General features: G+C 32.1%; 2 protein-coding genes and 2 long non-coding RNA genes across 6 annotated transcripts; 2 read left to right on the top strand and 2 right to left on the bottom strand.

Moving 5' to 3' along the window:
• Nucleotides 1-2,477: 2,477 nt before the first annotated feature.
• Nucleotides 2,478-4,115, bottom strand: LOC127728163 (uncharacterized). Its single transcript, XR_007993996.1, has 4 exons — nt 4,003-4,115; nt 3,653-3,714; nt 3,006-3,155; nt 2,478-2,565 (listed from the first exon to the last, which is right to left on the bottom strand). It is a non-coding gene; the product is annotated as an uncharacterized LOC127728163 (long non-coding RNA).
• A 3,942-nt stretch (nt 4,116-8,057) lies between these two features.
• LOC127728167 (uncharacterized) lies at nt 8,058-11,660 on the bottom strand. Its single transcript, XR_007994001.1, has 3 exons — nt 11,607-11,660; nt 11,261-11,323; nt 8,058-8,263 (listed from the first exon to the last, which is right to left on the bottom strand). It is a non-coding gene; the product is annotated as an uncharacterized LOC127728167 (long non-coding RNA).
• A 39,432-nt stretch (nt 11,661-51,092) lies between these two features.
• LOC127728067 (myeloperoxidase-like) lies at nt 51,093-139,829 on the top strand. 3 transcript variants are annotated; one of them, XM_052235261.1, is made up of 13 exons: nt 51,093-51,126; nt 53,837-53,876; nt 55,422-55,565; nt 57,289-57,465; nt 58,808-58,847; nt 61,670-61,779; nt 64,172-64,273; nt 125,579-125,671; nt 128,929-129,421; nt 132,706-132,906; nt 134,531-134,697; nt 135,253-135,361; nt 137,397-139,829. In XM_052235261.1, exons 1-13 carry the CDS (start codon nt 51,094-51,096, stop codon nt 137,509-137,511), a joined length of 1,824 nt encoding a protein of 607 aa, XP_052091221.1. In that variant the 5' UTR covers nt 51,093; the 3' UTR covers nt 137,512-139,829. The 3 variants fall into 3 exon arrangements, with proteins under 3 accessions (XP_052091221.1, XP_052091220.1, XP_052091219.1); XM_052235260.1 differs by lacking the exons at nt 51,093-51,126; nt 53,837-53,876; nt 55,422-55,565; ... (2 more) ...; nt 61,670-61,779; nt 64,172-64,273 and adding exons at nt 108,603-108,636; nt 110,358-110,403; nt 111,717-111,860; ... (2 more) ...; nt 119,791-119,900; nt 122,621-122,722; XM_052235259.1 differs by lacking the exons at nt 51,093-51,126; nt 53,837-53,876; nt 55,422-55,565; ... (2 more) ...; nt 61,670-61,779; nt 64,172-64,273 and adding exons at nt 108,603-108,636; nt 110,358-110,403; nt 111,717-111,860; ... (2 more) ...; nt 119,791-119,900; nt 122,618-122,722.
• On the top strand, nt 68,313-79,834 carry LOC127728105 (myeloperoxidase-like). The gene is made up of 6 exons (XM_052235334.1): nt 68,313-68,511; nt 73,257-73,749; nt 75,435-75,635; nt 77,397-77,563; nt 77,860-77,968; nt 79,500-79,834. Exons 1-6 carry the CDS (start codon nt 68,403-68,405, stop codon nt 79,597-79,599), a joined length of 1,179 nt encoding a protein of 392 aa, XP_052091294.1. The 5' UTR covers nt 68,313-68,402; the 3' UTR covers nt 79,600-79,834.
• Nucleotides 139,830-144,179: the final 4,350 nt, after the last annotated feature.

The following is a 144,179-nucleotide window of genomic DNA, read 5'->3' as shown; positions in this document are numbered from 1 at the left end:
GTGAGCTTGGGTATTAAAAATTAATTGTCTAAAAGCTGCATGATTTATACTGATTACATGTGATTACATTGCAAAATTATCAAACGAATTTAGCTAAAGGAATTTGTCAAGTATATTTGCTTTATACGTTTTAAAGATAAAATAGTCAACACCAACACGTCTGATCGTTAAAAGTGTACCCGGTCTACTTTTTTTCCCCTTTTTTTTTATTTTTTTTTTTTTCTCTAAAAAAAAGCTGTTGCTTGGGGCAGAGATGGAAATATAAGCTTTAAAAATATTAATATTTTTTCTTTCTATGGATTTTTTTGGACGAACTTATTCTTATGCATATTAAAGATGCAAACATATTTGCACCTACCGTAATCTACCGAGTTTTTTAAAAACTTTTCTTTAATTTACAAGTTTACAAATATTTCGAAGCTTCATACTATAATTTGAGTATAAACACTTTTATAAGCCGCAAAAAATCCTAAATAATGCAAATTCATTAAACTTTTACAGGCCATAGAATCAGGTGTAAACAATTCAAATATACCAACTTGGTAATTTTTACCTTCTCTAATAAAAAGTTTATTTTTTTTTGGTTTAATTTCAAATCCATATAATCCTGTAAGCGATTGCCTTATTTTTATCGAGGGGTCATGATTAAGGTCACTGCATACTGAAAAGCTGTCTAGGCGAATTAGAGTTCTGAAAGTGAATAATTCAATAGCAGTACATTTCTGAATATTTTGATAGAATAAAGTATTTTCTTTTAAAAGAACGTCTATGTACATGTGTTTTATAATAGAATTTAGTTATTCAATAAAAGTATATAAAATATATTCATCGTTTTTGTTAAATTTGATGTATCATATGGCTAAATGAACTAACATGTTTGTTATAAAATTTTACTTAATTAATTTGAATGTTTAGCTTTTCGAAGCCTGTGCTCTATCATGTTTCCTAGGCCTAAATTTGACTGAAATCTGGGCAATTCTGTCAATTCACAAAAATCGATTTTTTTGCCTATTCGGGATGTAAAAATCAACTTTTTAAAAGAAAACTTTGGCTTAAATAGTTTTATTTATCTTTCTCACATGTCTTTTCATCAACTTAAAACTTTTTATATCTTGAAACATTGAACTTATTAATTGGGGCCAAAGCTGTATTAGGGGTTTATTTAGCTTAGGAATTGTGTGCTGGAATCAATGACAGAAAAGTTCACCTTTTATCATTGAAAAATAAAAAACAAATATAACAAGTCGTGTTCCGTAATTAGTCCTGGTATATTTTGGTATAGTTGAAATCTTTTTCACAGATGTCTGAATCTTGTCATTTTTATATCCAAGCCTCACTCAGCACATTATTTAAATCAAAATATCTATTAAACATTTGGTTGCTGCCTTTTGTAGTTGCTGTGACAGAAGTGGTATCATGAAAGAAATACCACAGGAAAAAAATCTGCTCGGCTTTCAGAGTGTTATAAATTATAATATTACAGCATTTGATGCATGAGTCTTTTTATCTCTAAACTTTTAACAACTGTCATACAAGTTTGAGGTTTAGCTATCTATTCAACTAGGTATAACCCAACATATGGGAAAATGCCTGTACCAAGTCAGGAATATGACAGTTTATCAGTCATTCCGTTTGTTGATAAAGTCTTTCCCTTTTTGGGATTACATTGTAGTTTGGTATTTTGTTTATATTTTTTTTCTGTACCTAGAATTTATTTATAAAAATTGTCGTTTCCACAAAACGAAATCCATTAATTTAAAGATTTTTAAGTGTTACTTTGTCAAGAACCATAGTATAGGATCGGAAACTCCAAGAACTCCAAGTATGAAGACCTTATTTTTGGAGAAACATTTGAAAACTGGCTAGAATCAAGAACCAAAACCGGTCATGTTTTTTTCTTTTGTAAAATCAATATAAAAAAAGAGAAAACAATTGATTATGCTTTAGGTCTGAATAAAATATTCAAGTCAAACATCCGGAAATTGTCAAATGTAAAAATCATTTGAGTGCTTCAAAAGGGCCTATTCAGACCACATTGAAAGGATTTAACGAGCTGATTACTAGGATAAGCTGGTCTCTTGGAGAAATATTTTCAATTTTGCAAGCTTCAATTTAAATATCCACTAACAGCACTGAGAATATTATGTCATGAACCCAGAATAATTATTCGAAATACTAAGACTGCACATTTGGTAATAATAATTTCAAATTCGGAAAATGTTGTGAAAGAACGCAGAAATGGATTAACAAATATGTGTTCCAGGCGAACAAGCCAAATTTCGAGAAAATGAAATAATATCCCTTAGGAAAGAATTTATAATATTTGGGAACGAAATATTTATTAACAATGAACAAAATAATGATTCGTTGCAATATATAATTTTTTAAATAAAAAATGATTAATGTTTTGTTCGAGTCACGCTTGAGGGCTCTGTGTCTCATCTTTTAATTTATGAAAATAAACACCAACAATAAAATTAGTTTCAATATATTGTTTTATTACACGAAGATTGATCTGTTGTCTGCTGAATTTGGTCTTAGTCATCTAGTTGCCTTTGAGCTTAGCTGAAAAATATCAAAGATAAAAGTTATTTTGTAGATTGACATTTTAAAAAAAAGTTATACACTTTCTTTTTATTAGTGCAAAGTCAAAGGATATTACCTAAATCCTACGCTTTCTTAAGTATATTTTTGAATTGGTAACTTTGATGGTCCGTGCATTCACCTTTCAAAAACTTAAAGGGAATCACAAATCACAAAAGTTTAACGGACGCCATCACGAGCTGCTCAACTTATGCCAAATTAATAGTCATTTGAAAACTGTATAAAATTAGAATTGAAATGTTTCAATGATTTTTCTTTACGGTAAAATCACATTGCAACCCTATTGTTTATTATTTGCGAAAGTGTCAATATAGATTTAATGAAATCTAGTTATAATGAAAAGAACTTTGTTCCATGCCATGATAACACCAATATAATTTGTAATCTAGGAGAAAACATACCAAGTTCAACGTCATTCTCGATGGATCGTCTACCATAATTACAACGATACAATACAGTTACAATCCTATATCTACAACAACGCCAACTACAATACCTTGAACACACAAAACGATACCGCCTACAAAGTCTGGACTCGGCATTCTGAATAACTTTAAATGAAATAGATACATTAAAGATTATTGATATGACATCTTGTCCATTGATGATGATATTAGATTTTTTTTTATTGGAAAAAAAACCAACGATAAAATTTTTTTATCACGATAGCATTTTCTTTTAATATCTCTCTCCTTTATTATGCTCCAATAAACCAATTTATACCTAGCGTTTGCTTATAAATTGATTCTTTTTAGCAGCACTATTCCTTTCTTGCATTTTTTATGTTATATGAGCAACGCTACGTCTAACAACATTAGGAACGTGAACTTTTTTTTAAATGAGTTCGTGTTATAATTCTCTTTGTTTTCTGTGTTATATTTGGAATATTCTGTTTTTCAATGTATCTGCTGCTTCTATGTTTTATGGTTTTATTTTCACTTTGATCTGAAAACACTATTTTTATTTTAAATTGTCTGTCGTGAATAAGGTATAACAATTTAAGTTAAAAAAATAAGTAATAATCGTAGATTTAAAATGATATACGTACCAAGAAGACCAGCAAGAAGAAGAAAAATCACAAATTTCGACATTTCTTTAGGAAAAGTACAACTACAAAATGCATATGAAGGAAGTAACTTTACGTGTAATTGAGGTAAATTAATGTCAACTAGATTTTACATTTCTGAAAAATTATTAGAATTGGATCTATTTTTCTAAATAGTAAAGCAACGAATAAAGATATGATCAATAAATGTAATATACATAAACATGGGTTTTATATTAATTCAAATAACGGAATATTCTGTTAATCGTATTAATCATAAAAAAAAATATAAATTTTTCAATCAAAACTTAAACAATATTCAGAAAAGAAGTGAACGCAAATGTTTGACCTACCTTCACTATCTATAGTTGATATCTATATACATAATTAGTATTGTTTTGCAATATATATTGCCAAAGTGTATTGATTAAACTTCTGCAATGGAACATGTGGTCTTAAATAATATCTTCCCAAAATAAAACTTTAATCAAGGTTACATACATTTAAAAGCTTTTTGCAGATGTCAGCTAAAACACACAGAAAAATAAGATCGATTGATTGGTGTATGTGCAATAAGAATCTTATTGAGGACGAAAACAAGTTAATGTATAAGGGCTGTCTAAAAAGAGTATTGCATTATTATCATTATTACAATCAAGAAATCTGTGTTTCATTTTTTATATTGTAGCCTGTAGTCTAACATGTTTATTATTTCACACTCTTATTAGAACAATTTTTACATCAAACTCTGAAATTTGGTTGTTGAATAACTTTCAGTCAACTTTGAAGGCAACTAGTAGGACATTTGAAAATAATTCTTCTTGATATCCTGGTACTTGCAGAAAAATAAACAGTTTGTTTCAGATAAACATGAGAAGTTGAAATTACTGTAAATCAATGTTTTAAATTTGATTCCGCGTCTGAACTTTCTCTCTATATACACTAATAGTCAGCCTGAGGAAGATTTAGATTGCAATTATGTCTTTTATATATGCTCTTAATTGAAATTATTTAGACTTAATGCTCGCCCCCTTGGTACGTTGGTAGGTATATACAGAAATATCTGTTTTTGGCTAATCTAAGAAACAATGCGCCGTAATTTCAAAAACTTGATCCAATAAATACATTCGTGGACATTCTAAGGCCAACATCTCAACTTGTTTGAGATTTTATTAGAAGTTCTTATAAAACAGCAAACAACAATTTGTAAGGCTCCGGTCAGAACACTCGACCTTCCAAGCTTTAGGCAAACATGAAACATTAAACCATAAAACCTCCAAGGTGGCAAGGAAAATAAGAAAAGATTAGCATAATACGGCCAAAAAATTGTCGACAACACAGATATCAATGAATATGTTTTATTTCAGTTGTAAAATGTTTTAATAAAAATAATGTGAATTTGGACACTATTTGTAAAAATATTTGTGAACTGACAATGAATTTTGTATATTGTAATTGATGAATTAAAAAAAGTCTGATTGAAGAAAAAGGAAGAATTAAAAGGACAAAATTCAAGCGGTGAGAAACCTAGTCAAATAAAACAGAACACTACACACACTGTTGATAAAGATAACACACATGTACACAATGATACCTGTTATAATGGAGCAGCTAATAAAAACAATGTTGAAGCGGTTAAAATGAACATTAATATACCAAGTTGTGACTCTCCTGTTTTACCAGTACCAAATATAATATTTCTAAAATATGCGAATTATGCAAAATCTGAATTTGAGGCAAACATCTCCCATGGCAGGTCTGTATTCGTGTACCCAACAAGGACTGACACATCCGTACAAACAATCAGTAAAGAAGTCTAAGATGGATCACGCGTCAGAAACAAACAAAATCTATAGCATAGTGCAGAATGTCGACAAAATGTTTTAAAAGTTGAGCTTTCTTAATTTGCTCTGCGATAAAATTGACTAGTTTCATTCAACACTGAATACACTGGTGTCAAACGTTGACAATGTTACAAATAGTTGTCGAAATCGAACAGAGTTTAGAATTTTGAAATACAAAATATGAAAGCAGTAAACAAGAACAAGATACAGTTAGTAATAATCTCATCATAGACACCAGGATTGAATTTTGTACGCCAGACGCGCATTTCGTTTAAAAAAGAGTCATCAGTGACGCTCGAATCAGAAAAATGAATAAGGCTAAACAAAGTACGAAGTTGAAGAGCATTGAGGACCCAACATTCCTTAAAGTTTTGCCAAATAAGCTAAGGTTATCTATTTTTGAGTGATACCTATTCTGAGTGATATCAAAGAATTCCAACAATGCTATATAGATGTATGTTCCAATATAACAAATTTATGCTCGAATCTAGAAGATCTTTTCTTTTTTTTTTTTTTTTTTTACAATTAAACAAAACTTTATTGCACAACTGCTGTTTTACATTTTATCCAGATTACAGCGTTAGTCTGGATACCCCTGTGATTAGTTACTGAACTTCCAGGGAATAAAAAGTTCAGCAAATAAATATAAATGTTAATTTTACAATTTCTAACATTATTTCATTCCTAAACATAGTTAATATATTTCTAAGTTGGTGTCACATGTTTACGGATCAACATCATTCTACTCACCGGGTTTGACTTGTTTTTCTTGAATCGATTTTTAATCATTGACCTTTTGACCCAATAAAATTTTGAACAGGTGTATGAAACCGTTAGGAAAGCACATGGTTTCTAGAAGATCTTAAAGAACGTCACATTGATTTACAAACCCGATCAATGCGGGAAAACTTGTATTTTCTAGAATACCACTAACAAACCCTGACGAAGAAAGTGAGGAATCTGAACAAATGTTTATAAACTTAATGAAAACCAGATTAAGAATGGAAAATCCAGTTGAATTCGAATGTGCTCAGAGCTTCGGTAAATCCGACAAAAAATTGAGACCGATTGTTTGTAGATTTGAAAACTTCAAGGATCGCGAAATAGTTAGAAAATCAGCCAAGGAGTTAAAAAGAAAACAAAGTACGGGATAAGTGAACAATATCCGAAAGAAATAAACGACAGGCGTAAAGCATTATGGCCTTACTTCAAAGAAGCAAAATAAAATTGTTGGTCATTTCTAGAAGATATCTGAAAACGGGTAAGAATTAAATATCGATGTAGGTGGTAATTTTTTCTGTCATGTAGAAGTCTGTCGTTTTGTTTCTGTCCTATTGACATATATTGCGTATATCCTTTTTTTGATATGTGGAGAAAAAATTGACAGACAAGCAGACACTAAATTTTAAATCAAGAAATCATTTCTGCGGTTCGAAAGGGTCTTATTCGAGCATATTAACTGTGAGACTAAATACTTTCTTGCTTTTTTTGTTCAATCAAGGTTAAACAACCGCAGAGATAGGAAAAAGGTAAAATGCAAATTTTAGTAATTCATTTTTTATATAGGTACAAAAAATATTTCAAAACCTAGTCGCTAAATTTTTGAATGATGACGTAGCTGTTACGAAGGAAGGAAATGTTTTTTTTTTGGAACGCAATATTAACTTAAATAAAAGAAATTATATTCCATGTAACCAAACATTTTGGAGGGTTGAAGCAGTATGTGTTTTTTCCGTATTCCATGTGGGTTTTGTATCGTTTCCATTTCATTGTATGAATTAAGACAAACAATACAAATAGATTTAGCATAACTTTTTATTACTGTCAATCTGTCTGTTGTTAATTGTCTTTAAGCTCAGCTGAAAATAGATTAGATTGAGTCATTTGTATATTGGCATTTATTTTGACTATCATAAACTTTATGCTCGAAACTATTGTAATCGGATCTGGTATACCTCTATACTAAATCCCTAAGTTTTTAAATCGATCATGTATTCACCGTCTGAATTTATACGTTTGTTTTTTTATGATCGAATCATATTTATTATTATTTAAAAAGGGGATGTTCTGATACCGTTTGTGACTAACTTTAAACCTAGCTAAGTTTTCTGCAGTGAATACGGTTAGCTTAACATCTTAGATGATAATGGTCAGACAAACACAAGACTAAACAAGACCTTAATCCGAGTTTCCATGATGAACAAGGCACCACGTTTACTTCTTCAGTTCACTTGTTGTGGCACCTTTCTGTTTCAAATTTCATGTTGATTTGTTAAATTTTCACCAACTCTCAGTTGCATCTTATATTTAGAATGCTACGTTATATCTGCTGTACATTATTTTCATACTGTTCTGCAATTTTCTTTATAATCTAAACTCATACATATAAAAAATTATGAAATAATAACAATTTCTTAATTATCTGACGTTCATGCATATGAATTGGTATTTCTATTGTAAAATCACAGAAACGCCTTCTTGGTCTAATCTGTAGAAGCGTGGATATAAATATAAGAACAAATATATATTTAAAGTATGTATATGTACTTCGCCCCAAGACTGTATAACTACAGTATTTATAACTTAAGTGATTACATACCAAGTTCAACTTCATTTTCGACTGAACGTCTACCTTCTGGTTTATAACACATTGAACATGTGCATACAGTCCACCATTTACAATAACCTCCATAACATGACAGTCTACAAAATTACTGTGCACACTTCCAATCATTTGGGCAACCATGTCCTGCCTCAGCAGTTGGGATAACTATAAGAAGATCAGAATTAATGAATATCATTCACACTGTCTTCTTGGTGTTCGTTGATCTTTAAATACTTTATTTTAAAATTTGCAAAACATGAATTGCATTTTTTCACTTGCAAATTTATATCGTTCCATCACTTGAATTCGAACTCGTAAAACTATTGCGATAGCGACGACAATGCCACTCCACGGATTCCAGTACCTTATACCAGATGGCGAATAAGGTTATAAAAAACTCATATAAAATACAAAGGCATTTATAAAGTACGCCGGAGGCGCGTTTTGTTCACATAAGACTCATGATTGTCGTTTTAAACAGAACAGTAGAAGGATAAATTGATTTTCGAGCTTCTATAATAAAAATTCAAATATAAAGTTGTGCCAAATCTTTCTGTAAAACTTCAGCTTTACATAGGTTTGTAAATTCTTCAAAATTTGGTGACTATGTTGAACTCATCTATCCAATCGAACTTGAAATAAAGGATACAACTGATACAGTTAAGTCTGCCTCATATCTTGACTTACATCTAGAAATTGACAATGAGGGTCGGTTGAAAAAAAACTTTACGTCAAAAGAGATGATTTCAGCTTCACAATTGTGAACTTTCCATTTCTATGTAGCAACATTCCAGCAGCGCAGCGCACACATACGGAGTATGAACCTCTCAGTTGATACAATATTCCTGGGCTTGTGTTTCCTATCAATATTTCATTGATAGAGGGTTTCTGCTCACAAGGAAGCTATTAAACCAAGAGTTCCAAGAGACGAAGTTGAAATCATCCCTTTTTAAGTTTTACGGATGCCATCACTTGGTTGACCGTTATGGAATATCTGTTTCACAGATGACGACCGATATGTTCCAATTGTCGTAACTACAATCTCGTCACCTTCCCCCGAATGTGACCTTCCTAATTAGACATATCACCGGGTTTTTACTTACATGAACAACACGATGGATGCCACATGTGGAGCAGGATCTGCTTACCCTTCCAGAGCACCTGAGATCACCCCCCAGTTTTGGTGGGGTTTGTGTTGCTCAGTCTTTGGTTTTCTATGTTGTTTTGTGTACTGTTGTTTGTTTGTCTTTTTGTTTTTTAGCCATGATGTTGTCAGTTTATTTTCTACTTATGAGTCTGAATGTCCCATCGGTATCTTTCGCCTCTCCCTTAAGTAGTTTACCGATCTTCAAATCTACCAAATCGATTGTGAAGAGACTGACCAACGTAACAAACAAAATCAGCAGCGAGACCGGGTGCGTCAAAAGTTTTAGCGTCAATTTAAATCAAATCATAATTACAAACTTGCAATCATTCAAAATCTTCTAACTTTTATACTTTAATTGATTCTTATCTAAAAAAAAGAAGAGAAAACTCGTTATGAATCTCGAAAATAGAATATCGTTGCAGCATATATGTTTTTCATTATCAACATACTTTAAACAAAAATGGTTCAAATACCAGCATTACAAAGAAGATTATAACATAATTGTTCTCCTACATACCAAATTTAGATAAAAGCTTGGGTCAAATCTTGCTTTAAAACTTTAGCTTTCGAAAGACTGTCGATACCTTTACTTTTAGGTTTCTAAATTAATGCCATAGTGTTAAACACTGATGATAAAATCTCGTAAATCGATAAAGAAGAGACAAATCAAGGTAATGAACAGTTTATTTTGTAAAATAGTACATAATGATTTGGAGATCGTATATCTGTGCAGTTTATTCATATTTCAATATATCGTAAGTAAATATACATATATAAATGAAGATATAAATAAATTTTGTTCATTCAGATAAAAAATGGATATTTTGTAAAAATTCAATCATACGATCTTGCAATTATATTGTCATATCAGTTCTAAAGGACACATTTGGTATCAAAATTTGCAAGTAAATGAATCGATTGATTGAAGTTCAATATTGAAATGAAGATGAGATGATTGACGAAAAAACACAAATTGGTCACAAATAGTATTTACTTTTGAAAATCTATGATTCAACCTGATTTGACATCAAGGTTTTACGGTTATATTATTAAAATAAAACCTAAATTATCCTTTAAAACTATTAGTCCTTTCTGGCTAAATGGACATTTTTCGCACCAAATATATTTTAGGAGTAAGGTGTTATATCAGTACTGATTTAAATTTTTATTTGTACGTTCTTCCACGTACCTTTTCTTATTCGATGGGATATAAAAAAATAAACCCAGTTTAATTCCACTACGTGTTAAGATATATCGAGCACAAGCCTATCCGAGTTAAGATACTGCCACAGTAGATGAGTGTTTATTGGAAATATTCTATTGTCTCTATTGAAGTTTTTCACTGCTATTTCTATAGTTGCGATTTAAAACGTTGATGCAATCAATTTTCGTAGAATTTTCATTTTCATTTGAATCGATGTACAAATGTATTTTGATCACGATCGATTCTGTTTGATTCTCAATACTGACTATTTGGATAATTAAGATAAGCAAATAAAACGCATGCGTACGTGACATATCGCGATTCATTTTGGAAGTATGTTTAGATCGATAGTTGTAATAACACCATTTTAAAATGGATTACAAAACTAAAACGCTAAATGATTTAAAAAGTGTAAATAATTAAAGATGTGTTAATACAGGGGGAGCTACTATATTGTACCAAAAAGGGATCGAAAACGAATGAGAAAAATAATCTTTAACAATTCTGTGATCAGCAATGAATGATATCATACGAACCCCCAGAGACCACAATGTTTTTAGGCCTTCAGATGTACACAAAAGGAATATTCAATTAATGATTTTCACTTAAAAAATGTATTTGAACAAAATCATTATTTTCTATCGTGATCAAGACTGCTCTATTTAACAATAAGGAGGTTTTTCTTGTAAAGGTCAATGATATGGCACACCAAAATGACATGCTAAAGAAAAACAAACATATAAAGGCATGTTTAGCGCAATGAAACCTTAACAAAACAAGTAACGACTATGTTCTAAAATAACATACTTACCAACCAAACCAGCAAGGAGAAGAGAAATCACCATTTTCGACATTTTTGTTGTTAATAACAGTTCTGCAAAGTACAGAGAAAATTGATTGCCTCTCATGAAACTAATGCAGAGTAACATCAACTAGGTTAATCATTTGAAAGATTTTCTGTAAACAAATTTAACTATAAATCCACGTATAAAAATATGAAAGATGAATACTAATTTAAGTTACCACGTATTTTGAAATGATTTAGATGAATACACGTTTTTCTTGCTAAAGATTTAACAAACTAAAAATCTAAAAACATTATTATTTTAAAATCTGTTCAAAATCTAGAACGAAGGTGATTAAAATAACTTTTTTACCTGCACAACCAGTGGTTAATATTTGAATACACTATTAGCGCGATTTAGTCAATATATATTGCCAAAGTATATTGACTGAAATTTCTCAAATTCATTAATATGTGGAATCAATTAATATGTTCCAAGAATAAAAGTTTGATCAAGGATACATACAATTAACTAGAAACTGACACTTTTTAACAGAATTTGTTCTAATTTGAAGTTTAATTTCTCATACGCAACTTAACTCGTTCTTGAGAGACGCTTGACATTGTTGCAATAATTCACCCTTTTAAGTAACAAAGTAGAATTATTGATATTTGATTTTGTTATTTTAACAAAAAATTGTCCAAGCAATTCCCAAGGTTTGTTTTTATAAAATATAAGATATATCGATATGGAAGTATACTTTATTTAGTGTTGGTTTTAATGCATTGGTAAGGTCTGTTTAAACATACTGTTTGTTAGGATTCTGTTTAACCAATATGTACATGTTTATGTCTGTATTGCATACAGGCCAACCTAGTTTTTGTATATAACTCAAAATGTACATATCACACCACATATTCTTATTTTCATAAATAATTGAAAAAAATCATTTTCCTGCATATATACTTTCAAAATATAAGTCAATAAAATTTCATAATAACCAGAACATTGAAGAATATAGATAGAGTTAGCACACAATGTTTGTGCAGGCATATCGAAATGTACTGTAAGTAGGATTAATAAAAGTATTAGGAGAACAATTATGTTAAAATCTACATCCGAATGCTAGCATTTGAACCCGCTATATAAATGTGGACAATGAAAAACAAATATGCTTTTAAAATATTCTAAATTCCAGATAAGAACTTTTATCTATTTTAAATAAGAATAAATTAACGTTTAACATTAAGAAGATATGGTATGTTTCCAATGAGACAAATGTCCAGGAGAGACCAAAATGATATATACATAAGCAACTGTAGGTCATCGTACGCATTCAACAATGAGCAAATACCCTACCTAAGAAGAAATGTTTAATCTTTCAAGAATTACTTTAACGAAATCTGTATAACATAAAAAAAATATTAGTCAATTACTTAAAATACATTATAAATTGTTATAAATTTCATGTGTCTAAAAACTGGTCATTAATACAATTAAAATTAGGATCTGCATTAAGGACAAAATCTCAGACACATGATATTGTATTAGATGGACAATTTATAGTGTATTTTAAGTCATTTTGATTGGCGACAGCTCGTGTAGGACTTAGTTAAAGGGATATTCATCGTTGAATAGAAAAGCAATTCATCGTACATTTTCAATTTTTAAGAATATTTGCTATTCCTTGAATTAATCTTACCCAATTAGTTCATACTGATTCTGTATTAGTCTTCCTACAGTCGTATTTGTTCTCGATCAGCTTTTAATTGTTATATTAAGTCATTGGTTAAAACGATGTCATGCAATGGGTAATTTCATACTAATCCTTTATTAATTTCTCGTACAGTCGTATCGGGTCTCTAGCTGATGCAGCTAACCTCGACCAAATACGAGAGTTCTTGGACATAATTCAGAATCAATTTGAAAACACCCATGGAATTACACTATAATATGAAAAATATATTAAAAGAAGAACATGATTCACCAAATGTATAAGAAAATACAACGAACAAACCCAACCATCAACAACCGACTTAAAAAGACGGAAAAAACAGCACCTAAAGAGTTACATTCAAACGTCCACCAGGATGACCCAAACTTGATCAAGGAATAATAAAAGGCGGCATATGATTGGAAAATGGGCTCTCGACAACTAGAAGCAGCATAAGGTAGAACAGTTGCTAATTGAATACTACCGCTCAAGGAAAAAAGGCAACACTTCCGACAGGATTCTTGAAGTCTCCTCATAAATTTAACTGAAATTGGCTGTATTTGTCAGAAGCCAGAAAGTATTAAGAATTGTCACACCATCAGAAGAATAAATTTCAAACTATATTATGTACATCATAATAATATTACTATTATATCGTTATTATTTTATCACGACTATAACCCTTACCGATGAAGGATGAACGTCCTATCTCTGATTTGTATAAAACTGACACATCTAGCAGTAATTTTAACAGGATAATGCACAAATTCACGACAGCCTTTATCATCTGTCGTGGACATTTTATTTTGCCAATAAGAAACCACGCCTTTTTCTTACTGCTGAAAGCTAAACGCTAATTCGAAATAAGACAAACACATTTTTTAAGAGAATTGTGGACAGAGTAGTATTGAAATGATAACACAGATAAATACTTATCGAAATATGTGTTTCATTTCACATTTATATTTATTGCAACCTTTACATAAAATTTAAGCATTTACTGAAATTTCTTTTTGACAATTAATTTAATGGGTATATAGATTCCAAACGACAAGTGCCAAATGAGATATTCCAATCAAACCCGAATTGTTTCATTTCGCTGCACTAGTTCACGCTTATTTATCTCCAGCAGTGTACTTTCACAGAAGATGATATTAGAAATCCTTCCTCCCCCCAATAATTAAAACATAATTTGGATAAAAAAGAAATGTTTTGTAGGGTCTCCTGTTCGTTTTCTGTTAGAGATGCAATCAGATGATTTTTGCTTTGAAACAGTTTCCAAAGATAATCAAACTTAACCTTCAACCATGTTCTTTTTATACACTATTTAAAAAAAATCAAACATCAAGATATAATGTTAACACTTGCATATGATCTTATGAATGACCGTATGATACAAATAACTCCTTATAGAGGTTTATTAAACTTTATTATGTACGAATACCCATTACTAAGAGACGTCCTTCCAATAGCGATGCACCTTTTTTCGGTCAAAATACAGACATTTTTGATAACAAATCGATCTTTTATAAGTGTTATTTCCTGGTAATTCATAATTTATTTGATATTATTGATGAACAGTTTCAATGAATTTTAATTCTAGAACAAATACACAATCAATAAACATACATTTTTTTTCTCAATCTGTTTATGATGACAAACCAACCTTGTGTGTTTGTGCTAAACTCTTCCGAACGCTAAAAGTGAAATTCCCGAAAAACATTTTTTCGTTTTTTCGTTTAAAACTTTCTTTTTTAGTCATGTATTAAGGTTAGAAAATTAACATGTACCAATGTTTATACATTTGGTACTGACTAGAGAAATTTTACCTCTAGCATTTTGACAACAGTTAAACGACGGGTGTCGTATTCTTTCTTTGTCATGGATGTAATCACATTCAATTATATAACATTACAAATATTCCTTTATTCATATTATCAATATCCTTAAGAATGTATTAAGTTAAATGACCGTTGTGTTTTCACTTTCTTTAATGCTATCCCGTTTTTGTGCAAAATTTTAAATCCCGTTCGATCAATTTATTTTATTCTTATCTCATCTATGCATATTTTATTTCCTGTATAAATTGTGAGTGCACAACCATTTTGATTCCTTTTTTGAAATAAAAGTTATTGTTTATTTTCATTCACAATATTGATAAAATTCAAAATATATAATTTAGTTTCTTGAAATAAAGAATATGTGTGTTTGAATACATTTTAGCATTACTTTTAAATTTTTGATCGATCATTGTGGGTTTGTTTTTTTCAGTATAAATGATCTGTCATTTTAAAAAATCGGGCATGTGAATGTACTAGGAACTTCAAATGTGCATGATGTTTTTTTCAAGCAAAGCATCATATCTGAAAGTTTAATTAATGAAAGAAGTTCTTTACCTTTTTTAAAATTTTTCAATGAACTATCTTTGAGGTGACAATATGTTGTCCTCTACATGTTTCAAATTGTACGTTTGAGTTCATGGCATCTTTTCTTTTAATATGTGCGTCATCAATAATGAAAAAAATACACTTCCTTGTAATATCATTTGGAGGATGTACGTACACGAAAATATTTCTTTTTGAGATTGTGGGAAAAGAGAATATACATAACGTACATAAAGAATTGCAATCCTGTTATATTGCTATTTTCTCTATTGTTATATGTTGCACCGTATAAACCTGAAGACTGATTACTAGTGGGTCATGAAGAAAAAAGCGGACGATACCAGAAGGACAATAATAACTCATATGTCGAAGAGAGCTCGAGACTGACAAAAACATTGTTAAAAAATGCAGGTCACATATCATCTCAACAGGATCAACATATCATCTTCCATCATTAATTAATTGGAAAAAGTGCCATAACGTCATTCTTATGCAGAAATTTGTATGTAAACAACTGAAATCGGATAAAAAAAGTATCTATACAAAAGACAAGCCAGAAATATAATTTTATTAAAAAACTACAAAAATATACATACTCATACAACTAAACAATATATTTGGCGTACGACTGTCTCAACACTATAGCGTACATGATCATATCATTCGAATTTTGTAAACAAATAAAAATTGTGTAGTTGTAGGCAAAGTGCGGTTTACTTGCAAAAATAACTTATAACTAGTCAGCTTGGCTGGTTAGTGCCCAGTTTCTATTAGTCTGAAGATACTACGGACACACTATGATATGCACTATCTGCTCCCCTGGTTCGTTCCAAACCATGTGAATGATAAGCATATTAACTGTGGCTCTCCTATATATAGCCAAGAAATAGTAGAAAGCCAGAGAGGACCTATCTGCGAAAATTATTAGCACAAGCCTTTGTCTGAGTTTTCTAGCCAGAAAACAAAATGGCAAGACGTGCTAAAGTTAGGACGTGAGTGACCACGGAATACCCTGTAAATCTGTGATTTGAATGAAAACTGGAAATGACCCACACACAGATCTAATAGTATTAAAACCTGAACATTTTACTGATACTACAATAAACTTAAAATCTAAGAGTGATTAATCTTATGACATGCGAACAGAACAATGTATAACGCATTTAATCTACTGGTTGTGGAGGGGAGAAAGGTGGTTAACAAATAATGCCAAAGCGTACAACATAAACAATGTGAAATTAAAAGTTCTCACGTGTTAAAATAATTTTGTGTGGACAAAAAGCAATGGTAAACGAAAAGGGACAAAGTATCTTCTGTATAATACTGAAGTATGTACATAATTCTCATGATTCTCAATGAATAAATGTATATTGTGGATATATAGATTTTTACATTGGTACCAAGGCGATAATTCAACTATCGAGATTGGATAAATCCGATAATGCATAAGTTACTATGTAAGAATCTGTTTCTCTAATGATTATCAAATAAGTTTTCGAGTGCCTTTCTCATTCAACAAAGTTGTCAATTTCATTTACATCTGTTAGCACATTTTGATTCATCCAGTGAGCTGATAAAGTTTATGACCCTTCAAATCATCCAAACATCTTCTGATATCATCGGCAACTACACGCTGATTAATTTTGTTTGTGATGATGGTGAGTTAAACTACCACCAACAATCAATCGGTGAAATTTGGTATCTTGCAGTTGGAATTTTATTATGCTTTCCTAGTGTTGGGATGGATGACCGAGTACTCAAAAAGCTAATTCAACAATTCACATGGTTAAATATTTACTTATTGTAGCTGTCTCTTACTGTCTTCGATTTTGTTTGTTTATTAAGGCGACAGTAGTTTATCGATATTCAAACCTCGTAAATCGATTAAGAAGAAACAAATCCAGGTTATAAACAAACACTGAGGGAATCGAATGAAACGAGAAGTGGTTCGTCTTCCCGCTTACTATCTGTATACATGCATCACCCGCCATTTCAGATATTTGTTTGTATATGTTGGTTTATTCACGCTTTGTCTAAAATTTGTAAAATCTGGAGCTAATCACATAGTATTGGGGTTGTCTATCGTCGAAGTATATATAGTTACCTCTGGGTGTCTGTTTTTTCGTTTTAAGTTGAAAATCTTTACAGCTTATTTATTTAAATTACTTTGCTTGATTAAAATCGAGTTTTTTATGTGCTGTACATTAGGACATACCAGGAGTTTAACCTATGGTAAGTTTTTGTATTCTTGTCTTTCGTTTTTGCTAATGTGCTTTGTCTATATGTCTTTTTTTTTTTTTTTTTTTGACATATTTGTTTGTTTTTATAGTGATTAAGATTATAACACAATGTTGACTGCTGTACCCCTATTTTTGACATTTTCCCCTATTAAGTCTGTTTTTTTGTTCACACATCGTTGTCAATATAATGGAATTTTTGTGACTGTCATACAAGTGAGAGGTTTAGTAAGCTATAAAACCAGGTTTATTACACCATTTTCTACATGCCTGTACTAAGTCAGGAATATGACAGTTGTTTGCCATTCGTTTGACGTGTTTGAGCTATTGATTTTGCCATTTGATTAGGGACTTTCCGTTTTGAATTTTTCTCAGAGTTCGGTATTTTTGTTATTTTACTTTTTAAATATATTTCTGTCCTGATGAGGGCTGTTTTATTGACGCATATTCTACGCAGTCTTTAATTCATGTTGATAATATCGTCATGACTATATAATCAGTTTGCGACCAGATTTATTTAAACTTTCTGTAAGATTATCTCAATTGATAGCATTTCTCATTTTTCAGTCTCCATAGGTCGTTTAATTTAATGCAAATCTAAGGTACGAGTAAACAATTTTATCCTATTCCTATCAAAGTTGTGAGTTAACAAACTATCTCATATTTTTGAAAGGTGATGGAATTGCCTATTTTCATTCCCAATGTATTTCAATCAAGATACTAGTACTTATACGATCATTTATTGTCATGTTTAGTCTTTCAGTCACTATTTAGACTTATCCACTCCGATAAATCGAATCCATAAATATTCAGACAATAAGCTTGCAGATAACTAGTATTGTTCAGTAGCTTTTCAGACAATACAATACTGTTCAGTAGCTTTTCTATCCATTCGGTACTTTTTAGTAGCTTTTCAGACAATCCAGTATGATGTTGATGTTAACAAGTAAATAACAGCTACGGAACAGTATGAACATAGACTGAAAAAATCCTAAATGACTACACGAAAATATCTGAACAGTACTGAATTTTCTGCTTTGGAAAAGTCTGAAAATTAACTGAAAGACTAAAAATGACCTAATAGTTAATTGTTCAGTCTTTTTAAAGAGCTGTTCAGATCAAAATGACCGTTTCAGACCAACATTAGTTTATTTGTAATACCCACAAGTAACTAATTATAGTTCGATATTAAAAAGACTTTTTGCATTTTGAAGTTGAATAATATTTTTGAATGTTTGAACAGAGAGTATCATTTTGTTTTCGTATATATACTCTTTATAGGAATTAGGAATATATTTTAGTTTATCGTTTAGGTATTTGAACATACTAAATAAACTCAATCATAGATACAAGGATTAAAATTTCTTCAAAAGACTCATCAATGACGCTCAAATAAAAAAGGGTTTTAAAAAAGGCCAAATAAAGTACGAAGTTGAAGAGCATAGAGGACCTAAAATTCATAAAGGTTTTTGCCAAATACTGTTTAGGTAGACTAGAAGACCAATGTAGATCGGAAACGATTATTTTTATCTGGACTGCTCTTAAAAGACCGAACGATACATTATCAGTATAAAAATAAGATGATGTGGTATGGTTGCTAATGTGACAACTTTCTACCACAGACCAGATGGAGTAAAAGTAAACAACTAAAGGTCACAATTCGACCTTAAGCAATGAGCAAAACCCATACATCATAGTAAGCTATAAAAGAATCCGAAATTACACATGTAATACAAAACAAACGAGAAACTAACTGACTAATTTATGTACAAAACTTTAAACGAAAAAAAAATATGAGATACAGCAACAACCCACACCCACTGAATAACAGGCTCCTGACTTAGTACATACACAAACATAATGTGACATCGTTAAACATGTTTGCTAGCGCCAAATCCTTCCCTAACCTAAGACAGTAGTGTAACAGTACAACATCAGAACAACCTATAAAACCAGTTGAAAAGGGCTGAACTCATCAGATCGATACAAAGCACAAAAAAAGCAAAAAATCTAATAAAAACACAAAAGACACAACGTACAGATGTGAGAGTGCTCGAAGCTACTGAAAGCTAGTTCCAAGCCAATATCATCTAATTAGAAAATCACGTATCATCTGAGACCAACATATCAATCAGTAGACATCCAACTTCAAATGAATTTAGTGTAAAGACGTCATTAACAGTCTGAGAAAAACATTTTCAGTCTTTCAGTAAAATTTCAGACTTATTGACTGCAGTAAATTCAGTACTGTTTAAGACAATTCGCTTTCAGTCAATAAAGATCTTTTCAGTTTATTTTCAGACTGTTCAGAAGTTATTTACCTGTTCAAATCAACATCATACAGAACTGGATGAAAAGCTACTGAACAGTACTGAATTGAGTGCAAGCGAATTGGAGGAACAGTACTGAATTCACCACAGTGGCCAAGTCTGAAAATTGACTGAAATTCTTCACAGGTCTTAATGATATGTTATCAGATTTTTCAGATGATGTTAAGATCGAAATAACCATTTAAAACTTAAACAATGAAGAAATGGAGAAATAAAGTCGTGCTTATTTTAAAATCCTATTAAAAATCGACACGAAAACATAAAATTATCTTAATCAGTGACAATGAGACAGCTCTCCATCCTAGTCACAATGTATAAAACGTTAACAATTAAAGGTCAAATTACGGCCTTCAACACGGAGCCTTGGCTCACACCAAACAGCAAGCTATAAAGGGCCCCAAAATGACTAGTGTAAAAACCCCATAATTTCTGGAGGCTGATAATTCTCCCTCGTGAGTCTATTTAATCAAGACCATTTTCTTCTTCACAAAAATTGTCTCCCTATTATACGTTTTTAATTTTGGAAATTAAGTTTAAGTGTAGATGTTAAAGGGAGTGTCAGAGAACAGAGTGTCTGATTGTTCTTTTTTTTAAAGTACATTTTTAACGAATTAAATGTCTAAAAGAAAACCAAATAAATTTACAAGTAATAAGTGCACTTCAAAGTTTTACAATTTTAAGAAGCACTAGGTTATTTTGTTTTTCAATATAACATTCTCTTTCATTAATTGACCCTTAAATTAGAGATCCATTTGTTCGAATTGTTTCCCTTAAGACGGAAATTATTTTTTTTTAAGAAAGTGACAATGACAATAAAGATCTAATGGAAAGAGAAAACTTAAATTTGTTGTTATGTGTGTATTGTTTACGTCTTTGACATCTTTTAATTATTTTTAATCTATTGTTAAGCTAAAATGTTTTGATATTAATATTTATTTTTCATTGAAATTGGATTAAACGTCTATATGTTGCTTTCAACTTCGTTATTTGCATGGGGATAATCCCATTTTGTCCGGTTAAGAAACAGACTACAATCGTCAAAAATGTATATTAACAGAATCAAATCGACAAAAAAACTATTTTGTAAATATTTTTGCTTTATTTTGCTTTGGATCCAGTGAATAAATGTTGCACAGCTGGAGATATCTACGTTGTACAAAAATAGATGATTATGAGATGTATTTCATTCTGAGAAAAAAAAATCGTATAGATATTGATTGCATATTATATATCATGTATTATATGTAAATGCATGACATTTTTAAATAAATAATCAATATAATTATAAAATTTGTTCACTATCAAGCAGGGAAATATTTTTTAGATGAATTTGTATTAAGAAGCTACTGCATTTTGACAAATAAAAAGTATTTAATAGAAATGAGCTGTTAGTTTAACTTAAATGAGACAGCAACTAAGTTCAACTGAGGTCCCTATATATTCATTGACGAAAGACAAGCCGCCGTACTGTATGACAAATTCTACATTTCCCAAATATAAGCAGACAAGAAATCAACCCAACAGAACCAACTAATATCAGACATTAACAAAATCTCAAAAACGTAAAGAGACAGTAACAATCACTAATTACTCATAACTAAGTATGTATTGTTTTAAAGTAGCTTTGTGGGTATCTAATACATCCCAACACTTTGTGAATTAAAACATTAATCTTTAACAATTAAAGCCCCAAATAACATTCAACTAACAACAGGTATTTTAATCATTCAAGCGAACAGATTTTGCAAGATACAGAAGCCCAACGATTGATTAATGACTCTGGAATTCTGATGCAGCTCATACTCGTTCGTCGCGACGAGAACAGCTCGAGTGAAATAAAACTATATTGTTCAAACCGTATTGCTTGATTACTCAAAGTTATTCAGAAAAAGTTCAAAGTTCTTATAAATAATGCCTTCGTCATTACCAAACACCCGACAACTGTAATTTAGAACGTAGCGTAGGAGACGTAACAAACAATGATAGAATAAACTAATTTTGCGAAAGAGTTGTTCATAACATGATATTTCCATATCAGGATAAATATTTATGTTTCGGAGCTATTTTTCAAGCTTCAGGTCTTGCATACGGACAAATATCATAATATTAACACTTTTAGGAAACAATGATAAACCTCTTGAATAAAGTAAGAAAAAAATGATTTTTGGACGAAAAAAAAATAAAATGATAAATTTGAGTCACCATACCCTTTTACCACTCTACAACTTAGTAATTTTACACAACAATTAAGCATAAAAATAAATTATCTCCCCCGATAAATCAAAAACTATTTTCTGCTGCCAAAAAAAAAAGTAATGATCCAAGACGAAAAAAAGATCTTCATCAAATTTAATAGCTAGCAATTAAATCCAGATTTACAGTTCAAATGATTTTTGTTTTGTGTTTTTTTTTTATTGCTTTACGATTCACTTTTGTGAAAACCTAGCATTCCATCAATTACTGGGATAGAAAATTATGCAAATTGCTTTCTTAAAATTTGTTACAGTAGAAATCATTCTTCATTTCTAAAATGGCAACGAAACTGGAGTATATCTCATGCAAAGGTTATCGTATAGTACATGTAAAGAAATCATCCGTACAAAACATTCAAATGCTTTTTGTAATTGTAAAAATGCATGACCCTTACGTAGATTAAAAGCTTGGTTTCTCTTAATTTTAATTTTGAAAATTGAGGGAAAGATTTGAAGTTTTCATTGTTAAAACTATGGAAAATAAAAACTTTAAAAAACATGATCTTCATTTTTAAAACATTTTCGTAAAATATATCTTTACTAAAAAGGTAGACCAACCGGAATGATGACAGAAAGTTTCGACCACTTCAAGAAATTAGTCTATTTTTGAAATTGTGGCAAAACATATAGACAGCCACTGTGAATTAACCGTTTTTAAATAGGAGCAGAAACTTGTCCTTGTATGATGTCATTTACATTAATAAAGAGTCATCAAACTTCTCCTTGAACAGTGTTCTTTTTATTATATTTTGCAGTTGAGTCGCAACTTGAAATTGCATTAACCTTTTATAGAGACTGTCTAGAGACACTGTGTTGGATTTGTCAGTTGAAAAATTAAATTGAACATATGAATTTACCGAAAAAACATTTGGGCATGAACCAAAGTTTTTAGATGTGGGAATGGTCCCTGAATTATTTCCAGTGTGTGGAAAGGCAACCTGAAATTTAAGAAATTATATTGCAAACTTTTATTACAAGATTGAAAATAAGTCGTACTATCAAAACATAATGACGAATATTCAATCCGTGAGAAGTTTACCCCCTACCCACATAGAAAAAAAATTAAAATGGTCATCCTTCTAGCTATAGTATTCAACATTGGCTTGATTTTGAACTCATCCATGACCAGTCAGGCGGAGCACCCAGTCTGGTTAAAAAAAGGGTCATGACATGCAATCGATTCGGTTATATACAAAATTTTATATATAATGTTGGTTTTTTTTTAAATATGTAACCCCGTTGTACAAATTCTAATAAACAAATACCTATTTAGTGTATTTTAAACTCAAAATAGTTTGGTCTGGATTTTTTTTTATTAGTAACATTCAGGTTGAGGATGATACGGCTTCAAGATTAAGACTATTGTTGTCCTCGGTAAACAAATAGTTTTGTCGTGTCATTGGTTCTAAAACAGAGGTATGTGAAACAAAACGTTGGACATATCCGTTTAAAACTAGACTGCAATTTATGCAGAAAATTGTTTAAAATTTGTCCGGTATCGTAAAAGAGTAACCACGACGTCAAAGACGAAAGTAGCTTTTAATGTTTGTTGCTGGAATGGAAGGACTGTCGTGTTTGTTATAAATGCGGCTACAGTGGTACGAGGCGGAGTAAAACAATATGTTATCTCTGACATGAAGACAAAGGCCATCAGGATGACTGCATATGTTTGCATTAAAACTGTAGAAAAAAAGTCCAAGTGAATGAAGATCGGAATCTTGTCGGATTTTTATGAAGTTTAGTAGTTATAGCAACGTCATGAGCGTAACGTGTTTGGCTTTTTTGAAAAATGATGGCAGCAAAACGGTTCATGAAATAATAGGGAAGAGGAATTTATTTATTATTTACAGATTATTAGCATTTCTATTTCTATCATTAAAATTATTATTATCAGATAAAGAAGCAACAATCTTTCGCGCCTAACGGAAATATTTCAAGTACCAATTATGTGTATAAATCACATATGATTGTCCTTAAACTGATCGATCCAAGATTTTCCTTAAAACAAATATGATTTAATGTTGGTCAGTCGCAACGGATCGTTTACCAAATACCAAATTGTAGCCTTAATATGTGTATTGTATTACAAAACTTGAATAAATCTGACTACACTATAAACGCTTTGAGCCATATTGGACTTTCTGTCAGAATGAAATTATAAACAATTAGTAAGTAGCGTCTAAAGAACATTCCTGCGTGGTTTGGTGTTATATGTAAGACATTTTCAAAATAACATGAAAATCTTAACTTGAAAATGTCATTAAAATCTTAATTTCCTAACGTCCTTTGGCGATTTTTCGAATCAAAGATCAGCAACGTTTGTTAATGAACTTCGAAATAACATGTATTTTCTAAGTTTTGTTTTAATTTGAACAGTTCTTCGTCAAAAATGTGTATGAAATCATGAATAACCTGTAACCTTTTAGCTATTTGGAGATATCCTCGAACTAACATTTAGCAGTAGCATTTTCTACGCTTTACACTAATATTCCCGATCAACGAACGAGCGACTACATAGTGCCACTAAACAGACTTTTCTACAAAAAATGAAAACGTACATACAAATTCCTTTAAGGTCATGAAAAATCTTACTTACAAAGACTGCGTATAAGCTCATAGAAAATGTGTATTTCGTTGAACATTTGAACTCGTCTCCAACGAATAATATTGAATCCAGAGTATCAAAATACTCGACGTTTTTTTTTATCGGAAATATATTTGTTGAATTTTATGGATTCTAGTTGTGCACCACTACTGGCCTACTTGTTTTTATACTCAAACGAAAGCAGAAATTATACCAAACTTTTCTAAAAAACAAAAATAAAAGTCATCTTGTAAAGTTATTTGATTTCACTTTCAGATATATTTATATTGTCCTGTCTCTCAGTAACCCACATTTCAATAAGTGCTTACATCTCATATATATCACAGAGAACTTGAGACAAAGGATACTACCGAAACAAAAAGGTATGCTTCATATCTAAATTTTTTTCTTTTTGTAACAGATGGTCAACTTTAAACTAGAATCTATGGCGTGAGATTCAGTGTAAATTTAGTGTGATAAGTGAAAGCTAGACATTTATTATTTTCTTTACTCTTTACGAAAAATAACATTCACGTTGGTTTTTAAGGTGTTTTAAAAGAAATCGTAATGTTAGAATACATAAAGGCAAAATTGAAAGAGCTAGGTCAAGCGTCTCATTGTGATGACAGAGGGCGAATAATTGATTAAACTCGCCTGTCATCTGCCGTCATAACGAGAAGCTCAACCTTGCTCTCTGCATTCGCCTTTATGCTATCAATTATTTTAATATTACGGTTTTTTATGAACAGAAAAGGTAATGAATATGAAAAAATTTCATATTCTAAATCTGGTTATCTCTCATCAGGCAGTTATTGCAGAGTGATAATCATGTTTTTCTAAGAGTTGTGTTTCTTTTTTATGGTGACTTTAAAACGTTGAAGGTTAAGATTGACTGGTTTCCATCTCGTACGGATTCGTAGTACAATGTGTTCAATTATAAGCATGTATCATTCTGTTTTATGGAATATCTTATTGAAAGGGAATTAACATGTGTATGAATTCAATCTTGCTTGATCAAATTCAACTATTTCAAATATATTTTAAACCTCTCATAATCATACTGCATGTGAATTCCTCTTTTTTTAGTAGCTGTCAAATTCATATTCACCGATTAGACTCAAATTCTCATATTTGATTTTTTAATATACTAAAACGTATATCCAAATTACAAAAAGTCTAAAATAAACAATTAACAGTACATAGACTCGATAATATGTATCAGCATTTCGTATGTATTTTAGTCTAGACGCCATCTAATAAACAATCTAGATGACCTCCGAAGACTTACGACGATCATATAACTCGATAAAACATAAATATAAATAGATAACGAGCACGTGCAATTTTATATTTGTAGGTCTGTTTGATTTCATGGTATAGGTTAAAAAATATGTTAATCATCGTTTTTTCCTGTATAAGAATGATTTTTTGTGGATCGGATCAGTCAACGAAATGGTTGTTTCATAATGTTGACATTCTTTTCCTTTCAATAGCTGAACACGCCTAGTACATGCGTATTCCACCTCAAGGTTAAATTGAAAGTCTTATAAATGCGAATTTAATTGAGTTGAATTATTGCAATAGTACATCAGCGATGTTTTTGAGCTTACTTTGACAAATTTGGGTCAAACTGACTACTTAAAACGAAGTGCTATTTCAAATTCCGCTTTTGTTAATACTTGAAACAAAAAGAATCGTATTTTAATTTTTTGTCGAAATCGTAGATGATGCCCCTTTAAAATATAAATTATTGATATGCACTGAAAATGTCCTTCTGGAATCAATTATGGAACGCCACAGCTGTCTTATGTGGAACTCAGATATTACTTTATGTTGTTTTATTATTACTTGATGATATTTTGTCTTTACTTAATATGGTTTTGACATTACGTAATGATGTTTTGATATAACTCAATATGGAATAGTCATTACTTAATGATATTTCGATATTACACGATATGGTTTCGTATTGACTTGATATAGTTTTGTCATTACTCAATATGTTTTTGTCATTACTCGATGTGGTTTCACCATTATTTAATGTGGTTGTGTGTCATTAGTCAATGTGGTTTTAACATTACTTGATGTGAATGTGGCTTAACGTTATGTAGTTGTTTCATTACATGATGTGGTTTTGTTATTTCGTAATGATGATTTGCCTATTCTTTATATGGTTTTAACATTACGCAATGATGTTTCAAAATTGGACGATTTTACACTACATGATGTGTTTGTTTCATTTTTTGATGTGGTCCTGTCATTCTTTGATGTGGTTATCCCACTACTTGATGAGGTAAAACCACGTGACCAATTCGGAAAGAAATATGTTCTATTTTTAAACAGATTTCAATATATCGTTTGTTTAGTGTGCTACAGATGGGTATCGCTATCCATTGAGTTAAAGTTCAAATTAAAGTTCGAGTGGTTGTTCAGAGTTATTTGGTATGAAAGAGGGGAACGGCAGACAATAATAAGAAAAAAAGTATTAAAAAGTTTACAGTATTTCGGACATAATTGGGGTATCCCCAAACCACTTGGTCCTGTTGTTTTTATCCTATGTTCTCAAACGGAAACAGTATTTTTGTAATAAATTTGTAAAATATTCCACGGAACCATGTGTCTCGCCTGATATTGCTGCTGTAAGTGTAAAAGCGTCATGTTGATCGGCTGTACATTTATCTATACATTTATTGGTAAAAACAAAATTAAAAAAAAAATGTTTTTCTGTAGATGCTTTTTCTTGAAATTGAGGAATAACTCCTATATAAGTTTTAAAACACTTCATGGAGGTTTACAAATTTATCGTGTCAAAGAAGTTTAATTCGGTTTTATTTAACTAAAACAAAACTGTATGGTTTTCAACAATGAGCAAACAGTGGCGGATTTACCGGGGCACGTGCCCCCCCCCCCCCCCCCCCCCCAGTCGGGGTCACCAAAATTTTTTCTAACATAGTTTAATTGCTACTGTAACTGCTTATCTAGATCGAAAATCAAGACACAGCTTGATTTGACTTCCTATACTGGTCGTTAATTGACCTCAGCTTCAACATGTGTGATTTATGACAACTTATCGATGGGTGTGTAAATATTGACACCTTTGTGTAATGTCTATATCCAAAAGCATTTATGTAAACTATATGTACATGTACATGCTGATTGGAATTAATACGAATATATTTATTGGTTTCTAATACAATATTACAGGATCAAGATCGATTAACAAGTAAAATCTTCTGATCAGAAAAGAAATTACCAACTGAAATCGGTCTTAAAAGAGATGTTTAGTGTCAAGAATGTTAGTATCGATATCAGATACGTCTTTTTTACCAAACACTCACATTGTATACGGTGTCTGGGGAATGTGCCTTTCTCATAGCAGTCTTTTTCGGACTTTATTAAACAACAAACGATTTTTTTCAATGCATACAGCTTTTTTTTATTAAACCGAATGTCATGTTTTTTTTCTCTTTTTTTTTATGGAAACAAAACCTTCCACAAAACATGAATGGTCTGTGCCTTATATATAATCATTAATAAAATGATATTGTATCTTAGAAAACCTACTTATATTTGAGATGAAGAACTGCAATAAAAGTTTATTGTGTTTTTTTGCTGTGCATGTGCTGATTTTGTGTCATGGATGGATACCCCATATCCTTTCTTTTTCTATTATAGTACGGTAACATGTGTATAGTTTTCTTGTTTTAAATACCATGTATGAGGTAGATATAAGAAGATGTGGTATGAGTGCCAATGAGACAACTCTCCATCCAAGTCAAAATTTACAAAAGTAAACCATTATAGGTCAAAGTACGGTCTTCAACACGGAGCCTTGGCTCACACCGATATGAGGTATGAATATGTTACCGTAAATGAGGGTATGAATGGTTTACCGTGAATTGGCCGGTATGAAAGAGGGGGGGGGGGGGGGTTTACAGATTAGAGAATAATGGTCAAAAAGTTAAGGCTAGAAAAAAATGGGCCCAAAAAATATAGAAAACACATTAAAGCTGTGATGAACTGATAAACTGTAAAGAATAGAGGACAATTGGCAGCAAATGAAAGAGTAGAAAGAAATTGACACAAAAATAATGAAAAGATATAAAAATGAAGACCCGACCTCCTACTCCACCCCCAAAACGACGACCATCATCCCAAATACTTGACACCAACACCACCCACACTCGCATATATGCATATATAAAAAAAATCTTTAATTTTGGTTACAAATCAACTCACATTAAAGTTACAGGGAAACGGGGGAGGGGGGCTCGGACTAAGCGACAAAGCATCAATACTACAAAATAAGAATTCTCCGATTTTTTTTTAGCGTAAATGATCATTTGAACTTATACGAATATCAATCTTTTATTTGTAATCAATTGAATTCCCTGATCTACCTCGCACTAATTGAAAAATAAACTTTTTGGAATATCTGTTTCACATGTGACGACGGACATGTTCCAGTGGTCGTAACCATAATACCGTCATCTTTTCCTTGAATGTAAACTACCAAATAAAACCAAATCACTGGTTTTGTACTTTCTCGAATAACACGACGGGTGCCTTTCTGGAGCATCCGAGATCTCCCCGATGGATTTATGTAACCCAGTCATACCGATCTATTGAATCAGCCAAATGAAACTGTTTTGTATGAAAGTTGGGGGGCATATTGTTTTACCCCTGTCCGTCCGTCCGTGCGTCCGTCCGTCTGTCCGTCCCATTATGGGTATATAGTTATTCCGCATAACTCCTCCTACAGTTTGAATCCTAGGAAGTTTTCTCTTTACTGTCTGTTTGTACATATATTGAAGGTGTGCATGTGGTCAGGGTTTAATGTTTATTAATATTTGCTCTTTTGGGAGATAGTTGAACTTTGTAATTTTTTGGGAAATTCACTTGCATAAGTAAAGCGTTTCCAGATAACTCCTCCTACAGTTTGAATGCTAGGAAGTTTTCACTCTGCTGGCTGTTTGTACATATATTGAAGGTGTGCATGTGGAGTGCAAGGGCATCACGTTGTCTAGTTTACATTTTTTTCTCGTGTTGTGCTGTTACACAACTGTAACAGTCCGATGTAAGGTTAGGATTTAGCGCTCACATACATGTTAAACTCCGCCACGTGCACTTTCTTTATGTACCTGCCCCAAGTCAGGAGCATGAAGTTCAATTGTTGTCGTTGTATAAATGTGTGTCATTTTTTTTTTGTAGATTCTTTATTTATAAATAAGACCGTTTGTTTTTTCGTTTGAATCTTTTCACAAAAAAATTGATGGCCTTTTGTAGCTGACTATACGGTGTGTTGAATGCTGTACGGTTGCCTATATATGATTTCTTACATCCACTGCATTTAAACTCTGGTGGATAGTTGTCTCATTGTCAATCACACCACATCTAGCTTTATTTCAAGTTCTATGTTGCGTTTTGTATACCGTTACATTGTTTATCTTTTGTACGCATACCCCGGAGCCCTCTTTTCGGAAGCCCGAGCAGAAGTCCTTGTTCCGCGATAGAAAATTTAATTACGAACTCATAAAAGATAGCTCGAATTTCAACTCATAATTTTAATTAATCTAAATGAGACTTAAATTCGCATCTTACTCAAACTCTACCTCAAAAAGTGACTCAAATTTAATGTTGTAACTAGAACTCTACCTTTAAATGTGACTCAAACTCGAAGTCCAACTCGAAAATCAATGCTAACTAAAACTTTAATTCTAATAATGACTTGAATTCGAAATCGAAGACTAACTCAAAGTTTAACTCAAACAGTAACCCGAACTCTTATTTGATGGATGGCCACACTCATCCAAGGCACATACAACATGGAAATCTATCTAAAAATAGAACAGGTTTTTCCGAATTGGTCACGTGATTTTACCTCATCAAGTAATGGGATAACCACATCAAAGAATGACAGGACCACATCAAATAATGAAACAAACACAGTCATCATGTAGTGTAAAATCGTCAATTTTTGAAACATCATTACGTAATGTTAAAACCATATAAAGAATAGGCAAATCATCATTACAAAATAACAAAACCACATCATGTAATGAAACAACTACATAACGTTAAGTCACATTCACATCAAGTATTGTTAAAACCACATTGACTAATGACACAACCACATTAAATAATGGTGAAACCACATCGAGCAATGACAAAACTATATCAAGTCAATACGAAACCATATCGTTTAATATCGAAATATCATTAAGTAATGACTATTCCATATTGAGTTATATCAAAACATCATTACGTAATGTCAAAACCATATTAAGTAAAGACGAAATATCATCAAGTAATTATAAAGCAAAATAAAGTAATATCAGAGTTCCACATAAGACAGCTGTGGCGTTCCATAATCAATGGTCATCTGAGCGAATTACGAGACAAGTAGTTTTATGAAGTGTTTGATATTAGATAGTCTATAATGGTGTAACACCCCTAATTCGGGCCCGGCCAGAAAGCACATACCAGAAAGTAGTACATATTTAACACAAAATAGTTCCTACGCATGGGTGTAACTTTCAAAATATGAAGAATATTTAGGTAATGTTGGTATCAAATGAAAGCTGCATGACTGGTGATCATTGTAGAACACTGTTTGACTTATAATTTTGAAAAATAAAAAAATTGCATGAAATTTAAAAAAGAGGGTACATTTTGCCTGTTTGTCAGATCTGAAGTACCTGTTTTGGTATATCTGAAGTTCCGGGAACCAGTTCTTTCTTACATGCCATTAAAGGTATTTTGATTTTTTCAGTACAAGGCACCATAAAGTGTTGCTTTGACATGCAATGATTGTCACTTTATTTGAACTTGAAACAAAAGAGCTGTGCCTGCTTGAAATTGGGGAATTTAACATAGAAAGCAATGGGGCCATGAATTAGTGGTGTACTTCCTATTACAGAGAATCATCAGAAATTTAATTTTTATAAGTTGTACCTATTCCAATGAAAATTGGTCATATTTGATGTCAGTAATCATGTTTAATCAACTTTTTTGGATGAACAATTCTGTTTATGGGAAATTTCAGCTCTTAAACTGACACAATAATGTACTTTCGCCTTTTATGGTCATACAACATGCATGCAGTTAAGACTTGACTCCAAATTCCTATTTTTGCATTATTTGGGATTGAAATCAATAAAACATGTATATTATGACTTGTTAATGATAAAAAGAATAGCTCCTGGTCAAATAATCCTATGATTTTTCAAGTTTTATTGGTTTTCTTATGGTAGCCTTTTACAATTTAGGCAATTGGTATATACTCATATAAGAATTAAAAAATCTCACTGTACATGCAATTTTGAACCAGTTTAGCAAGTTATCCAGCTGAGGGATATATAAATTGCTCTTAATAATCTATGTTGTACCACAGAAGTATGGCTTATACCAAAAATGTCCCTTTTCCAATTTGAAGAAAAAAGGGGGGACAATATTCTTAATTATGTCTTAGGTCTGGACTAATATATTTTTATTAAATGAACAACCTCTGATAAAAATATGACTATTGGTAAGCACATTGCTTTACTAGTAGAAATTAACAATTAGAAGCATGATACTGAGAATAAAATAATCATATTGGCCATTGGTAATATCCATATGCAGTTTTCTTTGCATAACCCATATGTTACTACTAGTCCAATTTGAGCTTAAAATCATTAAATAGTGTTTGGACTAAAGCTTTATATGTTTTTTATTGCTTGAAATAGATCATAGAATGAAATAAAGTAATGCTGAAGTCAATACAGCAAGTTTGGTTTTGTTATAGGTGTAACACCACTAATTCTGGCCCGGCCAGAAAGCACATACCAGAAAGTAGTATATATTTAACACAAAATAGTTCCTACGCATGGGTGTAACTTTCAAAATATGTAGAATATGTAGGTAATTTTGGTATCAAATGAAAGCTGAATGACTGGTGATCATTGTAGAACACTGTTTGACTAATAATTTTGAAAAATAAAAAAATTGCATGAAATTTAAAAAAGAGGGTACATTTTGCCTGTTTGTCAGATCTGAAGTACCTGTTTTGGTATTTCTGAAGTTCCGGGAACCAGTTCTTTCTTATATGCCATTAAAGGTATGTTGATTTTTTCAGTACAAGGCACCATAAAGTGTTGCTTTGACATGCAATGATTGTCACTTTATTTGAACTTGAAACAAAAGAGCTGTGCCTGCTTGAAATTGGGGAATTTAACATAGAAAGCAATGGGGCCATGAATTAGTGGTGTACTTCCTAATGCCTGTTGAACATGTTTAAGAAAACACTCCATGTATACCTTACAAAAAAATTATTTTTATTTACCTGTGTACGTTATTTTTTTGGCGGCATTTTGTCTAAGGTCATGGTTGTCTTTCTAATATTGTTAAACATCTAACCCCCTTGTTTTATTAATTTTGTATTGACATTGTGTCATAGATCAATTTATTCGTTTAGAGTATGTTCACTTCTTTTTGCTAATATGTCTTTTGATTAAGTTAAGTCATTTCAATTGATATTTTATAGTGTGTCATTCTATGTTGTGATGTTACACTACTGTTTCAGATAGGGTGAAGGTTGGCGCCTATTAAAACGTTTAAACCCGCTGCATTTGTTTGCACTGTAGGCCGTACTTTGAACTATAATGGTTCACTCTTACAAATTGTGACTTGGATGGAGTGTTGTCTCATTGGCACTCATACCACGTCTTATTTTATCTATATTTAATAAAAGCTCTGTTCCTTTGCTTTTTGTATGTTTTTTGTTGTGCATTTACTGATTTTGTGTCATGGATGGATACCCCATATCCTTTGTTTTTCTATTACAGAATCTTGTATGACATTCAGTTTTAAATATTTAAAAATTCTACAGTCCATCATAAGTTTCAGTTGTATCGCATTTAATTCGGCATCCTACTGTTGAATAGAGCACCACTGATAAGTCCGGTGTAGACGAAATGCTCGTCTTGTGTATTAAATTATTAGCCTGGTATCTTTGAGGAGTTTTTTTTATTGTATTAATGTGCATTTTTCATTTTCCTTTTATTCATCCCATATAAATATGCACTTTTCTTTGCTGTTATAACAAGTTTTTTGACCTACAGCAGTTAGCCGAGTATCCCTGTTAATAAGTTACTGGATAACCTGTGAAATTCCCCAGCAAATTTATCAGTATAAATAGTTGAATTCAATAAGATATGTAAATAATCTAGTGTCCAGGGTTATAATTCACTGAAATAGTTGATCTTAGACGGTTTTGGCTGTAATGTTTTATATACGAAGATCAGCATAAATTGTTAAGGAACTTCAAATGATATGTCTTTTAAGTTTTGTTTAGATTTAAACAGTTCTTCGGCAAAAATATCTATGAAATCAGTAATAAAATGATCCTTTTGAGCTTAAATTTAGCAGTTGTATGTTCTACGCTTTACACTAATATTCTCGATCTTTGGAAGAGCGATTACATACTCTAACTAAACATAGCTTTTTCTAAACAAAAATGGGAAACGTAGATACAAATTCCTTTAAGATCACGAAAAATCTTACTTTTAGAAAAATCAGGGCGATTCCAAAGACAAACATATAGAAGATATTATTATCAAAATACTGGACTTTTTTTTATCGACAACATATTTGTTGAGTTTGGTTGATTCTTATTGTGCACCACTACTGGCTACGACTTGATTTTGTACTCATATGAAAGCAGAATTTAAGCATAACCTTCTCTAAAACAAAACAAAAAAATGGCATCTTGTAATGTTATTTGATTTCACTTTCAGATATATTGATGTTGTCCTGTCACTCAATAACCCAAATTCCAATGCGTGATTACATCTCATATATCACAGAGAACTTTAGATAAAGGATACTACCGAAAATATAAGGTTTGCTTGATATGTTAATTAATGACGTGAGATTCAGTGTTTTTTTGGTGTGATAAGTGAAAGATGGCACATTTATTACTTTTTTTACTCTTTCCGAACAATAACATTCACGTTGGAATTTAACGTGTTTGTAAAAATCCTTATGTTAGAATACATAAAGTAAAATTTAAAGAGCTAAGTCAAGCGTTTCATTAAGCTGAAAGAGGGCGAAAAATTGAATCAACTGCCATATGTCGTCATAATGAGACGCCCAACCTTGCTCTTTGCATTCGCCTTTATGCTATCAATTATTTTAATATTACGATTTTTTCTATGAATAGAAAAGGTAATGAATATGACAAAATGTCATATTCTAAATCTGGTTATCTCTCATCAGGCAATTGTTGCAGAGTGATAATCATGTTTTTCTAAGAGTTGTGTTTTTCATGGTGACTTAAAATCGTTGAAGGTTAGGATTAACTGGTTTCCATATCGTACTGATTCGTAGTACAATGTGTTCAGTTATAATCATGTATAATTCCGTCCTAAGGAATAACTTATTGAAAGGGAATTAACATGTTTATGGATTTAATCTTGCATGATCAAATTCAACTATTTCAAATATATTTCAACCTCATGACCATACTGCATGTGAATTCCTCTTTAGAGGGGGCATTAGCTGTCGAATAATGTGTTCCGATTTGACTCAAATTCGCATATTTAATTTATAACATACCAAAACGTATATTAAAATTACAAAAACTCTAAAATAAACAATTAACAATGCATGGACTCGATAATATGTATCAGCATTTCGTATGTATTTTAGTCTAGACGCCATCTAATAAACAATCGAGATGATCTCCGAAGACTGACAACAGTGATATAACCCGATAATAAACATTAATATAAATATAAATGGATAGCGAGCACGTGCAATATGATTTTTCTTGGTCTGTTTGATTTCATGTTCAAGGTTAAAAAATATGTTTATCGTCGTTTTTACCTGTATAAGAATGATTTTTTGTAGATAGGATCAGTCAACGAAATGGTTCACCCATGCTTCACAATGTGATACTTAGTACATGCGTAATACATTTCAATCTAAGGGGTTAAATTGACGGTCACATGAGTACGGATTCCACTGAGGTTGAATTATTGATTTATCAATTTAATAATACATCAGCGATGTCTTTGAGCTTATATTGACGAATTTGGGTCCAGCTGACTGCATATAACGAATTATTATTAAAAAAAATCCGCTTTTGGTAATACTTGAAATAATTTTTGTCTAAATCGTAGCTAATGTCCCTTTAAAATATAAGTTATTGATATGCACTGAAAATATCCTTCTGGTATCAACGTTCACTTGAGCGAATAACGAGACAAGTAGTTTTATGTAGTGTTTGATCTTAAGTCGTCCATAATGCCTGTTTAACAGGTTTAAGAAATCATGCTACAAAAGCTTGTATGACATTTTGTTTCGAATATCTAAAAATTCTACAGTCCATCATAAGTTGTCATGAACTCAAAAAACAAAATGAAAAAATTCTGATTAAATGAAATGAATTGATTAAAAAAACCCACTGTTTTTAGTTCTATCGCATTTAATTTGACACCTTACTGTTTTGAATCGAGCGCCACTGATTTGTCCGGTGTAGACAAAATGTTCATCTTGCGTATTTAATTATTAGCCTGGTATCTTTGAGGAGGTTTGAACAGGTTTTTGTTTTATACTAGTAGTGTGAATTGTACATTTTCTTTTTATTAATCCCATACAAAATCATCTTTAATGCACTTTTCTTTCCTGTTATAACATGTTCCCTGTGAATAAGTTACTGGATAACATGTGAAATTACCCAGCAGATATATCAGTATACAAAGTTAGTATTACAAATTATTATCACAAGAATTAATAAAAGTTTTTCCTTTAAAACTATAGTATGAATATTACTAGTATTTTCAAGTAAAGACTCATTTCTTTTAGGTTAAGTCCCCAGATATCTAAATTTCCACAGATGCATTAATTCACCAGTTCCAAGGGAAACAAATTTTAACACCATGTCTCTAAACATTGATAAACATAGCAATTACAAGTTAATACTTATATTAAGATAACATGAAATGTTTTGTCTATAAATTTGAAGTTAATAAGATATATAATTAATCTAGTGTCATAATTCACTGAAATAGTTCTAGCCTATATAATCAATATCTTGACGACATACATATCTTACACACGGAAATTTGGTAGCAGACGTGTTGCATAAGTATACCGGAATACCAATGAAAATTACCATAAATAAAGATAACTGTATGTTCCAATTCTACAAAACCAGGTTCAAATTACCATGTTCTTCGAATAATGCCTGTACAAAGTCAGGAATATGACAGTTGTTTTCCATTCGTTCCGTTGGTTGATAAAGTCTAACGTTTGATTTTGTCGGTTTGAATGGACTTTCTATTTTTAAAATTTACCTTAGTGGTCCTTATTTTTTATATACTTTTTTTTATAAATATATCTACCTAAAAAGACTTAAAATGGTTTGAGAAAAAAAAATGCTCATAGAAATGTCAATTTTTGTTTCATATCTGGCGAAATCAGTACAAGGACAAATTGAAGGTAAGTGAACAAACAGTCCACAAACTCTGCGTATTTTTAACGTTAATCAAGTTCACAATAATGATTAGCTAGTCCAAATGGCTGGCGAATACCATGATTAAGACAATAAACCTTCACACACTTGAAGTTAGCATTATCTCTATATTAAATGTGCTAAATAGACTTGATATGGTCAGAACCAATATTTCTTTCAACGAGTAATTCTATTTTTTATACGTTAAAATACCCCTGTGCTCTGTTTCAATATAATCAAAATTATGTGACTTTCATCTGAAACAACATTTTATCAATCTAATGACATACTATTTTTCAAAATTTCAAAACTGTATATTTTTTCTTTTGTGGATTTATTACTAATAATTTTAATCTGCATAGTTAAACCTACTCCCCCATACAATATACGCCTAATCAAGCAAACCATTTTTCAAATAAATTCACTTATGTGCATCATAGGTGACTTTATGGTACAATGAAAATTCTTATGTTTTATTTGTATGGCGTACATGGTAGTGCTTTATATCTTGGTGATAAATGGTAGCAATATGTAGAAAATAGTGTAGTAGATGGGTATTAATCTTAAATGAAACTTATGGAATTTTTGTAATTGATATAGGGGCGTTACTTCGAGCATATGTTGCAATATTCAGCCTCTTTTTGGAAAAGCTGCTGACGGAAGAACATACAGAAAATTGGTGACATTCAATTTCGTAAAAAAAAGTTAATCCCCTCCTCCTCCCAATATTCCACCTGACAATTAGTAGTTTCATTTACCATTGAGATTTTGATGTTATGATTTGTTTATTTTTACAAACATGGCATTGGCGGTATCTGCTTCCAAAAGTTTAAATGTTTCACTAGTATTTGCAAATTTATAGTTAAGGGAAGATAACTCAAAATTATTTGACATTTCAAAATTTTAGATTTTAATAATTGATAAATTTTTCCTTTTCACTTATTACAAAATATGCTTTTATGGGTTGATATTGTACTAAAAGTATTGTATATTAAAATTTACAATGGGTAGTTATAATTGTAGTGTATGCTAAGTTTTATACATGTATGTTTTTTCATGAAATTTAAATAAAAACTGTCACAGTTGTGGCCTGCATCATCATAACATGTGTTAGTTGTTATTTGCCTTCAGCGGTCCATACAGATTTTTTATTGTAAAATGAGAATTGTAACGGTGGTTGATGTGGCTAACAAATCAAATCCAGTTAAGGTTATAATTTATTATTGGCACCAGACGTATTCAATATAACGCAATAAACGCTCTACAAAACATAATAAATACAATTATCATCATATGCCAATATCTGTAAAAACAATTCTAAATATAACATTCAACATATATAAACGCATTATAATTTTACATAACACAATGTACAATAAAACAAAATACGTTATATTTCTCATATTTCCTCTGTATGAATTGTCAAAAGAAAATAACTTTTAAACTGTACGAAAATGTTCTCGGATCATAAATTGTATACTCAGTCGAATTCTCCCGTGAAAATGGTTAATAAATACATACGATTGATATGTTATAATACAATAGACATGAAAACTATTATATGCAACTCTACAAAAATATACCTCGTCGTGCAATTATACTTTGCACACTTTTATCAAACTAAGTGAAATATAAATATCTCAGTCATATCGACACAAAGGTGTCGGCAATCACTGGATGTTAACAATTTATTTCTTCACGCTCATGTTGAACTGTATGAATTTTGTTACTCTTGAAACGGTCAAAATGGAACATGCATGCAATAAAGTGTTAGTTTAACAATAATAGCGAATCCCGCAATACCAGTAAGAAATAATTTGACAAATGCGCGCTACATGAACTATATCAAACCGAAAAAATACGAAAACCTAACAATAGAAATAAGCATACGCATACCTGATATTTCCAACTATTACAACCACATGTCTTTGGATAATTTTTCAATACAAAAAGAAAACATCTAACCCCGTCAAATTTCAGAAGCGAACGTTCTAAATCACTATCTACCAGTAAAACGAAAACCATAATCAAGCGTGCATGACTAGCGGGAAATCTACCCGGACTTAACTCATTTACATAATAATGCGAGAATAACTAGTTTCTTTACAATGAATTCTAACAGTTCAATTAAGTAATTCAAACAATTTCTCAAAATATTTAACTTCTATCTCTTTATTTATTTTCTGACTTTTATTTTTTATAGCAACTGTTTCACAATAATTATATTGATTTTTTTAGTAACTTTTATTTCATAAGATAAAACACATATTTAAGAATAAATTCACACACATTATAAGACCACTAAAAGGCCACTATAACGTTCAACAACAATAAAAGATAGAACAAAACCAAATAACCTAAAAATCAATCTGTATGATGCCGATTTTTGTACGCTAGACACGTGCTTCTGTTATTATCTCCATTATGTACGATTGAGGCCGTAAGTTTGAACAGTCTTTATATATCATTTAAGCTCGATGTAGCTTTACGATTGTATTAAGCTTACATTAAATGCTATTAAGTCTTACAGAAAATCTTATTCAAAGTGAATTAACATTTGTACGGATTGATCTTGCTTTATAAAAATTAACTATTTTTGATATACTTTTAACTTCATCATCATACTGCATACAAATCCTCTTAACTTCAGTCATTATAAAGCATTGCAAGTCCGTCTTTACTCACAGTATAGTACCGAAGCTCTGTTCTCTCGAGTCAAGTAGTTCTATATCTTAAGGTAAGCTTGTTTTAACAGCCACCAAAATTCTCATATATATATACATATTTTGAGTTCTAAATGTTTTAGGTGCAATAATCTGCTGCCATGAACTAAAAAAAACAAGAAATACTTAACAAAAGAATAACATTGATTAAAAATACGACGGATTAGTTGCTGAAACCCTACTTCTCGAAATTGATATGCTGATTATACAATGCGTTTTATTTCCTCATATGAGACAGGAGGCTGTTATTCAGTGATTGTTTTTGTTGCTGTCTTTCATATTGTTTTTTTTTTTTTGGTTTTGTTTATCACAAATCAGGCCTTTGCTTTTTCATTTGAATTTTTTCTAAAATACTCCAAGACTAATAAAAACATACATTGGAGTTTGATTCAATATCAATTAATTTTAGGTGAGGCAAAAATTATAGAAGAAGAGATGCAAAAAAAATAAAACACAAAAGAGACATTCAAACTTGTAAGTCGAACACAAACAGACAATGCCAAGGCAAAAAAATAAAAACGATCAAAAGACAACAAATCGTGTATTGTTATTTATTCAATATTCTCATGATTCCCACCTAAACTCTCATTGTAAGATCAAAATGTACACGTATTCCTCACCTTTCATGTAATTGGTTAGAGTTATCTGTCCTGGTTTTGACTACGATAATTGTCTTTCAATATACTTTGCAGATGAACGTCACATTATTTTACATTTTACATGCTTTTTTCGTTATTGATGTTCCTTCTATCTTTCTTTCCTTATCTTTGTATTTCTAATCAATTTTGGTGGGAGAAAGATTATTTGAAGGAGAATATTTTGCCAAATTCAACAATATTGAAATCAAAGTGTTTGTCAGAATTTGTACTTGTCTCTTGATAAAAGTCGAAAATTGAGATTGCGTCACATTTTATGAAGCCACATTATAATGATGATTTCTGCAAATTATAAGGAACATAAAAATCTAGTTTGATAAGTATCGCTTCCCTTAAATTTCATTTTTTTCCCTGATATTTGTGAGGCTCAAACGTTTTCCTTGGAAAAACGTTCGAATAAAAGGATATGAACATTTAAAAAAAACGTAAATGACTCTTATAGAAGAGAAAATGTATTGAACTAAACCATTTCAAAATGCATAATATATTGAATAAAAAGAGGCAGACCTGGTACCTATTTAAATTATTGCTCTTCGTTAGAGTAGCCGACCCTCTGTTTATAAAAAAAAAATAAAATGAAAAAAAAATAAAAAAATGATAAAACCAAATGAAAAATGAAAAAGAAACGATAATGAAATAAAAATTTTACAAAATAGCTTTATGATTTTTAAGCAGAGCAAACACTGAGTCATTCGGAGATACCCATAAGGTATGAAAAAATGACTTAGTGACAACGCTGCGAAAAAAGCTCTAAATTTAAAGACAAGTAATTAATATATTCCAAAAAGTATATGTCAATAAATTCTTAATTAAAAAAAATAGACATGAGTGTTAGAGAACACTGACGAGAATTAGGAACTTTAACAACCCCTTAGACATCCACATCATCGAGTTAAATGATGTCATGTCACTAAAAAAACCCACATTTCAAAAACTGCTTGCATCTCATATATCCCAGTGAACCTGAGATTGAGGTTACTACCGTAACTAGAATGTTGTTTTCTATCTTGATTTTTTTCCTCTCTATTGACACAGATGGACAACTTCTACTAAAATCTACGACAAACGTGATAATTCTAACTTTTAAATTGTCAACTTCCCATTTCCCAGCATTAACATACACTCTGTCCCGTCTCATTTTCGTTTAAATATCTTAATTGATACCTATTTTTCTCGTGCATGTTAACACTGTACGGACTTCATTTACAGAGGTCAGCTAATTACACAAAAGCTGCTCCAACATATTTAAGAGGAAGAACGACTGAAGTCGACATGACATTTAACCCACCTGTACGATGTGTCTGTGTCTCAACTCACAAGCGATTTTAAATCTTTAGTTACAAAAATAGTAGTCTGAATTATAAATTTACAAATTTTGTCCTATTCCCTATAGTGACATTTTTTCAGATTGTGGGTTCGAATGCCGGGTAATGTATGTATAGCAGGAGACGCTTATACTGTTCATGCAACTGGCCTCGGTCCTTTTGCGATTCACTCAACTTTTTACCTGAATTTATATCTTAATGTTGGAGAATACAAGACAATGATATCTTCACTTTCGTCTTTTCTTAGCAAAAATGTAGAATCTTATTTATAAGGCATGATAAATTCATAGTTGTTCTCAGATTAAGACAACTCATTACCCTTCTGAGTTTAAAGAAGATTAGAAAAAAGCATTATAAAACAGTGATTGAGTAAAGCTCACATTTTGGGTATTTATTTTTTCGCATAAGAGGCACGAATTACTCTGCTTGAGATTTTTTAAATGTCCACATAAAAGCCAGTATAGACAAAAGAGGACTATTATATCAAATAATTCATGTTTGTTCACAATTTTTTATGCAAAATTCAGTCACCTTGACACATAAAAAAGAATCTGGCATATTAATTCCATTTTATCATAACATGTACAGAACTTTATAATCCTAGGTTCAAAATTTTTAATGAAATTTCTAATATTGTTCCCTGTTTTAATTCAGTGAGTAATGAAAACAAATTTGATTTTATATTTTCTTGCAAAAAATTTGATATATCGAGAAACAACTATAATGTCAATACATGAACTTTGTATGATTCATGACTAATATTATAATATATATATAATCAAGATATTTGAAATGATAACTTAATAGAGGAGGCATGTTGTCGAAAAAAGCATTGTAAAAAATATAACATTTGTCTTTTTTTCAATGTTAGCATTGTTTTCTGTCTATAGTTTTGTTATTTATATGTTAGTTTAGTAACAATCCTATTGTTTGGATTTTAAACTAATAGAATTATTATTTTTATTCTTATTCTTAGTAAACTATGGCAAGTCGTTTTACTATTTATTTTGATTTCAAGATTTATGATAAACTTTTTAAGATATCTCATATAGTTTATAAGATATCCTAAATAGTTTATAAGATATCTTATATAATTTTCTTTATAAGATATCTTATAAAATATATGAGATATCTTATAAAGTTTATAAGATATTTTAAATAAAAAATATTTATAAGATATCTTTTATACTTTATATATAGAAGATATTTTATAAAGTATATAAGATATCTGATAAACTATATGATATATCTTATATAATATATACTCTTATATATTATATAAGATATCTCATATATTATATAAGATATCTCATATATTATATAAGATATCTCATATATTATATTAGATATCTTGAAATTCGAATAGATAATAAAACGGCTTGCCATAGTGAACACTCGATGAAAACAATTGGAAGGTCAAATCAAAAACGAAGGTGACGGGTATTGAAAACCAAAATTTCCGAAAAGTTGTGCAAAATACAGCTACGACATTAGAAAACCCTGAGTGTTTCGAATAATTTAACATTTAATTAATAGTAAATTTACAGAAATGAACATATCAATAAAACAGATGTTGTCTACAACATCATACTTCGACATATACAATCCCTGTACATTGGTTAATTTAAAATTTCACATTTTGTATGTTATACATTTCAATATGATTAGTTATAATACACTGTTATTTTTCGATTTAAAAGATTTAGTAGTATTTGTTTATGATACTATTATGAGTTTTAAAATTTCGAAGCGAAGCCGTAGTTTGAATCAGAATTGCACAATCGACAAAACTTTGAACTTTGGTGGATAGCTGTCTCATTGGCAATCACACCACATCGCCTTACTTTTTATACAATAAAATGAAGGACAGAAAAAGCTTTAAACTTGAAAAAAACGTATAATAGAGGACAAAAGTCAATGTACAAAAAACCCCAAAATACAACATTATACTGTATTTACGAATGATCCCTATTACTGAAAACAAATTCAAAGTACTTAATCTGTGATATTAAACCATGCCATACTTCACTATAATATTGCATCATCTTTTTCAATATTAAGTATCGATTTTATCAATAAATTAAAACTTTGAGAAATGTTGAAAGGTTGAAGAAAATTTAATTCAGTATGCGTATTCTATTCTTATTGGTTAATTGACGTCAAGAATATCTTTCAAACTACATGAATACACCTGTTTTGTGTGTCACTTCTCCAACTACAAAATCAAAATAATTAGTATGTTTCTGTGCCCTGAATCTTTCAGTTATTCTCACATTTTGCTTTGCTTCACAATGCCAAGCTATTAGTTCAGTACAATATACACACCATCTTGAAATTATCACTTAACAAAAGACACTTATGATTGGTTGCTCCTTGATGTTGCTTAGATTCTGTTTGCTTGAATAAGTTATAGAATTTGGAACACGTCACGGAGAGGATATGAAATTTAGCTCTTAAAAATTGCTTCAATAAGGTATTTTAAATTTTTGGTCATAAAAATTCAATACAATTAAGACTTAAGCCAAAGGTCCAATTTTGGCATTATTTTGGATTTAAATAAATGAAACAGATAGATTCCACCACTGCATGAAGTGTGTTACGATATTTCTCCACTCGAGACAGCTAAGTTTTAATATCTTAAGCGCGAGGCTTGTCGAGCTTTTTAAATAATCAAGATTTAACTGTTGAGAGTGGAGAAATATCGTAACACACGAGATATAGTGTTTCTCTAATGATTTTTAGACTATATCTAAACAAATTTTATCCTTCCTTTTCAAAGATTTGCAGAAAGTTGTGTTCTTTATATGTGACGCCATCAGGCATGGTGCCTTTTTTCATGACGTCACAATAGGAAAATTCAGGAGAAACCAACAGTTGACGTCAATAATGAATTTCGAACAAGCATTTGCCGAGAACACAGTTTTCTCTAGATATGAAAAATATTTTTCTCACACCGATTGAGAAATGTGAAAAAAGCATCGGAATCAGAAAAATATATATTATGACTGGTTAATAGTAAAACCAAAGGCTCTTGGTTAAATAATTCTATGATTTTTTAAGTTTATATGGTTTTCTCATGGTAGCATTTTATAATTTAGGCAATTGGTAAATATAAATACATACATAAACTCATACAAAAATTCCAAATATATGAATTGATGTCAATACTTCAGTTTCCTTTGATAACACATGGTCACTAGGGCGAATACTATGACTAAACCCCAACACCATATACAAGCAAATACGCGACACAACGGACATAAATAAAAACAAATTGGACTATTTACCAACAAAAATTTCAAACAACACCGCACTACTATGCTTTTAAAAGAATGAAGATAAGTTTGTCAAAGACTAAAGACACGCAAAACATATAACAAGATGAAAAGTATAATAAAAGAAACACTTTCATCAAAGGTCCTTACGAAATAACATGGCATGCTTTTGCTGATTGTGAAGTCCAATGGAGTGGATAGTTAAAGGTGTTATTGCACAAACGCCAAGTGATAGCAATAGTTCCAAATGAGGGAAAACTCAATTTTGAGAACATTTTAGAGGGAACTGTACTGTGTCTGATCGAGGCGTCTTTTAACTGCCTCAATACTATCCACTAACTGGGTCGGAATTCTTAAATATCATAAAAGAAAGACCAAAATTTTAACCAAGCAAGCGTTGATATTCAATAAATCTTATACTTTCGGCTATCCGCATGTTAATATATGAAAAAAAAACAAGATCATCGAGTTAATTGATGAACGTAGGCAGAAAATTTGTTGATATAATAATTGATATTAACCAAGTATGTGTATGATCAAGAATATAAATAAATATCGATCGGTGTAACTAGCTAAATTGGTTCTGCTCACAGACACACATACAGTCTGACACATTTCATTTACTTTGTGATATAATCATGATAATACAATTGAACATTAAGCATTGTCGAATTAATATCATACAGTAAATGCAATCATTATTTTAATTTGTCGTAGTATTTAGGAACATCAAACTTTTATATCAATTCACAAATAACAAATAAATGAGTAGCTAATAGAACACGGAGTAAACAATCACTAAAATGAAAAGAATTTCTTCACGTCCAACGTGATAATAGTAACGGGGAAATAATATTTAAAATACGGAAACACCACTTTATAAATTTCAAGCGTCCGCGAAACGATTTTCTGGATTTACTTTTATCAGGAACGTACAAAGCCGAATATTTGAAAGCCAAGGATGTATAAGAACCGAAACAGTTGAAGAGCCAACCTAATATAATAGCCTAATACATCTAAGGTCAACTTAGCCTGAGGGAGTTTAAACCTAAGTTTATTGATAATCTTTAAATTCATAAACGGACAATTTGAGAAAAAGTTTTGTTATAAATACTATCAGTACCGTAGTAGTGACTAATGAGCAGATGATACCCTCGGGGACTGCTAGTCCACCAGCAGCGGTATCGACCCAGTGCTGTAAACGATATAAACAGCTCTTTATAAATTCCATGTGTTTGAAGAGCTTTTCTGGATTTGCATACAATTTTGTTTGCCATTCATGTTGCAACGATTGACTTGAGTTGATTCAATGATTAAGGTTGGAATGACATTGGCGCACGCGTCTATCAAGTTAATTTGAAGTCACGAAAGCAAGGATTCGAATCCCGCTGATGGAAGAACAAAAATTTGCCAACGCAAAGGTCCGGGTTCACTTTTGGCAATATATGGCCATGAATTTCACCTTTATCATAAAAAAATCACAAGGCCATAATTTAGTTCTTAAATGGGTTCACATCATAAGCTATTAAGCTATGTAAAACAAATTTCTCCATGATAGTATATTATAGGCTCCTAAGTCAGCACATTTTGAAGAAGTTGTCAAAATACGACGAGTTTGTGCATTTTTCGGACCTAAAAGTTTGAGGTAAACTTTACCGCCACCTACGATCAAAAATGTTCTGCAACCAAAGGTGCCAATGTTTACATTGAATTCATAGAAACACACATTTTCTGGATCAGGGAAGAGGGCTAGAGTTAATTATGCTACAAACTGTCATAAATTATAAAAAAAAAAAAACGGACCAAAACGTACTTTACAACACAAATAACGCATAATTAAGTATTTAAATAACTTCATAATTTATAATGCGAATTACAAAAAAGAATTAATTTTGTATTAGCAGTAATATCACAACTATATTTATGTTAAATTTCTAGTATTTCGGGCTGATTAATAAATACTTAAATCTCTTAGAGTTAATTTCAGCCCTTCGTGAACCTACTCCATTGCAGATCTACCATTGTTGGGCTTAATTTCAGACTAAGAATATATAAATTATAGTGATAGCCCTGTATAGGTTATCCAATGGAGAATATCTGTCGTAAAATTTTCATATATTTAGACGTATATAATACAATAGAAATTGATGTGCATGGAAAGTAAAATTATTAACTACAGACAAAAAATAAGACTGATCTGCAAGGTAAACTTACCACTATACATCATTTACTGTGATACGACTGTAGATAAATTTCAGACAAGAACATGTAATTTGCCTTAACTGGATTTTAAGCACTTACCTTTTGATTTCGATCATTAGTGTTAAAGGGATATGAAAGACAACTTGCAATAACAAAACCAGTGAAGAAAAAACCATTTAACGACACAAAAGTACAAGTACTAAATGTACTAATAATCTGCTGATGTCAGCTATTAGTTCATGTTTAATCAGGCAAAATAACTGCGTAGTTTTATATTATACGACTTAGATAGAATTGGGAACAAAGGTAGTGGAAGTAAACTGCAACAGTTGAAACATGGGTGTACCACAATGTTACACTTTTGATTTTCTTTGAGAAGTTAAATTGAACAATCATTTAACTAGTTAAGCAGTTATTTTAATTCAATTTAATGGAGAAAAGTTATTTGACATTTATTTCTATATTACGTTTTTTGAAATGGTTTGCATTTGATCCTTCGTTTGATGAAAGTATTTTGTTATATTAAGGATTTAGCACAAATGCAGTGGAAAATTTCGAAGCAATAACAGATGTAAAACGATGTTACATGTTTGATAATCTAATAAAAACATAATTCAAATAGTTAATTTCAAAGTTTAGGACTCATATATAAATCAACAGAATCAACAGCATAACAGTCTCGGCATTTGTATTGAGTGCAAGAAATTGAATTCGCAAAGGCAAGTTGATAGCATATTTGTTTTAACATTCATTATTTCGAAATTGTTTGCAGATAATTGCGCTTTTTATAGTGTTTTCTTCTTCTTCTGATTAACTTGTCTGAATTTCTGTCAAGATGCAATTAATATCTAATCCAATGATTATCCGAAATTATCTTGACAAAAATGATTGATTATTCAATTGGTATCTTTTCTCTTCCTTTTTGTCAACCCCTTCTGTTTTGTATGTAAAATCACTCCCCTGTTGCATTTGGAAATTAAGTACATGCTGCTTAATAAGACATGACCCATATCCTTCGAAAACCGGGAACAACAACAAACAAACATCGCGGGTAGGAAATTCAATTCGATAAATATTGAACTACAGTAATCATTTTAAAATGCATAGAGAGTGATCTAACAACAGATTCGTGTTTTTATCAAAATAGCAATTATCTTCTTTAAATTCTATCAACGGTTTTTCAGAATAAGATTTGAGATAGTATTCATGAAACATGATACAAATTTCCACAGTTATAAATCTATAAAAAGAACGTTTACTTATATTGAAATGTCCGATGGTGAAAATATTCACAAATCGTAATGTGGTCCAGATGATTCGTGTTTTAATATATTTTATTCATCTTGATGTCACTGGTTTATGAAAAATTCTGTATAAACACGTTAAATGCCAATGATTTCAGTGACACATAATAAAAAAAAATATGTCTTTTAAATATTTTTTTTCTTTTCTTGCATTATTTTGACGTTGATATACATGTATGAAATCTTTTGAGAAATGCATAGGTCGACATTAGCGTAAGAAATATATTTATGATGTAGTAATCACCATATAAATTTAAAATAAAAAGATGTGGTATACCTTATGAGCTACTATCAAAGTCCTATGAAGCAGAAATAGTCATATATAGGCAACCCTACGGTTTTCAAAAATGAGCAAAACCCGTATCGTGTAGTCAGCTTTAAAAGGCCCCGCCATGACAAAATATGAAAAAAGTTTAAAAACGAAAAACAAACTGCGTGATTTATGAGAAAACAATTAGCGGAAAAAAAATATGACACACAGCAACCAACGATAACCACTGAATTACAGGGTCCTTGCTTGAAAAAGGCACATACAGAAGGCGGTGTTTAAACATATTTGTGAGGGCTAAACCTTCCCCGTAACATGGGACCTGAGTACTCGCAGTAACTGTAAGCTAATTCAAAGTTAATAACAACTAATTAATAAATCATGCTCTCCAAGACTAAAGTATGAATTGGTACACATGCAACGAATTTGGTGTACAAACAGTTTTATCCAGCTTCTTTTCAGTAACTTCAGGCATTCTTTAAAAGCGTTTCGTGGAGTATTGTTGTTTTGTTTTTAATCGTGTTTTTGGATTTACGAATATAATTTAATAAAGTTCATTTACTAGATTAACTTTTATAAGCCTTTTTACTGTATATTTTTAAAAATCTTTTTCTGTTTGATATAATAAAGAACGGTTGAGTTCTCAGTATTCTACATTCCTTTATTATCCATGCTTTATTATTATATTTTAGAAATTCGAACTGTTTTAAAATTTGTGTTGCTTTTACAAAATAAGGGGTTATAACTCCCAAATAGTTGACCTTAGATGAATAAGATATTCAAAAATATGGAATTACTCATGTCAAAAAACTAGTCCGTCGTTTTTGACAATTCTGAATTTTTTGTCTGATGAAATACATAATTTTAATGAATACAAAACTGTATCGGAAAAACTAATTAAGTACATTTAAGAGATACATCATTAACGGTAAGCAGGGTATGAAAACAAGAAAAAATATGTTGTAGTCCAAGAAAATCTTTAAGACAAAAATTATATAGAGGTTGATTACTATAAATAAGAGTCACCAGAAGTTTACCGATGTACAAATCTTGCAAATTTATTTTCAAAACTAGTAACAAATTGAACGAAAATAAATCACAATCTAAGACACATTGAAACACGTCTCTTGTAAGTTTTGACATAAATGCATCGTATCGGCCAACCATTTTGTGATGGTGACCATACTATTTGTGTTGTACGATTACAGTCGTTCTTTCTCAAAACCCTGCTGGAATAGATTTTGTGTTATGAGTACAAACATAAATTTTAAAAGATTCCAAAAAAAAAAGGAGGAATCATAAAACCTTAAGTCGAAGAAAAACAGATTTATTTCGAAAATTGTTCCGGTTGATCAAATTTTGTGGAAATTGCAGACCTAGGACATGGAAAATTGATTGAAAATAAAAGTATTCCGCACTTTTTTCTGTAATGTCTGAATCAATTGATAAGGGATTTGGCATATTGTGATACGAACTCTAAAATTTTGCGATCACGCGTTATTTTTCAGATAACTTTTAATAATGGGAGATAATCTATCAAAACAGGTTGCATACGATACGTTTGCATATGACATATGGGTTGAAGAGGCAAATCATTGAAATATATTCGTTTTGCCGAAGTAATATGCATATATTTACTTCCAAAATTATATGCGGATGGAAAGTTAATACGCAATCACGTGACAACTTTTTCTAAGTGAAAGGATGTAGCAAAATTAGATAGATAGATGAGAATAAAGCTTTCATTGTGCAATAGGTGGGTAGACGGTAACTAAAAGGGTCAGAAAGGTACATAGGATAATGTTAGAATTTTATTGTGACCACATCCTCCATCAGAAGTTATGCTTATAGTATATCTAGAAACGTGTTTTATTGGGTATTGATGTGAAAACGTATGTATGTAAAAAAAACTGTCCTTTCTGTTTATCATGATATTCACGAAAACATAGCCACTGATTGTTAAGAAAACAACTCTCATCTTGTGCTGAACATTTTTTTTTATACTAGAAATTATTTTTCCAAACAATTTGTTGTTCAGGTTACTTATGATTCTCTGATTGTTTACGAAAAATAGGTATTTTTGACTAATTCCTTTTTTTTTCAGTGGAAATGTATTACATCATTATAATAGCTACTGTATTAGTAAGTTTGTTTTTTATGTTAGTACCGAAGTTTAAATAAAGCCCACTAATCTGCACATAATGGAATTGGTCATTGTTGTTGAGTTTTATAAAAACGATGTATTCAAAAGTATAAAATATTAAAAAAGACCAAATTGATCTGATTATTAAAATACAATTCTAACCAGTAAGAGGTAAAGGCAACAGTAGTATACCGCTGTTCAATAGTCATAAATTGATTTAACTGAAACAAATCCGGGTCACAAACCAAAACCGAGGGAAACACATCAACTATAAGAGGAAAACAACGGAACAACATAAACACTGAACTGCTACAAAAACAAACGACAACATACATAGAAACGGACTATTTGATAACAAGTGCCATATAATAAGGTAATGCGTTTGCATCTGTATCCATTTTAACCTTTGTTTAATCGGACTAAATATGTATACACAAAGACAGTTAATGGTATGATGATAAACTTATTGCTTGTGAAATATAAAGAGAATGGCTTGATATCTTGATAGATGTCAACAACAAGATAACTGACTCCTAAGTAATTTAGAAAAAAAAACTATATATAATATCCTGAAACACTATCGATATATGGAAATTCTCAAATAAAACTTTCAACCTATTGTAAACACGCTACCAAAAAAAAAGGACTTAAACAAGAAATGCTGGTAGATGACTTAAGCAGCTCTACCCCAATGAAAATTAAAATAATGAATACACACTGCAATACAAGACAAAGATAAAAACAAAGTTAAACATTTTTACATATGTGTACATGTTAACAACGGAATAAACTGAACACATGAGTTTTGACCATACCAATTGCAAAATTAAAGGCATAGTAGTTTACCGATGCTCAAATTTCATAATTCTATTGCGAAAATACAAATCATGGTTAAAAAAGAGGGAATTGCATGAATCCAAAAAGAGAGCGAGACCGGATGCTAGATAGGACAAGCGTCATCTGAGATGCACCTATTACTCGCCACGCGAATCAAAACCCAGGTAAACTGTTATAAGTTGGAATGAGACAAAATCGGTATAATTACAGATAAAACGACTGTTCTGGTATCAAATGATCCAAGACCTTAAAAGCGTATCGTTAAAGAGTTGAGACAGTGATTCATCGTATGGGTAACAAGTGATGGTTACCGTAAAACTTATGTTTTTGGTGGGGTTCGTTTTGTTCAGTCTTTAGTAATCTATGTTGTATTTTGTGCACTGTTGGATGTCTTTTTGTCCCTTTTTTGCAATGGCGTTGTCAGTTTATTTTCGACTTAGGAATCTGGATGCCTCTTTGGTATCCTTCGCCTGTCTTTATGTAGTCTCGATTTCAATCGTTTTACCTCATAACTCTGTTACAGCAGTTTTCGTTCCAGGAGGACACATGTGTTAATGATGGCAATGAAATGTGAACATGCACGAGCGTGAAAAAACCCATATCAACATGAACATACCATAAATGTCTAGATATTTATACGCTATTCAAAGGGGCGGAGGATATGCTACTGCTGAGAAATGTGAACTTGACAGTTTGAAAGCTAAATGATCAAGTTTGACATAGAATCTAGTTTGAAGTGGTCCATCTGTGTCATTATCGATATTCCAAGGGTGATTGGGGGTATTGCTTCTAGTTTGAAGTCGTCCATCTTTGTCAATATCGACATTCCAAGGGTGATTGGGGTATTGAGATATGGTCACCAGGGTCTTCTGACTGACAGTAAAACCCTTACCAAAAGTAGGGAGTCCTTTTGAATGTGCGGGATGTATATGACATAAGGACAGAATAGTGACGTTAAATCCAATGATTCGTGTAGAGAGGGCTCCACGCTTTCTACACATTAAAGAACCCTGTTGACAACTCTCTTGGGGTCCGAAGTTGGTGCATTGCACAAAAACAGTATTGCCTTTTCTAGCATACATGTATCAGTGTTTTGCAATGACATTCCAAATTCCTCTCACTTTATCCAGGTGGTCCTATCTTGCAGAACCTACCTATTGTTTTAACTGTTAGTGGTTTCTTCTCTTTAATATGCATTCAAAAATTGCCACTGGACAAAACGCAAGCAACAATCAATCAGTCAATATTGAAGAAAATATCAAGATATGAGGCAAACCTTATTGTTTCGGTAGTATCCTTAATCTCAAGTTCACTATGACATATGAGATGCAAGCACTCACTGGAATTCGGGTTATTTAGTGACATGTCATCATTTGTGAAAACATGAAAGGTTTTATCTTATTTGTTTTACTTCAATAAAGCTTTTAAATTTTCATAACTTCAATATTCAAATCATTTTATGACCATAGTATCATCAGCTCAGTAGTCAGTACTTCGATACTGACATGATTTATAACAAACCTTTCTAAAATTGTCTGTTTATAAATTTTGAAATTATAAAGAAACTAAGATTTCAACTCCCTCAGGCAAAGTTGACCTTGGATGGATTTGGCTATTTTTTTTTGTATTTTTCTTTGTCATATAGCTCTTCAACTGTGTCGGTTCTTATGCATTCTCGGCTTTCAAATATTCGGCTTGGAGCGTTCCCGATGAAGGTAAATCCAGAAAAGCGCTTCGGACGCATGAAACTATTTAACACGTTGTTTTAATTTTTTGACACATTTTCAGTAATTTTACTCGTAACCTTTATTTTAATGTATCCGTTTTTACTACTTTTTATACATTGTTCAGTGATTTATTTCAACGTTGCAGATTACTATCGATAGCACCAGCTCGGGCTACTATCACAAAGGTATGAATATCTCCATTCAGTATTTTTTTTAACAAGGTAAGGTAAGAATAAGGTAATTTGTTTTTTCCTTTTTCAATTTTACTGTGGATTCATTAATATTCGTTGGATACCAATTTTGTGGATTTTGTGTGTACAGGGGGACCACTAATTTAAATGTTCAACGAATTATAAATTTTCTAAAGGAATATATGCAGACTTTGCCAAAACAACAAAATTAAATATCCACGAAAATACAATTTTTCCTCAATCCACGAAAATTGGTACCCACGAAAATAAATGAGTCCACAGTATTCTTTTTCTGGGTTTCCTCTTATAGTTGATGTGTTTCCCTCGGTTTTGGTTTGTGACCCGGGTTTGTTTTCGCTTAATCGATTTATGACTATTGAACAGTGGCATACTACTGTTGCCTTTATTTAACTGTGATAAACTGGATTTTCCTGATTCCTTGCGATATGGTGTTGACCAACAAATATAAAGCATGCAAACAAAAAATCATTTTGGCATTCGCTAATCTGTACTGACGGAATTCCATTTATACATGTATGTTTGGCTTTGTTCTGTCCCGTCGAATTTTTTGTTAGCTTTCGTTTTTTGTTTTCTTTGTTTGGAAGGCTGGGTGAGGTGATAATTATAATTTAATTTTCTGTATATTCCTTATTATCTAAATTTTTCTATTTGTTCTCGAACGCATGAAATCTATTTATTCTTAAATTGTTTTGTTTCTATTATTATGTTTTCACAATACAGGACTGGAATAAATTTTAAAATTTGGCCTTTGAATCAAGTGTAACCCTTGGGATGCCAAATTTAGGCAATGAATTTCAAATCTCATAAATCGATTAAGGAGAAACACATCAAGGTAACAAACACAGACAAAGGGAACTGAATGAACTCCAAACGGGGGAGACTAGATACATCGACAGGAAAGCGTCTCCTGGTATGAAAGCTTCATTCGTCATGAGAATCCAATCTAAATCAAAATGTCAAAATTAGGAATAGAACACATCTACAAGTCAAAGTCTCCAGTGATAACATGGCTAGCGAGACTATATTTGTATGACGGCGAGGACAAGAGAGATCAGAAATTTTAAGTTTTACATTCTTGAGGGTAAAGGTCTCTGATACGTTCTTCTGGTTGAAAATATTGAATGCAATAGGTTTGGTGTATGTACATAAAACGACAGATGTAGTTTTTATCTTTGAAGTATTTAGTAATCAGATATTATTTTCGGAATAGATTTTTTTTGTGGAAAATCTTGCTAATATTGATAACATTCACAACCTCATTAGTGAATATTACTTTTAAAAAAGTACGTTTTTGATAATTTCTGGAAGTAGTCGTCACGGGTTTAAATAACTTATGACGTTATGCTATTCAAATGTATATATATGTCTGTCTTTATTATTCAAAAAGAATAATAATTTTTCCGTTTATTATACAAGTTCAAGTAATTTGGATTTTTCTGTACTAATAAATGTTATTATAATTGATTAGATTGTTTTGGTTTCATTTTTTATTTATCACGTGTTTGATTAAACTTACAGTAATTGATTGCCCAAAGAATCATCGCTATAGATCATTTGATGGTTCTTGTAACAACTTAAGACATCCAACTTGGGGACAGGCTGGGACTGCACAGAGAAGACTGAGGGATATAAATGGAAGACCGATGGTATCATATGAGGACAGTAAGAGTTTAACTATTAGTATATATATAATTTTTAACAAGTTAGCATATAAAATATTGATGAGTAATTACAATAAATAAATCTTTATTTTTATTCGACCATTTTAATTTGCAAACAACAATCATGTGTTTTTTATTAATATTATAAGAAAGAATTGAATGCTTCTTTTTGAAATTTAATTGAGTGTTATAACACAAAATGTACAAATTTCAAAGCACCAGATGCTCATTTCGACAAGTAATGTATCGTTAGTGACGCTCGAGGCCAAACGATTTGAATATCCAAATGTTGAAGAGAGGATCAAACCAAAAACCAAATAGTATAGCCAAATCCGGACAAGGATTTAGAGCTTTGCACGAAAGTAAAGCGTTGACCGAAGTAAATTTTGTATGAAGCGCATACTAAAAATGTGCGCATGATCAACGCTTTAACAACTGTATGAAATTACAAAAAAAGAAGCATTAATTGTTATAATTACATTAAAATGATTCGACAATGAAAAAAACAAGTTACATCCAGCTTTTCGTCTGTTTTCCGAGACATTGTTGTGACGTTGTTATGGGAAGCACGAGCTTTCATGAATATTGCATCTCATTGAGAAATAGAATGTAAAAGACAGGCGAAAGATAAAAAAGGGATATCCAAATTGATAAGTCGATAACAAACTGACAATACCAGGGCAAAAAACGAAAAACGACGAAAAGACAAACAACGGTACACAACAAACCGTAGAAAACTAGAGACTGAACAACAAGAACCCCGCAAAATACCGGGGGCGGTTTCATTAGCTCCGGAAGGGAAAGCAGATCCTGCTTCACATGTGGAACCCGTCGTGTTGCTCATATAAGTACAAACCTTTCATGATTTTGGAATGCCTTTCGATTGTTGTCAGCCAGTCAAAATACGGATTCTTATGAAAAATATATGAAATGTAATTATTTCCAAAGAAAACGTAACATTCATAACTTCACGTGCTTTTCATGAAGGCATTAAAACAGTGGGTCTGAATATTAAATATAAAACAAATATAAAACTCGTTTAATTGCCTGTTTTTATCATTACCTTATACTATAAAATTTGAATGCTTCTTTTAGTGTAGGTTGTAAAACATTTGGCTTGCGCACATGTTTTGTAAAAGTAGTCCTTCTACGCTTCATGCAAACTTTAATCGTTTAACAACATAATAAAACTACAAAGGAAGTATTCAATTCATAAATATATGGTAGGCGTGTTATGATATACTATGGTTATGTGGCGAAGAGCTATGTTAAACGAGTATTCAACAGTTATATTTATTGGACGCACGACATGTTTTAAGTGCTATTTATTTATAAATTATTTATTACTACAAGAAATTAAATAAAAACAAAAGAGAAGATACAAGCAACCGTGCAAAAAAAAACCAACAAAACAACAATACGAAACAAGTCACAGAACACTGATGCACCTAAAAGGTAGGCAGATCCTGGGCCTCGAGTGGCAAATAAAATAGCATTTGGTTGTGTCAGTATTGATGAAAAGAGGACGGGTTGAAGGTTACAAGTTGAACATATATCTGATCATCTGTGACACAGATATTCCGTAACGGTCAACCAAATCATTAGGGTGTCCGTAATACTTCTAGCACCGATGACATGCAAAATAGTTTATTTCATTCCGTATTATGAATGTTGATGTTTATCAAAACTTAGATTGTATATCTAATGTTTCTATATGTCAACAGGAAAAAGCTTGCCAAGAGGTTTTCCGAAAAGACTTCCCGATCCAAGACTGGTCAGTAATGTAGCATCAGATCCTGCATTCGGACCATGTAATCAGTTTGATAAAATCAGAACAGGACAACACATGGCTTTTGGGCAGTTACTGACGCATGATTTTATAGAAACGGATATATCATCAGGTATTTTTAATTGATTTGTTTTAAAATTTATTAGAAACATATAGAAATAAGAAGATGTGGTATGATTGCCAATGAAACAACTCTCCACCAGAAACTAAATGACATAGCAGTTAACACTTACAGGTCACCGTACGGCCTTCACCAATGAGCAAAACACATACCGCATAGTCAGCTATAAAAGGCCCCAAAGGACAAATGTCAAACAATTCAAACCAGAAACCTAACAAAACAATGTACAAAATTATGTACAAAACAATGAACAAAAAAAACAAATATGATATACAGCAACAAACGGCAACTACTAAATTACAGGTTCCTGTACCAAGTCAGAATATGGCATTTGTTATCAAATAGTTCGTTTCTATGTATGTTAGCGTTTGTTTTTATTGCACTTCAGTGTTTCTGTTGTTCCTTTGTTTTCCTCTAATAGTTGATGTGTTTCCCTCGGTTTTAGTTTGTAACCCGGATTTGTTTTCTCTCGATCGATTTATGACTTTTGAACACCGATATACTACTGTTGCCTTTATTCGGGACAGGGACTTGCAGAATGTGGCAGGGTTAACAGGTTTGCGGGCACCCAACCCTTCCCCTAACCAAGGACAGTGGTGTTACAGCACAACATATGAACAAACTATGCAAATCAGTTGAAAAGGGCTTAACTTATCAGATCGATACAAAGCAGAAAAACAAGTAACAAAAACACAGACCGGGCGTGTCAGGGTATTTATATATCACCACAACAAAAAAGACACTAAGTACAGATCTGAGAGTACGCGCAGTTATGGACAGCTAGTTCAAAGCTAATAACAACTAATACAAAAATCATGTATCTAAGAATTAAGATTTCTTTATAAGAACCCAATAGGAACACATATCATACAATTAAAAATCAAGGCAATTGGTATTTAATAAAAGTAATTAATCTTTTGTAATTAGTATTGATTTGAATAGATCTTTAAAAAAATATTGATAATTATTACTTGAAAAGCAATGTTATACTACATGATACTTGTGTATGCAATTGATGTTATATGTGCATATTGAGTATAAATGACAGTAACTTAAAAACATTATTGAAAAAGATAGTGTTTTCTCTGAATATATCTCTTTCATGTATAATATACTACAACGTTTAATGTGAAGGAGCACTTGCACAATATGAAAAAAAAAGGTCGACATTAATTATGATAACAATGAGAATCGAATATATACCAAAACGTAATTAAAATATACTGGGACAGATTTGTGATAACTTACGTATCTGCAATAGACATTTCAATATATCTTATGAATTTAATAATAAGTGCAATTTCATTAGAAAACATATTTGTTGTTTTCATAGGTTTTGACTGTTGTAATCGATCAGATCCAAATTTTGGCAAGTATGTCATAGCTACTACTTATCTGTTTCTTTTTTAAATTTGTTGCTTTTAAAGGACTAATGCAATGCATGTAATAGGTGTACTTTGTTTGAATGTGTCCCATCCAAAGATTTGAAAAAAAAAAGAAAACTACAAGAATGCCCCTCCCATCGATATAACTAAGAAAACATACTTTAATGCCCCTCTCAATGATATGATAAAAGGAAACATACTAAAATGTTAATGGAAGAACGCATTTCCTGAGTTTTAATTAAAAAAGTTATATAAAAATCAACAAACAAACGCAAATGCTTGGGGTTCCCTGTTATTCCTAAAGGTACTTACACATGGTATTATGAAACAAAACCAAACATTTGCATCAAACTCCGAAGTGTAGTAAAATAATGGGTTTCAATGTCACCACCAGGCGTTTTGTTTAAAACCTAGCTTCAAATATTTTAACATCAACTGGCTTGCATTGCATACATATGTAATAGCAGCTGTCAAATAGTTTTTGTTCTGTTCACACTGTTGTGATGTCTTTGCCTTATAATCGTAGTTACAGTCCTTGGTGCTGTTCTATTTATTTGTATTGCTGCATGAGCCTTTCCAATGTGTCCTCTATTTTACGGGGTTGAAGACCGATACACACGATTACATTGTACTAGAAAACTTGTATTGTAATATGCTTGTATTAATACTTGCACATCTAATCAGCTTGTACACAAATAACACTAACCCTATGTATTTTTGCCGCAATTTAATTTAAACATAAGTTGATGAAGACGCTTTTAATTCGAGGCAACAGTAGAATAACGATGTTCAAATTAACAGAATTTATTGAATGAGCACATTTTACAAAGTTACCGAAAACGGACGGAGGAATAATTTAAATGTTCCAAATTTATACTAGACAAAAAGACAGATTTAGTAATATAATTTCTATTGCATTGAAGAAGTTGAACAAGTTGAACAAGACACTGTCAGAATGGTCGAAAATGGAGTTTATCTTGCATGTATAAGTGTGAATGTTAAGGAATCAAGGGCAATAACTCCAAAAAGGCAAAAGGGAAAAATGTCAAAAAATCTTTGACCCCAATTTTGTCATCAGAAACAAAAACTAGAAAGTAATGGGATAAAGTGTTCTCAAATTGTCAAACGGGATTGTCATTTAGTGCCATTTTAAAACCAATCAAAGACCATTACTTATGAATAGCGAAGAAAAACATCAGTACAGAACTTGAACTCCATTTCTCATTGGTAAAAATATATCAAAATTTAAAAAGAATTGACTGAACGGAATAATAATGAATCCACAGTATGCCACTTTGTCCGACGAGTACTAGTATCACTTTGACCCACTGCGTCCTATTCCAGATAGTAATATTTTGACTGAGAGTGGATTCGCATGGTTGGGGATGCATGCATAGCAGGACATGCTTACCCTGTCGACGCACTCGATTTTGCTCCTTTTATAGTCCATACTATTCTCTTAGATTTTGTTTAGTCGTATTAAAAGATTCATGATTTTAGAGCATCGATACATGACCTCATCATAGATACCAGGCTTAACATTTGATACGCCAGACATGTGTTTCGTCAACAAAAAACTCACCAGTGACGCCCGAATCATAAACGTTAAAAATCCAAATAAATTACTGTTATTTGCCGCCTCCTTTTTGGCTATATTTAGACAATTAAAACTGACAAAAATTGGAAAATCACATTTCTATTTTCGGCGCCATAAACCCTCAAAATATATTTACAAAACTTAATAAACAACATTTACTATGAATTATGTTCCTCTTGGCGAGCAGCCTCGGATTTCTTTTTAAATTTGAACGAAACACGTGTACTAGTGATAGAATGTCGATATAACTCATAAACCTGAAGTCAAAAAGACACAAAGTCTTTTGGTGTGAATTCATTTGGCCATAGGCAGGAAATTGAGTTCAATCATGAACTTAGTTTTGAACTCAGAAAGCGTATACATAATTGACATAAATGTTTTTGTCAAATTGTAAATTGCGACATGACGCAACGTCATTATATTGAGTCGAAGTGCTCTGGTGACTTTTGATAGGAGTTTTCTCCCCTTTTATATGCAAATAATCTGTTTATGTAGGATAACTTCTTAATCATATATATTTGAGACTTTGGGACTTTTGATTTGAGATCCTTGATCTTTAGCCTTAAAATTGAGATCTAATTTTCCAATCAGTGTGATAAAATCTATCAAATGACAACGAATGTGACATTTGCTGAACGTAAGTAACCAACTATTCCCCAATTTCAAAGGGAATTATATAGAAACCATATAATTTTGAAGTCAGTGAATAGTAAGCTATCATATGAAACCAAAAATTACAATTTGTGAATCAGCAGTGGTTAATTATCTCCCTTTCTCATACAAATGTATATAGAAACTATATATTTTTCAAATCTGTTTAATATAGGCTATCATTTGATACAGAAAGGAGCATCTTGTAAACCTGAAGAAGTTGATTATCTACCTTATTTAACAAGAACCATATATTTTTTAGATCATTGAAATTGATAGTGTATTTTTGATACCGGAAGAAGTGTGATCATTTTCCTTATTTCACGGATAAGAATTTCCAATTAAATTTTTTGGAATCTTCTGAAATCGTTCTTTTTAAAACGAAGCCTACATTTGTAATAAAAAAAAAATTGCATGTCAATTATTCAAACCTTAAACATGTGAGTTGGAAAGACCTTCAATTGTTCTCTTAGCAATTAGTTTTTATTTATCATAATTATTGGAATAATCACTGAAATATTTCATTTCTTTGATCAGCATTTCTTTGTTTACTTTTGTACAGCGCTGATGTATGTTTTCCTCTTGATATTTCTTATGGTGATAAACGATTTCCAGCAGGATGTAAAAACTTTATAAGAGCAAAACCTGCAAAAGAAGATCCATATTTGCCTTGTAAGTTTTATTTGGTACCTGATTTCCAACTTTTCTTTATATCAGATATGTTCCTTATGTCGTAACTACAATCCCGTTCCCTTTTCACGAATGTGACCTACCGAATTAGACTATTTACCGGTTTTGTAATAACATGAGCAACACGAAGGGTGCCACATGTGGAGCAGGATCTGCTTACCCTTCCAGAGCACCAGAGATCCCCCCAGTTTTTGGCGGGGTTCGTGTTGCTGTTGTACCCCTATTTGTGACATTTTTACCTATTGTGTCTGTATGTTTTGTTCACACATCGTTGTCAATACATAGACTTTGATGCGACTGTCATACAAGTGAGAGGTTTAGCTAACTTAAAAACCAGGTTTAATCCACCATTTTCTACATTAGAAAATGCCTGTACCAAGTCAGGAATATGACAGTTGTTATTCATTCGTTTGATGTGTTTGAGCTTTTGATTTTGCCATTTGATTATGGACTTTCCTTTTTTAATTTTCCTCGTAGTTCAGTATTTTTGTGATTTTACTTTTTACAACACGTAACAATCAAATTTTGATAAAAACAATTTTCGATCATATCAACTAATTTACACCGAACGTATCTTATAATTCATATCAGTACCAAAACGCTTTTTACATTGCAAAAACTATACTCTGACGTGAAAATAACTGTTATGAGTGATACTGTCAAGGCATAGTTGTTTTTTGTTAGATTAAGAAGGATTGTGATAGACATAATCCAAGATGAACTTAAAGCAACTCTACATAAGGAAAATTATTAAGGGAATATGGTAATCGGTGTTACATGTAACCTTCAATCAGATTTCGGCGTTTTGAAATGTTAATATATCTTGACTACCGGATAACTTTGCTACCAGTGATAACAAAGTTGTGTTTTTCGGTAGTCTTTTGTGTAGGGAAATACTAACCTAAACATTTGCGTATACAAATGCCTGATCATGAAATGTCTAGAACATATATAATCATATCATCGGGTGAATCTAGTATCTCTTTTCAATTTCATTATCTCTATGGATCGACCCATAAATAGTTTTCTATTTGGTATTTTCTTTTATTTAATTGCATTGACTTATGTACAAAAAGTATTTAATAAAAAAGAACAAACTTAGAAATTAAAAAAAAAATCAGCATATATCTTTTTTGCGTTCGGGGAGCCTTTCTGAATTGAACGCCTTCAAAATTAAAGAAAGAAGAGGGAAGAAAAGACTTAAGAAATAAATCAATCGATAAAAGGTGCGAAAAAATAAGCCCTACGATAGTTCAAAATAACTGTTGGTCATACTTTTTATTAACTAAGAAAAGTTTTTTATATTTGAAATGTCATGAAATGTAATGAAACTTTAGACGATAGATGCATTTGGAAAGCTAACAGTGAACGTAAATAAGCGTTTGCATATCATTCTTTAATTTTTCAAATTATCAAAGCTGAATTATGTTCATACATAATGGGATATCTTGAAATGGCATTTATTCAGCTTCAAACATTCCAGCAAAATACAAAAAAAAAAGAAAAAGAAAAGAAAAATTTCAATTAAGATACAAAATGTATTTTTTAATGTCATTATTATGCATTATTTTGTCAAATTCAAGGTTACGTCGGGCGTATAAAGACACAAAAGTACAAACAATACTCTACAATAAATTACACATACATCTTAACACAAAGAGTAACAAGTACACAAAAAATAACTTTTCAAAGACACCAGGATTATATTTTTGTACCCCTCAATAAATCCGAAAATGAACTCAAATACGCAAAACGAGTAAGTAGTTCCTATTCCAAACTTTTTATTCTGGCATTTTGGCATTTTTCAATTTCACATTTTTAAAGTGCTATTTACAAGAATTATATTTTTTAACCACTCAATATAATACCTCAAATACTCAAAACAAGTACGTAGTTCCTGATCGACCTGTTTATTATCTGGCATTTTTAATATAATATTTTACAGTGCTATATGCACGTACATGGTCATGATGAACATTGGTCTTTTTAAACTTTATTTCTGTACTTCTAAAGTAACATCCATGGTTCTTTTAAAAATATCAACGGACACATATTTTGCTATGTGTACAAAAAAATGTGCGCATCACATGCCATTAATGTTTAATCCGACAAATATTTGTCTTCGAAATTGTTTTTTATGCGGAGAGGTGGGGTAATTGTTATTTTAGTTTACACAAATTATTTTTTCTCCTCGAATATTTTAACTGAAGTAGTATTTAATATAATATTTTACCATGAAATCTGAATTCAAAATTGTTGTGTAGACCTATTAAATCATCTACAAGAGTTTTTGTTTGCTGGTTAACTAATTCAAATGCAAATAAAATGCAGCATTAACGATCAATAATCTAATAAAGTAATCTTTAATTCGCAGCTCACTGGGAACAGATAAATCTACTCTCCTCCTACATAGATGCTTCATTTTTGTATGGAAGCCAACATAATTTGACTTTAGAGCTAAGAGTACCTAATAGCTGTAAGTAACTGATTTGTAAATATACTCATATGCCTTTACTATTGTTCAAATTTAGTTTTTTTTTATTTTCAAAAACTATGGGTTTCATATCATTCATATTCTACTTAACACCTGAGAAATAAATATACATACGCATATTTCTTTCCTTACCAGTCCCAACTTCACAACTAAAATAAAACATCTAGATGAGGAAAATACTCTAAACCGAAACTACGTCACCTACATGCTTTATCTGTACCCGCTTCAGTTTTAATTTTGCGCCAAAGAGTTCTGGCTCTTGAAAAATAACTTCTATCTCCCAATTTGATATCATGAGTACGAAATGAGTAAATTATTTGATTTACTACACCCCCTTGATCTGCCTCTGCTGTTAATAAAGAATAAAAAAAACAAAACGCTGATGATGAAGAGACCCTTTCTGTTCGAGTTTCTGATTCGGAACGTCAACATATTTGTTTTGTATTCAGTGCAGAGGACACTGAGAAATTTAGAAATGCGGATGAACTCAATACCTTTGACAGCAGGTCAGTTTTATTGAAATATTGTGAACATGACCGGTTCCAGAAATATTTGACAAGCAGAAATGAGAAATCTTATGAAATAGAGAAGCAAGATCAGACTGTGAGCCATACTGCGGGTGACAAATTTGGTCGTGACGCTTATATCTCGTTATTGAGTGAAAAAAACTGGTTTAGTCTATGAACAAAACCAAATTGCTGTTTTCCGTGGATCATGGAGAGATTTCCCACAAAATTATTGGTTATAGGGAAAATTATAGGCTAAGTGTCCGAATACATGCAAGTTGTCAGATTTTTTTTTGATATTTCGACAATGGACAATACTGCTGAAAAAGATATTGTCCAAAAGCTGCATTTGGTCGAAATTCAAGTTTGATTACGTAAAAATTGAAGTCACTTGAAAAGTTAGCTTATCAACGACAGTAAGCGGCCTGTGTGAGTTTGATTACAACTTGTTATTTACAACAATCAGCAGAAAATTTGTTGGATATTATTCAATCAAATTTAGACAGAGCAATGTTAAAAGTTAAATTAGACTGCGAGAGCAGAAGCTTTTCATCACATAAAACGTCGCCGTCCAAAAATGTATGGTAAAGATCTTATTGAACTCGGAGACTATACCAATATAATTGTGATTTTACCATTAACTGAAGATAGTATATCTGGTTCACAGTTTGATGCAAAAAATTAAAGAAGAAAAAAACAATTAGCCGACGTTTTACCTAGCGATAAAAAAGTAACACATGGTTCACAGGAAAAGGAAAAACCACAGCGACAGTAACCTCAGTTAACAGATTACGGAATGAAGCCTGAATTTAAAAGTGGTTTCCAGATACCAAAGCAGAACTTTGGGGAGTTCAAGACCTCTTGAAAACAGACACCTGGTGCAAACAAAACTTGGGTAAGTGTTTTTATCTAATGTGACGAACAAGTGTAGTTTCTGACGCCAAAAGACTAATGTTGCTACCTCAGATACCAGTAGGTAGGAGGTACAAACATTTTTTCAGGAATGGGAATCAATCACAGACGAACAATGGGTACCGAAAACTTTCAACTTCTCAAGAAAACAAGCGTTAGGAGACAGGTGATAAATTAAAAACCTCTCAACCAGTATCGAAAGTAGCAGCATTTCAAAATGATCACTTACACAAAGGTTTTCAACCGTATAAAACACACCGAAAATTTCTACCGTTTTGTATACAAGGCAAATATTATCAATTTGTAGCTCTGTGTTTACAGAATTAATAACTGTAGTAGAAGCTCATGTGATAATTCTAAACAAACGTCTAGCAACATATTTGGACGATTGGATTGCTAGTGAAGGCACAAGAGGAAAGTCTTATTTAAGATAGAGAGAAAACACCCAGCTGGTCCACTAATAAAATTTGGGTTAATAATAAATCTTAAAAAACTTATCTTATTCTCTCTTATTCAGAGATCACTTACATAGTTCAATTTCAAGAAGAAAATAGTTTTGCTTACTATGGACAGAATTTTGAAATTAGAAATTCAGTGAGGAACTTCATGAGAGGACACAATACGGCAAAAGATTATCTAATTATGTTGAGTATGATAGCTTCATGCATAGACTTGCTCCCAAATGCACGCCTCTTTATGCCCAGCCAAAAACAACCATTTACCATCCAAATCCCGAAGTGTCCATGCTGATGATTGTCTGCTCTCCACTAAAAATTTCAGAAACTAGAAAACGTCTCAGAGCATTGCGGAGATCTAGCACACAGTAAAACTATACTGGTTTATTCAAAAACAATAATAGCTGGTATCGTGAACGGGGAAAAGAGCCCTATGCAGCTACCCTAGCAGACTGTTGAAGACCGTACTTTGACCTATAATGGTTTACTTTTACAAATTGTGACTTGGATGGAGAGTTGTCTCATTTGCACTCATACCACATCTTCTTATATCTATGTGCAGATTTGTTGTCTCATTTGTACACTTCAGGTTTACAATATCGCACTTTATCAGTTTTTAGATTCATTTTATCTATACTACCACCAATAGATTATGTTCGAATTGGACAAAATCCTTATATTCTGATACTATTAAGAGGAGTATTCAATTCTAAACCTCCAAAATAAACTTGAGTCCCAAAATGGGATTTGCAAAAAGTTTTCGACATGTTTTTCTTGCAGCAATCATAACGCTCAGGAGATGTTCGGACATGCAAACGCTGAGAATTAGAGAGAATTTTGTGAATGAACAGAAGAAATAACTTTTTTGCTTGAGGCAAGGTTTGTCAAAACAAGATAGACCAAATCATTATGCAATAAAAAACATTTTGCAACATTTTGAACACAATGAAAAGCTTGATCATAAAAGAGCCATTGCAATATATACTAGTATTTGAAACGTACAGAAGAATTAATAAAAGATGAAAGCAAACTTTTCTTGTTAACTGTAAAACCTTCTAAACCAGTAACTTCACAAACAATTTCAAGATGGTTAGTGAATACAATCAAACTGGCGTATGAAAATAAAGATTAAAGAGTTGAAGCTCACATCTATTGGACCTTCATGGCCTTTTTCAATTGTGCTAGTATGAAGGATATTTTAGAACCAGCCGTTTGGTCAATAGATACAACTTTCATCAAGTCTTATTTGAGAAATGTGGATGTTAAAGTTTTTTTTTACTATTGTGTATATAACAGATTGTTTTTATACGTATATACAAACTGAATTGTTGCTGTGAAATGCATTAAAAGAAGATAAAAGAAAAAACAAAGAAAAAAACAGTGTAAATATTGTTTAGTGTACAGTTAAATGTGTTTTATTTAAATAAACAAGTGGTATGAAGTAAAGATTATAACCAGGATGTAGAGTTTCAGAGCCATAGAAAATTACTCTGCCACCAGAGAGGTAAGGCTTTGTAATCTATCTGTATGTATATTTTGCAGGTGGTAAGTAGAAAATGAAAGATATGAAATTCTAAATTTGTTTTCAAATTCAGATTTTATGAATGATGTTTTCTACTTACCACCTTATAATTACCCACCCTACCTACCCACTTATATTTTCTATAGTAGAAATAAAAAAATGAAGAGGTTACAAGTAACGTGAAGCTTGAAGGTGACGTATTTCTGGTTGGGAGTTCGTCATCTAGGTGTTTTATTTTAATTGCGGAGTCTGGACTGGTAAGGAAAGTTATATCCATATACTATTACTCAGGTGTTAAGTAGAAAACCTCATTCATAAAATCTGAATTTTGAAAACAAATTTAGAATTTTAAGGTTGGACGATTCTGTAGTTTGTCTCGTTAAAAAAAACCTATTTGAGTGGTTTGAAACAGGCTTTGAGGTAGAAAATGTTGTCTGAGAAAGATAACGAGTTTAAGGTTTGTAATTCAAAGAAACAGGCATACAAACAACGATTTATTCAACATATATAAATCAGTTACACATTAAACCTTGGTAAGAAAACTTTTGTTTTATGAGCACTTTGTTGTCTTGTAAAGTGAAAATAAATCACGTAAAATATTCGTTAATTTCACATGTACATTATCATCATTATATGAACTTTCTCTAACGTGTTCAGTCTATGTGTGCTTACTTTATAGTACATTTATAGTACATTATCTACCTTCTTCACTCTATATGTGCTTACTTAATAGTTCTGATGAAAACAGACCCAGGAAACCTTTTACCAACACAGAAAGGAGGAAATTGTTTAAAACTATCAAAATGGATAGATGTCCGTTAACAGGTAACAGTAAAGTTTAGTACTGTCAGCGCACGTTATGCAATCATGACAATTGTATGTAAACGAAACGCGTGTCTGGCGTTAGTCCTGGTATATAGGACGAGTTTATTGATTCATTATAAAATAAAACCTATTTGCCTCATTTTAATTATCAAAGAAAATAAAAATTATTGTCATTGTTCCTCTAAATTTTTCACCTGTTCGGTGTCTTTAAGTATCACTTTATTTCCTTTTTTTAGCATTAACTGTCGCATGGATATTCCATCCCACAAGTATGATAACCTTTATGAACCTTTAACCCCATTACATTCATAAACTTTTAATTCCTTTACTATATATGCATCATACACTGATTAAATCAACGATACTTACTGATTGATTGATTGGTGCGTGCTTTATGTCCTTTTGCAATTATTTCATACATATTCATAGCAAAAAACCCGGTGGGTTTATTGGACAGGGAGTCGAAAGGAGTATGAGCAAGAAGGCCTAAATTATGCTCTAAAGTCGGACTTTGTAATATCTTATCTGAAGACCAATATCTATGACCGAATATATGCATATATAGATGTAACCTTTACAGTTATCGATTGGCTGGAAAAAAAAAGTTTTATGCCACCTCTGGAGCAGGATCTGCTTACCCTTCCGGAGCACCAGAGATCACCCCAAGTTTTTGGTGGGGTTCGTGTTGCTCAGTCTTTAGTTTTTTATGTTGTGTTTTGTGTACTATTGTTCAAAATTACTGCACTTTTCTTGTATCCCTGGTGCTTTCGACTGGAGAACCGTCGTACACAAGTATTGCACAAGTTGGCACTCCGAGGCGGTTGGGGAGCAAGAAGGTGAACTGTGGTTTATTTTTATCAATAGTACCGCTTAAGTCGACGCTAGGGGCCGTCTTAATCTTGTTGTATGGTATGAATGATTCGTTCATTGATGAAGACCCTACATGAACTGTCAAGATGAAGAAAAGGAAAATAAAAGCCCCGTTCATTGATAATTTTCTATGTTTTCTATGTATTGTGTGCGATTTTGTCCTATGTACATTTACTCCATATCCTTTCATTTTCTTTTGTCTGTTTGTCTTTTTCTTTTTTAGCCATGGCGTTGTCAGTTTATTTTCGACTTATGAGTTTGAATGTCCATTTGGTATCTTTCGCACTTCATTTATATTTAAGTTTTTTCAGTAACCGATGACGGAAAAATTTCTGATTGTCAAGCTTTCTCTACACTTGTTGGTTTGTAACTATCTTTCAGTACGTCTAAACATGGATCAATTATAAAATGAAATAAGTAATGGTTAACGTGAATGTTACTTTACGAGTGTATATTGCCGAGTTAAGATTTGCCGTAAACATTCACTTATCAAGTTGCATGCATTTACATAAAATACTTAAAAGATAAAATTTACACAAACTTGCTTAAACATAGCTAAAATGTTCATCTTGAATTTTTCATTCTGAAATTCTCGTGGGACAGTGTCAAGAGTTTCTTCCCGCACACCATGGTTTTGAATTCTATGCAAATGTCATACAAGTGAGAGGTTTAGCTAGTATAAAACCAGGTTTAATCCACCAATTTCTACATAAATAAATGCCTGTACCAAGTCAGGAATATGACAGTTGTATTCCATTCGTTTGAGGTGTTTGAGCTTTTGATTTGATGAGGGACTTTCCGTTTTGAATTTTCCTTAGAGTTCGGTAGTTTTGTTATTTCATTTTGATTATTTCAGGCGTAAAGATTCATTAAGAGTAAGTTTTAGTTCTCTGCCATTAAGAATAGTTCATGTCGTGATCCAATTTTTTGTAAGCTATTTTTCATCGAATAACATTTAATACGGACAACCAAGTTATTCCGTCAATTTCACGGAATTTCGAAACCGTTTATGCCAATACATTGACTGAAATTAAAAAGAATTGAAAAGTGGAAAGGGCTCCTAGATACCTTTTCTGTCTACTGTTTGCCTCCTACAAGTTTGACAACTTATAAGGTATCATGTTAACTGCAATTTTAATGTCTATTTCCTTCTAAAAAATGACCACACTCTTCGAACAAAATATATCTGTTATAAAAATATACATATGAGTGAAAAATACATCCTAACAAAAAATTAATGATGGTCCATCAATGTGGTCAATGCCATCAGAAACAAAAACTATCAGGGACGAAGGATACCAAAGGGACATTCAAACACATAAGTCGAAAATAAACTGACAACTCCATGGCTTAAAAAGAAAAAGACAAACAGAAAAACAACAGTACACAAAACAACATAGAAAATCAGACTCAGAAACACGAACCATACCAAACACTGGGGATGATCTCAATTGCTCCGGTAGGGTAAACAGGTCCTGCTCTAAAATGTGGCACTCGTCGTGATGCTCATGTAAGTACAAACCCGGTGATATATCTAAATCGGTAGGTCACATTCTGGGGAAAGGCGACGAGATTGAAGTTACGACAATTGGAACAAATCCGTCGTCATCTGTGAAACAGATATTCCATAACGGTCAACCAACTCGCGATGGCGTGCGTAAAATTTACGAAGGGATTATTTCAATCTCACCACTTGGAACTCTTGGTTTAATAGCTTCCTTGTGAGCAGCAACCCTCTATCAAGGAAATCATGATAGGAAACACAAGCCCGGGAATATCGTGTCAACTGCGAGATATATACTCCGTATGCAGCCGCTGCTGGAATGTTGCTACATAGAAATGGAAAGTTCACAATTGGGAAGCTGAAATCATCTCTTTTGTCGTAAAGTTTTGTTTTCAACCGACCCTCATTGTCAATTTCTAGATGAAGGTTAAGATATGAGGCAGATTTAACTGTATCTGTTGTATCCTTTATCACAAATTATGATACTCATCGTAATGGGCAATTTTGTGGCGACATATATGACACAATATATGTGGTTCTACATCAGAGCTAGATAAATTTGTATTTGTTATAAATTTTTACATATCTTTTCATCAAATTTTTACTTTTATAACTGAAGCTAAATTTCGTGAATTATAAGGGTCAATGTAAAGCCTTTATAACTTACTAATTTGGCCTTGTAACAACTACGTACAACACTTGTTGCCAGTGTTTTTTTATAACGCGCAGATAGCGTAGGATTTACCGTGCCCTTTCAACGGGACGTTGCTGCGTATTTAAACATCCCGCACAATAAAACAGACGCAAAACCTTATCAAGGGTATTATTGCGGGAAAGATAGAATTCCAGGAAGCGATATTTATGTAACCTAGTTATCCTTTTGATTTTGAGATCATGATTTTTTGAAGCTGATTGTTATTATATCATACTGAATCAAAAGTAAAAAATATGACACTGAATATTGATAAGGTAAATGGTAATGAAGTGGAGACAACAGCAGTATACCGCTGTTCAACACTCAATAATCCATTGAGAAGGTACAAACAAGGTAAACAAACAATGGAACCACATTTGACCTCCATAAAGGAGCGAGACTGGGCGCATGGACAGGGTAAGCGTTTCTTCCTATACACGCATCACCTGCCATGCGAATTAATACTCAGTCAAAATGTAACAATCGGGAATAGGAGCGAATCGGTAAATTAACAAATCAGACGACTATATATTATATAAAGATCTGAGACAACCAAAAAATGCCGCTAGTGAGTTACGTTACAGACGCGTCGTATCAGTCAACCAAGTCGTGATATTGACCGAAAATAAATATGTATTTCGATTTTTTTTTTTCTTTTCATTCACATTTTGATATTTTTTTGTCATCAGCACAACACCGGTTAATAAAGTCCGTGTAGTGTGAACATGCATATCGTATTAATTTGTATATATATATATATATATCATACGATGGTACGCAGAGGGAAAGTTACTGTTGAGAAATGAAATGTGGGTTATTGAGTAACAAGCCATCATTTGAAATATATCTGAAAGTTAAATTGAAGAAGGTCTGCATGATTTCTGCTTCATTAGAGTACAAAAAAGTTTTTGTTTATCTAAAGGTAAATAACTGTGATCAAAATAAAAATAAGGAGATGTGATATGATTGCCAATGAGACAACTATCAACCAAAGCTCAAATGAAGTTGATGTAAGCAAGTCCATTTTCAAAACGGTCAATATTTTTTTTATTACAAGAGATCTTTACGTGTCAATCAGTGTGTAGGATTTTAGGCTTTTATTTTCAATAATAGCACTTGATATTTCAATGAGCATCAAAAGTTCAATTTCGTTATGTATGTTTCGCATCAGGACCCCTTTATTCTCTCGAGATAAAAGCAGGCATGGATATTAAAGCAAGAATGACGTTTCATTCGTTACAACTGAATTGGACGGTATAGCACTTTTGCGCTTTAACTAGAAGTTGCTACATCCAAATAAGGATTGACATCAGGTAAATGCAACATTAACCACAAAAAAAACTCAATGTTTTTGTTTTGAAAAATATATATATTTGTAAACAAGCTATTGTTTGTTTTACTTTTATGACATATTGACATATTGTCGCTAGCTAGGCCACGTAAAACTGGTTTAACTCCACAGTTTGTGCCTGTCCAAATTCAGGATATCTGAACCATGTGTTTTTCGTTGTTGTGTTTATTATTTTTTATTCGCTGGAGACGAATGTTGGTGATTTTTGTGGACTCTTGTACTGTCCAATATTTATCGTCATTCTTGTAATCCTATGTATGTGTTATTTCAAATTAATTCCCCATAAAAAATACATTTGCTTTTCTAAGTGAACCTTACTCTTTCAGGCGATAGACGAAATAACGAATCACCAAATCTGGGTTTAAACCACTTGCTTTTTGTCAGGGAGCATAACCGATTATCTACAAAACTTCACGAGCTAAATCCATGTTGGAGAAATGAAAAGGTTTTCCAAGAAACTCGTCGAATTATCATAGCGCAAGTTCAACATATAACGTATAATCATTTTCTACCACTTGTTGTTAACCATGATACAATGAGACGATTTAACTTATCCTCTAAAACAAATGGTTTTGATCATGTTTATGATGACAGTGTTGATGCATCTTGTCTCAATAGTTTTGGAGTAGCTCCGTGGCGTTATGGACACTCGCAGGTAATGGCTGAACAATCCGAATTAAAAAATGATTTCAAAACTATATGCAAACATAAAGTAGAAGATAATTTATTAAGTCCTCATTTATGGCAATACAGCTATGGAAAACATGTCACAAGTCTTTCAAGATGGCTTGCAACGAAACCAGCATTAAAAATTGACAAGTAAGTAAATTAACAGAAACAAATATTTTCTTACATGTTTAATTTTCAGGGTAGTATACGGTTGGGAAATTGTTTGCAAACATAATCAGCATTGAAAACACCTTCTGAAATATTTCAACTAAAGGCAACAGTAGTATACCGCTGTTCAATAGTCATAATTCGATAAAGCAAAAACAAATCCGGGTAACAAACTAAACCTGATGTTCAGTGGTTGTCGTTTGTTGATGTGGTTCATAAGTGTTTCTCGTGTCTCGTTTTTTATATAGATTAGACCGTTGGTTTTCCTGTTTGAATGGTTTTACACTAGTCATTTTGGGGCCCTTTATAGCTTGCTGTTCGGTGTGAGCCAAGGCTCCGTGTTGAAAGCCGTTCTTTGACCTATAATGGTTTACTTTTACAAGTTGTGACTTAGATGGAGAGTTGTCTCATTGGCACTCATACCACTTCTCCTTATATCTATGAACCCGAGGGAAACATATTAACTATAAGAAGAAAATAACGGAACAACAGAAACACTGAACTACAACAAAAGCAAACGCCAGCATACATAGACTGTAGACAACAACTGCCATATTCCTGACTTGGTACAGGACATTTTAAGAAAAACTGGTGGATTGAATCTGGTTTTATGGCTAGTCAAACCTCCTGCTTATATGGCAATGCTGAAAATACCCCTAAAATGACAACACTACGTAACAGGAATACAGTACAAACAAACGCAAGAACACTCAGCACAGAGAAATACATAAATAAATAATATATTAGTACATTACAACATGTAAACCGCAGAACAACAACGGACACCTCCCATGCATTTACGACAGCATACCAGGACACCACAAACGAAATATAAACAATGGCCCTGATCGCCAACTTTACCCTTATTCAATTTTTTGTATCAATAATATCGTACGAAACATGACCTTTTCGCCAACTTTGGCATCTTCAGTGATTTATGAATAGTACCTCTAAAAAAATGAAAAGTTGTGATATGATTGCAAATGAAACAATTATCCACAAAAGACAAAATGACGTAAGATGTAACATTCGGAACAGGGCCTGTGCGCCTTCTTTGGCATTATTAGTAGTATTTAGAACAGTCCCCTTATTTACCTCCTTTAGTTTGTTCAGTGATATTCCCAACAGTATCCCTAGTTCGGTATTTTTTATCAGTATACCTGTTTGCATACTTTGGTCTTTCAGTAATAATCTTAACAGCCAACCGGCATATGAAGTATTTATCTCCAAGTTGATACGCGATGTCATAGCTTGCATTTCATATCATGATTTCTTTGATTCTTTGATAGAAGGTTGTTGTTTATACGGAATTTATTGAACCAAGGGTTCCTACTTGTGCATACTATATACGGTATGCAATATCAACAACAAAACGTTTTCAGTTGGCGTTTTTGTCAAATTGACGATCATACAAAACCTCTTTGAATTGTTAAGTCAGTTGCGTTGTATGTCTGCGATGTATGCCTACAAAGTTTCAGCTGCTTGTTCCCAATTATTCTCACATTAACCTATTTTTATTGTATGGGTTGCTTACCCAATTTTTCAATATAACGAAACTATAAACAATTGCATTTGTTGCAATTAGTCTTACATAACCAATTTTATATATTAGTTTTCAGAATAAAAAAAAACACCAACAAACGGTTCAACAATTATATTGTTTTCAGTTTCCTAGTTGAGGGATTACGTGACAAACTATTCTATATCACAACACCACCAGGTTCAGATCTGTTTTCTTTGAATATACAACGAGGACGTGATCAAGGTGTTCCTGCTTACAATGAATGGAGGAAATTCTGTGGACTAAGAAAATTCAGAAGTTTTGACGACTTTGGAAAATTTGGCTCGAATCTTTCATTAGTATATAAGTATGCTTTTTTTATTAATCAATAGTTTTAATGATGGTTTAAATATTTATAAGTTCATGGTTTTATAAGTGAAACTAAGGAAGCTCTTGCATGACTGAGTACCAGGACGTCCTACCACAAAGTAAGTAACCTGTCTTTTGCGACCCAGGTTCAGGTTCAGGTCGCACTTCCAACATAGGAGATCGAGGATATTAGAGTTATCTTTTCATGATTTGAATTACGTCACTAAGAGATTCAAAATGGCTGTACAGAATAGGCAGAGACGTATATAAAAGGAAATAATTAGATAATAGTGTCAAGGAAATGAATATTCAAACATAAATAGTTACGTCATATCATAGTACAATATCTTACGAAACAAACTGTATACATTGACAAGCTATGCAAGGACGATAAATAATACAAATTTGGAAAATAAGTGCGACCTGAACCTGGGTCGCAAAAGACTATTTTCATATTACCTACTTTTGACTCCAGATAATATAATTTTTCGACAGGTTACTTACTAAGTGGTAGGACATCCTGGTACTCAGTCATGCAAGAGCAAACCAAAAGAAGTAAAATCCAACACATTATCGGTGCAATTTAGGGGGAAAGTTTGTTGTTTTCCGATGATTTTTTCGCCAATAGAAAGCATGAAACAGTAAATTTGCCCCCAAAATTGTACTGATTGTAAGCTTGATTTACCTTCTGTAACTTGACCGAGTACCAGGGTGTCCTACCACAGATTAGGTTATCTGTCGAAAAAAATATAAACTCCGGAGTCAAAAGTCGGTAATATGAAAATATTCTATTCAAAACGTTTTGAAATAGGAAAAATCCGTAGCTCTATGGTCCGCAAATTGTCCACAAATATCAAAAGGACCTAAGAGCTACGGTTCAGCAGCTATTATGTTAGTGCTTGATAAAAGAATTGTGTATTTATATTCACTTATTCACTTGGAAACCCAACGTATACTCCCACGACAAATGACAACGATGTCATGCGCAATCAAGGGTCTATTCAATTAAAATCCAAGATGAAGAACTCTAAGTTCCTTTATTCTATTGGATACCCAAATTACATAAGTGTCTTTACAAACCATTTTGTAATGTTGGGTACTTCATATTCTCTTTGAAACCTTTTCCCAATTTATTAACATATATTGTATCAGCAGTTGAAACCTGTCTTTAAAGTTACTGTGCAACTACCTACTCCAGCCAGCGTCAATGCAAATGTAATGTTTTAGAAAGGGATTAATCACACTTTGGTGAACATTCAATTTCTATGTAACAACATACCAACAACACCTGCATATGGAGTACATATCTCCCAGTTGATACGATGTTCAAGACCTAGCGTTTCCTATCATGATTTCCTTTTAAGGTTGCCGCTATAAATAAAGCTGTTGGTGAAAAGCGTTTGGAATAGGTAATTTGAAGTAATCCATTCGAAAGTTCTCTTTTTCCCTTGATTATGAAATCACTGTAATAGATATATATTCAAACCTTTGCTTGCCATGACGGGTGCAACTAGTGAAGCTGGATTTGCATACCATTCAGGACAAATAAGATCATCCCCAGATTTTGAAGGGTTCAATATTTAAAAAAAAAATGTTTTTAAATATGATACATTTAATCGATAATTGTAAAAATATTGCCACCTGTAACCAGTATATATATGCAACTTGATTTACAAAAAAACACATCAGTGAAAACTTTTAAAAAAAAATCGAGCACGGCCACCGTAAAAAAATTCATACCAATTCTAATTTTTTTTAGGACAGTAGATGATGTTGATTTGTTTATTGGGGGTCTTTTAGAAGAAGGCGAGAACGGCAGTGTTGGACCTACTTTTTCATGTATTATTGGCATTCAGTTTCACCGTTTCAAAGCTGGAGACCGATACTGGTATGAATCATCTGATCCAGATTTTGCATTCACAATAGGTAGTATTATGTTTAATGTTTCAGTATTTAAAAAAAGTGATGTATTGCACCAATCAAAGATATTCTTCTTAACACTTAAAAAGGTATTTCACAGTTATTTATGCTTAATTTATGTTATTTCTTAAAACGGACCAGTCACAAGTGTATAAGTATCTATGTCATTTGAGCAATTTATTTTGACATATATAAACACTTGTAAATTTAGTTACGTATTGCATAAATATAAAATATATACATACAAATATTTAAAAAAATATGTATAAATTCTTTTATTTTTGAATATTTTTACTTTTTAGATCAGCTGAACTCTTTAAAATCTGCTTCATTATTGTCCAAAGTATACTGCACAAATTTAGGATTAAATGAAATACAAGACAATATATTCATGATCCCATCTTTAAAGAAGTAAGTATGTTGACAAAATGTTCAACAGGGCGTGTATATTATACGTGTAAGTTAAACAAGCATAATTGGTTTTGTTTTCAACATTGGGTAGAGTACTTTGTATAACTGTGTTATGCATAGGTAGCTTGAGGAGTTCGTTGATAGCACAGCAAATTGGCATCAACAGGCAACAAAAACCAATATTTTCTCAATTTACGATATATTTTCAATTACTCTAGTCAAAACTACACTACCTGTTTTTCTCTATCTATATAAAGGTGATGTAAGCAATCGAATCTCTGTACGAAATAAATTAAACAAGTACCACACTTTTAAAAAAGTCTATATGCCATTTTGTTTTCCTTTGTTGACATATTTGTTTGTTTTTATAGTGATTAAGATTATAACACAATGTTCACTGCTGTACCCCTTTTTTGACATTTTGTCCTATTATGTCTGTTTGTTTTGTTCACACATTGTTGTCAATATAACGGAATTTTATGCAACTGTCAAACAAGTGAGAGGTTTAGCAAGCTACAAAACCAGGTTTAATCCACCATTTTCCACTTAAGGAAATGCCGGCAGCAAGTCAGGTATATGACAGTTGTTTCCCATTTGTTTGATGTGTTTGAGCTTTTGATTTTGCCATTTGATAAGGGACTTTCATTTTTAAATTGTCCTTGGAGTTCGGTATTTTTTTTATTTTAATTTTTACAAACATTTTAGATTTGTTAAGTGTTCATAAGAAGGAAACAACAAAAACAGAAATCAAAGGAAAACAGACAATTTAATGAAAAAGTAACAAACAACCGTTTGATGCCATCAAAGCACATTGATATTGCAAGCCTAAGGAAATAATAAAAATATTTGCAGTGCAAAAACAAGAAGATGTGCTAGAATTACCAATGAGACAACTGTCCACTAGAGACTAAAAGGGCTCTCTTTTGGTGTATAGTTGGCAGTCATTCGCCATATCTTTATCATCAAATTAAAGAATCTTGTCATCTGAGTGTTAGTCGGAAGTAACTTTGGAATAAACACTTGAAATTTTTAACACATTTTTATATTTTTTGTTTGTAGATAAATTCTGCATAATATCTAAACATAACCCTTTCTTCGAAATTATCGTTTTCCTGGTATCTTCGATGAGTTATTTCTTTTTATTATTTAGAATTTTCCGTGTCAATTTCCAATGAGCACAGCAAAATCAGAGGGACTTGGAACTGTGAAATTGTAATTGATATATAGTATGCTCGTGTTGGTTTTTTTTAATGTTCGTTGTTCAATGTGGTACTCGTTATGATCAGATTTTTTTGTCATCGGTTTAAGCCAAACTTCATATAAAAAGTCTCAGAAAAACGTCAATCTAACCGAATCCTGAATTTATCGTATATGCAGATGACAGTTCTGCACTAATAACTAATTTTTGGTAGTCCAATATACTTAGAAATGAAGGCGTAATGTTTGATAATTATTACAGTTACTGCTGCTGATAATGTTCATACAGATCATAACTTACAAATTCAAGATTGACTGTTATATTTTCTTTCAGTCCAGTGTCTTACTGTAGAGACCTTCCCGATATAAGCCTGTACTTATGGAGAGACAAAACATGTGTGTATGGACCACATCCCTTGGCGAAAAGGTACTAATTGACATCTAACCGATGACAATAGCTCAAAGGAAGTGAATGAATAATTCAAAGATTAAATTCAAGAATTGTACAGTTTTTATTCAACGAACATATTGTCTTGCTTTTAGTTCACTTGTGGATTCTATTCATATGGAAAAACACAATAAATTTATTAGAATGGACTGTTTAAATATGAAATAAGTATTTGCAATACGATGATTAACGAAGGTAAATCATAACCAAGAAATAAAAATCAGAAAGGAATCATTAGAACCATTGGATCCAATGGATCTACCATGTCTTCTGAAATGGTATCTTATAATTATAGACTGTTTATCTATGATATTATAATACTTCTCCAGATTTATGCGGAATTCCTGTTTCAAAAATGTTACGTAACCCCCCACCACTTTTTTTCCTGTTCATTTTTAACGTAGATTTAAGTGTCATGCAAAAATAGTGGGTTTTTAGATTTTATTTTCCTATTGTTTTCATTGGTGGATGTAGAGCGGATGCAACGTGGTTTAAAAGACCAATTTTCGGAATATATTTTTCATGACTTTTAATTTAGTATAACACTCATAAAAGGCTAAATCACCTTAAAAATTGCGACCATACCATGCCAATTTTGATATTTCCCTTTTGCTTCCAAAAAGATGATGAAACTATCAAAAGAATGGGTAAACTTCAAATTTTAATCTCATGCCAATTACAAATTCTGATTTTGAAAATAAACGTCAGGGTTTCTATAAATAGACTGAGTAAACTGTAAAATGCAGATGCATGCATGCTTCTTATGTGATTGATTAACTTTTAGTGGCAAATATTTCATGCATATTCAGGACAAGAAGAAATTATCAATAATATATTTACAATAATTTGTTCGATTACTGTGATTCAGAAATTATTGCGTGCATCTATTATTGCGATTTTTAAAGAATGGAAAAAATAAAAGATTATTTAAAAATAAAAAATCTGCATACAGCGATATGTATTAGAATTATGAATGCGATTTCTTATTATTGCGATACTCCCCCAGTCGCATTATTCGCATTAATAAAAACCTCGCAATAATTTCTGAATTTACAGTAATTAATAACAACATAAAAAATAACGATGTGGTATGATTGCCAATGAGACAACTCTACGTAGAAGGTCAGCAACTATAGGTCACTGTGAGACCTTCAACAAGGAGAAAAACCTATACCGCAAAGCAAGCTATAAATGGTCCCGAAATGACAAATGTTAAATGATTCAAACAAGGAAACTAGCGGCATGATTTATGCACAAAACAACAAACGAATTACAAATATGATGTAAATAAACAAACGACAACCAATGAATTACAGGTTCCTGACTTGGGACAGGCACATACATAATGTGGAGTGGTTAAATATGTTTGCAGGCGCGCCAGCCCTTCCCTAACCTGGGACAGTGGTGTAACAGACTCCCTTTGCGGTGTTATGGTATTTAAGTTTGAGCATTATACAAGATCGTCTATTAACACATGAAGAACGACTGTGGTATAGAAATATGGTCAGCTGGACTTCCGCCGACTGGCAGTAAACGGCATTCTAAAGAGGGGCGTTTGTTTGGTTGTTCGGTTTGTAAATACACAAACACGTCAGTCGGAATAGGGACGTTAAATTAAATGGCTTTTGTACAGTAACACGATCTGCACGTACAAAACACTTCTTTTCCTAACCAAAATACTCTTTTTACAGTGAGTCCTAATTTTACTCCCTCCATCCTTGTCAATCGATTTTATAGATCCTGAATTTTGTATTGATTGTTAATTTGTTCTCGTCCAGATTTGGGTATGAATTTTTTGACAATGGACGTTAAACAAAAAAACAATCAATCTTCCCACTCTGATCGTTGCTGTATCAAATCTTTTCAAAGGTACAGTTGCCGATATTAGAGTGTAGGACGACATAGTTTCTTTAACATCAACCTTACGTACTTTGAGACTGCGTTACTTTAGTTTGCATTGTTTGACATATATCTGTGTTTTGTGTTGTCTTTTATACCGGTATCTTAGAGTTGAGTGCTTTATTTCAACTGAATTTTCTTTGTGAGTTCTTTCATGTAAATTTTTGTATACTCTTGCTCGACTAATCGAGATTTCAAGGGAGAAATTAGTAAAATTCTACTTGATGTGATTGAACCAACTCACTCCCAAGACATAAACCTCTTAAGTTGTTGTCTTTTTAATATCATAGTGTTGTTTGTTATTTATGGAAGTTGGTATTTATAACACATCCTTACAATCGTAATAGACGAGGGACTTACAGCGTGATATATTCTGTAGACATTTGTCCATTTTCAAAAAACGTATATTGACCTTTAATTACTCTTACTCGACGTTTCCTTTTATAACAAATAAATACTTACAAAATCAAACTAAATGAAGATCAGATAGGTAAATCCTATATCTAAATACGCCGAAGAAAACGAACGCTGTATTGTCAAGATTTCCGAATGTCTAGTCGTGGTTCCTGACACAGTATTCTCAATACCGTTAGCGGACTTCAGGGTTGAATATTTAAAAGGAAGCTAGCCATATTGAAAATATTTCACCAGGAGAGCTAAATTTCAAGATAACGTATGTGTTATTACATACGAGGCATGCAAATTAAATAATCATCCCTTCAGATAAACAAACAAAAACAAAAGTATCATCTATTGACATGTATACATTGTAATATCAAAATATATCTTAAAATTTATATACCTATATGACTAGTTCGATATATATTTTGAAAATGAAACGTATTTATCTATGCAAATAAATGAGCAGTTTTGCCACTGTCAAATTTATCTATCATAGTTTTCGAGATATTAATTAGTTAATGCATTTTACTCTTATATTCTATTTTTAGCCATGCGATCAAGTTTTTTAACTGAACGAAAAAAGCAAAACTCTACACTATATACCCTCATGATCAGGCGTCCAATGTTTGGTTAAAATTGGTTCAGTAGTTTCAGAGGAAAAGATCTTTGAAAAGGTATATAACGGACACGAAAATGTAAAAAAAATCGCCGTTTAAGGCTATAACTCCTTCTGGAGTCAGCCAATTGTTTTGGTTGTATTCGTTTTTTTTGTAGATCTTCTATTTCTGATTAATATGCTGTATACAGTTTCTTCCTAATTATTATAAATTCGAAACAATAGGCAAAAACATGAAAAATGGCCACAAATCGTCATTTAAAGTCAATATCTATTTAACGAGTCATCTGATTATTTTGCTGAAAATAGGAGTTAGGTAGTTCTTGATCATGCCTCGTCAAATTATCTCTATCTGTTATGGTTTTTTAAATATATTAAGACAGTTCACGCATTTTACACCTATCATCTATTTTTAGCCAACCCCGACCTTGCGAGACCTTCATGGGTAGTCAAGGTAATTAAAAAACCAAAGAAGTGTTTTAGCCATGGCAGTCATTTTTTATTTACTGACCGAAAACCCGAACTTTTCACTAAATACCATAAGGATCATTCACCATAAGTTTGGTTGAAACTAGTTCAGCAGTTTTAAGAGATCTTTGAAAAAGTTTACGATGATGACGACGACGGACACCAAGTGATCACATTAGCTCACGTGGACTAATGGCCAGTTGAGCTAATAAGGACCTAAAAAGAATAGCTAATTTTACCACTGGTCAACTTTGTTTGACGTGGTCGGAACCTTAGTTTCTTAATAATTTTTCAATTTTATATACAACGAATTTAATCACAAAAGTATGTTATAAATCATATCAGTACCAAAACACTGTGATACCTTCAAGGAGTAACAGTCCACCAGGGCATATATCTGTGATATCAAGTTTTTTGTCACAATATTAAATGCCTTTAAAAGAAAACACGAAGTTATTTACTTACAATTGGAATAAAAATTCTGAAACAAAATGTTTAAAAAAAATGATATGATAAAACGATAGGTGTTACTAGTGAAACTGGTAGTGGGTTGCTTTTTAAGTCAGTCCCGCTTTACAGGTATTTTGCACAGGCACTTGTTATATGCAAAGTTTAAGCCCCCTTTCTTTTACAAAAGAGGGTGGAGGTTACCATCACATTAAACAAGTGCATATGGTATTGTTATGCTATCAAAAAGGGTCGGGTCGGTATTTACAGACTAGAGAATAATGGACCAATAAATATTATTAATAAAGAACGATGGGATGCAAAAATATAAAGAATAGAGAATAATGGGGTGCTAGAATATGAAAAAAAATCCCGAGAATAAAAAAGAAAACAAAATGCGAAAATGACTTTATAAATTAAAGAATATAGAAATGAAGACGGAACGTATATGAACTCTGTGATGGAGATTGTCTCCTTATTACCGTTTCTTAAAAAGTAAGATAATTCAAATTCTTGGGCGAAAAGGAGAATGGGACCAGTTTTGCATGTAATTTCCCCATAATAAAATGATTAGTTTGTATTTAACAAATAATTAAAATTTGCATTAAATTATTTCATATGTAACTTCGTTGTAAGATAATATTTATAGTTATTATTAAAATTGAATAAAGATTTTCGACAAAGATAACTAAGTTTTAATTACAGTTAATATCAAAATAAATTAAAATTGTAACAGGTTGTTGTTTCCTGTTTCAATGTAGTTGGGTTCAATTGGTCAATGATTGTATGAATTACGCCCTGTTATAGTGACGAAGCACGGACTTGGAAAAAAAGAAAGTATAATAAGGCCCTTTTTTGCTCCTTGAATTCGAAAATCTAAAAATATCACGAATCTACAAAATAACATCCGTCAGATGATCATATCATTAAGTAATATAGAATAATGGCATTTTTGTTTTTGATGCTGACTTTATTAGCAAGAATATCAAGCGAGCCCGCAAGGCTGTATATTGGGATTGTTGTCTTGCATATTTGCAGGACGGCTTCAAACTTTTTAAATTAGAGCAAAACTGCAAAAACGGCCATAATAACCTCACTTTGAGATCTTGTCATTAATATTTAGATATGCGCAACAACTTAACTTAAAAAGATATTTTGCTACTGGATGTATCTTACACAGATGTTAGTGTGTGTAAACCATCTTTTAGGGTAAAGTAAAAACTACGTGTAAAAAGGTGATTTTAGGTCACATCTGTCAAATTCAATATGTTTATATAACATCACAAGTAACTTTTCTGCACTAAAATATGTAGATTATAACAACCTGTTCACATATCAATAAAATTAACATAATTTTGAAAGGTTTGAGTACTTTTACTACTTTTCGAATTTCAGGGGCCGAATAAGTAGCACTTATAATACCCCCTCCTTTGTATTAAAGACATTAAAGTCTGATAATTGCTTACATGAAGCAATTCGCACCTTATTCAATTAACGCCACCATGACGTGGTTGACCATCACAGAATACTAGTATCTTTGTCGTATATGACAACGACACGATTTATCCCAGCGGTTTTAACTTGTCACGAGGAAATAACCGGTAACCGCTCCGAAGCATACGAGTTCACACCGAATTTAAGAAGGGAATGTTTTTTAGTATTGTTAGTGTTTGTTCGAATTTGTATTTAGTCCTTGTGAATTTTTTCTTTGTCTTTACTGCTGACTGTCATTTGATTTTAAATGTTCGATTTTGAATGTTGTTATTTCTCCCAAGATGTGGCATATTACTTTATCCCAAGGTCACTTTGAGTCCTAAGCAATATAAAGACTGTTTCATCATCAAACCATATAGTAAGGTTTCTCATCGCTTTCGTTGTTGTTATTCAGTTGGAAAGTCAATGATTGATTTTTCCCTCCAGATTTTTGATTATATATCTAAAAGAAAGAAGATGTAATATGATTGCCAAGGAGACAACACTTCACCAAATGACGTAGAAGTTAACAAACATCATCATTAAGATTACTGTCTACATACATATTATAAATTGTGGCTGCATTTACTTATTGATTTGATAGTCAAACACATATTAGTCTTTAACATAGGGAAATGGAAGATTTATATTGATTAATACACTCTTTTTGTTCTTCCCTTTTTTCTATAAATGAACATGTTAATGTTCTCAAAATAGCATCGTCCTCTGGTGTTAACTGTATACAAGTTACCTATGCTGCTACATTTGATGCTTTTGATACAGGTTGGAAATATACATTTCCACATATATTTAAGCATGCCATGCAGTCTCTTTAAGGTATCATCCCCTAGTGTCAGCTGCATATAAGATACCACACTGCTATCTTACTTGATACTGACACGGTAAGGACTGTTAACATGCTGTATAGTTTTTTTTATGTTTTCTCAATATATAATCAGCCACACAATTTTCTGCCATTCTGGACCTAAGTTGGAATAAAATCTTCTTCTTTCTTTTTCTTCTTCTTCTTCTTCCATATGTTTGGGTTTTTTTTTACAGAAATGAAGCAATTACGATCTCTACTAATTTTATGGATAGTAGTGCGTTATAAATTGTACACGACTTTTTGGCAAACATTTTGTAGTTTGACCAAATCAATTGATTTGTTGTTGCTTGCTTAACGTCCAGTGGCAATGGAGCTTATTAAAGTCCTGTTTTCAGTTGGATAATACCGCAGCTAAGTGAATCAATACAGCGACAAACAAATATTATAAGATTCACCCCGTAGTTCCGGTACTGAACTGAATGATTTTCTTACTGCCATTCTAGCAAACAAAACACCAGTTAGCTTATTGTTCATTTACTTTTTGTAAAAGAATCATTTACAATAAAGCTGAGATCTGAACAAATTAACATGACACATATTATATACATTTCATATAAACTTATTTCATTTCATCGAAACTGATCTCACTATGTTTTAATCTAACATTAACAATTTAATGTTTGTCTAGTTTTTTTTATATATATATATACCTATGGCTGAGGATATGGTAGATTCAAAAAAGAAAAAAACTTGTTTCTACAGAAAAAAAGATTGATTTTTATTTCAAATATATTTTATAGCGTTTATTTTGAACAAAACTAATTATGTTGAAACATTTGTTTTAAAGACAAACAATATTGTGAAAAAAAATATTCCGAGCTATAATTATAAAATATGGAGATGTGGTATGCTTGCCAATGAGACAACTATCCACAAAAGCTCAAATGAAATGGATGTAAGCAATTATAGGCAACCGTGCGACCTTCAACAATGAGAAAAACCCATACCTTTTATGTCTGTTTGTTTTGCTCACACATTGTTTTCAATATAATAAAATTCTATATAACTGTCATACAAGTGAGAGGATTTAGCTAGCTATAAAACAACGAGAAAACCAAATACCGTATGGTCGGTTATAAAAGGCCCCGACATGAAAAATATGAAAAATTTCATTTGAGAAAACTAACGGCCTAATTCATAACAAAACAATTTATGAATAAACAAATATGACAGACATGGACCAACGACAAACACTGACCTACAGGCTCCTGACTTGGGACAGGCATATTGGAATGTGGCGAGGTTGCTTTTTTAGATACTTTTGTATACGTTAATGTTTTCATTTAAAATATGCAATCTAAAGTCTTTATATACTGCTAAGTGGTAAAGAAGCTTTACATCTTAACATGCTATAAAAAGTAAAATAATAAAAATACCGAACTCCAAGGAAAATTCAAAACGGAAAGTCCCTTATCAAATGGCAAAATCAAAAGCTCAAACACACCAAACGAATGGAAAACAACTGTCATATTTCTGACTTGGTACAGATATTTCTTTATGTAGAAAATAGTGGATTAAACCTAGTTTTATAGCTAGCTAAACCTCTCACTTGTATGACAGTTATATAGAATTCTATTATATTAACAACAATGTGTGAGCAAAACAAACAGACATAGATATAGGAAGATGTGGTATGAGTGCCAATGAGACAACTCTCCATCCAAGTAACAATTTATAAAAGTAAACCATTATCTCAACATATATAGGTTTTTCTCATTGTTGAAGACCGTACGGTTGCCTATAATTGCTTACATCCATTGCATTTGAACTTTCGTGGATAGTTGACTTATTGGCAATCATACCACATCTCCTTATCTTTATAAAAATGTCAAAAATTGAAGAACAGCAGTCAACATTGTGTTATAATCTTAATCATTATAAAAACAAATAACTATTTCAACAAAGAAAAACGAAATGGCATATAGACACTCTTTAGACAAAGTATATAAGCAAAAATGAAAGACAAGAATACAAAAATGACATAGCAACATAACACAATGGCGGGATGTATAAGTACCTAGTCACGCCAAAAGAATATACAAAAATGTTCTAAACAGTAAAGGTTAAAAATAAACAAAGACAAATAAAAAGAACACTATGACACGTAATTAAGATGATAAACAACGTCAGTACCTAGAATCTATACTTTAATGCCATCGTGTATTTTTTGTGAAGTTGATACGGAATAATTATCAACAAAGTCTTGGTATCTTCCGATGAATTTTGTTTTTAGAAAAAGGACGAGACGTTCTTTGACATAACCCTGGTTCATCAACTTTCTGCTCAGACACTGGTGACGTTTTATAAAGTCTGAGTAGAGCTGTAAGCGCTTGAATACCAAATGAGTTGGGAAATGTAAATCCCAAAATACAGGTGAAGTTAGTATATTGCTGCTAAGGTGGGAGAAATTTATAATTTCAAAATTAGAATCGTCTCGTTCGTAATAGATTCTGATACTTAGATGACCACTTATATCAAATTCGAGGTATAAGTCTAAAAATCAGGCAGAGGAAGCCCTGTCTATTGTTTCTTTAATTTCTAGTTCTGGAGGATATATATTTATGGAACACAATCAGGAATGTTTGGATTGTTAATGGAAAGAACATCATCAATATATCTGAATGTGAAGTTAAATTATCTAGCTTCTTTGATATTCTTGTTTTTGATAAATATCTGAAGGAACTCCGACTCATATGAAAATAAGAAGAAGTCGGCAAGGAGAGTCGCACATTTCGTTTCCATAGGAATGCCGACAATTTGTTGAAAAAGTGTACCTTCAAATACTACTATCTAATAGTCTACTATCCTTCAAATACTGCTACTAATAGTTAACTATCTCTTACTTATAATTTTGAAATTATCAATTTCCCCCACTGTATCACCCCCAGTGTTTGGTAGGGTTCGTGTTGCTTAGTCTTTAGTTTTCAATGTTGTGTTTTGTGTTTTGTGTACTGTTGTTTGTCTGTTTGTCCTTTTCTTTTTTTGGCCATGACGTTGTCAGTTTGTTTTCGATTTGTGAGTTTGAATGTCCCTCTGGTATCTTTTGCCCCTCTTTTAGTAGCAATATACCAACTTCACCTGCATATGGGAAATATATTTCCCAACTTATTCGGTATTCAAGAGCTTGCAGTTGCTACTCAAACTTTGTAAAACGTCATCAGTGTTTGAGCAGAAAGTTGATGAACCAGGGGTATGTCAAAGAACGTCTCGTCCTTTTTCTAAAAAAGTTCATCGGAAGGTACCAAGACCTTGATGATAAATATTCTGTTTCAACTTCACAAATAATACACGATGGTCTTGAAGTATAGATTCTGGGTACTGACGTTGATTATCATCTTAATAGCGTGTTATAGTATTTTTTTATTTGTCTTTTTGAATATTACTTTTACTGTTTAGTCTATTTTTGGTGTTATTCAATTGACGTGGCTCGGTACTTATACTGTCTGTTTTATGTTCCTTTGGAATTTCAACCAAAGATGAAGAACTGGATCTTCCATCACTGTATTGGATACCTAAACTACATAAGTGTCCTTACAAACAACGGTATATTGCTGGGTCTTCCAAGTGCTCCACGAAACCTCTTTCTAAATTATCAACATCTATTTTATCAGCAATCAAAGCCGGGCTCCAAAGTTATTGTGAAACTGCCTATTCTAGAGGTGGCGTGAATCAGATGTGGATACTAAAAAATTCCAAAGATCTTTTAGAGTACATACAATCTAAGACTCTCTCATCTTGCAATAGTATTAAAACATTTGACTTTTCTACACTTTACACAAGTATTCCCCATTCCAAACTAAAAGTCAAATTGAAAGAGTTGGTATTACTTTGTTTCATTATAAAGAATGGCGAACGTAAATACAAGTATCTTGTCTTGGGGAGGGATAAATCCTACTTTGTAAAGAATCACTCTGATTCAAACAAAAAACTCTCTGAAACTGACATTATTAAGATGCTTGATTTCTTGATTGACAACATATTTGTTACGTTTGGAGGACGTGTTTTTCAACAGACTGTCGGAATTCCAATGGGAACCAATTGTGCCCTCTTCTTGCCGACTTGTTTCTTTATTATTATGAGGCTGACTTCATACAGGAACTTCTTAGGAAGAAAGATAAGAAGTTAGCAATATCCTTTAACTTTACGTTCCGCTATATAGATGATGTTCTCTCACTAAATAATACAAAATTTGGTGACTATGTTGAACGAATCTATCCCATCGAACTAGAGTTAAGGATACTACAGATACAGTTCAGTCTGCCTCATATCTTGACTTTCATCTAGAAATTGACAATGAGGGTCGGTTGAAAACAAAACTTTACGACAAAAGAGATGATTTCAGCTTCCCAATTGTGAACTTTCCATTTCTATGTAGCAACATTCCAGCAGCGCCTGCATACGGAGTATATATCTCCCAATTGATACGATATTCCCGGGCTTGTATTTCCTATCATGATTTCCTAGATAGAGGATTGCTGCTCACAAGGAAGCTATTAAACCAAGAGTTCCAAATGGTGAAGTTGAAATCATCCCTTCGTAAATTTTACGGACGCCATCACAAGTTGGTTGATCGTTATGGAATAACCGTTTCACAGATGATATCGGATATGTTCCTTATGTCGTAACTACGATACCATTCCCTTTTCACAAATGTGACCTACCGAATTAGACTATTTACCGGATTTGTAATAACATAAGCAACACGACGGGTGCCACATGTGGAGCAGGATCTGCTTACCCTTCCGGAGCGCCTGAGATCACCCCCAGTTTTTGGTGGGGTTCGTGTTGTTTACTCTTTAGTTTTCTATGTTGTGTCATCTATACTATTATTTGTCTGTTTGTATTTTAATTTTTGGCCATGGTGTTGTTAGTTTGTTTTCGATCTATGAGTTTGACTGTCCCTCTGTTATCTTTCGTCCCTCTTTTATACATCCCGTCATTGTGTTATTGTGCTATGGTAACATTTTTGTATTCTTGTCTTTTATTTTTGCTTATGTGCTTTGTCTATATGCCTTTTTGTATTTATTTGTTACATATTTGTTTGTTTTCATAGTGATTAGGATTATAATACAATGTTGACTGTTGTACCCCTATTTTGACATTTTTACCTATTATGTTTGTTTGTTTTGTTCACACATCATTGTCAATATAATGGAATTTTATGCAACTGTCATACAAGTGAGAGCCAACTTATAACAGTTGTTATCAATTTGTTTGATGTGTTTGAGATTTTGATTTGCCATTTGATTAGGGGCTTTCCGTTTTGAATTTTCATCGGAGTTCGGTATTTTTGTGATTTACTTTTCACTTTTTATTTGCCTTCCAAAACTTTTGGTTTCGAGAATATAAGTGCACGGTACCGATTAAACCGGAAACACGTGTTGTACGCAGCACTTAAATCGATATAATTCTGCCATTTTTTTCAAAACATCTAAAAAGTCTAGTATGCATTTTTTTGTGTAACAAATTTGCAACTTTGGATGTATGGAAACATCAAAGTGATCGTGTTTTCTTTTAGTTTCATTTGTTATTATTTATTAACCTTTATCTGGATGTTAAGAGCCTAAATTAGGTCAATCAAGGACCGATAAACGTCAAGTTGTAAATTTAAAAGGGGCATGAATTTCTTAAAACGCATATTATATTAAAATCGTCTTAATTTATATAAGGTCGCACTCAAAATGAATAATTTAATGTTCTATGAGTCAAGACTTATATCTAAATAATAATGTATCTTTTTTTAAATGTGACACAACTAACGTCACAGTACCCAAATTGCACCCATTTAGCAAAAACAGCAGCGGAAATCTTACAAGTTTTCTTAGAGACTAAGCAAATTGTATTTTTTAATGATTTGACATTATGCAGGCTTTTCAACATAACTAAATATATTAAGATATACATTTATATAAAGACACACCCACGTTCGTTTAGATCTATAAAGAGGTTAAACTCCTAACTATCCTACTGTCTGTCGATACATTTACTTTTGGCATTGCACTAGTCATGTCTTCTTTGACTGTCCATGACGTTAAAATACTAAATCCCTGGGATGTGTTTTAGTTGATTTTAGTCTCTGATGAATGATTTTTTTATTATTAATTGTTTTGGCTTTAAACTAGCTGTCAGTAACTGCGAGTACTCTTAAATCGTACTTTCCTGTTTATTTGACCTGTTGATACTAATTATATTGCTTTTTGTTATTAAATGTTATTCAGGGTTATATCTGGTCTATATACTAGCTTTTATAAGTGTTTGGTATAACTATAAATTTTCACTTCGTACTATGAACATCAAAATTATTTATTTTGTAATAATATTTCCTTTCTCTATTGGTACTGTACACGTATACCTGACAACAAAATTATTTTCATTTACCTGTGTTTAAAGTTATTGCAAATGGATGGTATTTTTGTTCGAGCATATTGTTTTTCTTTAATTGTTTAACATTTCTTACCGATACAACATGTTACTTTTATTATTCTTCCCTTAGTTTATTTATTTTGTATTCAAAATTATTTATTTTGTAAAAATATTTCCTTTCTCTATTGGTACTGTACAGGTATACCTAACAACAAAACTATTTTCATTTACCTGTGTTTAAAGTTATTGCAAATGGATGGTATTTTTTCTCGAGCATATTGTTTTTCTTTAATTGTTTAACATTTCTTACCGATATAACATGTTACTTTTATTATTCTTCCCTTAGTTTATTTATTTTGTATTTACATTGTGTCATAGGTCAAATTTATTTGTTCAGTGTATGCTCAATGGTGTTAATATGTCCTTTGATTGAGTTAAGCTATTTCAGTTGATATTTTATAGTGTGTCTTTCTATGTTGTGATGTTACACTATTGTTTTAGAAAAAGGGTGAAGGTTTGGTACCATTAAAACGTTTAAACCCGCTGCATTTGTTTGCACCTGTCCTAAGTCAGGAATCTGATGTTCAGTAGTTGTCGTTTGTTGATGTGGTTCATAAGTGTTTCTCGTTTCTCGTTTTTTATATAGATTAGACCGTTGGTTTTCCCGTTTGAATGGTTTTACACTAGTAATTTTTTTTTGGGGCCCTTTATAGCTTACTGTTCGGTGTGAGCCAATGCTCCGTGTTGAAGACCGTACTGTGACCTATAATGGTTTACTTTTATAAATTTTTACTTGGATGGAGAGTTGTCTCATTGGCACTCATACCACATCTTCTTATATCTATTAAACGCTCGCAGAATATATCAAAAGATAAAGTATTCACTGGAAAAATAAAATCTACGGAATCTTCGCCCTACTACGTCCACAAAAAGTCAACTTTTAAAAATGAGCAATTAAAATATGTAACAGGTATCCATTTCTTAAAAATTAATAGAAAGCATGGACTATTGTCAAACTGTTATAAATATTTGAAGAAATAACCAAAAAGTAAAATCACAAAAATACTGAAATCCGAGGAAAAATCAAAAAGGAAAGTCCTTAATCAAATGGCAAAATCAAAAGCTCAAACACATCAAACGAATGGATAACAACTGTCATATTCCTGACTTGGTACAGGCATTTTCTTATGTAGAAAATGGTGGATTGAACCTGGTTTTATAGCTAGCTAAACCTCTTACTTGTATGACAGTCGCATCAAACTCCATTATTTTGACAACAATGCGTGAACAAAACAAACAAACACAATAGGTAACAAATGTCAAAAATAGGGGTACAGCAGTCAACATTGTGTTATCATCTTAATCACTATAAAAACAAACAAATGTAACAAAGAAGCACAAAAAAGGCATACATCAAATTTAACATGCTCATTTTGCTTTTTTATTATACGATTTTATTTATTTATGTAAAATCCACCCATTAAGGATGGAAGGTTTTAAGTACTGGCGTAGAATCGTGCGTTTGACGTCACAGTTAGATATAAAATAATGTTGTCGTTCAAAGTATGACGGGATACATAAGTACAGAGTCACTTCAAATGGATATGACAAAAATCAGACTTAACAGTAAAAGTAATATTAATAAAATAAAATAATTTTGTCGTTAAAAGTATGTCGGGATACATAAGTACAGATTCACGTCAAATGGATATCACAAAAATCAGACTTAACAGTAAAAGTAATATTAATAAAGACAAATAAAAGAATACTATAACATCAGTTATTCGATTTTACGGATGTGAATGTAAGTATGGATGCAATTTGGAAACTCCTCATTACATAATCATAGATGGTTTGGCGGTCGGTTCAAACCCATTTTCTATGATTCAATATAGATTCAAAATTAAATTGGTGGAACTATATAGTTAATAAGGATACACCTACAAAATAAACACAGAATGGAAACTTTTGTCTGGCCATGTTTACGTTACGCGACTGTTTCACAAATATTTGCGATTTCCCACTTATGAGAAATATTAGCCGCAAATTCCCGACTGGATTAAATCAGTCGTAAATCGGAAACTTTGCACATAGCGGGGAAAATATGCGTCGTGTCTTATAACAATGGCTGCATTACGTAAAAATTTCAAAGGAGAATAAATTTTGACATGTGGTTTCATGCCAAATAAGACCAGGGCGTAGGTGCAGTCTACTTGCCAACAAGAGTTGTTATTTTTGGGATTGTAAAATGGTAGCTGGTTTTATAATTGAGATCATGTTTCTTAGGCATTAACGACTGAAGTTTTGTGAAAATAATTTTATTTAATATTCGTATCATTGACATATAGATATAGGTACATCTGTTTATATATAAAAATACAAGAAGAGCTGATTAAAACAACAATCACATTAAAAATAGATTCACTACCAACAATTTACTCACACTTTTATTGTACTTTTCTACCCTCTTGTAAATCAGTACTGAACAGCTAAATATTTTGAGAAATTAAACATATTGTTTTTTTTGTTTGTTTTGTTTAGAACAAATCAGGCCTTTGGTTTTCGTTTAAATTTTCATAAAATATTCCAAGACTTTTAAAACATACACTGGAGTTTAAGTCAGTATAAATTAATTCTAGGTGAGGCAAAAATGACAGAAGAAAAAATGCGAAAGACACCAATGGGACATTAGAGTTATCTGTCTTGGTTTTGACTACGATAATTTTTTTTTAAATAATTTACAGATGAACGTCCCATTATTCTACATTTTGCATGCTTGTTTTTCGTTATTGATGTTCCTTCTTTCTTTTTTTTCCCTATCATTTTTGGTGGGAGAAAGATTATTTGAAGGAGAATTTTCTACCAAATTCAAAAATATTGAAAATTAAGATTGCATCAGTTTTATATAAAGCCACACTTTAAAGTCGCCTTCTGTAAATTATAAGGAACATGCAACTCTAGTTTAATAACTATCGCTTCCCGTAAATTTCTTTATTTCTCCGGTTGATATTTGTGAGGATCATACATTTTCCTTGGAAATACGTTCGAATAAAGAACATTAAAAAAAAAATAACCGTTAATGAGTGTTACAGAAAAATGAATATGTTCAACTAAACCATTACACAAACTTTGTATATTTTATATTATAAAATTCAAACCTTGTACTTATTTAAATTTTAAAGAATTAAAGCTCGTCAAGAGATTAGCTGACCCTCTCTTATGAAAACTAAATGAAAAAAAAACGATAATACCAAATTTCGGAAAGAAATTTTTTTTTTTTAAATCACATAAGCATCCCTTTTTATGCTGATACGTGAAAGAGCAAACCCTGAATTAAAACAATCATCAACGCACTACCATGTTTTTAAAAGAATAAAGAAAAGTTCAACAAACTCTAAAACAATGTGGAAATGAAAAATTTAATAAAACAACCGAACGTTGTTACTTCTTTCAACATTATACATTAATACATGTTATGTTTCAGGGGACGATGCAAACGAATAATAATCAAATACTAAGTACACATGCCCGCGAATTCGCGTTTGTCTTCTGGTTATACAGCTATGCATGTCTTTAGTTTATGTCCAAATGCAAATATAAATATCTCATGCATATTTAAAGAGACTGAATACTAAAAAATCTTTAAATCATTACAATTCTTCTCCTCTATAGAAATAGCAATTAAGATAAACTTTTTCTCTGTTTTAGGACAGTTAAATTTATATGCTTGGTAAATAACGTGACACATGTGATAATCGTTCTCTTAATGAATGAAACATTGCGTATCGTTATTTTGGGGATATTATATAATTGTATCCTTTATTTTTGAGATATGCCAAATGTCTGTTCATAAAATTCCAATTGTGGTTAATATATTTCACAAAACAGCTTTAAAAAAGAAATGCATTGATGCAAATAAAGCCTTAACCAAAGGCCCTTACGAAATAACCTGGCAATCCACTAGAATGGATAGTTAAAGGGTATTAAAGCACAAAAGCCAAGTGATAGCAATAGATCAAAATAAGGGAAAAATCGAGTTCGTATATATTTTAGAGGGAACTTTAATGTGTCCGAAAAAGGCGTTCATTAATTGCATTTATAGTATACTCCAACTGGTTGGGAATTCTAAAACATCTTAAAAGTAGGACCCTATTTTTAACCAAACAAAACGTTTTTGTTTAATAAATCTTAATTTTTTTACCACCAACGTGTAAATATATGATAAAATACATTATTAACGAATTAAATGCCTTTGGTTTAGCTAAACGTAAGCAGAATTTTTTTTAATAGGATTATTATGGATATTAAAAGTGTATGATCAAGAATATAAATAAATATCGATCGGTGTAACTAGCTAAATTGGTCCTGCCCACACACACACACGCACATACAGTCTGACACATTTCATTTCCTTTTGTGCTATAATGCATTTTAACTTTTCGCATTATCGAATTGATATATAAAGTAAATGCCAGCATTATCGTTATTTGTCGTAAGAAGAGATAAGGACCATTAAACTTTTATATCAATTCATAAATGACAAATAAATGAGTAGCTACTAGTCCAAAGCGCTTTTCTGGATTTACCATCATCAGTAAAGCACAAAGCCGAATATTTGAAAACCAAGATGTATAAGAACCGAAACAACTGAAGAGCCATGTGAATTAAAATGACCTAAAATAATAGCCTAATCCATCTCAGGTCAGCTTTGCCTGAGGGAGTTGAAACCTTAGTTTCTTAATAATTTCTAAATCTATGTATAACATTCTTTTTAACTATCATTATCTTTCTTAAAAAAAATCCTCGTGGTAAAGGATATCGTACGGTCATATAAAAGTATACAATATGAAAACTTTTTCATTAGTCTTGTAAATACTAAATTTATATACAAGTATGCTATGCTTAGTTAACTAAAGAACGAGGTCAGTGACCTATATACATTTTTGGTAATTTCGATCAGATTGATATGGTTATTATATAATATGTATAAACGGAATTTCATCGTGGGAAAAACCTTAGTCCCATATAATAACATGAGCAGTAGCAGTATCTACGACAAATAGACAAACAAGTGAAAACAAGCCTGATGTAGTAAATGAATATAATATTACTCACACCTGTATAGTTGTAAAGTGTTGCAATGGATTTAAAACATATGTGTAGTGGTTGGGCTATGTTGGGGCATATGGTGACAAAATTTATGACTACAATGTTGACTTATGCACATCTTTTAAAAGATAGCATCCCAGACACTATATCCTAGTTTTAACTTATAAAATTGTTTTGATGTCATAACAACCGACCGGTATTACAGGTCAAGGTTATATCCAGTATTCTTTTGACATGGGGGATTGGCTTTTGTAAACTTGGCTTATATTTGAATGGATTTTTTTCCTATGATGCGAAGTCCATATTTATGATGAAATTACATGGTTGGTTGAATTGTCTGTAAGCAAACGGAGTGTTCTTCAAGTCAGTTTTAATATTGCGTTAACCACATTTCCTTATCTCAATCGTCATTTGGTCTACCCAACATATACCAGACTGCAAACCGTACATCCAAACGTAATCTTTACTCTTGAAAAGAAGAAACGTATAATGTTGGTTTTTTTCAAAATATATTTTTACAGCAATGTTTGAGCTGTTATGTCAAACGCAAATGTCATATAGAAATATGAATGCAGATTTGAAGAAACAAATATAGTCGTCGCATACGATATATTAAGTCAATTCCCGATGACTTTAAAGTCAGTATCTATGGTGACCTCCATGTGCGATTATCACTGTTTTGCGTCTCCTTGACGTTGATCGAATACAGTTTTGTTTGCAATTCATGTTGCAACGATTGACTTGAGTAGTTTCAATGAATAAGGTGGGAATGACATTGGCGCACGCGTCTATCAAGTTAATTCTAAGTCACGGAATCAAGGATTCGAATCCCGCTGAGGAAAGAACAAAAATTTGCTAACGCAAAGGACAATGTTCCCTTTTGGCAATATATGGCCTTGAATTTCAACTTTATCATAAATTTCGGACGAGTTAAATACATATGCAAATGAAAATGTAATTTGCCTTAACTAAATTTTAAGCACTTACCCTTTTGATCTTGATCATTTGAGTTACAGGGTTATGAAGAAAAACCTGCAATAACAAAACCAGTTTAGTAAATACATTTAACGACAAATAACGACACAAGTGTATAAGTCCTAAAAATCTGCTGATTTCAGCTATTGATTCATGTTAAATCAGGTAAAATGACTGCGTAATATATGACTTAAATTGAATTTTGAACAAAGGTAGTGGAAGGAAACTGCAACAGTTGAATTATGGGTGTACCACAATATTATTTCTTGATTTTCTATGAATAGTTAAATTGAATAATCATTTAACTTAGAAGTCCTTTTAATCAAACAAAATCAAAAATATAACAGCCTCGTCAAATTTTTTGGTTGCAAGAATCCGATTTCACAAAGAAAACATTTATTTGATATTTTCGAAATGGTTCGCATTTGATCATGCATTTAATGAAAGTTTTTTGTTATATTAAGAATTAAGCACAAATGCAGTGGAAAATTTCAAAGCAATAACAGGTGTCAAACGATGTTACATGTTTGATATTCTAATAAAAATTAAATTAAATAGTTAAACACAAAATTTAGCAATCATATAAAAATCAACGGAATCAGCAACATAACACTTCCTTCATGTGTATTGGTTGCAAGAAATTAAATTCACAAAGGCAAGTTGATAGCATATCTATTCTAATATTATTTTTTTCGAAATTGTTTGCAGATGATCGTCCATTTTATAATGTTTATCTTCTTCTGATTAACTAGTTAAATTTCTTTTCAAGATGAAATAAATATTTAATCTGATGATTATCCGAGATTATCTTGACAAAAATGGTTGATTATTATAAGTTATCTACGTTCATGGTACTGAAGTTAAAATATCCATATCTACGGATATGAATGTAGATAACGAGTTTATCCCAGGTCTTAGTCCAAACCTGGCAATTTTTAGAGAAATTCGACCACAAAGTGTAACGTGAAAGCAACGTTTTTTTCATTATTCATAAAAAGTTTTATTGAAATTTGGTAATTTGACATATTTTCAACGGGATGTAGAACCCTACAGGTAGTCAAATATAAGACGTTTTTAAACCAGAGACAGAGAAACTGGAATGAGTCAAATTTGGCGCTCAATGTTATTAGAGTTACGTTATAGACGGTGTGACGTCAACGTGGCTAGGTCAGTAGTCCCATTCTTTGACAATGTGGCAGCCAAGTGATGTATTTTTACCAGAATGAGTGCAAATGATCGGCATAATAGGATAAAATCGTTTGTGGATTAAATATTTAATTACAGACATCATGGATAATCTACAGAATTCAATATTTCACAAGGAACAATCATGGAACTAAGGAAACGCGCGTGAAGTTCCCCGGTGTCATGGTTAGCAACGTCCGAGTATATGGGTAAGCAACAGCCCAGGGCTATGGGTTTTGTAACGACGTGCGTTAACCAATCAAAATCCTAGAAATATACTAAGCCGGGGATAATACTTTTATTATATAGTATACATGTAAATTGTATGTGTAATACGATCAATGGCAATCGTGCTGTATCAGCAATCCATGATGATATCGATATCAGTCATGGTTGCAAAGGCTTTATCACACCCTTAATCTGTATATATATATGACGTCATGTCATTGACATCAGTCACCGTTGCAAAGGCTTTATCAAACCCCTAATCTGTATGACATCACGTCACATTAAAAAAACATCTACTTGAGATATATAATAAAGTGTATATGATAGGGCTTTTTCAATATCACACAACGTATCAACCCTCCTTTTTGTCATTCCTTTCTATTTTCGGTGGAAAATCACTCCCCAAATGCATTTGGAAAATAAGCACATGCTGCTTAATAAGACATGACCCATCCCCTTCGAAAGCCGATAACAACAACAAACAAATATCGCGTCTAGGAATTTCCATTAGATAAATATTGAACTACAGTAATCATTTTAAAACGCAAAGAGAGTGATCTAACAACAGTTTCATGTTGTTCTAAAATTAGCAATTATCTTCTTTCAATTCTATCAACAGTTTTTCAGAATAAGATTTAAGATAGTATTTATGAAACACAATTTTCACAAATATGAATCTATAAAAAGATAAAAAGACATTTACTAATATTAAACTATAAACATAAGAAGATGTGCTATGATTGCCATTAAGACAACTCTCCACCAGAGACTAAATGACGTAGTTAACAACTATAGGTCACCGTACGGCCTTCAACAATGAGCAAACCTCCAAACAGCATAGTCAGCCTAGAAATGACAAATGTAAAACTATTCAAACAAGAAAACTAACGGCCTGATTTATGTGCAAAACAAAGAACGAAAACAAATATGATATACAGCAGCAAACAACAACCACTGAATTACAGGATCCTGACTTGGGACAGGCACACACATAATGTGGCTGAGTTAAATTTGTTTGCGGGTGCCCATTCCTTCCCCCTAACATTGGACAGTGGTGTAACATCATAACATATGAACAAACTATCAAAATAAATTGAAAAGGGCTTAACTCATCAAATCAATGCAAAGCAGAAAAACATATAACAAAAACATAGGACGGGGTGGTAAGGTATTTATACATCCCTCAAAACAAAAAAGAACACAAAGAACAGATCTGAGAGTACTCGCAGTTACTGACAGCTAGTTCAGCCTGTCCCAGGTAAGGGGAGGTTAAGCGCTTTCAAGTCAGTGGCTTGTCGTTCAGTGTTTGTCATAGGTTCATGCCAGTCATATTTGTTTTTTTTTGTTATAAATTAGACCATAAGTTGAATATTTTCTGATTTTGATGTCCGTGTCTCTTAGAGCCGACCATATGGAATGGGTTTTTTTCATTATTGAAGGCTGAACTGTTGTCTATAACTGCTTAAATACACTTCATTTGAACTTTGGTGGATTGTTGTCTCACTGGCAATCATACCACATCCCCTTATTTTTGTAATGACACCATTTGAGAAATGCATGGCCGACATCAGGGTAAGAAATATATTTATTATTTAGTAATCACCGTATGAATATAAATAAAGAGATATGGTATGATTGCGTATGAGTCATTATCAAACAGCGTCCTAACGAAGCGGAAATAATCATATATAGGTCACCGCACGGCCTACAACAATAAGCAACTAGTATCGCGTAGTCAGCTTTAAAAGGCCCGACAAAATGTAGAAATTCAAAACAAACAAAAAACAACGACCTGATTCAAGTTATGACGAAACAATAACGGAAAACATATGACATACATCAACCGACGGTAACCACTGAGTTACAGACTTCTGACTTGGGACAGGCACATATAGAATATGACGGGCTTTAAAATATTTTGAGCGCTTAACCCTCCCCTAACCTAGGACAGTTGTGTAACAGCGCACAATTAGAACACACTTTAAAGATCAGTTGCAAATGGCTTAACTAGTATACATTATTGTTTAGGGGCCAGGTGAAGCCCGCCTCAGGGTGCGGGATTTTCTTGCTGTGTTGAAGACCCATTGATGGCCTTGGGTTGTTTTCTGCTCTTTGGTCGGGTTGTTGTCTGTTTTACACATTCCCCGTTTCATCTTCAATTTTAACTCAATAGATCGGTACAAAGCACAATAAACAACTAATATGATATAATAGACACATAGCACCGATTTAAGAGTACTAGAAGTTACTGAAAGCTTATTCAAAGCTGATAACAAATCTTTGATAAACTATGTTCTCACAGACTAAAGTATCAATATCATTACACACCAAATAAATTTGATGTAAAGACAGTTTTTTCTTGCTTCTTTTCAGTATCTTCTTGTCAGCATTCTCTAAAATTGTCTCGTGGACTTTTGTTGTTTTTTTTCTAGTCGTGTTTGTTGTATTTTGATTTACGAATATGATTGAATTAAATGCATTTACTGGTATGTGTTTTATTTGTCTATTTTACTAAATAGAATTTTTTTTTTATCTTTCCCTGTTTGATATAATAAAGATCGATTGGGTACTCAGCGTTCTATATTTCGTTATTAGCCATGCTTTATTATTATATCGATTTTGATTATCCAAATGTTAAGTTGTGTAGTTTTTACAAAAACAAATGTTTTCAATTTCCAAAGGATTCACCTTAGATAGATAAGATATATTTTAACCTTTTTAGGCTGAACAGCTTACATTGTATTTTTTAGTACTTTTGCTTTCGCAAGTTTTCGATAAAGGTATATCCATAAAAACTTGTTAAGAACTCTGATTCACAAATCATATTTTAATCATCACAAAGATATGTGGTTACCCTATGTAATTTTTTTTTATAACTATGAATGTTTTGTGGAAAATACATTATTTTAATGAATACAAAACTGTATTGGGAAAACTAATCTGATACATGTACCAGATAAATCATTAAATGCAAGCAGGGTATGAAAACAACAAAAATACGTTTCAGTTCAAGAAAATTATAAAAAAAAAATAAGTCCAAAAATATAAAGATTGCTAGCTGTAAATGAGAGTCACCAGTAGTTTACAGATGTACAAATCTCGCCAATCTATTTTGAATGCTAGTAACAAATTTAGTGAAAACGACTCACAATTCTAGACGCTTTAAATAAAGGCAAAAGTAGTATACCGCTGTTCAATATTCATAAATTGAATAAGCAAAAATCCGGGTCACAAACCAAAACTGAGGGAAACACATCAACTATAAGAGGAAAACAACAGAACAACAGACACATTGACCTGCAAAAACAGCCTTTAAAACACGTCTATTGTGAATTTTGACATAGACGCATCGTATCGGCCAGCCATTTTGTGATGGTGACCATAATATTTGTGTAGTACGATTACAGTCGTTCTTTCTCATTACCATGCTGGAGAAGATTTTTTTGTTGTGAGCACATAAATAAAGTTCAGAAGATACCACAAAAAGAGTAAGCACAAAACCTTAAGTCAAAGAAAAACAAAAACACCATAGCCTAAACAACATGAACAGAATACTATAGATTGAACAAAATGAACCCCAGTAAAAACTTTTGGTAAACTCAAGTGCTCCCGGAGTGTTAGAAGTTCCTGTTCCATTTTTTGGCATCGGATTTGTTGCTCATTGCAAGTAAAAAAATCGAATTAATGGTTGCATTTTGTGAAAACATAAACGACGATGGAATTATGGCCACGGCAAAGTGCACAAATCGGTATTCATATGTGACATAGGCATTCAATAACGATTGGCCTTATCATTAAGGCGTCCGTAAAATTTTCGAACGTCACCATTAAGAACCTTGGATCAAAAGCTTGATAATTTATCAAAACAGATTGGCAAGCGCTACGTTTGCATATGCCATATGGGTTACATAAATTTCTTTTCGTTACAAGGCATAATAGATACCGTTATACGTAGTAATGTGCACAGGTGGATTCACCCGTGCATTCTAAGCGGGAATTTAAATCATTCGACGGTTTGCATTCAACCAGTCTAGACGTTTAAATTTGATTACTGATAAGGTCTGTTTGACTTTTTATTTCCTTCATGTATGACGAGGAAATCCAAAGTTCGCCTGAACGTGCTTCTGAAAGAAGTCATCATAGAAGTAAAGTTGATAGTCCCACAAACAACTCTACAGCTGATGCTTTTTCGGTGTTTACAGAAAATGCCTGTACCAAGTCAGGAATATGACAGTTGTTATCCATTCGTTTGATGTGTTTGTTTTTTTGATTTTGCCATTTGATTGGGGACTTTCCTTTTTAAATTTTCCTCGGAGTTCAGTATTTTTGTGATTTTACTTTTTCCAATCATTTAGACAACGCCTTAGAAAAACACAAAAAGGAGATCTTCACAATCTTTGAAGCAAAAATTCCATCCTTAAACCAACCTGTAAGTAAGCCTGACTTCAAATTCAAATTTGTTATCAACAAAAAGCAGTGTGAATTCAACGATCAAGTTTCTAAGGACATTGAGATTTGAAAGCCACCATCTCGTCAGATAATCGTGACTTTGCCCTGAAAACTATTGAAAAAGTCGAACAAGATATTGCTGCTTGTAACAAAACTGTCAAAATTGTTGACAAACATGGTTGGGACACCGTCAGCGAGTACGAAGGTAACCCTCTTGCTGATAATTCTGATGATGAGCGCCGTCTACGACAGGCCGAAACCAGAGCTATACGTAAAAGAAAGGCAGTCGCACCTAATGATACGTCGAAGAAATTCGCAGCTGACAAACTTTTTCGTGGCTTCAGCGAAACACATGAAACAAGAAGTTATACCAATAGTGCACAACGAAGATATAATGGTCCAAGATCTAGCACCGCAAACTTCAGAGCAAGGACAGGACCATCTCCTCAAGACATCTGCTACTTATGTGGTGCCACATGACTCTGGTCGTCTAACTGTCCCAAAAAAGCCAACAAGCCTAACAACACCAACAGTTCCAAATGAGGTATTATCTTTGATTATCTTTGATTGACTTTTATTTATGTTTAGACACAAACGAATATGAGAACGAGTCTGTAAAAGTTTATAATTTAAAGGTCGATTACATAATAGTTTACAATTTTGGAACACCTCCCTTTGGTTTTTTTTTAATTACAATAGATCTGCTTTTGAACACAAATATTTTGTTAAACGTGCAATCGCAGATTCGGTATGCATGGGAGTCGCTAAGGAAGTTAGCACTGTCCCCTTTAGTTGTTAATCCTTTATTGGTGTCGGTAAACTCGTCTGGCAAGGAAAGGCTGATTCTTGGTGTTATCTAAATTTAAATATGAGAGTGTAAAAGAGGCCAATACGTATGCAGCAGATAAATATTTTGCATTAAGATTTGAGACAAGGGTACCATCATATAGATACACATGTTGAATAACAAAATTTTCTTGGGTTTTCATGGAAAAGGGGCAGTAAAGAGAAATATTACACGTTTACATCTTTACCCTTTGGGTTAAGCTCAGGTTGTTATATTTTCACCAAATTGCTACGCCCTCTAGTAAAATATTGGCGTAGGATTCAAAATGATAGTATATTTAAATGATGTACTCGGATTTGAGATACTGAAGAATTATGTTTAAAAGTGTCTAAAGAAGTATTGTCAGATTTATTGTCTGCTGGTTTCTTGCCAAATTATGAAAAAAAGTGTGTGGAAGCAACAAAAACGTTTAGATTGGCTTGGATTTGTATGGGATCTACAGAGGGGGTATTTTAAGCGTACCCGGAATGAAAATGTTGAATATTTTGAATTTTATTGCTTTAGTGCATGTAAATTCTAGTTATATAACTGCAAGGAAAGTTGCAGCGTTAATTGGTAAAATCATTGCATTATCACTCGCACTAGGTAATATATGTAGAATTATGACAAGACATTTACATCACTTAGTAAACGAGCGATCCTCTTGGGACTCTAGAGTTGAGTTTACTCATATGTCCATTAAAGAGTTAAAGCACCAATTCAGAGAATCCCGACAGGTTAGCTTATACTGATGCAAGTTCCTATGCTTGTGCTGGCTACATTGTAAATTTTTCTGATCAAATTGCACATCAGATGTGGACGAACGAAGAAAAGCTAAGAAGTTGGAGAGAGCTTAAGGCAGTGATTTTAACTTTGAAAATTTTCCGGATCATTTTAAGAATAATTTTGTAAATTTATTCACTGATAACCAAAACGTAGCTCACATATCTGAAGTTGGTAGTATAAAACAGGATTTGCACAATCTAGCTGTGGAAATATTTTATTTTGTATAGAAAATTCGGTGTGTAGAAAATTGAATAGATACCAAGAACTTTGAATACTACCGCGGATCAGTATAGTAAAATTTGATTTTGACGATTGGTCGGTGTCGGACAGAATTTTTTATTACTAATAAAATATGGGGACATTTTAGCATAGACCGATTTGCTAACAGTAACAATACTAAACTTCCAAGGTATAATTCAAAGTTCTTTTATCCTTTAACCAAAGGTATCGGTTTCTTTAACGTTTGATTGGTCAAGTGATAACAATTGGCTCGTACCACCTGTATCTTTAATAGCTCACTGTTAATCATATTCAGTTATGTAAAGCCAAAGGTACATCCCGAAGTGGAAATCGGCATTTTTTTTTACCAATACTGGTGTCCGTTGATACCGGCAAGTATGTTAGTTTAGTGAAAGATATTGTTGAGCATGAAACCCCTTCTAATTTTTTCAACAGGGGTTCTGCTGAGAATTCGGTTTTCAATGAAAGCAGATTTATTTCTAATGTGCTTGTATTGAAACTTGATGTTAATAATTTATGAATGAATTTTGAGTGAAAATTTCTTCATGCGGACCTTGCCGCACTTTGTTTTTATATTGTGACTGTAGATTGTACAGTGTATATGTGCTTTATAGGCGGACCTGGCCGCTTGTGTAACGGACCTGGTCGTGATTTTTTTTCCTTGAAAGGATATGCATATCTTTCTAATACTTTTGCAGATCACTTTGAGTAAGGAATGGAAAGATATCTACAAACTCTCGCACAAACCTTGTTAATATATTATCGCTTTTGCAGTTATGGATATTGCTAAAAAGAGTAAATCAGATTCCACAAACAAGAAGTACGATTTATATTTTAATAAATTTTAACTTAGTCTTAGAAGGGGATAAAAGAATTCTGGTAAAACCAGTACAAAAGAAAGAACCAATCACGGCGGACATTATTGTTAAACTATTTAATCTGTATCATGATAAATCTAACTTGTCTCAAGGTTACTTTGTATGTTATTATTGGCCTATGCTGGATTTTTTTAGATACAAAAAACTCTCGAATATAAGAAGGAGTGATGTCAGTTTTCATAATATACACGTTGAAATAAGTATTCACAATAGCAAGACCGATATTTACAGACAAGGTAGTATAGTTATGATAGCAAGTACGGATATGCCCACTTGTCCTGTTCATTTGTTAAAATATTATTGTGATTTGGCAAAGCTTAAGATTAATTCCTCTGAGTACTATTTTCGTTCTTTACAGTCCAAGCAAGATACTTTGGTATTGATTAAAGTAAATAAGCCTTTATCTTATACTAGAGCCAGATAAATTCTTCTCAAAGCTTTAAATGCAATAGGTTTAGACAAAACGCAATTTGGTTTGCATAGTTAACGAAGCGGAGGCGCTACGCAAGCCGCAAACAACTTTGTTTCAAAGTTCATGGTTCATCGATCCGAAAATGCCAAAGATGTACCTTTTCGATCGACTGGATGCGGCATCCCTACATCCCATAGAATATTTGTGTTTTGTGTCATTGAGTCTTGTTTAGAAAAGAAATGCTTTATGTTCGGTTGAACCCGTGAAAAAGAACAAAAATAAATTTCTTTTCGTTACCAGGCATAATGAATATCGTTATGCGCAGTAATTTGCTCGGGTGGATTCACCCGTGCATTCTAAGCGGGAATTAAAACTACTCGACGGATTGCATTCAACCAGTCTAGACGTTTAAAATTTAAGGTCTGTTTGACTTTTTGTTTTTGTTTTGTTGTTTTATGTGTACTGTCTTTCACACGTATACGACTATTTCTATAGAATTGTACAATTCAATACATGCACATTTACACTGCCCAATTTACAGTATTTATTAATTTTTCTTAATTCATATAGTTGTGAATTGATTCTAATATTTTCTAATTGTATTTTGTAGATTGTGCAGGCTATTGATCATACTTCTAGTGAAGAGAATGTGATAAGGACTGTTTTTTTGCGAAACATTGCCATTCAACATTTTTGTTCACATGTTGTTATTATGTTTCGACATATCATTAAATGACTGGATGCTGCAAACCTACATCCCATAGAATATTTGTGTTTTGTTTTATTGAGCCTTGTTTAGAAAAGAAATCCTTTATGTTCGTTTGAACCCGTGAAAAAGAACATAAAGAGCAAAATCTTTGTAATATGCGGTCTCCGAAGTGTTATGCATACATTCACTTTAAAAATTAAATGCGGACGGAATGTCAATAACGCAGTCACGTGACAGCATATAGCAAAAAAAGATGAACAGATGAGAATAAAGCTTTCATTGTGCTATAGGCGGGTAGGCGGTGACCAAAGGGATTGGAAAGATACATAAAACATATGTTAGAATTTCATTGTGACCACATCCTCCATCAGAAGTTATGCTTATTTCATGTCATCAAACGTGTTTTATTGGGTATTGATGTGAAAACCTATATATATCAAATAGCTGTCCCCTCTATTTGTCATGAAATTTCATGAACAAATAGCCACTGACTGTTAAGGAAACTACTCTATTCTTGTGCTAAAAAAAAAATTTTTATACTAGGATTTATTTTTCCAAAGAATTTGCTGGTCAGGATATTGGTGATTCTTTCATTGTTTACGAAAAATAGATGTATTTGACTATTTTTTTTCAGTGGAAATGTATTACATCATTCTAGTGGCTACGGTTTTGGTAAGTTTGTGTTTATGTTAATACCAAAGTTTAAACAAAGTGCACTATGAACAAAATTGAATTGATCGTTCTATGTTTTGGCATTAGTATATATACATTTTATTCATATTTTAATCAGACTTAATATGTATACACAAGACAGTCGATTGTATGATTATAAACCTAGCCTATTGCATGTGAAATTTAAAGAGAATGTTAATAGATGTCAACAACAACTTCAAGATAACTGACTCATAAGTAATTTAGAATAAAAAACATCGCCTGAAACACTATCGATATATGGAAATTCTCAGATAAAACTTTGAACCTATTGTAAACACGCTAACGGAAAACACAGAGAATTAAACAAAAATCCTGGTATATGACTTAATCAACTCTTCCACAATGAAAATCAAAATAATGAATACACACTGCAATACAGGACAAAGATAAAAAAAAAGTTAAACATTTGCACACATATGTACACGTTAACACGAATTGCAAAATTAGAGGCAGCAGTAGTTTATCAATGCTCAAATCAATCCATTGAGAAAATACAAATCACAGTGCAAAATAAAGGAATCGCATGAAACCCAATAGGGAACGAGACTCAACAAACTCGTGATGTTGACCGTAAAACTTATGTAGTCTCGATTTCAGCCGTTGTACCTCATAACTTTGTAGCAGCAGTTTTTGTTCCAGGACCACATCCATGTTAATGAAGTCCGTAAAGTGTTAACATGCATTAACATATTAGTTTCGATATATATACGTTATTTGCTGGGTCGGAGGGTATGTTACTGCTGATCACGTTCGTCATAGATTCTAGTTTGAAGTCGTCCTTCTGTTTCAATATCGACATTCTAAGGATAATTGAGGTATTGAAATATGGTCACCAGGGTCTGCTTCGGACTGACAGTAAAACCTTTTCCAAAAGTAGGGCGTCCGGTTGGATGCACGGGATGTATATGTCATTCGGACAGAATAGTGACGTTAAATCCGATGCTCGGGAGACGGATTTATAAAAGTTCTTCCAAACTTGTTTCTGAATCCCATATCTGAATTTTATGTAAAATTGTACTACTTCATTGTTATAATTTTTCATAAATAAATACAGTTTAAACTAAATCCGATGCTTCGTGAAGAAAGAGTTCCACGCTTTCTATATGTTAAAGAACCCTAGTTAGAACTCTCGTGGAATTCGAAAGTTGCCCATTGCACGAAAACAAAATTTGCCTTTTTCTTGCATACCTGTACCATTGTTTTCCGGTGGCATTCAAAATTCCCTGTTTTTCATCCTTTATGGTCTTACTTTTAGAACCTACATATTGTTTTAATTATTTGTTGTTTCTTTTCTGTAATATGTTTTCAAAATTTGCCACTCGACAAAGAGCAAGCTACAATCAATCAGTCAACATCAAAGAAATATCAAGATATGAAGCAAACTTTATAGTTTCATTAGTATCCTTACTCTCAAGTTCACTTGGATATATGAGATGCAAGCAATCATTGAAATGTTGTCTATTGAGTGACATGCCATCATTTGCGAAAACATCAAAGGTTTTTATCTTATTTGTACTTTTTTAATTACACTTTTGAATTGACAATGAATGTTCTACAATTCATGATATATTTTCCAATATTCAAATCATTTGATACATTTTCAGTAATTTTACCCGTAACTTATATTTTAAAGTATCCGTTTAGCTACTTTTTGCATTGTTCAGTGATATATTTCAAAGTTGCAGATTATTATCGATAGCGCCAGCTCAGTCTTCCATCACAAAGGTATGCACATTTCTATTCAGTAATGTTTTAAACAAAGTAAGGTAAGACTAGGGTGTTTTTTCCTTTTTTGTATTCTTCCCTTTTTTCAATTTTATTCTTTTCTTGTTTAATAGCTATAAACTGGAGTTTACTGATTCGTTCAAATATGGTGTCGACCAAAAAATATAAAGCATGCAAAAAACAAATCATATTGGCATTCGCTAATCTGCAGTGACGGAATTGCATTCATAAATTTATGTTTGGCTTTGTCCTGTTTCATTGAGTTTCTTGTTAGTTATTTTGTTTTTCGGGTTTTCTTTGTTTAGAAGTGTGGGTGAGGTGATATCATTAATTTTTTCATCATTTTCCCTTTCTTCCTTATTTGTTCTCGAACGCGTGAAATCTATCTATGCTTCAAATGTTTTGGTTTTATTGTTATGTTTACACAACACAAGACTGCAATGAATGTAAAAACTATGACTCTTGGATGCCAAATTTAGTAAACAGTAGTTTACCGATGTTCAAGTCTCATTATTCGATTGAAGAGATACAAATCAAGGTAAAAAACACAGACTAAGGGAATCAAATGAACTGCAAAAGGGGGTAGACTAGATACCTCAACAGAAAGGGGGAGACTAGATACCTCAACAGAAAAGAGGAGACTAGATACCTCAAAAGAAAGGGGGAGACTAGATACCTCAACAGAAAAGGGTCTCCTGCTATGCATGCATCATCCTTCATGCGAATCCAAAATAAATCAGAATGTCAAAATCGGGAATGAACACATCTACAGATCAAGGTCTCCAGTGATAACATGACCAGTGGGACTATATTTGTATGACGGCGAGGAAGAAGAGAAAATCAAGAGATTTGAATTTTACCTTCTTGACGGTAACATCTCTAATACTTTCTTCTGGTTGAAAATCTTGGATGCAATAGGTTCGGTGTAAGTATATGTAATGACAGATGTAGTTTTTATCTTTGAAGTACTTAGTAATCAGGTATAGTTTTCTGAATAAGTCTTTTGCAGAATATATTGATAATATTGATAACATTCACAACCTCAAATTCTACGTTTTTCATAATTTTTGGAAGTGGTCGTCACGGGGTTTAAATAACTTGTAGTTAGCAAACCAGGCTATATCGACTTTCAGTTAACGTTATGTTTTCAAGTGTATCTATTTCTTTCTGTATTATTTAAAAAGCATAATATTGTTTCCGTTTCTAATACGTGTTGAAGTAATTTTGATTTTTTGTACTAAGAAATGTTATAATAATTGATTCTATTGTGTTTGTTACATTTCTATTTATCTGGTATTTGATTGAATTTATAGTAATTCCTTGCCCAAAGAATCCTCGCTACAGATCATTTGATGGGTCTTGTAACAATTTAAGAAATCCTACTTGGGGACAGGCTGGTACAGCACAGAGAAGACTTAGGGATATAAATGGGAGACCGATGGTATCATACGAGGACGGTAAGAGTTTAACTATTAGTATATATATATTTTGTAACAAGTTAGAATATAGAACATTGATGAGTAGCAATAAATAAAACTTCATTTTTATCCGACCATTTTGAATGACAAACAACAATCATGTGTTTTTTTTTAATGCTTTATTTTAATAAAGAATTGAATGCTTCTTTTGTAATTTAATTGTGTGTAAAAACATAAACCTTACCAATTTTAATGCACCAGATGCGCATTTCGACAAATAATGTCTTGTCAGTGATGCGTGAGACCAAAATGTTTGAATATCCAAAGTTTAATACAAATGTTGAAGAGCGGTTCAAACCAATAAGTATAGCCAAATCTGGTCAAGGATTAAGAGCTTTGTACGAGAGTAAAGCGTTGACCGAAGTACATTTTGTTTTAACCGCATACTAAAAATGTGAGCATGATCAAAGCTACAACAACTGTGTGTGATTACAAAAAAGAAGCATTAAATTGTTGTAATTACATTTTAATGATTTGACAATGGAGTAACGAGTTACATCCAGCTTTTCGTTTGTTTTCCTAGACATTGACGTTGTCATGTGAATCACATGGTTTGATGAATGTTGCATTTCATTGAAAAATAGAGTATAAAAGAGAGACCAAAGATAATTAAGGGATATTCAAACTCAAAAGTCGAAAAAACACTGACAATTCCCAGGAAAAAAGAAGGAAAACGACGAAAATACAAACAACAGTACACAAAACAAAACATAGAAACTAAAGAATGAGTAACACGAACCACACAAAAAATCGGGGTGATCTAAGGTGCTCTGGAAGGGTAACCAGATCCTGCTCCACATGTGGACCCGTCGTGTAGCTCATGTAAATACAAACCTTTTATAATTTTAGAATGCCTTCTGATTATTGTAAACCAGTTAAAATACGGATTCTTATGGGAAATACATGTTATGTAATTATTTTCAAATAAAACGTAACATTTATAACTGCACGTGCTTTGCATGACTGCGTTACAACAATGCGTCTGAATATGTAATACAAAACAAACAAAAAGCTTGGTTCTACTCGTGTAATGTCCTGTTTTTATCAATACCGTATACTTATAAAAATTGAATTCTTCATTAAGTGTAGTTTTTCAGGTTGTAAATTATTTGTCAAGTAAATGTAGTCCTTCTAAGAATTCAACACTTTAATTGTTTAACAAAATTATAAAACTATAAAGGAGGTATTCATAAATATATGGTAGGCGTGTTGTGATATACCACGGTGATGTGAAACGCTATGTTTAATGAGTATTCAACAGTTATATTTATCGGACTCACGACATGTACTTAGTGTTATTAATTTGTCATTCATTTATTACTTCAAGAAAATAAATTTAAAAAAAAGAGAAGATACATACTCCAGTGAAAAAAAAACAATAATAACAACAATAACAAAACACTTCACCGGAAACTTTAAAGATTAAGCAACAACAAAAAAAAAACACCAAAGAAAAACTTGAAGTGAATCAGATGCACCCGAAAGATAGGCAGTTCCCGTGCCACGAGTGGCAAGTAAGAAAATCGTGATAAAAGAGGGATGAAAGATACCAGAGGGACAGTCAAACTCATAGATCAAAAACAAACTGACAACGCCATGGCCAAAAATAAAAAGACAAACAGACAAATAATAGTACAGATGACACAACATAAGTTGCATTTGGTTGTGTCGAGGAAAAGAGGACGGGTTGAAGATTACAAGTTGAACATATACATTATGATCTTAACAAAGATATTGTATAACGGTCAAACAAATCATAAGGTTGTCCGTAATACTTCAAGCACTGTTAGCATGCAAAATAGTTTATTTCATTCCGTACTATAAATTTTGATGTATATCAAAACGTAAATTGTATAGCTGATGTTCCTATTTGTCAACAGGAAAAAGCTTGCCAAGAGGTTTTCCGAATAGACTTCCCGATCCAAGACTGGTCAGTAATGTAGTATCAGATCCTGCATTAGGACCATATAATCAGTTTGATAAAATCAGAACAGGGCAACACATGGCTTTCGGGCAATTACTGGCGCACGATTTCATAGAAACGGATATACCATCAGGTATTTTCAATTGATTTGTCTTAAAAAAAATTATTAGAAGTTTATTTATAAGAATCCAATAGTAACATATATCATACAAATAAATCAAGGCAAATGGTATTAAAAAAAAGTAATTAATCTTTTGTAATTAGTATTAATTTGAATAGATCTTTTTCAGACATGATATTTATAATCATTACATTAAAAACGATGTTATACCACATAACACTTGTGCATGCAATTGATGTTCTATATGCATACTGAATATAAATGACAGTTTCGTAAAAATCATATTGAAAAAAGATAGTGTTTTCTCTGAATATATCGCTTTGGTGTAACACATACTTACAACGTTAAATGTGAAGAATGACTTGCACTTTATGAAATAAGGGTTTTACTTCAAATATGATAACAATGAGATTCGAAAAAGTTTCTGTATACCAAAAAGTAATTACAAATATACTGGGACAGATTTGAGGTGACTTACGCATATGCAACAGATATATAGATGTATCTTATAAATGAAGTAATCAGTGCAATTTAATGAAGGAATACTTTAAATTTTGTTTTCATAGGGTTTGACTGTTGTAATAGATCTGATCCAAATTTTGGCAAGTATGATATAGCTACTACTTATCTGTTTCTTTTGGAAATTTATTGCTTTTATAGAGCTACTGCAATGCATGTAAAAGGTTACTTAATTTGAATGCGTCCTTCCCAAGGATTTAACAATAAATAACCTACTTGAATGCCCCTCCCAATGATATAATAAAAGGAAAACTGCTAGAATGTAAATGATAGAACACATAACCTTTGTTTTATTAAAAAAGTTATATAAAAAACAATAACAAACAAACGCACATGCTAGGGGTTCCCTGATATTCCTTAAAGTACTTGCACATGATATGATGAATAAAATTGAAAATTCGTAATTCCTTCAAAATTTTCAATATCCGTTTAAAAGTATTAACAATTTGCATCAAACTCCAAAGTATAGTAAAATAATGGGTTTTAATGTCACAATGCATTGCAAAAATATGTAATAACAGATGGCCTATAGTTTTTGTTTTGTTTACATTGTTGTGATGTCTTTGCTTGATAATCGTAGTTGCATTTTTGGTGCTGTTGTATCAATTTGTATTACTGCAGAATCTTCTCCGTTGTACCCTCTATTTTCATTGTATAAATGCCTTCACAAACGATTACATTGTACTAGTAGACTTGTATTGTAATATTGTTGTATTTACACATGCACATCTTATCAGCTTCTACACAAATAACACTATCCCTACGTATTTTTTCCGCAATATAAATTCAACATTAGATAATGAAGTCGTTAAATTAGAGGCAACAGTAAATTAACAATGTTCAAAGTAACAAAATTTATTAAATGTAGCATATTTTACAAAGTTACCGAAAACGGAGTGAGGGATAGTTTAAATGTTCGAAATACATACTAGACAGAAGATTTAGTGAAACATTAATGTTGAACAAGACACTGTCAGAATGATAGAAAATGGAGTTTATCTTGCAGGATTATTGTGAATGTTTAAGGAATTAAGGGCAATAACTCCTAAAAGGCTAAATGGAAAATTGTCAAAAAACGCTGAACCCCATTTTGTCATGAGAAACAATTTATAAAACTAGAAAATGATGGGATAAAGTTTTCTCAAATTATCGAACTAGATTGTCATTAAGTACCATTTTCCAACCAATCAAGGACCAGTACTCATAAACAGCAAAAATGAAAATCATCAATACAGAATTTGAACCCTTTTTCTAATTGGTAATAATATATTAAAATTTAAATAGCACTGATTGAGCGAAACGATTGAAGAGCAATTTCCCCATCAATTAAGGACACTAACTCCAGAACGGCAAAAGTAAATATAGTCGCTATAGAACTTGAAATCCACATTACCATAAGTAGCAACAAATTAATTTTGAATAGCATTGGTTATCTAATTATTGCATGAAAATATCATAACGTGTCATTTCCAAATCAATCAACGCCATTGCCTATGAACGGCAAAGTCAAAATCATCAATATTGAACTTGACCCCATTTAATCATCGGTAACAGCGTATTAGAATTTAAAGGCAATTGTTGCACGCTTATTAGATTATTGCATATAAAAACCTGGAGTCGCAAACTGTACTACCTCAAACTAATTATCGGATTATTCAGTAGGAAAATCTGCTTAAAATACAAACAGTAAAGGTAAATAGTGTAAACACGAAGACGTATGTAGGTATATTATAATATCCTATCCTTAATTTGTTTTGGTAAAATTTGTCTATAAAGCCTAAGAAGTACTCTAAAACTGTGCTTGCAAAAATTTCATGGGTAAATTTTCCATTTCTTTTTTTTCAAAACCGAATAGGGAAAAAAACCCTAACCATTTCAAAGCTGTGTGTTTAAAATATCCTTAGTTCTTGTCGTTTTATATGATCCAAAAGTTTAAACACTAGATTCATTCAATATCAACCGATGCAAACTTCATAAGATAACATATGGCTGTTAAGATATCTGGTTTATAATAGCCTTCAGCATCTTATTCTATTTTCCCTTTAAACTGTTTTGAATTGAGAGCCACTGGTCAGTCGATGTAGACGAAACGCGCGTCTAGCGTACCAAAGTATAAGCCTGGCATCTTTGTTGATTTTTTTCATACGTTATCTGATAGATAAGATAAGCATTACAACTAATTTTCAAAAAGGTGTTTTGAATAAATAGCATTTTGCATAATAAATAACTTTTTCATTCTGTTCCTTTACACAGATTTTATGATATGATAAATACATCAAATTTTTCAATTTTGTTTCATTGTTTTCAAGGAGAACAAGTTATAGTAAAACACAAATTGTTTTTACAAATATGTATCTGAGTTATGCCACTTTGTCCGACGAGTATCACTTTTACCCACTGTATCCTATTCCAGATAGTAACATTTTGACTGAGTGTGGATTTGCATGGTTGGGGATGCATGCATAGCAGGACATGCTTACCCTGTCGACGCACCCGATCTTGCTCCTTTTGGAGTTCATGCCATTCTCTCAGTTTTTCTTTTGTCGTTTTAATAGATTGATGATTTTAGAACATCGGTTAATAAACTCATCAAAGATACCAGGCTTAAAATTGTGTACGCCAGACGTGCGTTTCGTCTATAAAAGAATCATCAGTGACGCCCGAAAAAAAAAAGTTTGAAATTCAAATATAGTACTGTTAAATATTCACCTCCTTTTTGTCTATATTCAAACAACTCAAACTGACGAACAATGTAAAAATCACATTAATAAAATTTCGGCGCCTTAATCCCTCAAAATATCTATACAAAACTTTAAAAAAAAAAACATTTATTCTGACTTAATCTTCTCTTGGCGAGCAGCCTATGATTTTGTTTTTAATTTTAACGAAACACACGCACATGGTACAAAAAGTTAGATACAATTTTCAAATTAGATTGCCTACATAAAGGGTTATCAAAAACTTATATGAAAATGTCATTGTTATTTAGATTAATGTTGGTATACTCATTTGCCCTTTCAGATGTTTTACGTCGTTCTTTTGGATCATGAATTACCGGATATTTTCGCCTAAGAGATTTTATTTGTCAATCTGTTGATTTACTGTAAAATAAGCAACACTGTTAAAATCTAAGAACACTACTTTTATATCTAAGTTCAACTACTTTTGTTGTACATGAAAACTAATTGAACGACGAGGAATTACTTTTAACCATTTACTTAAAAATAAGAAACACTATTAACTTCGTCGTTAGCGATTTGGTTCGGTATGAGCAATTCATTTTTGTTACCAGTAAGAGTAATATTTTCTTGAAGTCTTTTAACACCGTTAACTTAGCTATTTATGATGAATCGCAAATTTTCCAAAAGAGGGATAGTCCTAACCTGATTCACTTAAAAGCTACAAACCTATGAAAACCTTGAAAAAATAACAATTTTGAATGCTTCTAACTTTTTTATGTTGCACTTTGTAAATACAGCTGTTTCACAAACCACGCCAAGAAGCCATAGACCCTATATTTTGACCTTTGAAAAAAAATAGTGCATATAAGCTTTTCATTCTAGGATGTAATTTTTTACGAAACTTCCTAGTAAAAGTGGTACAGTTTTAGCTGTATAAGGAGTTCCTATGGGAAATTGCATTATCTATATTTACAGAATTGCAACCTTTAAACACCAAAATTTAAAAAGATATGGATCGTTTGGAAAGATTGTTCTATTGTCTATAAATTTTTGAGGAATTGTTACTCATATTGGGAATAGTTTCCGTTTTGGTAGGTTATCCCCAACCTGCTTATATCAGTACCGAAATGCTTGCTATTGGAAACATATATACAATGACGTGAAGACTTTTTTAGGATTAAAACTGTACAAACATATGGAGCATTTTATCTCATTTAATCTCATAAACCTTCATCAATTTCCCACGATGGCGAAAGACAGTGAAACACAAATACATTTTGAGGCATTTATTGTTTTGATAGTGAGATACGAAAACACTTACTTTATTAGGTCTTACTACCTTTCTGTTTAAAGACCTTTTGGTTTTGTTCTGATAGTATTTTTTCTTCCCCATTTTTGTTTCTGAAATGTCGCTTTTGTTTCACAACATGACGATAAGATATTTTGCATATGATTTCGAACAGTTATTGTGCTTTTAAAACTCACCCTTTTAAACTGAACACTTTTGCATATGGCAGTTATCTCCACGTTTTACTTTTTCTTGTAAACCTCAGAAACCGTAAAAGACATTGCTTGAATTTTTTCTTCAAACTGCGCGTAACCTCCTCAGATGATCTGTTCAGTTTGGACCGAAGCGGTTCTGTAACATGTACTAGAAATAGAATGTCGATATAAACCTAAGTTATAATGACCCAGCGTCTTTTGGTATGAGGTCAATGGGCTATAAACAGGAAATTAAGTTCAAGGTCATGATCTAAATTTTAAGCTCGTAAAGCGTATGAGTTAATGATTGTCAAATTCTAAGTTGCTACTTGACGCAACACCATTACACTGAGTCGAAGTGCTCTGATGATTTTTATAGGAGTTTTTCTCCCGTTTGATATTCAAACAAGCTGTTTATGTAGGATAACTTCTTAACAACATATATGTGAGACTTTGGGACTTTTGATTTGAAATTCTTGATCTTTAGCCTTGAAATTAAGGTCTAATTTTCGAATCAGTGTGATAAAATCTATCATATGACAACTGATGTGAATTTTGTTAAACGGAAATACCCAATTATTTCCTTATTTCAAAGGGAAATGTATAGAAACCATATATTATTTTAAATCAGTGCATAGAATACTATTATATTAACTAGAAATAACTATTTGTGAATCAGAAGTAGCAGATTATCTCCCTTCTTTCAAACAAATGTATATAGAAACTATATATTTTTCGAATCAGTTTAATGCAAGCTATCATATAATACAGGAAGGAACAAGGTACAGATAATTATCTACCTCATGTCAAAGAGAAATACAGAAAAACCATATATTTTTAAATCATTGAAAAATAGTTGAAACTGATAGTGTCTTTTAAATAACAGAGGAAGTGTGATCGTTATCCTTATTTCAACTATAAGATCTTCAAATATTTTTTTTTTCAAACTGTGCAAAATAAATATCTTCTGACATCGTTCTTTTTAAAATGAAGGCTACGTTTTTGTAATTAAAAAAATAAGTTTTTGCATATCAATAATTCAAACCTTAGTAATCAACATGTGAGTTGGAAAGACCTTGAATTGTTCTCTGAACAATTTGTTTTTAATATTAATAATTATTGGAATAATCAATGAAATATTTCATTTCTTTGCTCAGCATTTCTTTGTTTACTATTGTACAGCGCTGATGTATGTTTTCCTCTTGATGTTCCTTGTGATGATGAACGATTTCCAGCAGGATGTAAAAACTTTATAAGAGCAAAACCTGCAACAGAAGGTACATATTTGCCTTGTAAGTTTTATTCAGTTCCTGATTTTCAACTTTCCTTTAAAACACTTAACGAAAAAAATTGATAAATAAGTTTCGATCATTTCAACTTATGTACACCGAACGTATTTTATAACTTATAACAGAACAAAAACGCTTATTACATTGCAAAAACTATATCCTGACGTGAACATTCCTACTGGGAGATATACTGTCCAGGTATAGTTTTTTTTTAGATTCAGTAGGATTTTGATAGACATAATCCCAGTTAAACTATAAACAACTCTACACGAGGAAAATTATCAAGGAAATATGGTAATCGGTGTTACATATAATCTTCAATCATTTTCGACGTTTCAACGTGTTAGTTTATTTCGAATACTGGATAACTTTGCTACACGTGATGACAAAGTTGTGTTTTGCAGCAGACTTTTGTGTAGGGAAATACTAACATCAACATTTGTGCATACAATTTTACATGTAGTACTAACGCCACTTATCGTTAAGAAACGTTAAAACACACAACTACAGTATAGTTTATCGCAAAAGACTGTATTTTGTCATGGTCATTCAAATAAAAGGAGGAAGAATATAGTTTTTTGAATGCCTGGTCCCTAAATGTCTTCAAGGCAAGCAGGTGAAAGGTCTAGAATACATATAATCATCTCATCGAGTGAAATCATCATTTCTTTTTAATTTCATTGACTATATAGATTAACCCCAAAAAAACTTTCAATTTGGTATTTTCTTTTATTTTATTACATTGACTAATAAACAAAAAGTATTGAATAATAAAAGAACTAGCAAAAAAATTTGTTATAATTTTTTGCTTTCGAGACTCCTTTCCAGATTTAACGCCTTTAAAATAAAAGAAAGAAGAGACAAGAAATGATTTAAGGAATTAATCAATACATAAAAGTGCGAAAAAATAGCCTTAAAAGGGTTCAAAATAACTGTTGGATTTTTTTATTTGATATATCAGTTAAGAAACATTAACGGGTAGGCGAACGATACATACCTTTGGAAAAACACGTAAATAATCGTTTGAATTTCATGCTTTAATTTTCAAGTTATCATAACGGAATTATGCTTATGTATAATGGGCTATCTTGAAATGCCATTTATTCAGCTTAAAACATTCCAGCAAAATACAAAAAAAAAAGAAGGCAAACAATTAAGATCAAAATGTATTTTTTGATGTCATAATTATGCATCATTTTGTCAAATTAATTTTTATGTCGGGTGTATAAACACAAAAAGACAGACAATACTCTACAATACATTACACATCCAACTTAACACATAGAGCAACAGGTACACACACAAAAAAACTCTTCAAAGATTTTTGTACCACTCAATAAAATCCTAGAATGAACTCAAACACCCAAAACGAGTAAGTAGTTCCTGTTCCACCTGTTTATTCTGGCATTTTTAATATAACAATTTAAAAATATGTACAAGGATTATACTTTTTACCACTCAATAAAATACAATTGATATAAGAAGATGTGGTATGAGTGTCAATGAGACAACTCTCCATCCAAGTCAAAATTTATAAAAGTAAACCATTATAGGTCAAAGTACGGTCTTCAACACGGAGCCTTGGCTCACACCAAACAGCAAGCTATAAGGGGCCCAAAAATTACTAGTGTAAAACCATTCAAACGGGAAAACCAACGGTCTAATCTATATAAAAAACGAGAAACGAGAAACACTTATGAGCCACATCAACAAACGACAACTACTGAACATCAGATTCCTGACTTAGGACAGGTGCAAACAATTGCAGCGGGTTTAAACGTTTTAATGGTACCAAACCTTCACCCTTATCTGAAACAATAGTGTAACATAACAACATAGAAAGACACACTATAAAATATCAATTGAAATGGCTTAACTCAATCAAAAGACATATTAACACCAGTGAACATACACTGAACAAATAGATTTGATCTATGATACAATGTAAATACAAAATAGATAAAATAAGGGAAGAAAAAATAAAGTAACATGTTATACCGCTGTGAAATGTTAAACAATTTAAGAAAGAAAAATATGCTTGAACAAAAATATCAGCCATTTGCAATTACTTTAAACACAGGTAAATGAAAATAATTTTGTTGTTAGGTATACTTGTACCGTTCAAATGGAGAAAGGAATATTTTTACAAAATAAATAATTTTGATGTTCATAGTACGAAGAAGTGAAAATTTATAGTAATACCAAACACTTATCAAAGCTGGTATATAGACCAGATATAACCCTGAATAAGTAAACATTAAAAAAAAAGCATTACAATTAGTATCAACAGGTCAAATAAACAAGAAAGTACGATTTGAGAGTACTCGCAGTTACTGACAGCTAGTTAAAAGCCAACAACAAATAATAATAAAAAATCATGCATCAGAGACTAAAATCAACTAAAACACATCCCAGGGATTTAGTATTTTAACGTCATGGACAGTAAAATGTTTAATTCGACATATATTTGTCTTCAAAATTGTTTTTTTTTATTTGAGGGTGGAGGGGTAGGGTGTAATTGTTATTCTAGTTTATACAAATAAGTCTTTTCCCTCGGATATTACAACTAAAGCATTTTTGTTATCAAATATTTTACCATAATATCTAAAATCAAAATTGTTCTGCAAATCTATAAGAGTTTTTGTTTGCTGGTTAACTTGTACAAATGCAAACGAAAAGCGCCAAAACAATAAATATCTTATCAAAGGTATTTTAATTAGCAGCTTATTGGGAGCAGAAAAATCTAGTCTCCTCCTACATAGATGCTTCATTTCTGTATGGAATCCAACGGAATTTGACTTTAGAGCTAAGAGTACCTAATAGCTGTAAGTAATTGATGTGTAGATAAACTCACATGTATTTTGTATAGTTCAGCTTCCTTCATCTTTTAATTTTTTTAATGGTTCGTTTTGTTGTTTTTGTATGAAAAACTATGATTTTCATATCATTCTTTTCTACTTATCACCTGAGAAATATAAATACGGATATTACTTTCCTTACCAGTACCGACTTTGCAATTAAAATAAAGCATCTAGATAACGGAGATACTCCAAACCTAATATACGTCACCTTTATGCTCTACTTTACCTTTATCTACTTCAGTTTATTTTTGCGCTAAAGAGTTCAGACCTTAAGAAAAATATATACTAAGTTATTTTATTTTTTCAAATGTAACGAGCTTTTAACAATATTACTTCCATTCCCAGGAAGACAGGAAAAGAGATGCGAAAGATACAAAAGGTATATTCAAATTCATAAGTCGAAAACAAATTGATAATGTTCATCTTGTAGCAAAAAGATGATTTGTATGATGAAGAATTGAATAACAGGATAGACAATTTGAATCCTTAATACGGAAATAAAAAAATATTTGATTTATTACAAGACAAGATTACTGCAACGGAAATAAAGTTTCAATGTCAGAACATTTGTCAGAAGAATTATAATACGGTGACAGTCGAGGCATCAAGTGCTGCTCACAGGCCACTTATACAGTACTATTCACGGGCGGATCCAGAAATTTGTCACCAAAACAAACATTCAAAATATAACTATTTTTTTATTGATATTAAGATAGTAACAAAACAAAGGATAACAATCAGAATAATGTGCCCGAATTAGAATTACGACTGTGTCGGTTTATAAAAAGCAGGGTTTATATTCATATCTCATTACCATGTTCACGTCCTGAATACTAATTTAATTTTTCCCTGGACGTTAAAACGTCATCCTTTATCATAGTCATTATCATTTTCTTTTATGTCTGTGGGCAAAAGTGTAAACGAGTATATCAAGGTCTAATTGTGAATTATAATGCACGTGCATAAGTGCTAATCCATATGGACATTGCTCGCCTATCCGTTTCTGGAACCTGAGCTCACTCTATTTCTTCTCTAACTCACTTTTGAAACTGGTTACCATCCTGCTGACAAATTTTAGAATGCCAAAGATGTTTGTTTGGCCAACGTTGTTTCATGTTTTCAGTTGTTGACTTTGGCAATGTCTCTCTAGTATTTTGCGAGATATACAACCATAGTTTTACTGCGGAAAATATCCTATTGGTCTTAAGAAATCGAAGATATAAAAATCAAGAACAGTTCCAGGTTTTCGAGGCATTACATGATGGGTATATTGAGATTCGTTGGTAAATAGGTTTGGGTTATTTTGTTGGTTTTTTTTCCTGAAAATAGGAATACAAATTTATAAACAGGCAAAAAAAGTTTCAATGAATTTTATTAATGGAGGGGTATAGGGTGTTGATTATAATAAGAAAGCATGAGAAATCATTAGGAATTTTGCATCACAGTAGAAGACGATTAAAGTTCGGGAAATTTTAAGGTAACGTTTTAACATTTAAAATATAGATATATAAAATAATGATTGAAAATCGTTTAGAATTAAGAATTTTCACATCTCCTCATCATTGGAACCGAACTTGCAATTAACTGGCGGTGATTACAACTTAATTATATAAGCATGTCAATTTAAATTTATGGCGTTAAGGTAAATCAATTGTATTGGAATAACATGAGCTACAAAATCACGGTGATGATGAAGGAAAACTATATCTGTTCGAATTTATGATTCGGAACATCAAAATAGTGGGTTTTAATTCAGTGTATAGGGCTCTCAAAATTCTAGAAATTCTGATGATCTCAAAACTTGTGACAGTAGGTCAGTTTTATTGAAATCTGGTGAACATGACAGGTTCCAGAAATATTAAAATAAAGAAATGAGAAATTTTGTGAAATAGAGAAGCATGATTTGACTAATAGCCATACTCTGGGTGACACTTAAAATTTTCTAAAGTAGCAATATTGTAGACAAAAATAGAAAAAAAAATAAAACTGAAGTGGGCACTAATAAAGTAATGCACGAAGGTGACGTATTTCCGGTTGGGAGTGTGTCTTCTAGATGTTTTATTTAATTGAGATGTCGGGACTGGTAAGTATGTTTGTTACTCGGGTATAAAGTAGAAACAAAATTCATAAAAACTGAGTTTTAAGCTTGAATGATTCTGAAGTTTGTCTTGTTAAAAATTCTATTTGATTGGTTCCAAACAGGTTTTGAGTTCTAAAATAATTGTTTCAGAAATATTAGGAATTAAAGTTCTGTAGTTTAAAGAAACAGACATAGAAACAATGACGAGATCAATTTGTTGTACATTTAATTATTCAACTTATATAATTCAGTTAAAACTTTGTACAAAACATTTTGAAACAGTATTGAAGGCCTCACTGAGATTTTGAGATGATGAACAGTAATTATAGCGCTGTTTCTTGACTTTTTGTATGTTTTTTGCTGTGCATGTACTGATTTTGTGTCATGGATGGATACCCGATATCCTTTGTTATTCTATTATTTTATGACAACGCACCTTGTCCGTTTCGTTATGTGAAAATAATCATGTAAGAGAGAAGCGAAACATACCAAACGGACATCCAAACCCATAAGTCGAAAATAAACTGACAACGCCATAGCAAAAAAAAACAAAGACATACAATACAAAACACAACATAGAAAACTAAAGACTAGAGCAACACGAACCTCACCAAAAACCGGGGGAAAGGGGAGGAGGGAATCTCAGGTGATCCTGTAAAATTTATTAATTCAAAATGAAGATTATCATTGATGGATTAACATTCTCTACCTTCTTCACTTTATATGTGCTTACTTTATAGTTTTGATGAAAACAGATCCAGGAAACCTTCTACCAACACGGAAAGGAGGAAATTGTTTAAAACTATCAAAAATGGATAAATGTCCGTTTACAGGTAACAGTAAAGTTCAGTACTGTCAGCGCACGTTATGCAAGCCAGACAGTTAATCATTATAAAAAAAACCTGTCTGCTTCATTTGTATTATACAAGCTACTTAAAATCATCGCATTGTTGCCCTAACTTTTTTTACCTGCTTGGGGTCTTTAAGTAACATTTTATTTAATTTTACTTCAATAACTGTCGCATGAATATTCTGTAAAGATATTCCAGCCCACATGAATAATATAATTTACAAACCTTTAGCGGATTGTCAAGCTTTCTCCGCACTTGATGGTTTGTCACTGTCTTTGAGTCCATAAAGGCCATATAGTTGTAACTTGGATAAATCATCAAATGAAAAAAGGGAATGATAATTTATTGGTGCATATTACCGAGTTAAGATTGGCCTCTAAAATTCATCATTTAAGTTTGCATGTATTTATCTGAAATATTAAAATAATTTTATCTACACAAACATGCTCAAACAAAGCTTAAATGTTAATGAGAAAATTTCTTAATACTTTTCGTATGGGAACTCATGCGACAGATTTGTTCTTTGATACCAAGTTTTTCCAATGAGATAAAAATCAAGAGTTTCCTCCCGTACACGTTTGTTTTTTTTTTTTCAACTTCAAGCGTAAAATTAATTTAGAGCAAATTGTACTTCTTTCCCTTGAAAGATAGATCGTGTCGTGATCCAACTATTTAATCTTTTTTGTCATCGGAGATAACAGTTAAATAAAAACAGAAGTATACCGCTGTTTAATAGTCATAAATCGACTAAGCGAAAACAAATCAGGGTCACAAACCAAAACCGAGGAAAACACATCAACTATAAGAGGAAAACAACGGAACAACAGAAACACTGAGCTGCTACAAAAACAAACGCCAACATACATAGAAACGGGCTATTTGATAACAGCTGCCATATTCCTGACTTGGTACAGGACATTTTAAGAAAAAATGGTGGGTTGAACCTGGTTTTATGGCTAGCCAAATCTCCCGTTTATATGGCAATGTTAAACATACCGCCAAAATGACAACATTAATGACAGGAATACAGTACAAATAAACACAAGAACACTCAGGACAGAGAAATACATAAATAAATAATATAATAGTACATTACAACATGTAAACCACAGAATAACAACGGACACCTCCCATTAATCTACGACAGTACACCAGTACACCACAATAAAATTATGAACTGTGAGTCACGTTAAAACGGACAACCACGTAAATTCCATCAATTTTACGGAATAACGAAACTATTTATGCCAATACATTGACTGAAATAGAAAAGAACTGAAAAAGTGAGTAGGGCTGCTAGATACATTTTTCTACGTACTGTTTGCTTTCGACAAGTTTGACAACTTATAAGATATCATGTTAACGGCAATTTTAATTCTGAAAAAAAATGACTAAACCCTTCGACCAAAATAAATTTGTTATAAAAATATAAATATGACTCAGATACACATCCTAAGAAACAATTCAGTGTTTCTGATGTCAGTTAACCAAGGAAATGCGCGTCGGTCACACGCAATTTATAAAGTGTGTTTTTTTTTTTCATTTACTAACGCTGGGTCGGTACCACAAATAGTGGACTGCTTGTCCCAAGGATATCATTTTTGGTATTGACATGGTTTATATCATACCTCTCTTAGATTCATCGTTGATAATAAAATTAACGGTACCAATTGTTTTGCACCAGATGCGCATTTCGACAACAAATGTCTCTTCAGTGATGATCGAGGCCAAAATATTTGAAAATCCAAATCTTATTTAAAATGAAAAGCGTTTAAACCAAAAAGGACAAAATTATGAAATTATTTAGAAACTAAGATTGATTTAAGATGGATTTGACTTTTTTTCTTGTTTGCTTCTGTGTTCATTAGCTCGTCACGTATTCAAGTACTTTTCCAATTTTACGGTTTAAGTGTCTCTGGTGAAGATTAATCCAGAAAAGAGCTTTGGAGGCACCAATTTATATAAAGTGTTATTTGTATTTACTGGCCATGGGTCAATACCACATCTGGTGGACTTATAGTCCCTGTGGGTATTATGTATCAGTACTCAGTGCTTCGGTACTGACATGATTTAAAACATACATTTCTTATACAAAATTTGTAATAGTGGTAAATCATTCAAACTCCATGCCACAATAAACCGCTTCTTGATAAAACAAATGACGGATCCAACTTAAAGGTTCTTAAAATCTGAAAATTCGAAAGAAAAGATTTCTAAACCACATATTTATATCCTGTAACTCTTAAAATGCAGCAGAACACTGAGTCAGTTTCTCTTCTCCTAATGCTACATTAGTTTAAGTTAATTATATCATTGATATGGTCATAATTAAGAATAAAAAGTAAAATCACAAAATTCTGAACTCCGAGGAAAATTCAAAAAGGAAAGTCTCTAATCAAATGGCAAAATCAAAAGCTCAAACACATCAAACGAATGGATAACAACTGTCATATTCCTGATAAACTGTTTACAAAACTTTGAATTTTCAAAAAACTTAGAGTTTTTACCCCAGGAATAGATAACCTTGGCTGTATTTGTCAAAACCTTTCGGAATTGTTTTCGTGTTAAAAAGCTGTTGGTCGTGATGTGTGCTAATTATATAAAGGTATCGTCTAAGGCCTTTCTACTTGTAATGTTGCTTTCATTTTACGTTCAACCGTGCTCATAATTTTCCTTACTGACCCTATGATTTAGATTACCCATTTCATTAATGCATAGACGATCAATTATATATTTGTATTACCAGATATCCTGGTAACGTCCTTTACGTGTCAATCAGTGTGCAGGATTCAAAGCCTTTATTTTTATAAAAATCCCTTGACATTTTAATTTGGCACCAAAGCCTTAATTTCTAAGTGCATATTTTGCAGTAAGACCCCTTTGTTATCTCGAGATTAAAGTTGTCATGGATATTAAAGCAAGAATGACATTTCATCTATTACAAAAACCTATTGTTTGTTTTACTTTTATGACATATTGTCGCTAACTAGGTCGCGTAAAACTGGTTTAACTCCACTGCAATGTGTACCTGTCCCAATTCAGGATATCTGAACCATGTGTTTTTCGTTGTTGTGTTTATGTTTTTTTATTCACTGGAGTCGAACGTTGATGGTTTGCGTGGACTCTTGTACTGTCCAATATTTTTCTTCATTCTTGTAATCCTTTTTATATATTTTTTTTCAAATTAATTCCAATAGAATAATTACATTTACTTTTGTAAGTAAATTAAACTTTTTCAGGCGATAGACGAAATCACGAAGTACCAAATCTGGGTTTAAACCATTTGCTTTTTGTCAGAGAGCATAACCGATTATCTACAAAACTTCACGAGCTTAATCCGTGTTGGAGTAGTGAAAAAGTTTTCCAAGAAACTCGTCGAATTATCATAGCGCAAGTTCAACATATAACGTATAATCATTTTCTACCACTTGTTGTTGATCATGATACAATGAGACGATTTAACTTATTGTCCAAAACAAATGGTTTTGATCATGTTTATGATGACAGTGTTGACGCATCTTGTCTCAATAGTTTTGGAATAGCTGCATGGCGTTATGGACATTCGCAGATAATGGCTGAACAATCCGAATTAAAAAATGACTACAGAACTGTTTTAGAACATAGAGTAGAAGATTATTTATTAAGTCCTAATTTATGGCAACACAGCTATGGAAAACGTGTTACAAGTCTTTCAAGATGGCTTGCAACGGAACCAGCACTTAAAATTGACAAGTTAGTAAACAATTTACAGAAAAGAATATATTCATACATGATAAATGTTCAGGGTAGCATAGGGTTGGGAAAATGTTTGCAAACATAATCAGCATTGCAAACAACTTCTGAAATATTTCAAATAGTGGCCCTGATTACCAACTTTAGCACCCATATGACATTCCAAACAAGACACGTATTCGATAGCTATAGATTTATCGGTAACATTCCGAAAAATACCCTTATTCGATTAATTTTCTATCATTTATAATGTTCTGAACATGGCCTTTTCGCCAACTACAGCATCTTCAAAAAAGTACCTCTAAAGAATGAGAAGTTGTGGTATGATTGCCAATGAAACAAAATTAAACTATCCACAAAAGTCAAGATGACGTAGATCTAACATTCGGAACAGGACTGTGCGCCTACTTTCGCATCATTATTAGTATTCGGAACAGTCCACCTATTTGCCTTCTTTAGTTTATCAGTAAAATTCCTAACAGTATCTCTAGTTCGGTATCTTCGATGATATTCTGAACTTTCAGTACCTTTGTTTGCCTACTTCGCTATCTTCAATGATATTCAGAACTTTCAATACCCCTGTTATCCTGATTGAACATCATCAGCAATAATATAAACAGTACCCCTGTTTGCCAGATTTGATTTCACCAGTGATAATCTAAACAATACCCGTGTTTGCCAGATTGGATATCATCAGTGATAATCTAAACAGTACCCGTGTTTACTTGATTGGATATCATCAGTGATTATCTGAACAGTACTCCTGTTTGCCAGATTGGATATCATCAGTGATAATCTAAACAGTACCCCTGTTTGCCTGATTGGATATCATCAGTGATAATCTAAACAGTATCCGTGTTTGCCTGATTGGATTTCATCAGTGATAATCTAAACAGTACCCCTGTTTGCCAGATTGGATATCATCAGTGATACTCTAAACAGTATCCCCGTTTGCATACTTCGGTATCTTCAGTAATATTCTGAACAGCCAACTTGCAAATTAATACGAGATTATATAGATTGCTTTTCCTACCATGATTTATTATGTGATAGAAGGTTGTTGCTTACACGGAAGTTATTGAATCAAGGGTTCCTACTTGTGTATACTATACTAGTCAACAAAAGTAACGATTCACAAGTTTGAACTCCAATTAAATGTTAATTCAAGCAACAGAAAAATATGTCAAGACAGCCTTCGGTGCTATTTCATTTTGCCGACTACACTCGTGAGCTACAACATTAAAACCTACTAAGCGTCTCGGCAAGTTTACATCAGGGTTATTTCACAGGTTGTTAAATGATTTTTTTTCTTCATAATACAGAAAAAAGATCGTACATGCATAAATTACTTCATTAAGAGAACTTCTCATTTACCCGTATACCTCGGCATATCAAATAACTTATGAACACGCAACCTTCACATTATTTCAAAGTCCAGTCTATCAGGCAGACATAGCAAAATGATATGGGACAAATGTTTATTGTCAATAAATTATTTCTTTGCAGAATCTCATTCTTACCGTCTTGTTTTATGCTAATTCTTACCTACCTTTTATGAGTTTGACTGTCCCTCTGGTATCTTTCGTCCCTCTTTTGTATATGTGATTCAAACTATTCATTTGCATAGGTACACGCGTTGTAGGTCAACTAACTCATAACTTACCTGTTTTACCTGCGTTGCCTAAGAAGGAGAAATCGGGCTACAAACCATTCGACTCCGTCCATCTATCCTCCTTCCGTCCAAAAGACCTTGGGTAGAAAACTTTCGTCAAAGTTTTCTTAGCTTCTATGTAATGGAATGATTCTATAATTTGGCCAAAGCTTGATACGGTTTTTGGCGGGTAACGTGTTGCTAAGTCTTTAGTTTTTTATGTTATGTTTTGTGAACTGTTGTTTTGCCATGGCATTGTCAGTTAGTTTTTGATTTATGTTTGAATATTCCTTTGGTATCTTTCGCCTCTCTTTTGATAATGTTGAGTTGAAAAGTGTAAGCAATATTTTTATCTGTAGCTAATTCCTGTTTCTTGATAATTTGAAATTTCAAGTAATTATACACAGACAGTCAAGTCTAGACCCGTTATTTAAACCTTTAATTTTTAATTCGTGAAAACGATTTATCCTAAACAATAATTTACACCATGCCGTTTAAAAACATACAAATGGCAAAACAGCTTTTAAAAACAATGTTTTTTCTGACATTTTTGTCGAACATGCACATTCTCTGGTATCTTTCGTCCCTCTTTTACAACAAATTCCAAAAATCGGTTATCGCATACCTAAAAATACATTTAACCTCATGGTTCGGTGTCGCTTTTTTTCCTGCTGCTTTCATATCCTTTGCTGTATAGAAAATTTGTGTTATCTAATTATCTTAAAAAGAATTAAAAACGGAGAATAGTGTTTGATACGGTTGAGCAGAAATAAGACAAGTATTTAGCTTCATAATTAAATTTTTGCGGATTAGTACTTAAGTTGGCAACTGTTTGGGATGTCCTTGCTCGTCATAAAACCGGAGATGCCGTAGTTTGCGCACAGTTTTGTGTTCGGAATGGTTGCTGAATTGTCTTTCAATCTACTATCTCTATTTGGTTGATTCTCTCTGCTGAAAAGGTTTTTTTTAACTTTTAAATATGTCCAATAACAGTGGAGCGGGGAAACCATGCCCCCCCCAAAAAAAACACGACGCATGTATCACGCAATAGCGCAAACGTCAGCCAATACGTTGTAATAGAGGCTAAATTGGATTAGTGTACATTGCTTTACAATTTGAGGTTGAGCGCTCACAAGCATGTTTAACCCCGCCACATTCTTTATGTGCTTGTCCTAAGTCAGAAGCCTGTTGTTCAGTGGTTGTCTGTGGTTGACGTCTGTTATATTTGTTTTTCGTAAATTGTTTTGTTATAAATTAGTTTGTTAGTTTATTTATTGAATTGTTTCATATTTTTCATGTCGGGGCCTTTTAAAGCTGACTATACGGTATGGGTTTTTCTCATTGTTGAAGGCCGTACGGTTTCCTATAATTGCTTACATCCACTTGATTTGAACTTTGGTAGATAGTTGTCTCGTTGGCAATCATACCACATCTCCTTATGTTTATATTAGTTTTTTTTAAACCTTTAATGGTATTATCGTTACACGAACACGAACAGGTATAATCGAGAAATGTATAATCAAATGCTCCGAATAAATGTACATGCATTTATTGCAATTAGTCTCACATAACCTATTTCATATATAAGTTTACAAATACAAAAAAAAAGGCTTAACAATAATATTGTTTTCAGTTTCCTAGTTGAAGGATTGCGTGACAAACTATTCTATATCACAACACCACCAGGTTCAGATCTGTTTTCTTTAAATATCCAACGAGGACGTGATCAAGGTGTTCCTGCTTACAATGAATGGAGGAAATTCTGTGGACTAAGAAAATTCAGAAGTTTTGACGAATTTGGAAAATTTGGCTCAAATCTTGCATTGGTATATAAGTAAGCTCATTTTTATTATTAATCAGTAGTTTTAAATGATGGTTTCAACATTTATAAAGTTCATGGTGGTGTCATAAGTGAAACTACGGAAGCTTCCCCGGAATATCATTTAACTTACAGCTATTGTCAACTCTATCATATGTGATACCGATGGCACACCACAAACTACAAACACGTGTTGTAGGATCTCAATATTTATGACTTAAAGTCATATGAAAGTCTTAACCTTCTTCTTTCACCTGTGAAACTTCCGCATTCATCTATAATCCCGATGGCCGCGTCATTGACTGGTAACCTGAACATTGTCATCAACAGTCTTCTATACGAAATATTTTAACCAAAGTGTCGAAATATCGTCAATTGTTAAAATAATTATGTATCTATATTCACTTGGACACCCATCATATACTCCATTGACAAATACCAAAGATATTCTTCACTCGTGGGTCTATTCAATTTCAATCAAATATGAAAAACTTCATTGTACTGTATACCCAAATTACATAAGTGTCTTTCAAAACAATGTTATAATGTTGAATCTGCAATATTTTCTATGAAACCTTTTCCCAAATTATAAACATCTATTTTATCAGCAATTAAAACATGTCTTTAAATTTACTGTACAACTACCTTCTCTTGTGGCTGTGGGAATCAGATGAGGATACTCAAATATTCTTAAGATTTCTCAAGAGTAAATACAATCCTATATTGGTCTACTAAGTATTATCCTCGTTCAATGAAATAAAAAAATTTACTTCTATAAAATTGAGAATGGAAATGAGGAATATGTTAAAGAGACAACAACCCGACCAAAGAGCAGATAACAGCCGAAGGCCACCAATGGGTCTTCAACGCAGCGAGAAAATCCCGCACTTGGAGGTGGTCCTCAGCTGGCCCCTAAATAAAATTGTGTACTGGTTCAGTGAAAATGGACGTCACACTAAACTTCAAAACATATAAAGGAGCTAAAATTAAAAAAAACATACAAGAATAACAAAGGCCAGAGGCTCCTGACTTGGGACAGACGCAAAAATGCGGCGGGGTTAAACATGTTCTGTGAGATCTCAACCATCCCCCTATACCTCTAGCCAATGTAGAGTAAAGAAACACATAGCAATACGCACATTTACATTTACAATAATATTCTTCATTCTAAACTTAAGGGATGATTGAAAGAATTAGTCCAACTTGTTTTCATTATATAGAATATAACACCTTTTTTCAACAGACAATTGGCATTCCTTTATGAACCATCTGTGCTCCTCTTCATGCCGACTTGCCTCTTGAATAAAAGAACCTACACTGCATTATCCTTTAACTTAACGTTCCGCTATATAGACGATGTCTTCTCGGTGAATAATTTAATGTAAAGTGACTATGTTTACCGCATCTATCACAATGCAATACAAATAAAGGATACCACAAGTATAGTTATGTCTGCTTCATATCTTGACTTACATCTATACATTGACAATAAGGGTCGGTTGAGAACTTGAACATTTCGACAAAAATTGATTTCAGTTTTCTAATCATGAACTTTTTCTATGTAACAACATTTTAGCAACACCTGCATAGGGAGTATATATCTCCCAGTTGATGTGAATAAAACATTTATTTTTTTTAGGAAAGTAGATGAAGTTGATCTATATATTGGGGGTCTTTTAGAAGAAGGCGAGAACGGCAGTGTTGGACCTACTTTTTCATGTATTATTGGCATTCAGTTTCACCGTTTCAAAGTTGGAGACCGATACTGGTATGAATCATCTGATCCAGATTTTGCATTCACAATAGGTAGTATCATGTTTAATATTTCAGTATTTCAAAAAAAGTGATGAATTGTATTTCACCAATCAAAGAAATTCGTATTAACACTTAAAAAGGTATTTCACTGTTATTTAAGGTGGTACTAAACACCTTGACTAAAATTAATTTGGCTTGTTTAATTTTCATAAAATTTTGACAAAATATTAACTTTGACCCTTTGAAAAAATTATAAAAATTTCAAAAAACTTGAACCACACACTTTATTGGATATGTAGCAGTTTGACAAACACTAATTTTGAACATTGAGAAGCTTAATATTTCCTTAACAATAGAACGTAATTAAAACGTTCAGCTGATTTTTACAGAGTTATCTCCCTGTAGTGTTATGAACCACCTTAAGCTTCTTAACATGAACCAATCACAAATGTACCAGTAACTCTTTCATTTGAGCAATGTTTTGACATATGTAAGCACTTGCAAATTTAGTTACGTATTACATAAATAATATATATATATATGCATACAAATCTTAGGGAAAAAAAAGCATAACTTCTTTCATTTTTGAATGTTTTTAATTTTTAGATCAGCTGAACTCTATAAAATCCGCTTCATTATTGTCGAAAATATACTGCACAAACTTTGGATTAAATGAGATACAAGACGATATATTCATGATTCCATCTTTAAAGAAGTAAGTAGAATCATGTGCAAAACAGTGTAGCCGAGACCATTGATTGGCGCTCTAAAATATCCTATTGACTGGGTCAGATTAGGTGAACGTTCGTCTGTAACGCCCACAACTCACGACGTATTTATTATAGACATTTAAACTGTGGGGTCACCAAAGGGTCTCAACGCCTAAATAAAATAATTCGAAAAACTAATCAGGAATAACCTTTGTGTTTTGATTTATATTGAATACTTAAACGTTCTTTACTTGTGTTTTCGTTATGTTTTGATAACCAATTTTTATGATATCGCACGTTCTTTCAGCAAAAAAAAGGATTTAACTGGCTTTAAAAGTTACAATGCATGTGTTGATTATTATCTTTTTTTTCGGACGTCAAAGCGATTTAACAATTGCGGTTGTCCAATTATGTCATCTTTTAACTTTTATCTGGTCAAAATTTTATTTTAGAACGAATGCATGATCAACTTTAAAAAGTGTGCAAACACAAAACATATAGACAAAATATACTTCTTTCTTGTCTTTTTCGTACTTGCAAGTTATTAGACAGTAAAAAGGCTTTTGGATCAAGCCTTGTGAAATTTGCACTTACGTTTTTGAATAGGTAAAATGTATAGTTTAGTGAACTTTTCTGCTAACTACTATACTTGTGAAAAATCCTTGGCAACAGAAACATATTCAGCTTTTTTTTTTAATCGACCCAATTTACATAGTAATGGACGACTTCGTACATTTTATGATCGCAAATAAAATATGAATATAATATGCTGTGCACTGTAGTTCGTATATTTACTGAGACCCTTTGGCAACCCCACAGTTTAAATGTTTATAATAAATACGTCGTGAGTTGTGGGCGTTACAGACGAACGTTCACCTAATCTGACCCAGTCAATGGGATATTTTAGCGCGCCAATCAATGGTCTCGGCTACACTGTTTTGCACATGATTCTATGTTGATAAATCAACATGGCGTATATAGTACAGGCATAATTGGTTTTGTTTTCAACTTTGATAGAGTACTTTGTATAACCGTGTTATGCATATGTACATTAAGGAGTTCGTTTATATTAGTAATGTGGCATTAACAGACAACAAAAACGAATATTTTCTCAATTTACGATATATTTTCAATTACCCTAGTCAAAACTACTTGTTTCTATTTATATAAATGTGATGTAAGCAATCGAATCTCTGCACGAAACCAATAAAACAAGTATCACACGCATAAAAAGGATTACATTGCGATTTTTATTTCTCAAATGAGAATACGAACAATTTAAAAAAAAATTGAGCAAAAATAGATATTTCTGAAGTTATAATTAAAATTTTATACAGAATCTTACACAATCATTTTGAATTTGTCAAGTGTTCATAAAAAGGGGAAGGAAACCACAAAACAGAAGTCAAAGAAAAAAGACAAAGCAATGACAAAGTAAAAAAATAACTGTTTGATGCCATTAATGTACATAAATATTGCAAGCATGACGAAATATTCAAATATTTCCAGTACAAAACAAGAAGATGTGCGAGAATTGCCTATGAGACAACTGTCCTATAGAGACAAAACAATTTATATATTTCCTTGTGTGTAGTTAAATTCTGCACAATATCTCAACATAATGTTTCCTTTAAGATCGTTTTCTTCGATTAGTTATTTTTTTTATTAACTATTTTGAATTTTCCGTTACCATTTTCCAAAAAGCACAGCGAATAAATCTTTGATGACGTCGGTACATAGAGGGACTTGGAACTGTGAAATTGTAATTGATATATAGTATGATTGTGTTGTTTTTTAATCATCGGTTTAAGTCAAACTTCATACAAAAATTCTCAGGATAACGACAATCTAACAGAAACATGAATTTATCGTATATTCAGATCACAGTTCTGAACTAATAACTCATGTTTTGGTAGTCCCATATACTTATGAAAGAAGGCGTAATGTTTGATAATTTTTACAGTTACTGCTGATGACTATGTTCATACTGATCAAATCAAAACTTACAAATTATATATTTTCTATCATATTTTCTTTCAGTCCAGTGTCTTACTGTAGAGACCTTCCCGATTTAGACCTGTACTTATGGAAAGATAAGACGTGTGCATGGGCCACATACCTTAGTGGTAGTGGTAATGGTCCAATTGATTGCTGACCGATGACAATAACTCAAAGAAAGTGAATGAATAATTCAAACATAAATTCACAGAACATATTTTCTTACTTTTAATTCATTTATTGTTTCCAATTTATATTGAAAATGCTATAAATTGTTTAAATATGTAATAAGTGTTTGCAATACGATGATTAACGAAGGTAAATCATAACCAAGAAATAAAAATCAGAAAGGAATCATTGGAACCATTGGATCCAATGGATCTACCATGTCTTCTGAAATGGTATCTTACAATTATAGACTGTTTATCTATGATATTATAATACTTCTCCAGATTTTAATTATGCCGAATGTTCCTGTTTCAAAATGATACGTACGCCCTTCTATTTCATTTTTAACGAAGATTTACGTGCTGTGCAACAATCATTTAAATTTTATTTACTTTTGTTTTCGTTGGTGGATCTAGAGCGGATGTAACGCACGTGGTTTAAAAGACTAAATTTCGGAATATATATTTTCAATGACTTAAATTCAGTATGACTCACATAAAAGGCTAAATTCCCTTAAAAGGTTCATACCATGCCAATTTTGATATTTTACTTTTGCTTACAAAAAGATGATGGAACTATCAAAAGAATAAGTAAATTTTAAATTTTAATCGCATGCCAATTACAAATTCTGATTTTGAAAATAAACGTTAGGTTTTCTATAAATAGACTGAGGAAACTGTAAAATGCAGATGCATGAATGCTTCTTATGTGATTGATAAACTTTTAGTGGCAAATATTTCATGCATATTCAGAACAAGAAGAGATCATCAATAATATATTTACAAATAATTTCTTCGATTACTGTATTTCAAAAATTATTGCGTGCATTTATTATTGCGATTTTTGAAGAATGGAAATAAATGCGAGATTAATTATTGCAATTTTAGGAAAATCTGCATGCAGCGGTATGTATAAGATATAAGAATGTGATTTGTTATTAATGCGATACTCTCCCAGTCGCATTATTCGCATTAATAAAAACCTCGCAATAATTTCTGAATATACATTAATCAATAACAGCATAAAAAAAATATGTGGTATGATTGCCAATGAGACAACTCTACGTAGAAGGTCAGCACCTATAGGTCACCGTTAGGCCTTCAGCAAGGAGCAAAACCAATACCGCATAGCAAGCTTTAAATGGCCCCGAAGTGACAAATGTAAATCGATTCAATCAAGAAAACTAACGGCCTGATTTATGTACAAAACAATAAATGAAAAACAAATATGATGTACCGAAACAAACGAGAACCACTGAATTACAGGCTTCTGACTTGGGACATGCACATACATGCACATACAGAATTTGGCGTGGTTAAATATTTTTTAGTGAGTCCGAATTTTTCTCCTTCTGTCCCGGTCAATCGATTTTGCAGATCCTGCTTTTTGTATTGATTGTCCCGATGTGGGTTTGAAATTTTTGCCAATGGACGTTAAAAAACACCGATCAATCTTCCCACTCTGTTCATGACGTTGCTGTATCAAATCTTTTCAAAGGTACAGTCGCCGATATTAGAGTGTAGGACGGCATAGTTTCTTTAACATCAAATTACGTACTTTGAGACTGCGTTACTTCAGTTTGCATTTTTTTACATGTTTTGTGTTGTCTTTTATACCGGTATCTTAGAGTTGATTGCTTTGTTTCGACTGCATTTTCTATGCAAGTTCTTTAATGTAATTTTTTGTATACTCCTGCTCGACTAATCGAGATTTCAAGGGAGAGAGTGCTAAAAATCTTCTTGATGTGATTGTCCCAAGATATTAACCTCTTCGGTGGTAGTCTTTTTAATATCTTAATTGTTATTTATGTAATTTGGTATTTTTAACACACCCTTGCCATGATAATAGACAAGGGACTTATAGCTTAATATATTCTGTAGACATTTGTCCATTTTTAAAGAACGTATATTGACCTTTAATTACACTTACTCGGAGTATACCCTAAGTTTCCTTTTATTCATGATAGAAACTAACACAATCAAACAAAATGACGATCACATAAGGAAAACCGAATGTTGTTTCTTAATACCCCGAAGAAAAACGAACGATACATTATCAAGATTCCTAAATGTGTAGTCTTGGTTCCTGACACAATATTCTCAATACCGTAAGCAGCCTTAATGGTCCGACATTTAAAGTGAAGCTAGAAGCAAAATTGCAAATATTTCACCAGGAGTTCCTGATGTCAATATAAAGTATGTGTAATCCCAATACGAGGCATGAAATCAAATAATTGTCCACTACAGATGAACAAACGACAACAAAAGTAGCGTCCCTTGACATGTAAAATATCAAAACATATTTTAAAATTTATGTAACTATGTGACTAGATCAATAAATATTTTGAAAAAGAAATTTTCTTTTATCTATGCAAATTTTTTAGCATTATTGCCACTGTCAGATTTTCTGTATCTATCATGGTTTTCGAGATATACATCAATTAATACATTTTACCCTTATGTTCTTTTTTTAGCCGTGCGGTCAAGTTTTTTTACCAAACGAAAAAAAAATCAAACTCTATAATCTAAGGATCACTCATACAAAGTTTGGTAAAATTGGTTCAGTAGTTTCAGAGGGAAAGATCTTTCAAAAGGAATATAACGGACATGAAAATTAGACGTCAAAAATCGTTGTTTAAGACTTTTATTCCTTCTGGAGTCCGCCAATTGTTTTGGTTGTATTCACAAATGGCGAATTTAATCACAAAAGTATGTTATAAATCATATCAGTACCGAAACACTGACTTCTCAGCTGGTAATAACCTCGAGGAGTAACAGTTCCCCAGGGCATTTATCTGTGATATCAAGTTTGTTGTCACAATATTAAATGCCTTTTAAAAAAAAACGTGATGTTATTTACTTACAATTGGAATAAAAATTATGAAACGAAATGTTTAAAAAAATAATGATATGATAAAACGATGGTTATCACTAGTGAAACTGGTAGTGGGTTGCCTTTCCTGTCAGAGCACTTTAGTTCAGTCCCGTTTTACATGGTATTTTGCACAGACACTTGTTTTTGCGAAGTTTAAGCCCCCTTTCTTTTACCAAAGAAGAGGGGGTGGTGTTACCATCGCATGAAACAAGTGCACGTGGTATTGTATTGCTATAAATAAGGGTCGGGATGGGATTTACATACTAGAGAGTAATGGAACAAAAATAAAGAATAATGGGTTGCTAAAACACAAAGAATAGAGAATGATGGGGTGCTAAAATATAAAGAATAGAGTAAAATGGGGTGCTAGAATATAACAAAAATGGAGAATAACGAGAAAAAATAAATTGATAAAAAGGCTGAAAAATTAAAGAATACAGAAATGTAGACGATACAGATATGAACTCTGTGGTGGAGTTTGTCTAAGTCTTTAAAAGACGAAGTAATTAGATAAGCCAACTCCTTGGACGGAAAAAAGAATGTTTTTTTTCTCCTTGAATAATAGGACCAGTTTTGTATGTAAATTCCCCTTATTAAAATGATAAGTTTGTGTTTAACAAATAATTTTAAAAATGCTTTTTGCATCAAATTACTATTTAACGATCTTTTTCATATGTAACAAGTGGTAATTCGATACAAGATAACATTCAGAGTTATTATTAAAATTGATTAAAAAAAAATGAACAAAATTTTAATTACAGTTATTATCAAAATAAAGTTAAAACTGTAACAGGTTGTTAGTTCGTGTTTCCAGTTCGTTGGACAATGATTGTATTAATCATTCCCTGTTATAATGACGAAGTACGGCCTTGGAAATTAAAATGTTTTTGGCAAAGAAGAAAGCATGAAAGTCCCTTTTTTGCATTCGAAAATCAAAAAGTGTCATAAATCTACAAAATAACACCCATCAGATGACCATAAGACATTAGTTTATCAGACATCAGTATTTATAATTTTGAATGTTGTCCTTCATATATGCATTACGTCTTCAAATCTTTTTGCAAAACTGCATAAACAGCCATAATAACCTCATTTTGAGATCTTGTCATTAGTATTTAGATATGCGTAACAACTTCAATTAAAAAGATACTTTGCTACAAGATGACGTCAAGTATCTTTGTCGTATATTACCACGACACGATTAACAACTAACCCCGTTGACACTAGTGGAGTAGGATCGGCTTACCGCTCCGAAGCATACGAGTTCCGTCCGAATTTTAAAAGGGTTTGTTTTGTCTAGTATTTTGAATGTTATTATTTCCCTCAAGATGAGGGCATTTACATTATCCCAGGGTCATTTTTGGTTCTGAGCAACATAAAGACTATCATATAAAGATGTTATTAAACCATACAGTAAGGTTTCTCGTAGCTTTCGTTATGGAACGCCGTAATTGCCTTATGTTAAAAACTTTCATTATATGATGGTACTTCAACATTATACGATGGTACTTTGACATTATATGATGGTACTTTGACATTATACGATGGTACTTTGACATTGTACGATGGTACTTTAACATTATACGATGGTACTTTGACGTTATATGATGGTATTTTGACATTATACGATGGTACTTTGACATTATATGATGGTACTTTAACATTATACTTTGCTTTGTCAATTTCGAGAAGCTCGGGTGTCTTCTGCAATTTTGATTTTAAATTTTTATATCATTTGGTAATGTTTATTATTAAAAGCAACATAAATTATAATATATTGAAAAACATTTTAATTATTTTACAAAAGTCACAAAGAATGGGTGATATTTTATTTCATTTACCTGCAGTTTGCTCTTGGAAGGCCGTATGACATTTTTATTGTTAAATGTTTTGAAAATATATTTAAAAGGGGGAGATAATCAAATAAGATATTTTCCAGAGACGTCACTTTAAGTAATAACTATTTGTAAACTATTGAGATAACAAAACAATTACCCATATTTTTCTTTCTTAAAACCATTTTCTAAAAGTTAACTGCTTAGATTTTTTTAAACTATGGTTTGGCTTTAAAACAAATCGCAAAATACCTATTTTTCCATATAGATTCATTATAGATATCATTTTTTTTTAGTTTCAGTTAATTTGAAAACAAGTAGGTTGGACCCCCCCTCCCCCCCCCCCCCCCATACCTTCAAAGAAAAAAGAAAAAAGAGAGATGTCTCCAGCGGTCACGTTTTTTTACAGACCACAATGTTTTAAGTTAACAAAAGCAGAGACATAAAAAAATATGTCTGACTACAGGCAGTCAAGTTATTTTGTTATTGACCTCCCATGCATTTTTCCGGCTAAATAAAAATGCAAGGATATGGAATAAATGCACATGAGACAGTGAAGCATATATACATCATACAGATATTAACTTTAATGGGCTGTATGGCCATTTCGGCGTCTTTGGTTCCTTCAAGTTGCCTCTTTCAAAGACAAACCATAAGTAAATGAAATACTTTATTGAAGAGCTCTCATATATTATCTTCTGTCAAGTTTGGTTGTACGTATTGTCTCTACAGAATTCCGTTATGTTATTCCACTTGATTCGCATGCTGTAGAAAATTTTCCTTACCTACTCCGGAACTGAAGACCGGTACCGAAGCATGTTTTTAGACGCACCCGGTATTTTGTATGAAAATGGCGGAAAAAATAAACATCATTCTGGAAGAGCTAGGTTTGGAAAGTGTCATACCTACTTTCGAGACAGAGAAGATTGACCTGCAGACATGCATGGCATAAATTGACACACAGCTGATTAGATTATGCGTAAATACAATGGGTGACAGATTGAGGTTAAATGAAAGGGTAAGGTCGGAATTGAGCAAAGATGATCAGTTAAAAGAAAGTAAAGCAGGGACTTCAGATTTGACTTCTCGGTCGCAACCCACTTATTAGCACGTGGAATACTAAGACAAAGAAATATCTTATTTGGTAAAAGAAAAAATAATTCAAAGAAAAGGTCATCGTCCCTGACGAATTTTGATACGGATGATAACAAAGCGGAATTGGAAGGTGGCCAATCGAAAGGCAAAAGTTAAAAGAAGGCCAAATACACCAATAGAACTTGGACAGTAACAGTAGTATGTCTATCAAATAAAAATGCTGACAAGGTTCCATCCCCTACGGAAATGGACAATCTTTTTAAGGATGGTTTAGGGTCAAAGAAAATAAAATTTCACGCAGATGACACGGAGCATGATTTGTTGGATAAAATCAATTCTGATATTGTTGAAGGCCTAGATAATGAAACAGTTGGGTTCCCTCAAATAAAAGGTTGTGTGCGGGCATCTGTGTTTGTGGCAGGGGCTACTACATTAACTTCATCATCTTTTAATAAACACTTGTACTGTCATCTTTCACTGTGTCGTTGCAATTCAACATAGGATCTAGCAATTCATCTGAGTCACTGTATGGATTTTCCTCATTTAGTTTAGACATAACACATGTATTTGTATGTTCTCGGATATCTTTCACAGAAAATGTTTTAAAGCAGCTATTACATTTAACTTCTGATCGAGAATTACAACTTCTCTGTACTGGCTCCATATCTAAATCTTTTTGTACAGGCCTTACATACAATTTTGCCTGATTTTCTAAGTAATCCTTTAGTTTCTTGACGGACCATGTACAGTCAATAACCTGAAGGTCCCTGGAATTCTGGTTGCATTTCAACAGGTCAATCCCGCACACAACCTTTTATTTGAGGGAACCCAACTGTTTCATTATCTAGGCCTT

Source organism: Mytilus californianus, unplaced genomic scaffold, assembly GCF_021869535.1.
Source record: "Mytilus californianus isolate M0D057914Y unplaced genomic scaffold, xbMytCali1.0.p SCAF_2, whole genome shotgun sequence".
NCBI classification, from domain to species: domain Eukaryota; kingdom Metazoa; phylum Mollusca; class Bivalvia; order Mytilida; family Mytilidae; genus Mytilus; species Mytilus californianus.
The sequence above is the reverse complement of the archived record's forward strand: the minus strand, read 5'-3'. Positions and strand labels throughout refer to the sequence as shown.

Coding starts and splice junctions, on each gene's coding strand:
- LOC127728105 (XM_052235334.1), top strand. CDS start 68,403: ATGTGCTTACTTAATAGTTCTGATGAAAACAGACCCAGGAAACCTTTT. Junction 68,512..73,256: donor GGATAGATGTCCGTTAACAG/GTAACAGTAAAG, acceptor TTACTCTTTCAG/GCGATAGACGAAATAACGAA. Junction 73,750..75,434: donor CCAGCATTAAAAATTGACAA/GTAAGTAAATTA, acceptor TATTGTTTTCAG/TTTCCTAGTTGAGGGATTAC.
- LOC127728067 (XM_052235259.1), top strand. CDS start 108,604: ATGTATTACATCATTCTAGTGGCTACGGTTTTG. Junction 108,637..110,357: donor TTCTAGTGGCTACGGTTTTG/GTAAGTTTGTGT, acceptor TATATTTCAAAG/TTGCAGATTATTATCGATAG. Junction 129,422..132,705: donor CCAGCACTTAAAATTGACAA/GTTAGTAAACAA, acceptor TATTGTTTTCAG/TTTCCTAGTTGAAGGATTGC.